We start from the raw sequence: 143,711 nt of genomic DNA, 5'->3' as shown, positions 1-143,711 counted from the left end.
AAAGCCTGGAAAAAATGTTACCACCCTTTGAGGAAATAAAAATCAGAAGGCTGATTAAATAAAAATTCACCCCCACACACACCAAAATGTATAAATATATTTAAGTCTCATAGCTTTGCATCATAGCTGTGGTTGTGAGGGGAGAAAAACCATTGAAATCACTCCAAGTGACAGAGTCACCAACAAAGGAAGAAGCAAGGGAAGGACCCACTTGAGGCACAGAAGACAAACCTGAGGCAATTAAAACAGATACTTCCTAGACCTGGAACTGGCAGCTGATCCATACCAACAAGTCAGGAATTCAGGGAAAAGGGGGAGAAAGAGAGTTTTTGATGGAGGTAGAGAAATATGCTGCAATTACTGAGCTCTCTGACCAAATAATACTGTTTTCCCAGACTAATTAGTATTCTATTCATCACAAGTAGCACTGAAAAAAAAACCCTCAACTCTGACATGCCCTCCACTTCAAGCTCTGGCTATTTATAGCCTCTCCATTTTCAAGAGTGCACCAATTGCAGCAGTTCAGCCACGGCCTGAGTCCAGCAGGGCTGGGAGGGGAAGCTGGCGAGAGCACAGCCTCACAGTCCTGCAGCCTTTGCTCTGCCTGGCCCCCTTCGTGGGGGACAGAATTCATCCCAAGGCTTTCCTGAGATAAAGGATGCTTTGTCCAAACCCTGCAGTGCAAAGGGGGAGACCTGTCCCCTTGGTTTTGGCCCAAACGCTGCTCTCCAGCTCTTGCTCTCCATGGCTGAGCCCATCTGAAGGCTGCCAAGAGCAGCTGATGGGGAGCCAGGCCAAGGCAGCTGCTCCAGAAATCTCCTTTCACTCCTCTTTTCCCTCCCCACTTCCTTGCACAGCCCTAGACATGGTGCATGGGGAAGGGCAGCTGCTGTGGCAGTGCTTGAAGCTTCACTGTTAAAATAAAACTACGGAGAGCTGTGAGAAAGGCAGGAATTCTTTCTTGCCCATACCCTGGGCTTTGAGACACAACTGAAGGCAGTACAGAGCTTTGTGAATAAAAGCCTGGGGGACAGCTTCATGTTATGAGCATCTTGTTCCTCAGAGAAAAGCAGCAGATGCTGCTGAGGGGCAGTAACACTTCCCAAGGAGGAACAGAACTTGCTGCTTCTGGCTTTTTCATCCATAGAACTGACCTTTATCTCAAAGGCAATGAGCTTTGATGTAGACTCTGTGATTTAGGGAATATTCACTTTTTTTTTATTAATCTCTTCTAGGGTGGGAAATGTGCACACAAACACCCCCAGTCTGCAGACCTGTGAAAATCAGCTGCTCAGCAGCACCATTGTCCAGCACATCTTGGAGGATAAAATACAGCTGTACCTTTACTGTGAGGACAACTACGGTTTTTCTCCTACTTTCAGTGCCCAGAGCAACCCAAAACCTGACTGTGAGCATTGGAATTCATCTTTTTATAGTCAGGTTTTGGGGCAGCATCCCAGTCTTCACACCAGCAGGCAGCTTGCCATTGGAGCCTCAGTAAAGCTCACCACAAAACATGCAGCAGCAGTTCTCCAGATGGAATATTTGGCAACAGGCTTTTTTAGCATTCCAGCTCTCTCCAGCCCAGAAAAATCTGACTCCTTTCACCAAATAATTGTTAATCTGAGAGAGCCTCTTATGCTCACTTCATTCAGCATTTTGTGTGCTATTCACTTGGGAAGGACATTTTTCTTCTTTTTGCAGATGGAGAATCCTGTAGCCAAATAGTTCTGGATGTTATCCCAGGCCTTTTCTTCTCCCTTCCTCATTCTCCTTCTTCCCTACACCTTCCCCAGACTGAAGCAGACTTTGCACAGATTTGGAGGATTTTTAATTTCATACTGTGTTTGAAAAATAGGAGTGACTCAGGGGATATAAAACATATGCAAAGATGTGATGATTTCTACTATAAAATTTTGAACTCCAATGCCTTCTTATTCCATGCCTGCATTAATTTGGTTAAACAAGTGACCAGCATTATCTGTATTCCAGCTATTCCTACAGATGCATTCCCATCTCAATTCCCAAGAAAGAGCACAAATAAGAATATGAATTTTCATTCATTATTGAATCTATCTTTGCCCATCTCAAATTTCCCAAGGTAATTTCCTGAGACATTCCTTTGGAATGTTTGTATTCAAGGTGCATTTTAGTATTTAAAAAGAAAAAGTATTGAGAAACCATTTACCCATCACCTCCACATACCTCACTTAATGCCCTCCTCACTCAATTCTTTGAATATTTTATTCAACCTTGCTAAAGAGTAGGGACAAACAATTTTTTTGTCCAGTTAACTGACTCTGAAACTAACAGCTTTTCTTTCAACTTGTTTTTGTCGGTTTTTTTTTTTTTTTTTTTTACAGAAAATTGGCAAACCAACCAATCTAGGAAAAAAAAAATGAAGGGGGAGAATGTCCCAGAATGAAGAAGAGCCAAGAAAATACTTTTTACTAGAGCATAAGTGATTTTTACCAATATTTCACTGACATTCTCTAGCTCTGGCTGGAGGAACTGACTGTGATCCTCCAAGGGATTCAAACACACATGTCCAGCATCTGCAGCAAGAATCTTTCTTGGTCAGTCCCTGAGTTCCTGGCTTGCTTGCCATGACCACAATGCTGTCCTCCTCTGTTAAAAATCATACAGTGCAGATATTGAAGACCGTCCTATCAGCACACAGAACACACCTCCTTCTCCTCCCTCCCAAAATTCCTGAAAAAAATAAAAGGTTTATCAAATGAAATGAGTATTGCTTCTGGAAATAGTTACTCCCACACACCTGTGCAGTTTCCCCCTTTCAGAAACAGGTTTCCTCTGAAAGGACATTCCCAGATGCCCAGAAGCCAGGACAGTCAAAGCTCCAGCCTGGGCTTTCCTTATTTGTCTTGTTCCCTTATTTTCACCAAGAGGATAAATTCCTTTCCTTTCCATCTTGTAACAAATGCCCTGTCACAAAGGCAAGGCATGAACAGCAGGGGATGGAGACTGAATTGTGGCTGGTCCCCGTCCCAGGCCCCGGGTGCTGCATCAGGAGGTAGAAAAGAGGGCAGAAGGAAAAGCAAGAAAAACAATGATTTTGAACTTACCAGTCACCCCTCCCTGAGGGAGAAGAGGGAAATGCAGACAAGCAGCTTGCTCTTTAGGAACACACCTGTTAAGTTGGTCATGGTGGGAACCCTGCCCAGATGCCTCCAAATTTAGATAGGAAGGTGGGTACCATCAGGGCAAAAAACCACCAGTCACTGTAGGGACAAAAAAGATGATTCTTCCATGTTTTTCTCCCTATTTTTAAGTGCTGTACTCAGTATTCAGAAATTTAAAATAGAGTGTGAGCTACACTTGGGGGCTCAGTGAGTGCCAGGCACTGCCTGCTGCTGGGATTTAGTGTCGAGGGTGTTTTCATTGTGTCTTACCAGGGACAAAAGTCCCTGGTAAGACACAAAAGTGAGGAGGAGTTGTGGAGTCTGTTGCAGCCCCAAAACAGCTGCCTGCTCACTCCCCCCGAGCTGGGATGTGTTGGAACCCTGGTTACTGAGAATTTTAGACTTTCTATGCTGACAGGCACTGACCCCCAAGAGAACGCTGCATTTGACCTGAGGCCATGGAGAAAACTACCAGAATGGAAGGATAGAACTGGGATTATGGGTGTGGAGTTTGAATAGAAGTGTGTAATATCACAGGGTGGAAAACTTAGAGTTTAAGGTTTTAGAATATAGTAATATATATATATAAAGCAAAATAGAAGTTCTAAGACAGAAACTAGTCTTCCTTCTTCACCTTCTTCTTCATGGGTTTAAGTAATATTGTGTAATTAGATAAAAAAGTCTGCATTGCAAACCATGAGTAGTTAATTATTAAGTTAAAAGTAAAAATAATTTAAGTGTCATTTTTTAATTAAACCACTTATCCTTAAAAAGCCTTGTAGAGAGAGAAATACATCTCCATTTTGTAGTTTGTTGGTGAAGTGCTGTAGAACTCACAGTTTGTGAGATTGTAATATAGAGAAGAACTAATAAACATCTGAATCCAAACAAGATTTCTTGAACATTTAATCCCAACCTTAGCAAAAAAAAAAATAAATATATATATATATATAATCCACAGGGATGGGGGAGAGAATCAGAAGGGTAGCAGAGAGAAAACTCCTGGGTTGAGATAATGACAGTGCAACAGGCAAAGCTGCTCATGAAAACAAAGCAAAACACAAAATTCATTCCCCACTTGCCAGGGCAGGCAGGAATTCAGCCATCCCCAGGGCTCCATCACACCTAACAGTGACTTGGGAAGACAAATTAACCACTCCTTCCTCCTTCTCTCCCCAGTTCTCCATGCTGAGCATGGCCCCATATGGTGTGGCACATCCCTGGGGTCGTGGCTGTGTCCTGAAGGGCAGAAAAGGCCTCGGCTCTGTGTGAGAGCTGCTCAGCAACAGCTGAAACACCCCTGTGCTATCACCACTGCCTCCAGCACAAACCCAAAACACAGCCCCACACCAGCCACAGCGGAGAAAATCAACTCTACCCCAGCCCAAACCAGCACAGCCCGGGAAATGCATTGTTCTTACCATGAGACATCATTTCCCACATTTATTCCCTGAATAAAAGGCTTGCATGACCTGACTCCCTGTGCACAGCCATGGGACAGAGGGAATAATTCATCCATTTATAGGAACCCAGTGTGGGACCAAGACTGGAGAAAGGATCTGTGTGGGAAATAATTCGCAGCGGTTTTAATAAAATCTTGATTCAACACTTGCTGAGCTCTGTGCTGATGAAAAAACAGCCTTGTTCCTCCTGCATGCTGCCCACCAAGGAGCACAGCAAGGAAACACAGGATACCAAATGATTGTTTCCTCCACCTCGAGGTTTAATGGCAAAAAATAGCTTATTTAAATGTATTGTGCAGCCCTCCTCCTGCCTTTTAAATTTCTTCAGGCATATTTGTCTGCAGCTACTGCATTGATTTCAGTGCTGGGGAATGGTGTCAGAGGAATAGATCGAGAAGACTGGAGAGCAGCACCTGTGTAGCTTTTCCCTCAGTGCAAGATCAATGAGTACCCCAAAGGATGGATGAGAAGCACCAGTGTCAGTGAGGGTGACTCACTGCCTCTGCTCGCGTGTTCCTCGACTTCCTACCCGAGATAAAAGAGAAGGATCTCCGAGAAAGTCTGGCAAACAGGTTATTTTCTCAGGCCTTGTTTGCTGATCGCTGCTGGAGCTGGCTGTCTGCTCCAGGGACTCAGGCCCTGAGTTTGCTGTTGGCAGTCAGGGAGCCTTCATGGGTTTTTTCCAACCACAGCGTAGGAATTTTCTGGAAGTCACTTGAAATGCAAATGGCTTCCATTCACCTTGCTAAATATTTTAGGAATGGAAAGGAGTATCAGAAAATAGGTCATTCTGATAATTTGTAGAATTTTCTCAGTTAATTATACAAAGATCCCTGTACCTGACCAGTCAGTTTTGATCTTTCATTGATTAGACAAGCATCCATTGAAACAAATCAGTTTTGTGCAGTTGTGGCCACAGACACTCATGCAGAGTTTCCTGATCAAGTCAGGAGAGAAATCCTCTCCTTCAGAAAACAAGAAAGTGGTGCTATTGAATTAGAAATTAGGAAATGGTTTTTGAAACGGTAATTTGATTTTACATTTTGACATTCTTTTTTTTTTTTTTTTCTTTTAAATGTATTGTAAAAACCTCTCCTGAGATACACATTTTTATTCTTAGGAGAACAGTTACCTTTTGTTCTGGTTATCCCTCAGGAGAGCTGAAGGTAAATTTATGGGGATAGTATATAAAATCATATATAAAATCAGCTTGTAGTTACAGTACACTTGAAAGAGCAGCTGTCCAATATGCACCACAAGACCAGTTCACTTTTTAAAGAACGTGATTTCTTTTGTTTCACTTTGCTAGCTCTCCTCCAAAAGAAAAATCCTTTTGTACATTGAAGTACCTCAACCATATTAAAATACAGCTCACCATTCGGGCCCCACTGAATCCAATGGCAGATTTCCATGCCAGATTATAATAGCACCAATATTTCATTTCCAGGCAGGAAAAAAAATCCAGCCAGCCTTTAGCAAGCTAAAAGCACCTCTGTCTTAAGACAGATGCTTTTAGAGACCCAGAAGGTTGGGGGGGAAAAAAGAAAAAAAAATAAAAGAAAGGGAAAAAAGCGAATACTAGTGCATCAGGTTTATGCCATCTGGCAAAGTGATGAACAAAGCCTGTTGTGTCTGAGGCTGGGGCTTGAACTGCCATAAACTCTGCTCATTCGCCTCCACTGGAGATGCTCTGCAGGGGCATTCCCTGGGAAAAGGGGAGGGGAGGTGTCCCCGTGTGAATGGCCTGATGATGACACCTCCTTCTCCAGAGGCACCGCATCATTAGGAAGGCAGAGTGGGTGACAATGCAGAAATATGCAGAGAAAGGTCAGAGGAGTAGGCAGGGGTTGATGAGGAGACACAAAGGTCCCTAGCCAAGCCTAGGTCTCTAACCTAGCCAAGCAGAGATGTAAAACCCCTCAGGTGTTTAAAGTCTGGCCTGGGAGGGAAGGGAATTGCTCCTTTTACTCCAGAGGACAGAACGATGTTGGCTAATCATACCCATTTCAGGTGAAATGCAGGGGGGGCTCCTGGGGAAGTTTCTGGAAATGCCAGTCTTTGGGAGTTATTCAGAGCAGTTCTGGGCACAGCCTTGAGCATTGCAGCTTTGGCAGCCTCAGCAGCCACTGGGGCATAGAAGGGGAGAAGGGTGGGCTGGGGAGGGGATGGGGGCAGAGGCAGAAGCAGTTTTGATTAAGCCTTTGCGTTTCCTAGAGAGCAGCAGACCGTGGGTTCCTGCATCTTTATGGTTTGCTCTGAGAGCAAACACACGGGCTGGGCTTATACAGAAAAAAAAAAAAAAAAGGAAAAAACCCTTATTTGGGCACACTGATGAGAAGACCTGTTATTAAACATACCAGAGGTCACAGAAAAAGGCATTTGGAAGCTGCCCAGGCTGTCCTGCTGTAAAAGCTGCCAGGTTTCTGCAGCGCCGCCTCCGCGACTGTGCCCGAGGCACCACTGGCAGGCTGAGCCTCCGAAGCTCATTGTGGGCAACTTGGCAGTGACAGGAGGTTTCTGGCAGGTAAACAAAGCTCTGGTGGCTGGCAGGCCTCTATCAAGAGTGTGGAAGCAGGGGATATAAAAAGAAGGATGATTTTGGATCAGCTGAAGTCACGGGTCTGTGGTTGCAGAGGAGCTGCAGGTCACCCTGTGGTGGGGGACAGCTGCTCCCAGGGATGCCAACAGGAGCAGGGTGGGACATCCACTCTCCATGGAGCCAGGGCTAGGTCATCAAGGGTTCTTACTAGGCAAAAAAGAAAAGAAATCCACCATGGCTCTTCCAAAGTAGCTGCTGTACCTTGAAACCAGTTATGAAAGCACTCTTCATTTTATGTAACAAAACCTTTTACTTTAATCTTTTCATTTCAAAGTGCCTGGGGTATAAAAAAAATGAGCTCTTGTGATAAATGCTTCAGATTTCACGGCAGTTTCATTGGGTATTTAAGTCCACCTTATTTCTTACACGGTAAGAATATTTCCAGTGACACTGGATTCCCTTTGTTGCCCCGCAGGCACACGGCGCCCAGTCTGTGCTCTCACAGTAAGAGTTCAGAGCACCTTGAAAAAGAATCTCCTGCAGACTTGTGGGGGAGGAGGCAATCCTTGGTTGGAAAAGATTTTTTTTTTTTGTAGAAGGCAGCCTTTCTCCCAGCTGAACCCTGAATCAGGGTAGTCACCATCCTCAGCTGGCTGAGGAGCCCCTCCTGGATGTGGGTGTATCATTGCCTCTGCGTTATTCCTCTGACTGATATCATGGGAGAGGCTTGGGCTTTCATCACTGAGTAAAGCAGACTCCTGTGAGGCTCCTGGATATCCAACACTCCAGGTTTTTTCCATCTGCTGTCCTTTTTGATCAGATGAGATGCTCATACTATTCTAGATGTGAGAAGGGAGGCAGACCAGCATCAGATGACTTTGATACCAGTTTATTTGTTAACAAAACCACACAAAGTCCTGCTTTGATGGAGCAATCATCAAGTTTTCCTGCTACCCATGCTAAATATCCTCTAGCTGGCATTCCTGCCCTTTTAAGAATTCTGTTCCTTGGGCCACAAAAGCTTGTTCAACCCCTTCTCACATCTTCATGTACATACACTTACGCATCCCTACCTCCAAAAAATACTCAGCTAAAAAAAGGTCTTCACAAAGCAGGTTAGACTCCTCAACATTTCCCTTAATTAAGCCCATCAAGAGGACCAGACCCAGTTTGGTCAGTTAACCCTGGAAAACAGGGTTTGAATTCCAAGTCAGGAAGCCATCCAGCCTGGAACAACACTGAATACAAAGGGTCTAAGCTCTCCCCTGTTAATGAGCACATGCATCAAGAGGCAAAGCAGTGGCCTGTGCTACCTGCCACACTGACTGCTGCTGCTAATGAACATGTTAAAAGCTTCTCTTCTCTCTTCTCTCTTCTCTCTTCTCTTCTCTTCTCTTCTCTTCTCTTCTCTTCTCTTCTCTTCTCTTCTCTTCTCTTCTCTTCTCTTCTCTTCTCTTCTCTTCTCTTCTCTTCTCTTCTCTTCTCTTCTCTTCTCTTCTCTTCTCTTCTCTTCTCTTCTCTTCTCTTCTCTTCTCTTCTCTTCTCTTCTCCTCTCCTCTCCTCTCCTCTCCTCTCCTCTCCTCTCCTCTCCTCTCCTCTCCTCTCCTCATTAGCATTCTGAAGGAAGCTCCTCTAGTAAATTAAGTCTTAAGTGAAATTATCATCAGAGGGTGTAGGTCGTTAAAGTATATTGGAAATCTGCTAAAATGGGGGTAGAGTTGAAAGTACTTTTAATTAATTTAGGGTCAAATCGTCCCTGGGATGTCAAAATGGTCTCCCACTATACCCCCCAAAACTACACTCCAAGAGACAGGTGAGAAAGGTGTCAGGATTTCCAGGATAACACGTGGCAGGAGGTAATTAGCAGCCCCACTTGTGAAGCAGGGAGAGCAGCACACAAAGTCTCACCAGCAGAAGGTGAGCCAGCACTGACAGCTGGGCTGTGTCTGCTCAGGTTACCAAGGACTTCTTGCTTCAAAGCCTGTCAGTAACACTCAGAGTGCCAGAAGCCTCCCAGAGTTGATTTGGGCTCACAGCACTCCTCAGCCCCTTGGGTGGAGCACAGCAATGCAAAATAAGAGCCTTGAAATGGTAACGAGCTGCAGATCTGACACTGCAGCACAGGGCTCTCAGTGTGGCTGAGATGGGGCCTTTTTCTTGCAAGAGAACCAGCTGAAATGATGGAGAAGCAGGAGCTAAACGTGACCTTTCATTCCCCAGCACTGCCCCATCTCCTCCAGGTATGAAGTGATGGGATGAGTTGGCACAGACTCCAGAAGTAAAGCTCATCCATCCTGCACCTTTGAGATCTGAGGGAAAGGTGATTAAAACGCCTAGATTTTTAGAGATTGGATGAAAGTGCTAATCTTACGCTGCAGGATGGATTCTGGGCTGCCCTGGGAGAGGCTGGGAGCCTGCCTGAGCTGCAGCCCAGCGTTGTGTTAGGGAAGGAGCAAACAGCACTGTGTGTCCCATGGCAGGCAGGGAGCGCTCCCATCCTGCGGTCCTTTACCCAGATAACTTATTAATCATTCAGGCTTTGCGGAACACAAGGAATTTACTTGCCTTGCACTGATTATTGGGATATGCTAATGAGTTCTCAGCCATAGCTAGATAATTGCAGGAAGCATCTGAGACCTTAAGAATTGCATCTCTAAAACCAGATGTTTAAATAATGAGGTCCTCAAGAAACCTAGCTAACAGTAATTAAACAGATAACAAATTTAACATTTAACAGCACCAATTACTATTTTTTTTTCTTTAGCAAATTACCACTAAATTAGAAATCGCCATTTCTTTGCCCTGTGGCTATTTTTTAACTCAAAATGACAACAGGGGAAAAAATATAGCATCTCACAAAGCCTTCACTTCTCTGTGTTTCCACTGTGGATCCAAAGCAGGGAAAGGAGGGAAGGCAAATAAATGTCACTGAATTAGATGTAAAGTGAGAAGTGCTGGGGCACAGAGAGGAGTATGTGGAGAATGTCAAATAAGAAATTTCAGGAATGTAATAAAGAATTACAGTACATTGGATGGTGGTGACTCAAGAACAAGATCTAAATGCTCCTTATAGGAATTACCAGTGCCTGACTACAAATGCATCCTCAACAGGCAAAGGTGATTGCACAAAGGGAGAAGTCAGGGACCCCTCTGAGGCTGGGGAGCTGCAGTACACATCAGGGCACCTGCTTGACAACAGGGTTTTAAATCCCTGCCCCAGAATACACACACTTGCCCTGGTAAAGCTGGATGGTGGCCATGGGAAAGCAGGAATATAAATATTCAGATTTAAATTCAGGATATATCAGCATTACAAGGACAAAGAACTGCATTAATGCTGCTCTCTATTGACAGATAAAAGCAAAACTCAGGGATCATGACTTGCAATTCTTTTCCCTTTTCTGTAGCTTTCTAATACTCTTGGGAGCCTCTGGGATGTTATTATATCATTGGGGGCTACTACTGCAGAAGGTAACAAACATAGGGAATCTCTGGAATGAGGGAAAGGCTGTGCTGAGCAATAGATTGGAGATTTTTGCTGCCAAATATCCCATAAAGGATGAGAAAGAAGCAAACACAGGCCCCTGAGTTAAGGTTTGAGTACAGCAGGGGCTGATAATTATTGCCTTTAGCTTGTCACGATCCACATTTGCTGAAATGGGAATATCAAGAGGGAATATCAGGCACAGCCTAGATTCAGGCAGCATTTGTACCAGCTGTGGGAGCTCACTCAAGGATTTAATGTGCATCTCTCTTCTCTCCAGCTTATCTATTCCACCAGCCCAGGATGTCACCCTGCTTGTTATCAGATTGGATGGGGTGGGGTCTGGGCTCTGATTCTCCCACTCCACCCCAAGATCCTGTAATTTCTTCTGGTTTTATACTGAGTTTGGCTTCATGTTCAGTCTTCCCCCATTTTATTACTGTCAGGGTGCCCCTGTATGTTTCCATCCATGCTTCAGGGGATGTTATTTCTCTAATCTGTGCAGAGTCTGGGGGATCAGGACCCTGCATATTCATCACCTCAAGCTTTCCTTCCAACTTTTCTTTTTTTTCTCCTTTTCTTCCTGTTTTCTTCTGCCCAGTTTTCAAAGACAGTGATAACTCAGCTGCTTTCCTGCCTTCTCTTTCTTCCTTTAGGTCCTGTTCCCTTTTACTATCATTCCTCAGGAACTGACAAGCGGCTATTGGGTGACTGCCTAACATTTTACAAACAATTCCATTTCCCTCCTGTATGTGATCCCTGGCCGCCTTTAGGTATTCTTCCACAGCTCTCCAGTCGTGCCAGCCATCACAAGTGCACTCTTCTGAGGGTTCAGGACTTGGATTCCTTCCATGCTTTTGTAAGGAATCAGGGATAGCACTTGCCACCCTGCTGATTTGTTATGCATTAGTGGTTTCAGGTTGCTCAAGGTTTCACCATCAAAGGTATTAGCAGAAGTAGGTTAAATATGAATTTGTAAAAGTGGGACTTAACAAAATCTGATGGCAAGGGTCACTCTATTACTTACTACTCTGATGAAGCACACAAAGGAAAATTGAGTTAGAATTGACTTAGAATGATTTACACACAGACTGAAGATGCAAAATGTCAAGGGCAGCCCTCCCATTGATCAGAGAGAACCCTCTTTTATACTCTAAACCCTTGATAAAGCTTAGGTGAGCTAGGTCCAACCTTAGTCTCAGACTTCATCAATAGTTTTTATCTAAAAAACTTTATTTAGCAGCACTTAATCATCGACTAAACATTTATGGAGTGAATCAATAGGATTTTCTACAGTCACAATAGTGATTTAATTATAGATCTGAGATCTCAATGTTTATACTATACTTGCTATAGGGATTTCAATCATTAACACATGCACACAAAGGAAAAAATAAAGATAAATATATGTATGAAGGATTTAATATATAAAAGTTCTCCTGTTAAAAATTCCCCTTGAGTTCAGTTGAATTAATTCAAATATCTTGGTATTTCTCAATGGGCGAGGGTGGAGCTTTGTGGAGTGAGGAATTTCATCCCAGGCCTCATTGTCAGCTTTAGATGACCATCCTCTGAGTATGGAAAACCTGTGGGTTGCAGAGCTCCAAGAGATGTCCTGATCTCTTGCTCTTCATGCTGATCAGGCCCACATTCTTTAGTCCTTTCATCATCTCCCTCTCAAACAGGGAGTTTCCAACTTTCCAGGCCTTTATCTCCTCTCTATGCTCTGGTTACTCCAACATTCTTGAAGGGTCATAAATGTAAGATCCCTGATATCCAATCTTCAGCTCCCTTTGGCTTCGTTTATTGAAGCTTGTCAGGGTTAGTTTCAGCAAACCTAAGGTTTGGATGATTCCATGATCAAAGTAACAACAAGGATCTGTGAAGAAACTCCCAGGTGCTCACACAGGCACTGGCAGGATGATGTAAACTGGGATGATTTCTGGCTGTTCCATCTTCCCTCCCCAGGGCTTATAAAAAGACTTCCCCAGGCTGACCCCACAATTCTGAGGTGGGGTAGGAGCCTTCAAAAAAAAAAAAATATGAAGAAAACCCCAGTCATTTAATAATAAATCAAGACCAAAATCAGTTTATAACCATTGAGGTCATGAGGTAATTCTTTGGGTCGAGTCTCCTAATTTTAGAATGGCAGTCACTTTGCAGTGATGAAGATGATGAATGATGAAGAAAATGAAGAATGATGAGGAAAACCCCAGTCATTTAATAATAAATCAAGACCAAAATCAGTTTATAACCATTGAGGTCATGAGGTAATTCTTTGGGTCGAGTCTCCTCATTTGTAGAATGGGAGCCACTTTGCAGATCTTCTCTCTCAGCCTTTCCTTGGCCTTTTGCAAGCCCCCACAGGCTGTGTAGCAGCTAATGAAAAATGTCACTTAGGGAAGCAAAAAGGATAAGAGGGCTTTCCAAGAGCCAACGCAGAACTCTCGTTCTATGCTGCAGCTCCTGCGCTCAGGACAGCACCCAGGACTGTCCTGTGAACTCAAAATCAGCACTTTAGGGTAAGGCCCATTAATTGCTGAAGCACAGGCTGAAATTCCTGACGACACAGGAGCCTGGGCAGAGATGTGCATTCCCAGCAGCACCAGCCAGGAGCTGGGATTTCCCACTGGGGCTGGAGCTTGAGACAGCTTTGTGCAGGCTTTGCACAGCAAGGTCGTATTTTATTGAGAGACTCGAGGGAGCTTTCTCAAAAGCAGGGGAGCCTTCTACTTTATTCTGATTTGTCCTGTGTTTCTGCATCCCTATTACAGTGACAATTGGCCGTTTTTAGATTAATTTTGTTAACTCTGGGGTAATTTCCTCAGTCAGGTGGGGCAATTTTCTCTTATGGCTGGGAAGAGTCATTCACTTCTCAGGGCAAAACTCACCGGCTCCAGTTCAAATGTTTGTGAGAGACTTTGGGAGGAAGGGAGAAGGGGTAGGTGGGGATGACCATTTTTTAGCAAGGAGGGGAAAAAACTCCACTGTCCTGCTTTGCTTTGGAAGAGTTGCCCAGCTGGGGTGCCTGGAGGGAGTGCAGCACTCTCATGATAGACCAGAAAAATGCAAATAACTCCCCTGCTTTTTTTCTACAGCTTTTAAATAAATAATAATTAGTAAATTTTAATCATAAATAATAAATTATAAATAAATATTAATAATAAATACTTATATTGTTAATTGATAATGTATAAATAAATATTATTTAAAATTGTAATAAATTTTAAAAATAAATTTTCTACAGCTATTAAATACACCACAATAAAGGTAATTTTATTTTTAACATTTGGAAACAAACCCCAGACTTTTCTATCTATTTAAAACTGCCTTTTTTTTTTCTTTTTACATTTTTGTCCAGTTAACACTCTGGATATTTTCCTGCATATTGCCAGTGCACCATGCCCTTGTTTCAAAAGGTTCTTCCCACTCACCTTCAACAATTCTGGGTTTCCAAGTAGGCACCTCTTGGGTTTGTCCACAGCCCTCCATCTCAAGCAGTGAGGAGCACCCCTCACCTCAGAGGGGGAAGAGCAGTCCAGTATCCAGGGGTTCCTGGGGGTCTCTGGGAAGGGGGAAACAGAGAGGGAGAAGTTCCCTGTGCCTGGAGCACTGGGAGCAGAACAGGGAACCCATTCCCCTGCCAGGCTGCTTTGCAGGGCTGGTTAGCCCAGGATGGACCATCAGAGCACCTCAGCACGCCAAAGGTGAAGTCAAACATTCCCTGCTGATCTAACAAATCAGCAGCTGCACTGTTTCCCAGCTATTGCATCATTATTACTTCATGCCTTCCTCTGCTCTGCAGGAAGCCATTTGACAGGCAATAAAACAATCCCTGTGGAGTGTGCTGGGCTAAGTCAGCTCCACCCAGACTCCCTCAGAATATTCCCCAAAGGCAGGGGGACAAGTCACCTCCCTGCTCCAGAATCATTCCAAAATCACCATGTTCCTGGTCCCGAGAGAAAGGCAGGAGCAACCCATCCTTACCCTCATTTATCTGTCTGTAGGAAGTGAGGATCTCACTATCTGTCTTTACAAGGTCCCAAGCAATTTCTGAAATATCTGTGTGCTCCTTCCAGCCCTTTGCCCCTGCACTATTCCTGGCAGCCTGCTGGCTCAGGAAACTGATCCAGGTGAAAAGCAATCCCATTTTTGGCTAGCTGTGGCTTCCAGCAGGATCAGCTCCTTGACACAGCTCACTGTGGGCTTCCCTGGCAGCTGAAGGGAGAGCTCTGGGGTGCCTTGCACCAAATCCACCCCCTCAGCTGCTTTGAACCATGTGTATTTAACCAGCAGCAGGTGGAAATTTCACCACCCACCTGAAAACCTCATCTCTCCCTGCCCCTGTCACCCTGACCCATCCCAAAGACCTCTGTTTTAGCCAGTGCTGCTTAACTGTCTGCTGCAAGAACCTGAATTGTGTCAAGGGGGTAAAAAAAGCCTCAAGAATACTGAAGAATTATTCAGATCCAGGGAATAACACAGGCGACCTCTAAAAGTGTGCCTTAGATCATTTGGGCATATTTGCTCTTGCTGATAAGGGCACCTGGGTTTTTCTGTAGTAGTGATTTAGCAAACTGTCATTTAAATATTAAACACAAAGCTCAACCTTTCCTAGCATTAATGGAGTTGGGTTTTGCACTCAAGCAGCCTTGTTGGCCACCAGCACAGGCCAAAAACCCTGCTGGAGGAGGCCAGAATGAAGAAGGCACCTGAATGTGTTGATGCTGCATCATCAGCCAGGACCCAGGTGTGAAATGCTGGTACCAGTGAAGGGGGATGTTAAATCCCTCCCTGGTTTCCCTGCAGCTGAGGTATTGCTGACAGCAGATTTAATTGCCTTTGTCCTAGCAGGCAGCTAATGAGCACTGTGAATAAAGCCATGGCTTTCCAGCCCTCCTGAAGCCATTTGTGGGACCTGACTCATAATTCAGCTTGAATCAAAAGGCTGCCAACCTCCTGTGTTACCCTTCTGTTCATACTTTATTATTCAGGCTAGTATTTGGAATTAAAGGGGGGCAATGGGATAGGGAGGTGGTAGTAGTCTTTATAGTTTCACTAAGATTTCTCTTGGTTATGTGGCTGTAATGATCTTGTGTTGTGTTATTTATCAAAGGAAAATAGGGTGAAAAAGTCCACTTTTTTTGGGGGTAGCAAGCCTGCTCCATGGAGAGGGCTGGGCTTTGGGCAGTCACAGTCCATGGCTGGGAGAGGAATGTGAGCACTCCAGCCCCTTTCATCCTCAGCAGCACTCCTGGAGCAGGAACAGGGCATGCAGAGCTCAAAGGCAGAACGGGGCCTTCCTGTAGCAGGCAAACTCCCTGTTCAGAAGCTGAGTTACAGCCAAAAATTCTCCCCGGAGTCACAGCCACCTCCCGAGTCTTTTCCTCCTTACATTTTGCTCCCCCTGGGCTGTCTGGTCTCTGCACCACCACAGCAGCATTCAAACCTGTCCTAAGAGGACAGCAAGAGCAGTGTTTTTCACCCAGTTCCTGGTCCTCAGCTCTGAAAGACCTGGCTGCCCCAATGACCTCTTTTTTTCCGGATACATTGCTTTTTTTTTTTCCACAGAGTCCCTGGGGTATGCAGGTAAATGCAGATATAGATAGATACCATGGAATCACAGAATGGTCTGGGTTGGAAGGGATCTCCAGTATCAGCTAGTTCCAGCCCCCTGCCATGGGCAGGGACATCTTTCACTAGACTAAGTTGCTCGGAGCCTCATCCAGCCTGGCTTTGAACACTTCCAGAATGGATGGAGCCCTGAGCATCATCTATAGATGGATGGAGCTGGACAGAGCCCTGTGCACATCTCTATATAAAACCTGATGTATGCATCTCTTTGCCTGTGTGCACCCCTGTGAATTGATTGTGGAATCGTTGTTATCATGGGTCTATAATTAAGTCACTGTTATAATTGTAGCTAATTCTATTGAGTCACTTTTTAAGTGTTAAATTAGTTGATGATTAAGAGTTGCTAAGCCCTTTTCACCTTTATCTTTTTGTGTCCATATCCTTTACCCGCTTACCCTTCTGCATCTCTGGTCTCTGTGTAAATCATCCTAAATTGACTCTAATCTGATTTTCTTATGTGTGCTTCATCCACGGCCCAAGTAATAGAGTCACCTTTGCCACTGAACTCTAATAAAAGTTGCACTCTCATAAATTCATATTAAAACCTGCTTCTTGCAGGTTCACCTTTGAAAGTGATTCTTTGAGTGGCTGAACTGTTCATTCTCACAGGGCTGTGAAGAGGGAGCAGCTTCAGCACTTTCCCCTAAAATATTCAGATCTTTTCAGATCCTTCCCCAGCTGCTGTTTGTATGAGAAATAGGAGAAACAGATGAAGTGGAAGCATTGGGCAGCTCCCAGAGCTCTGATACCTGGTTTTGGTGAGACTTGGAATGTGTCCCACGTTGGGAGAGCTGGGATGGAGGGTACAGGCTCAGGAGAGGCAGGTGAGGTGTAAGGGAGAGGTTGTGATGAGGTTGCAGTTAGTGATGATGTGGTTCAGAGCCTTGCAGTGGGGATTGGAGGGGATGGAAAAAACAGGAAATTTGTAGTGGGTGTGCATTACTGATGGCCCAGCATCGGTGAGTTATTCTATAGGCACTTAGGAGAAATTTCTGCTCTGTCATCCCTGTGGAAGATCTCAACTTCCCAGACACCAGCTGGGAATACCATTCTGCTAAGATGAGCAGATCTTGGAAGTTCCTGACTTTTGTAGGGATTAACATCTTATCACAGACACTCAGTGAGACAGCCCACAGAGATGCTCTCCTAGACTTGCTCTTTGTGGCTAGCACAGGACTTGTGTGGGATGCAGTGGTTTGTGGCTGCCACGGCCACAGCAATCGTGAAATGGCAGAGTACAAAATTTTCAGTGTAATGAGAAAAAAAGGACAGCAGAGTTGTTACCCTGGACTGCAGGAGAGCAAATTTTAGGCTATGCAGGGAGCTGTTTTAATGGAGTACACCCAGAATCTGCTTCTGAGGGTTTAGGGAGCCCACAAGTGTAGGTCAGACTTTAGGAACCACCTTTTAGAACCACTGGAGCAGATGTGATTTGAGTCAAGCACGTGGAGCAGAAAGCCAGCTTGGCTGAACAGGGAACTCCTCATGGAGCTCAGGAGGAAAAAGAAATCATGCAAGGTCAGGCTTCAGAAGACACAAAAAGCCAAAGCTCCATTGGAATTGAAAGAGAAACATCACCAAGGGAAAAAAAAAAAAAAAAAAAAAAAACAGAGACCCATGTTTAGGAAAGGAAATGTATTTTATTGAAAAAAAAAATTACATTTCACTTATACACCATGAAAATACTGAGTTGTGTGTTATTTTCATAAGAAGAGGTCAAGACTTGCACAAGAAAACCACATTCTTTATTACAGCATTACTCCATGAGATGAGGCTCTGGTGGCATCTGCACTGGGCGTTTTCACTAAACAGTAGAGCAGGGCTAAATGTGCTTTGGGCAAAAACCCTAAATATTGGCCTCTTCCAGGTGCTACTGCCTGTTGAAGACATGGCACTCATTTGGTCAATACTGAATTATTTCTGAATTAGAGACAGATCTCATAGTTTCTCTACTCACATAGGTCCTAGGCAAATTCATAGCTATCCCTCCCCTCCATTTTTAACAATCTTGATTTCCACATTCAGCCAGATAAAAGCATGTTAAAGCAATGTAAGGGCTGCCAATCTCCCAGAAAGAAAGCAACACTGAAAGGGGATGCACTGCACCAACAAACACTGACAGCAAAGGGCAGGGTCGTTGGGTGGTGCTGAATTCTCCAGGGTTTCCTCCCATCACTGCAGCTCCAGCAAGAAGCCCAAGTTCCCTCCCTACCAAGGCAGGTACTCACACCTAGGACGTGTCAGGCACGTGAATACGCGTGCTGTACCAAAGGCAGGACAGGAATGCCTGCAGGTGGCATCCCGATGCCATCTGTCACAGCTGTGTCCCAAGGACGGTGCTCCAAGCCAGCTGTGACAGGCTCTGTCACACCTCTGAAAACCCCCTGTGAACTAGAGACCTCTGGTGTGGAAAGTCTTGTCAATCTGTCGATGACAATGAATACTAATGCCACACAGATTCCCAGGTAACTGCCTTTATTTATTTATAGATTTATTGATGTCATTTTTTCCTTGCTAAAGGGGGTGGGAAGGAAAAGAGCCAGACCTGGACAACTCTGGCACCATTTAAGAGCTGTGAAAACAAACTGGACATTTTCTCCACCTGGATCTCCCCATTATATTCCCTATTTAGAGCACTGATTTATTCAATGCTATTTCCTGCTCTGCTAGGCACAAGCATCACACAGATCATTAAGAACAGCCACACCAAATATTTTAGCACTATAATATTTTTGTGACACAGGGGGTGGGATGGGTTGAGAACACCAAACTCTGATTAACTGAATCACCAACTCTTCGTTCAAGTACTTCACTCACAAAGATTTCTTTTCTTTACCATTAACCATGCAGCTCTGCAATTAGGTCCTGCTCAGCCAGTACGTCACTGCCAGGGAGAGGCAACTCCCCTCTCCCTCATTTTGAGCAGCTGCATTGTCCCAGACCCTCTCCAGCAGCAGCACGGGCACTTATCTGTTCCCAGCATGGGGAGGTTAAGGGAACTAAAGAAGATAAAAACTTCATGAGTTTTAATGGATGAATTCCCCATTGATTTTAGCCCCTTCATGTCCCTTGTTATGGGGACAGGCAAATCAGGGACAGCAGAGATGATGGGAGAGGAAGGTTAGGGCACAGCTTTATGGTGTTGCTGAGATGGACAAGGTGGGTCTACCAAAGCAGTTGATAATTCTCTACCTTTCTTTTCAAAAGCACAAAAGCCAAGTCTGAATCATATGAAAAATGCACTCTTGGTTCTTCATGGCCTGCAGAAGAAATCTAAGGGAATTATGGCATGGCCAGGAGAGCAGGGGGCTGTAAACCAGGAGCTTTTGGGAGCACAAAGAGCTGTGCTGAACCACAGCCTTGGGACAGCACTGCCCAACAAACCCAGCACCAACCTCAGCTCCCTCTTGCTCAGAGTAACTCCTCCACATTTCCCCCATGGCAGGATGCAGGCAGAACAGTCTGCCAGCCCCATGGGGATGCTGCACCCACAGATTCCCAGGGGGAGAAAAGCCAGGCAAAACAAACCCCCAGCACTGCTGTTCCCTGCCACAGCTCCCTCCTCAGCAATACATTATTCATTTCAGTGACATTTCTACTGCTAACTTAGCAAAGCAAAAGTGCTTCTTTTTTAACACATCCAGAAATGGGGAACTCTAGGGAGAAAAACTCATGATAAATTCTCCTCTACTTTTTGCAGTGGTGATTTATTCGCAAGAGGATGCTGCCATGTTAAATTAAAAGGGACATAACAAGTGATGCTCAGTTTTGCCAAATCACCAACCGCTCAGGTAGGTAATGACATTTATAATAGCACAATGCTCCAAAAACTCCTTTATGATGCAGACCCTTGTGCTTTTTACAGAGACCCTGAAGTTCAACCAAAAAATTTAATCTGAACAGTATCTGGACAGTTGTTCTTTAGCCCTGGTCTCCCAGCCATAAGCAACAAAGACTCGCTATGCTTAGCAAGATGAAAAAATCTTGCTCTGGTTTTCAACCCTGTGAAAATTTTCACAGACTTTGCCTTTTGGCTAAATGGGATTTCATCAACAACTCAGCTCTCCTGAAACGTATTTATGAATTTGAATTCAGAACAAACAACTAAAATTCTTCATGCTATTACAGCTGACAAACTACAAGGAAAACATCTTTGCTTTCCCAATTTGTCTATTCAGCTGTCTGTGCACAGGTTTAGCACAAGCTGGGAATTATTTTGGTCAGGTCCATACAATGGGAATCCCATCTCTTGGCTTGTCCGTGTCTTATTTAATTAAATAAACAAATCCATCCCCAATTTTTAACCCAACCTAGATGTATTTGAAACTTCTTTCCAATGCAAAATTTCAGGTTTATGCCACAAAGCTCACCTGATTTTAAAGTGGATTAGGTAGCAATATTTAGGGTTTTCTTCTTAAACAATGGTTATCTACCATCCTATTGCCTCTCTCTACAATCAAGCGTACAAGCCTTACTGCAGGAAGGATACAACTTGTAATGGCCAACCAGAAAAATACACAAACACTAGAAAGCCAGTTTCATCAGAAATTAAATCATTTGCTATTACACAGAACTTCATTGTTTTTCTGGCACAGAAGTAGTTGAATTACTACACACACCTCAAGGACAATCATTTAAGATGTGTAAACAGATAACAGTTCCACCTAGTCAGTACAAAGCACCACACAAACTTTAGATACATAGAAAGTTTGCTCATAAATATTTCTTTGTTTAACAATTCAGCACTAAAAAAATATTACTTAAAAAGGCATCTTTTATTAAGTTATTCAGTTTGTCCAGGGCTGGTGGGGTTGTACTATCCCTACTATATTACAGCCACCTGACTCTCTTTCCAAACCATTTTACTTCTCTGGAAGAAAAGGCTATGTGTGGCTGGGACCCAAAGCTTCAGCACAATCTATAAAAATATAATTCTTTAAGACCTTCTGCTCACATCCTGAAGGCCTACTCAGCCAGCCCCCCAAATTCTGTTTCCCACCCCTACCACATTGCAAATAAAGCTTCAACACACACACACACACACACACACACAGAGTACATAAATTACACTCTTCTACACATAGATTTTTTTTTTCTAAACAGCAATGCAACCACGAGGGCAATAGGTAAGTGTGATTTCAGTGGTAACATATGGCACAGCCTTCTCATATTGCTGGTTTTCTCTCTGAATAATGTGTTGCCTTATTCTCTGCTCTGCATGTTGGGGGATTTATTACCATTATTTGCACTGTGGAGGCACTGAGTCAGGAATGTGTGCACACTTAGGAGCATCCCATCTGCCTCGAGGTCCTCTGCTGCCAGAGCAGCAAAAGCACCACACTGGTGGCACTGGGGCTGTCACCTGGCACTGGTTTCCTGGCGAAGCAGATGGGAGTTTTCCTTGGCTGTTGACTGCCACACCACCACATTCCTCCCTTCTGGGAAATGGTGAGAACTAGCTGGGTCTCTCCTGAAGCAGTGCCCTGACAGCAGCAGCCCTTTGCTCAGGGCACACTCCTCCAGTGGCTGATTGAACCTCGGGGATTTACCTGAAATCTGCTCCTGCATGCATGTACAAACTCACTGGCTTACTCGTTTATTGACAATAATGCACTTTCAAGAGTTTTCATTTATTTGAAAGAGCTATTTTTGGGCTGTGATTGAACATCTCGAAGCTTAGTTTCCATGGCTGACAAATGTCTCTAATGGAGGTGTTTTAGAAAGCTACAGAACTGCTCAGCAGGCTCTCACTTACCAGGAACATGAAGAACATGTGCTTTCAGGAAGGACAGCTCTCTGGATATCTAATCCTGGGATTCTCAACAGGAGTGGAATGACTACAGTCAATAAGCCATAAGGCAGCAAGGGGATGTAAAAGGGACGTGTTTCCCTTCATGAAGAAAAATTTTAGTACCAGAGTGACCAAAATTTGTAACGTCTCAGCTTTTAAAAGCATTCTTCACCTGGACAAGAACCTTTACTCGGGAGAGGTGGTTTTTTCTTCAGTAGAAATACAAACCAAACCTCTCCAGGACACAAGTGGAATGACACAGCACTTCCTGCTCTCCTTAACCTGGATCCCTGCTCCTCTCCTCCTGCAAACCACCACGCTGGCAGGGACACTGCTGAGTGCTGGCAGAAGCTCTTGTTCCCACATGAGGAACATTTGTTTCCCACTCTACAGCCCTGTGTACTCCACCCTACAGGGTGAAGGTAAAAATTCAGTGAGTGGAGTGCAGTTAAACGCTGCACAAGGAAGAGATCTCAAAATGAGTCATGGTTCTTACTCCAAGCCCCTCTTCTCACCTTGTTTGCAGGAAAAAAGAGCACAACACAATGAGGTCCTACACATACAAGTAAGAGGGATTCAAGGGAGGGGTGCAGAATGCCAGAGATTTTCTTCCCATGAAACCTCTTAAAAAAAAAAAATACAACAATGATGTTACTCACTTCCACATCCATACCTTACAGTAAGATGATTACAGGTCACAAATGTGCTCTCTTCCATTAACTACCCTTTCTCTATCCTAGGACATAACTAAGGAAACATTTAATTACATCCACTTTATTCAGCAAGACTATCAAACCATTCTTGTGCTGTTTAATTCTGAAATTATTAACATATTTAAAAATAGGATCTAACAATTTGTATGTGCACAGTATAATAAAGGTAGATGCTTTTATTACAATCTTCCTTGCCACATATTTTAAAATAAAATTAATCAATACAATCACCGTAACAGTCTCAGACAACAAATTAACACCATCCAATCAAGACACAGTTAAGATACTCAAAAGGCAGTATGAGTAGCTGGAAAACTTGGTCCTCCAACTCTTTTGTGTAACACATGGATTATAGATTTCTCCCCACTTGAGATAAAAATCAGCACACAAACATTAACAATTCATACTGCGGGTTTCTGAAGTGTTTCTACTGAGTGTGAATAGCAGTGATTTTAGCACAATGTCTTTATGCACGTCTCAATTCTCAGCATGTAGAGACTAATCCAGGCCCAGAGTAGATGGTTTGTAAACAACTTTTGGTCTCTCCTGCACAGGTGGCTCTAAAAACAAGTGGGTGGACTTGAGCAGTGGCCACAGGCACTGCAAATCACTCCAGGAAAAGGGGATCCGACCCAAATTAATTCCAGAATGGAGAAAGAATGTGAGGGAAGTCGAGTGGACACAAAGCATTCACCTTTCATGCTCCCGGGATGGCCAGGGAAGATTATCCATTATTACAGACTCCACTCTCTGGGCTAAAGTGCTTGTTCTCCTGTCATCAATTAGGACCTAAGCTAGTTTAGATTAACCTTTTATCTTTAATTAAAGGTTTGCAAGTTTATCAGACAATGCTGGTCAGTCTCCTCCAAGCCCCTAAATAAATAGTGGGCACTGTCTGACACTGAGACCTTTCCAGCTGCATGAGACAGACAGCAGTAACTCAGGAAAAGATACAGGTATAATATGCAGGAGGAGAGGAGGGAATGAAATATTAGACAGGACTGTGCTGAGTGTTTGAATTTTGTTCTGCACATGAGCTTTGTGTAACTCTAAACAAATAAAAATGTGTACCTTGACATTCAGAAATACCCGTCAGCCTGCTGTGGCTACAAAACGTTAGCTACAGAATATATTTACAGCTAATTTCTGATGTTTGTTCCTGGCAAGAGATGTTAATTCTTCACTGAAGATATAAACCTGACCTAATTTAGATCAGGTCAGTGGGAGTTTAAAACAGGTATCACATAAGCAACCCTCAGGGACACAAGCAGATGAAGCCAGCAGCCCATTGCTACAGGATCCAGCTACTGTGAAATAGGAACTTTTGCAAATTGAGCACATTAGTATGAGTATTTTTTTTTTTTTTTAACATGAGTGTCACAGATTCTAAGGAAGGTGTAAATTACTGAATGGATCCATTCTCTGAAGAAGTGGGAAAAGATTACACCCTACAGGTATAAACTGCTCCAACAAACATATCACTTTGTCTTTTATGTCAAGGTCATGGCTCATCATGGTTTATAATTAAAATTTTGTTTGCAGTGTTTGTCTTCCCAAATTCCTAGCTTCTTTATTTCAGAGAAAACAGCCCTTGCCTTTCTCTCAATCCTCTTGTGAAGTATCTTTATTCTAATGGCAAAATAAAATTGTGCTGTCTCACACTTACTAAAAGGGCATTGACCATTGTCTGTACAGGCAGGCAAGTTCAGGATGTTGATCCCTTCCTCCTAAGAGGCAGCAGGTTTTATACACTTCCACATGAAATAGTCTATTTTTAAAAGATGAATAAAGTCATGGTTATGTTTGGAATATGGCATGCAGCACTTGGTTAATCAATGCTAGAAACAGTTAAAATCCTTTCCATGTTCAACTGTTGAAACCTATCACCAGCTACAGTATTTAAATATCTTTGCTGAAAGCAAGTATCTCAAAAGAGGTAATTGTCTTCCTGGCACAGCTGCCCGAGCAAACTGCAGCTTACCTAAAAAGGGGGAGGAAATATTATTATGAGTAATTTCCAGCCCATCTGGAAGTTTGTGTTGCAGGGAGAACGAAATTTAAAAATGCAGCTCTGCAAAGAAAGGTTGTTCAGTGTGCTCAGAGAATCATGGAATGGCTGAGGTCGGAAGGGAGCTCTGGAAATGCTCTGCTCCAACCCCTGAGCAAGCAGGGCCAAGGACAGCAGGGTGCTCAGAGCCATGTTCAGTCAGCATCTGAGTATCTCCAAGAACAGAGACTCCACAACCTCTCTGGGCAGCCTGTGCCAGTGTTTGATCACCTTCACAGTGAAGTATATTTTCCTAATGTTCAAATGGATTTTCCTGTATTTCAATTTGTGCTCCTGTCTATTTATCTCTTCCTTGGGCAACACTGGGAACAGCCTGGTTCCCTCTTCACTGCTTCCCATCAGACTTGTACACTCTGTCAAGGTAGGTCACATCTTTTTACAGGCTGGGTAGCAGCCATGAGCTCATATCTCTGTTACTGACTGCTGATTTTAGCAACTGTGCACAACACCAAAATTATTATGCTAGAAAGTTATTTCATGACAGTGGTTACTAAAAACTGGCAGTAGAGTCCCATTTTGTAGATAAATTCCTGCTGATTTTTTTTCCTTAAATTCTCAAGTAACATGATTTTTTTTCAATTTTGATGCCAAATGCAGGAGAGGAAATCAATCAGAAATCCAATTTCCATCCCCTTATGCAGTCTGAGACAAGTAAAGCTCATCAACTTAATCTGGATTTAACATCACACTAGACTTTATCTTGGGACAAGCAAGAACATGGATCCCATACAGAAATCCTACAGAAGTCTGAGTGTTCAATACCTGTCAGCAGACCTGCCCTGCTGCTTTAGTATGTGGCTATGATCCCTAGGACACTGAAATGATTAAAAAATCCTGTTCTGAAGCCTTATCAAGCAGAATTGTGCATTAATAATAATAATAATGTATTTCTGTATTCTCTAATTGTTGTTGCTTGGAGAGACATTATGAAGTTAATTTTTCTGTCTCACTGCATTTGGTAAACACGTGTTAACTGACCAGATCTTACTAAACCAAAACCACTGCTTTTGCCACATTGCTTCTTTGCTAAGGCTGCCAGCAGTGCTCACTAATGTTAAGTGAAGTGCCCATGTAGTTCCTAAGCACAGCCACCCACAATGAACAAACCAAGGCAGCCACCTTCCAGGGTAAGAGCTGCGTTCTCTTTTGCCCTTAGTTAAAAGAGAATCAAACCTGGCCTCAGAGGCCACCCTTCTAACCAGTGGTATTGAATCAAGGCATGATCATGTTAATGAAGGTGTTTGTGGAGCAGCTTTTGGAGGAAAATCATGTGGGCACCCACGGACATGAGAAATAAGCAGCCAGAACCTGTGACAACTGAAACTGTGCAGCTGTTCATGGACAAGAAACAGGAGCAGAGATCAGCGACATGAATGACACCTCAAGGTCACTTCAGAGTACTGAACATGCCAAACATCTTCAAAGTACTCCTACACACAAGCAGAGCTGTGTGTGTAGCTTTAACCCTGCTTTGTTCCATAGCAGCTGAGATACTGAATACCAGGGCAGGTAAGCAGGTACCTCCAGGAAAAGGGAGCATGGAGCCAGCTCCATTGGCACTAGATGCCGTCTTGAAATACATTTTCCAGTCAGTCAAGCATTCCATTAGCAAATTCACATCTACAGTCTTTGGCAAGGCAGGAACAGCTCTCTTGCCCTGGGTAATCACACAGACTAAGTGAATCTGACAGACATTGGGATACCTGGGAATATTCTTCAATGCACACTAACTGTTCTGGTTTTAAAACTGAGCAAGGCCAGCACATATGTTTGAGAGTGGATATCTGCCTATGCTGGGCACTATTTCATGAAAGTCAGGTTTCTGTCACAGATCTAAGGCAAATATTACAATTTACAGGAAAGAAATGAGGACATCGATACATTGTGCGTTATTGGAGACACGGAGCCTTTATAACACGGTGGCTTTCACTATGATCTCTGGGTTTTCTATGTCCTTTTTGCTTTGGACCATTCTCAGTTCCAGCTGGGCTGAGTTTGGTTTGTTTCCTTCTCCAGCTTGCACTAAAAAGATGACATCAGAATGTCATTAAAAACAGCAGTATAAAAAGAAACAAGTTACATTGTTCTGTTACCCCACGAATTTCTCTACCTTTCTCCCATTCCCGTTCTCCCTTACTGCTCCCTGCTAAAGGCTTCCAAGGTGGAAAATCCAGGTCAGCACTGATTTCTTATCACCACTGTTCCACACCTCTCTCTCCAGGAAAGAAACACAGCTCTGGTGTTCATTAGGAAGTCACACAGACGTGCTCAGAGAACCCACAGATTTCCTTAAGAACTGAAACATGGGAACTCCAAGGGGAGAGAAGCTGAAAAAAAAAAAAATCACTCCTCACATGGGCCAACATAGCAAAGAAACTATGATTAGCTGATAAACCCCTCTCAGTGCTAAACACACACTGAGAGGGACAGTGGGTGAGCTACACTGAAGCAGGAGCTCTTTGGCACACCAAACTCAGCATCTCCTCAAGTTCTGCCGGGTTTGCAGAGCTGAGTCAGGCACAGTCAGCACGACTGCCACCCAGCACAAGCTAAACAGTGACATCTGCAGTCGGCTCTGGTCAAAAATGGCCTTGGAGGACACAGCAGGAACATGCAGGCAAAACTACCAAGCTCTCATTCTGTAAATTCTCTGCCTGAGGGGATGCCTTTAGTCAGCAAACCCAGAAAGCTCCTTGAATATTTCTTCTGATGCCAATGCAGGCAGAACACGGGAACGAGGTCTGGATGAATTTAATTTACCTTTTGCACTCTTAATGGTCCTTTGCAGAACATGCTGCATGGCTGACACAGTCTTTTCACATGCCACCTGCAACAACATATTTAGGGTTCAGTAAAACTTAAGCTACCTACTTTACTATTACTTAATTTTACTTAATATTATTTCAAAAACACTGCTATTAAGAGGAAAATATGACTGACAAAACAAACATGATGAAAACTATACAATGCAAAGTTTGGGAAAACAAAACCTTTGACTTAATTCTCCCTAAAAAGGAGATAATTGATAATTTGATAAATTGATAAATTGAAAATTGATAATTGTATCAAGGATTCTATGTCCTTAAGGGAAAGAAACAGAAAATTTCATTTGGGAAATTATTTTCAGTGTTTATTATGAAGTGAGGATAAAAAAATCTAATTATAAACATGCATGCAGTCTGTCTCTTTAGAAAGAACAACATCTTATTTGGCAAAATTACAAAATTAATCTAACTGAAATATGACTGTTTATAATGTCCCTTTTGGCAAAAGGGAAATTCTGTGGCTTTTTCTCTGAGGTGAGGAAAAAAAAAAGCCAAAACAGAAGACAATATTTAAATAATATCACAGGTTAGAAATTTTTTTTAAAACTCAGGAGAAACAAATCCAAACGTGCAGAGAGATGAGTAACTTCTCCCCACCTTCAAATTGTTTGGGTGCTTGTGTGTCCATGCCAGAAGCATAGCAGCAAACAAGTCTCCTGTTCCAACAAAGACAGCATCCACTTTGGGAGACTCCACTCGAATTCTCTGAGTTATCCTGGTACCATCTGCTTTAGCTACAACACAGATCCACAGTTAAGTGACAGACCCAGCAACTAAGACAATAGCAATCACTAGAATTGAAAAAGAAATATTTTTAAAAGTCATCATCAGATTTGAATTCCTTTGCTGTTTGGAACATAAAGGAGTATTGTAAACTTTGTACCAGCTCTTTTAAAAGGCACAGCCTTCCAAACCTTGGCCAGCTTGGGACAGCATTTACAACTTCTATACTGTACACACTTCATTTAAGAGGGAGGAGGGAGCTACCACCTTCATTTTTCATCCCTCTTAACTGTGCCCTTCTCAGGTGGAAACACTGTGTGACAGTCTGAGCACACAGTGAATCCTGGTGACAGTACAGAAGGGGACATAGAGAAGCAACAGAAGGGTATTTTATAACCCATCAAGGGAGGAGCAATCTGCTAAGAGGAAGGACAGAGTGACTTTTCAGAAAAGCATTCAAACATGCCAAGTTCCTGTTTTACATCCTTCTAGCAGGGTCAGTACCAGGGGCTGTAAGAGTCCCAATAAACCTTGCCTAGGACATCCTCCTCCTCCTCCTCCTCTGCCCAGGAGCTGCATGGAAGCTCAGGCCTGGGCACCTGAGATATGGTCCAGATATTCCTGTGTTCAGCCCTTCTGTCCTGATGTACTTACTGAATTTTCCAGATTAATCTCAGACCTGTCTTGCCTCCCTGACTCTGGATTGTCACTGGGACCTGTCTGCCACCACCCTCCTGTCCTGCTGACCTTACTCAGGTGCTGTGCCCAGTGGGTGGGGACAGAGTCCTGCCTGGGCTGTGGTCACACTCAGCTCTTGTCCTCCCTCATGGAGCAGCCCCAGTGTCACCTCTCCTGATATTACTGCAGGACAAGGGGCTCACTTAGGAACCTGCGCTCCTTCCATGCACTGCACATGGGCCTGATGGAACCACTTCTTCAAGGACTAACTGCAAGCACAGACAGGTTGAAAGAGAGCACAGGTAAGGAAGGAGCTCTTCACTTACTTTTTCTGTGGCTTCCCAGAGCAATCAGGTAGTCATTTCCTAGAGGTGCCTGCAGATCTGAGCTAGTGATCACCACAGTCTCTGGTCCCATGGCATGGAGCATATCCATTACCTTTCAGTGTGCAAAAAGGCAGGAATCAGTGACTGCAATATGTGTTGATTAAACTTTCATTCGTAATACTGAGCATTTTTAACAAACACCTTATTTTGGCATCTTTTGTAAAGAGAAAAAAACAGTCTCTATTCAAATAATCCTCTTGAATTAGGGGCATTACTTTGAACCAGGGGAATCAAAACATCCACATTTAAATGTACATACTTGTTAAAATATACAAGCATTTCTGTTTGTGTTATCTTTGGATGCTCCTCTGGAAAGAATACTCTGTTTCAGCTGTGATCAGAATTTTTGCCTGCATCATGTTTTCAGAACACATTGCCAAAAGAATAAGAGAATAAATATACAGACACATGCAACCTTATCTGGCAACTTGAAGCCAGATGAAAGAAGCCATTTTCTAGAAACCCAGCAACTCCAGGTCATGAAATCTTATTTAGCTCCTACTTTTAGAGTTACCAAAAATTAGAAAACCTAAATCAGAGGCAGAAGTGTGTCTATCTCAATCTTCTTTTCTCATTCTGTTTCCATCCCCAAACTACAGCTGTAAATTATACACCTTTGCAGATGTATTTCCACTCTCTGTGTTCCTCACTTAAACTCATTAATATTCTACTTCTGACATCACAATTGGTTGTTACAAACAGAAGTGATTTTGATTTCACAGAAAAAAGAATGACTTCAACAATGAGTTTCGTATAAAACATGGATAAAATATTAATTCTCACAGAAGAGTTTAACTAAAAACCCTCAGGCTAGCTATGACTCATGAGCAGCTGAATGAGAAGGATTTATTTCTGCTAGTTTTTAATACTTTATTGCTTTTCTTTCTTGCTAAGCCTCCAAGTTTCTTCAGCTGTCAGACCTCTTTGCACAGACATCAGCTGGGTTTTGGAGAAGCAGTAAATCCACCAGCACACACTGACACAATCAGTCTGTGCAGGAATATGAAACTAAATTTCATTTCTCAGTCACAATTCACCAGGACCCTCATCTCCACTGTCTCTAGTTGTAGGACTTAGTCCTTTCTATGTTAATATTACACCATACTTAATTTTATGTAAGAAGACACTACAGTCATCACAGGTCTTGTTAAGGAAAGGAAAGCAAGCATGAAATCATGGAAATCAATGCCAGAATTCCTACCACCTTTAAAGGAACAAATTCCAGCATGGATTATTACTCAGACCCATATATGACATGCAGCTGGAAAGAGAGACAGATTAAAATATAATATACTGCAAACAACTTCTTTAAAAACGTTTCCATTTCTAAGCATAATTCCACCTCTTTGGGAGAGAAGTTTTTAAAACCCATCACAAATCAGAGCTATGGCATGAGCTAGTCAGAAGACTAACTGGCAAAACTGTTTAGCACATGCAACTCATGTTTGCAGGTGGAATATGCAAATTTAAAACTAATGGCTGCTCAGATAATTATGTTCTTCTCAAGAATGGTTCCACTGGTGAGGATGGGAACCGAAGAACTGAGTTGCAGTCCCTGGTATGAAGCACAGCTCCTCACCCTCACCCAGCACAGTGGGGTAATGTAAAACTGGGGGCAGTGGAAATTCAAAGAGATGAGATCTCTGTAGCTGCTGCCTGCTGTGAAGGGATGGTGACCAAATCGTGTTGTTTGATGTTGCTACAGCAAAAAAACAACAAACATTTGGGCTGACAGACCCCCAGGTACTCTCCAGGGTGCCACTGCAGCTGCTGCTTGTTTAAAGATTTTGTGTTCTTTTGAAGATCAAAACCAAACTGGAGGGAATTACATCAGTCCATTATGAAAGCACTTGAGTAGCCAACAAAACAAAGAGCTCAGCCCTTCTCAAGACATCAATAAAACTGTATTTCTATTTTGTCCTTCACCATCAAGCCCTACAGGTTTTTATTTTCTTCACTCTGTGTGAAAGGGCAAATCATTACACCTCCATGCAATATATTTGCAGGCCATCTATCAGCTCTATATGGCAATGACAGCAGCTGTCAATGCTGTGGATTTATCTGGGAGAACGAGGAAAAGCTGTTCTCACAGTCAGCATTGCTGAATGTGGACAGCAGAGCCCCAAAGGGGTTCCTAATGCCTGGGGTGTCCTGGGGTTTTCACCCCAACCAAATAATATCCACAGAGCTGGCAGTGTCTGGGTGTGCTGCTGCCACTCCTCCTTCACTGCAGAAAGCAAGTTCAGAGAGATGTACTCTCTACCACTGCAATCCCTTTATCTGGAGCTCTTTTGGGAAGTTTCTTCGGAATTCTGACACTAAAACAGGAAATTTTTTGTGCCTGAAGTGTACAAGCTTTAGTGATAAACACATGGAAAGGACAGAGGCCAAAGTGACTCCAAGGTGGAAGGCAAACTGCAAACTGCAGGCAGGAATGCAGAGTTGTCACACATCCTGCCCTTTGGCCACTTACCTCCAGTGCATCTTTTTCTGTGTAAATCTTCCTGCCCGTGAGTAACCTGGAAATGAAACAGAAACCTTCAAAGAGCAAGAGTTCTCCAGGCAGTGACTGCTTGTTTGCCCTTTCAAAGGAGGAAAGCTGGGACTGCACCAAACAGGCCAAACCCATCTGCAGCTCCACGGTCTGCTGGACCAGAGCTCAGTGTTTGAAGGCTACGTGCACAGACACACAGTGCTGCTGAAAAACCCTCAAACCAGTCCCACCCTGCCTCCTCCAGAGATCCCTGCATCACAGAAATTCCCTCACAAGTGTTTTCTCACCCTCTCCCATGTAGCTGCTGCCTCCCTTTAGGGCGCAGCCTGTGCTGCACCACCACAGATTATCTCCTGACCAAAGAGTCACAACCATGCAGGCAGGACAGGCAGGAGACATTTAAATTCTTAGCTCCTGTGAGATGTTGCCATGGTGGTAATTTTGAAGGGTGGGGTGGTGGTTTTGAACCAAACTATTTCAGTTCTGATAATCTGGCACATAATAAAAATGTTCATGGTAATGGGTAAGGATGGGGAAGGTACTTTTTTAACTTGTCCTAGAAACAGGCCTCTGGTGATAACAAGAAACCATCATGAAAATGAGACAGTGAAGAAAACAAGAAGAATCTTTTCCTCACATAACTCCTGGGTTTTTTATTGGTTTCAACATGCAGTAATTAAGGTTATCTGAAAAACACCACTTGAAACTAACAGCTAAAACTCAAAATCCAACACATACATACATACATAAGACACTATATTGAGACAAATAAAATTACGGGGTATCAGTCTTTCCTGCTTTTTTCCACAAGTATATTTGGCTAGAAAAGGAAATAAGCACTTACTCAGCTTCAAACTGGTTAGGAGTGATTATATCTGCAACAGGTACAACTTTGTCCCTGTAGACTGGCAGGAGATCCTTGGGCACATACTGGGGAGAAAAAACAGTGTCTGAGATGTGGAACTGCAGCTCTCCTTCCCTCAACCACCACTCCTGCAGCCACTGAGTGACCCGAGAGCTCCAAGCTCTGCAACTGCAGTGGCAGAGCATCCTCCAGCTGGGGCCACTGTCACCAATAGCCCTTCCTTCCCTGGAAGGGATGGGAAGAACCATTTTTAAGCAGATGGACCTCAACTGGCAGCATTAAAAGGAAATGATGCCTGGGTGAGGAACCTTCAAGCTCTCTCTCACCAAGGTGACCCAGCAGCATGAGGAAATACAGTGTCCCAGCTCATTCATGTCCTTACCTCCAAACCAAACCATCTTGTTCAAAACTTCTGATTAAACATTAATGGCTTTTTGTCAGTGTGCAGCCTGGTATTGGCACTCAGGACCTTTCTGTCACTGATCAGAGCCCAGAGCCCAACAGCTGTCAGCTCCCACATGAAATAAGTCATCTTCATTTAGGTTCCAGGGCTGTGTCAATTCCCAGGATGACTGACAATGGTAGCCAGGCTACCAGCCAGAACACAGCTCCTGGGAGATGATGAGAGAACTCCAGAGAGACAAGGATGGGGAGCAGGGGGATATTTTCCTGTGGACAGGGTCTGTATACCCTCTGTTGTCTCAGGAGAGAGCCAGAAATAACCCCAGGGCTGGGCAGCTGTCATTCTTTCCACATACCAATCTCATTCAAAACCAAGAAATTTAAGTACAAGCGTACTTGATGATGGGATCCAAAGCCACACTTAGGTAAAGCACCTTTTTTTTTTGTTGTTTAAAAAATAATAAATCTTTATACATCTTTATACAACAAACATTCACTACACAGAGAATCCAAGCAGAAGAGTACTCACCATAGAGCCTTCTCCATTCCACTTGTCACCCATCACTGGATCACACACTGGAAAAGAATTTAGCTTTAGAAATAGGGTGCAGCCAAAAAGGCCCTGGTGGGAGGGAGAAATTTAAGGTGGTGGCTACAGAAGAACACTGAGCACCTCAAAGCTTACACACTCTCACAGCTCTCATAGCATGTTGAAATTCGTACGTGGTGGCTGCTAATTTTGAAAGAGTAGGTCTTAAAAAGTTGTGTCTTAATAAGTTGTCTGGAATGGTAGTATGGAGGGGAGAAACATGGGAGAAGATAACAGCTCTGAAAAGAGTCGTATTTTTACTGTAGTGCATAAAAATACATGCCAAATGTACACAGCAAAATGCTGCATATATATTAAATAAAATATTATAATGAAACAATAAGTAAATTCATGCCAAAGTACTTGGTGGAATGATATTAACACATTTTTGGCACTGCTGGATCACCAGCAGTACTAACAACATACTCCAAGTGTCCTCAGTGAGGACAGAAACAGCCTAGCATTGCACTTCAAAAAGGAACATTGTTCATTGTATTAAAAGATCTTTAAGCAAGATCAAAAAGAAACAAAAATCCAAAGATATCAAATCAATGACAGTATTTCAGGAAGTTTCAGAAGGGCAATTTGTTTTACATTTTAAAAATATTTTCTTTACGTTAGAATCTATTTATTAAACATACAGGATCTCAGAAGCCTCGTTGTGATCTCACCACCTGACCACTTCCTTCCTGTTCTACACAGTGAGATGTCTCTTTCTGTTCACATTCCAAAAGAGTCTTTAGCTTTCACACAAGGCTATGAAGAATTTGACAATCCAATCGTGTAAATAAAGGCTAAAAAGCAACAAAACCCAGACAAGAGTTCTCTGCTCTATTTTGCCAATTAAGACCTATGCTTTGTTAATTTTAAGTCAGATATCATTGCTCAGTACAACACTCCACAAATCCTGCCCATCATTCTAGATGTTTCCTGGCCACAGTTTACTGAGCCTGAAGATGACCACTCAAACCATCATTCCCAGCTTTTTATCCCACTAAATCCTCGCTGACTTTGCCCTATCACTCTGAAAGCTTTGCTCAATTCAAGTCTATGCTGGTTATGTTCAAAATTCCTGAAACACTCGGGAAACGAAGGAAGGGAAGGGAAGAAATCTTTTCTCCCAGGCTGAAGCCTGATGTGAGGCATTAGTGACAACAGCGGCTGGAGCCTCTTGCTCCCTGGATAGTCCTAGGGAATATTAAAAGCAGCAGAGCTAAAAAAGCCCTGGAGTTCAAGGTAAATCATGAAATTTATGAGGCAAAGTAGGACATTTCTGGGATGTTACATGGAACCATGGCAGGGTGACATGGGAGAGCCTGTCCTGCTCTGGCTGACTTGGAAATCAAGGAGAGGCTTCATCTGCCAGCACACACAGCCTCTGAACTATCAGCAGCAGCAGCTGGCTGGGATTTTTATTTTTTCCTGGATACAGACAACCAGTCCTCAAGGCACACTCTGCTTTGGATGGCACAATGCAAGAACCACACTGAAAGGCAGCAAACAGAGAGATAAAACCCCAACTCCCTCACCACCTAAAGCTGAAATGAAACATCACTGGAGGCCCAGCTGGCTCCAGACAGACCAGAAATGTTGTGTAACATCAGAACAGGGTTTCCATCCTAAAATGTGAAAATGATGAGCATACTCAGTGAGGAAGCAGAAAGGATTACAAAGCACATCCTTACCATACACGAGGTTAGAATTCTGTTGCTTCAACTCCTGGATAATATCCACCACCATTGCAAGAAATGATGTGTCTCTTGTATACCCTTTCAGAAAAAAAAAAACCAAAAAAAACCACCTTTGACATCCAATTTCATGAACACTTTTGCTGTTTTTAGTTTTAGATAGGAATGCTGCATGCTTCTCATTCTATGGATAAATGCATTTTTAGAGCAGAGGCATTTCAGTAGTTGACTCAGGAATAATAGGTTGGAATACAAATTCAGACAGTGCTTGCACAACTACAAGTATAACCTTAAAAATCCATTCACTAAGAATGTTGTATATGAAAGGCTCATATAACTCCAAAATGCTTGATATATATAAAGAAATGTCAGGCTAGAAGGAAAAAAACATTCCTTTTAATAAAAACAATATTTTAATCAGTATTATTTTTCATGCAGTAATGAGATTTTTTTTTAATTACATCTACTTTTCTCATGCGGTGTTGAAGCAATTTTTTATTATTAACAGTGTTCATGGTAAGAGTCCAACACATTCATGCAATAGAGATTTAACCTTGATAATTTTAGAGCAATCTCCAAAATACCAATGAAGTTCCTATTTTGCAGGCTTAGCAGTGAAATAAGCTGGAAATAAGTTTTACTGTATTTCAAGGCCACAAGCACAATGCTAGCACCACAATATTCTTATTTAATCATTAGTTTTTTAATTTTATAGATATTCTTTCATTTATATATTTATGTATTAACTTTAGTTACAACATTTATGAATTATCAATTTGATTTTAATTTATTGTAGTTCATTTCTTGGGGATGGTGCTGGGCAGGGCCATAAGCTGGACTCAATATTTGTGGGTCCCTTCCAACTCAGCATATTTTGTGATTCTCTGATTTAATACTATTATTTTTAGCAAGGTAGCATCTTTCAAATGTCCTGGGAAATGTCCACTCTAATAAAATATTTTAAACTGCATTAGAAAAGCAGATTTTGGAGGTTGTTTTTTTTTTTTAACTTGAAAAATTGATCAGTTCTTGGGTGCCACAGAGAAATGGAAAAGATTTTTTTTGCCAAAATGCTGGATTTTATCCATGAAATGCTGATAATCAGCCAAAAGAGTCAAGAAAAGATTTTTATTAAATGACCTGTGATGGCAGACTGGCTGGAAAATAATACTGAGTTTGATTAACATCCCTGATAGAGATGTTTAAAACAGTTACACTGAACTGCAATTTATCTCTTAGCTTGAATGTCCTACTGTAAATTAAACAAATACAAGAATATCTACAAAAAACTAACTGTCACAAAAAGTCCATGGAGTGTTACTTTGTATAACTGGCCTAAAGATAATAATTTTAATCTTAACTGAGATATCTACAGTCATGAGACAATTAACAGTCAAATCCCACCTGCTGATAAATTGCTTTTCAGTGTTTAAATAATCATATCCAGGATCTTTGAGGTACAAAGTAGTTGTGCACTATAGTGAATGTCTGTTTGAAGAGAAAAATCTGACTTTTGGCCCTGAATGAAAAAAAAAAAAAAGGATTTTAAGTTCAGCCATTCAGCCACAGTGCAGCTGAAGACTAAAACACAAAAAGTGTTATTAGATGTTCAGGAATTACTGCTCTTTCTACCCATGCCTTCTTTTTGTTCATACTGAAAATGGCTGCAGCAAATGAGATTTTAAAACAAACCTGAACAACACACAAAATCCTATTTTAAAATATTTTATTAACAAATAATCCCTTTTTCTCCCAAATTCATTTTTGCTGAAGATTTCTATTTTCCTTCTATCATTTTTAATCTCTTACATCCATTTTGCCAGTGATAAGAAAGTAGTAGAGGTCTTTTCCAAGAGTTGGAAGTGAAATAAAAAAGGAACATTTCTACTAGAAGAATATTCAAATATCATTTATAAATTTTGCACACTAACATCTGAAAATTTCTACAATATAGTGTGCTTTTCCTGTAAATGTGCAATGTGTGAATTCCTTCCAGGAAGGAAAGGTTGTTTATTTCTCAATAACAAAGAACCCATTTATGCCAAAATTAATTTCTTAAACTTACTTCAATCTATTTGCCTTCAATCTCCTTTATTTTGGAGATATTCCTTGACAAAACCCTGACAATAACTCTTTGGACATGCCACAGCCTTTAAGCCAGAACGACTGCTTTGGAGTTATAACCCATGCACTTAAAATTTCCAGTTTTCCCTGTGTACAAAGAACATCCCTACATGTGGAAGTCATGAAATCAATCAAAATTCTGGTGATGTATTTCTGCTTACCTTTAAAAAGTCCCTGTTCACTGCTGTAAGAAATTGATACTGTTATCCAAACCAGATGCACAGCTCTTACTGAGCTGACCTACTTTTGAGAAGCAGGAACTGGGTGAGAAGAAATTTTTATTAAAAACTTCTTGTAGAATCTCTCCTTTCTACAAAGTATTCTACAAGAAGTTCTCTTTGCCTGTATTTATAAACACTTAGTACATAGTACAGGCACAGGAAAACACTGCAGAACTGTATTCACTCAAGATGACCTACACAGTAACAAGAGCAAAAAATCAAGATAATAGACAGTCAAAACCAAAACCCAACTCTACTAATACTTTGCTCACTGTCCAAAGCACTAAGCCTTAAAGATCAAGTGAAAAAAATCAAGGACAGAAAAAAAAAATCAAGACAACTGTCTATAAAATCATGCTGCAGTACCACAGAGTGCTAGTACTGCAGACTTGGGAGAAAGGGTTAAACTCATGTCTTCCTAGCACATTTTAAAATAATACTCTGACATTCCACATCCATTGTTCCAATAGGGGCACTCCCAAAATATTAAGTGTGCCTGTACATGCCTGGCCTGTACAAGTCTGTAAATGATACAAGAGGATCAATTTACCTACCCAGTTACAACCTCCCTGCTGCAGAACTCTGGCTGTCCCAAACTAAACAGCACGAGCCAGTTCAGACTGTAATATACAGCTGAAATTTTAATTGCTTGGCTTGCAACAAGGAGGGATAGGTTTTACATTTTTCCCCCCCTGTTTACACCTGCTGGGAACTCCAGGGAACAAGCTCTTCTTACCTGTGAGCACATAATCGTACTGGTTGACCTTGTTCAGCTTCAGTCCTTCGTACAGTTCATGCAGCTCATCTGAATTCAACACCTGACCCTTCCAGTGGGCATAGCCTGCAAAGCAAACAGCAGGTCATCTTTCAAGAGATGGATTTCCTGTTTCGGATCACACAGATGATACATGTGGAAGGACCACATCCACTATCAGCACAGGAAGCATCTTCACCTCCCCTCCTGTGGAATGCTGTTGCTGAATGAAAGCTGCTGTCAGCAGAACAGATTATGTGCTCAACTTCTCCTTAGCACCTCTGCCTCCCAAAGGAACTGGAGCGACTACACTGCAGTCTGAGAGTGTCTATTCACCAGCAAATCAAGCTGAGCACACACAGGCTCCTGCAAGGTTTCCCATGGAGCTTTTGCAACTATCCCTTTCCTGTGTGGAGGAGGAAAAACATATGTTTTAGCCTTCCCTGGAGGAGGGTGTCAGTATAATCTATTTTTGTTATCTTATACTATACATATACAAAAAAGGAAATTTTGACAGTGAGATGACAATCTTAACAGACTTATAGATCTGTCTGGACACAGAGCTGCACCCATCAGATAAAGTATCCACTGGGACCTGCATGTCACAAACAAAGTGACCACAGCAGAGCACTGCCGTGGATGGTCTTTAAATGTACAGGGTGACCTGACAGACTTTCTTCCAAAAATAGCACAGCTTCAGTGCTGAGGATCCTGGAGGAGGGAATGAGTAGCAGAAAGACACTACAAACAGACAAATAATGTCCATATACTCTCATCTCTAAGAATTGCAAGCAACTCTGCTCAGCTGAGAGAAGTAGAGTCAAGTTGGAAGTTACTTGGGATAAACTCAACTGATTTCAGCCAACAGTGGACCAAGGTCCATGGCAGGCAATTCCAAGGAAAATAAAAAGTATCTCCATTAACAGAATCAAAACATTTGTTGAAAAATGTAAATGCACCTTGCACCTTGTGATCAAAGCCTGCCCATCTAGATGCACCAATCACTCCTTTGTATGTAAGAATGGGCCTTCCTCCAGGATATTAGATGAGACATCCACAATTTAACTCTTTCAATCTCCACAAATTCACAGATTGTTAAAAGGCTTATATTTTTATTAACTGAAATTAGGAAAAATGAAAGGTTAAGTGAGGTATCCTCTCCCATTCCTCCCCTGTGTAAAGACAATGGTATTTTGTTTGTTTTAACTTCTGCTCTTGCAGTTAGAAAATTCTGTGATGAAAACTGTTGGCTTTGATTATCACTCTAAGCTGACTTATTAGAGCGACTGCCAAAAGGTGTCTAGAGCCTGGGATAAGCACATTTTTCAGTTTTCCTCCTGGTGAATGCAAACAGACCCAGGGTATGGTGAGCAGATGGATCATTTTGCTCTCCTCAACTCACAAAGGCCAAGCCTCTAAAACACAACTTGCTGCCAGCTGCCTGGGGGCCTGACACATCAGCCACCACCACTCCCTCCCAGGAAAATGCTGCTCACAAAAAGTCTCTGTGAAGAAAGGGACAAAGTAAGGGATTTCTGTAGTTTCATTGCAACACTCGCCCACCTTGGCACAGACTCAGCCCCAAGGGTATGAAGAACCCCTGCGTGCACATAAATCCAGGGTTTGGTTTATTTAACACAAACGCAGATATTTGTGTTAAATAAATCTGCAGCATGACAAGAGAAATAATCTGTCCTCTCCTCTCCTCTCCTCTCCTCCAGCCTCTGTAGCACTGAAACGCCAGTAAAGGGACACAACAGAGTCCTTCCATTGTGGCCAAGGAAACTGGGTGCACTTTTCACCCAGAATCAAGGCAGAAAATGCTGACATTTATCTTACACGTGGCCACAGAAATAACTACGATAGGTGGCCCAGGCAACCTGGATACTTTCAGAAGCCATTCCTACAAAGACCCTGTCAATTCACTACTTAACCAAAAGTTCACCTTCCTATGTCAAGCTGTCTTAAATGGTCAGTGCACAGGGTTCATGTTACACTGATCCTCAACTGAGAGAGAGAAATAAATATAAAAAGTCAACTTTAGGCAGCAGCCCAGCTTATCTCTGGAGTTGGTGTCACCCACCTGGGGTAGGGACATTGTCTGAACTGTGCAGCAATGACTTCCACAGGTAATTTGAGGATCCTCTTAATTACCTGGTAACATGAAATACAACCTGAAGTCTAACTACATGCCAGCCAGAGTTAAAAACAAAGCCCTAGGGAAGCTCTCAGGGAAGCCCCAGCTATTGAGACATTAAAAAAAAAAAAGGGAATGCCTTCACTGGAGTTGCAGAGAACGGAGATGTCACTAGAAGTTGAATAATGTTCATGTAATAATGAAACCAAATCAAAACTGGCAGCAAGATGAGAACCCCCCCATGCCCTTTCCCCAGGGTAATTTCATGTAACACGACAAAAAGAAGGGACAAACCCCATGACCCTGCATTTATCCTACTTTCCTGGTGGAATATAACACCAAAAAGCAGAAAGACAGAAGAAAAAGGCAGTTACTCATGTTCAAAAAGTGTTTCATGACCTGGAGGATGGGGTCCCAGGAAGAGGGACTGTCTTGAAAGGGGAAAGGCAAAAAGGAAGAAAGCTGAGTCTTCCTTGTTTTGGGTACAAAACCATCAAATAATTCCCCTCAGTGCTGGTCTGAGAGAGCAGAGAGAACACTGCAAATCATGACACAGCTCTTCAAAACCCCCCTTGGCTCAGACTGCACTAGTCTCCCAGGTCTGTAATAATTTTAAACACACAGATGAACATAAACACTTAAATAACCTTACACCCCTTCTGCCTGTGTTTTAATATTTTATTGCAATTACATGCTACCTATTTGCTTTTAGCAGATAAGGCAATGGCAGAGAAGGAAGAAAACAAGTAAGATACAATGCCTCATGTCACTAAAATGATGAACATACTCACCAGTCTCCAAGGAATTGTCCTGGTTCATTTGTATGAAAAATAAATATAATAACAAAAACCACAACCAAGAGAGTCAGCTAATACTTGCCCCAAGATGAATCTACAGACTTGCCTTCCTCTGCTTTTTTTTTTCCTTTGGAATGTATTTATAATCCTCTTAATTACTTTCAAAAACAAGGATGAAAGAAAATCAAAGTACCAGACATATAAGAAGGGAAAAAAAAAAAAAACAACTGACCAACACAGCAAAAGAAAAACAAGTTACCATTTTAGTACAGCAAAGCATGTAAGATTCCTTTGTTTTCCAACCCAGAACATTCTGTTCTGAGGTTTGAGTTCCTCCTGTGGAGGAACTATTCCAAGCGGCTCCAGTAACAAAGAATTTCACATGGGAAAAAGGAAGACAGTTGGAGTGTTTAAGGGTCATGATGGACAGGCAATCTGGGCCCAGCTGTGTCACCAAATTCACATTGCACACTCCAGCAGACAGCCTGGTCTGAACACTTGACTCATCTGTAGACACCAGGAGGCCTTCAACAAAACCAGAAATTAAGTACCAAATTCCCCACTGGATTTTTTATCGCTGGTCACAGAGTGGGAGTAAAATGCTACCAGTGTCAGGCACAAGTGGAGATCTTTTCTTTGTGCCCTGCACACGCAGGGGTGAATGAATCACCTGGGTGGGCAGACTGTGCACAATCACACCAAGACATGGCTGTAATTTCTCATGTGTTAGACCTACCAGCCAACCCAGCCACCTACTACACACCCACTAAGTGGAAGTCAAACGTGCTCAAGAATAAAAGGAAAAGTAGAAGAAAAAACCCCAGGCTATTTGTTCCAGAGCTGTTTTGAAGGTAGGATTTGGATGGCAGAGTAAGCACATTATTGCTTAAAATTAACCTACCAATGAGAAAGAGAACTGGAAATCACTGAAGAATTAAAAAGACACCCGCAAAAAATTAATTATACAATTAAAAATAAATCTAGATTTTTAGTTTTGCACATCATATGACGTGATGCTTCTGCAAACAGTATATTAATATAGAATAAAGAGCACTGTCTTAATAAGCTGCATGACAGCTTCTTTTATTTGTATGTGAGGCATGATGCCACTCAAGTGTGAGTCACTCTAATCACTGAAGTTCCTCACGAAGCAATATGACAAACTGTTCTCCCAGGGGCACTGATTCAAAGCACATTTTCCAAATTTCAGGATCGTCAGAGACTAAAGAGAGCTGCATTTTCTGAGCAGGAGTCAGCAGAAAGAGGCCTGTGGTATCTTACTAATTTGTAGACAGGGCAAAAAAAGAGCAATAATGATTCACCAAAGTCTGTGAGTCATAAATTCTTTCTGCATTTTATTTGCTGCTAATTATTTAAATTTTTTTAATTTAAAAACAGGGAAAGAAGGAAAGAAATATATCATGTCCAAACCCCACACATTCTTCCACCTGTGCTCCTCTGGCATTCTTTCAGAAACTGAAGTTCACAGCTAGGTTTTGAAGGAGGAGTTTGTCCTCCAGTTTTAATGACGATGATGGAAATGGTCCTTGTAAAGTTTTATTTTTATAGGAAAATCAGTTACCTTCACCCATTCACACCCAGCACACAATGCCTGTGTGTTGTGCAGAACAGTGCCAGACACAAGCTCTGCTTCCGAAACCATGAGGTTGTGTGGCAAACTTTGCAATTTTGTAACAGATTTAGCAAAAAAAACAAATTAAAAAAACCCACCACCCAAATGAAAACAAACCAAAAAAAAGCGACTCCTAAACATCAGGGGTAGTTCCAGTATTTTAAAGACTTGTGATATTTGAGATATTTTTGGGTTTGGGATGCTCATTTAGGTCTTCACGTGGGAGGAGGATTCACTAATTTAGTGTTCCTTCCACTGGCTGCCAAACCTTGAATGAAACACTGGTAACCTTTCCTTGGCTGTGATACTATTAAAAACAAATTTAAAATCCTCTCTCTTTTTTCTTTTAAGAACCTGGTCACCCTACTGGTAATGTAATTTCCCCACCTTCAGACACATTCAGTTTATGGTCAATAATAATCTCTTGCAGTGCCCTGAAAAGCTGATTTCATCTTGAAACAGAAAGCCAACAAACAACACGTGCTCATGCATTTCAAGCACTGAATAATGAAAAAATTGCTTAATTTCTGGAAGATTACAACAGCTTTACCCAGCTATTGAAACTAAACAACAGAAAATCCCAAACTCCAAAACTAAATACATTGTTTAAATAAACAGAAGTCACACCTAAGTATCTTTGAAAAACACAAGAGAACCTTTGTACTGTGCCAAAGGGTACAAGCAAAATAAGCAGATTTTTGCCTAAGCCAGGAAAGGCCTCATTCCTGTGTTTAATTATTACTTTTTTTGTGCCCTTCCTCAACAGGCAGAGATAGCTTTAAAGCCACCTTTGAAACATTAATTTTTTCTTCCCAAGGTGACACTAAGTTCCCTCCATGATAGTAATCTTACAACCTTTTGAAAGCTGCATGAACAGAGTAAGAGCCAAAAATTAGTAAACTCTGTTCCAAAAATTAGTAGCTTATTAATAGAGCTGCACCTGTAGAGATACTAGAAAAGTACCTCAACTTTTGCCTTCTTTTTTCTTTGCTAGAAACAACTTTTGCTCTTTTTCCAAGATGTTAAAGCCAAAATTTGGTCTCAGATTATTTTCTGAAGACACCTATAGATTTTCTCTATCTAGAGTAGCTCTCCTCTCAAAAAACCTGCCACCACCAAGACAGCATGTGTGCCTCCAGTGATCCAAAAATAGCAAGTCACTTGGAGCTCCTTAATGGGTGAAAGGTGTTGCTAAAATAAACATAAATTTCAGCTTTCTTTTAAAAGAATGAAGTCCTCTAGCACTGTGAGTATTAGGAAGTCTGAACATATTAGGTGAGTGCATTGCATTCAGGCTTAGAGCTTAAGTAAAAATACACCCAGATATATTAACACTCTTCTTCCCACCAAAATGAGATTTTGGGACACTTGGTAGTACCTAGATGGGCACATAGTGAGGAAACATTGCATCTACCTCTGTATTTTCTGATGTTTGATTTGATAATGTGACTGTGTCTCTCATAGAGCCATAATTCCCAGAAAACCATTTCCAAGACTCCCTTGTTCACATGCCTGGTTGTGTAAATGGCTGTATTTGTGTTATTTCACTATCTGACTTAATTAGATCACTGCCTAACAAAAGAAACTCACACTCTGAAGGGCAGAAGGGGACATTACCACACCCACTCCCATATTCAGGCTTCTGAGAGACTTGAATCAAAACATGAAAATTACACTTCCATCTTAGATCATGAAAATGTGAGTGGAAACATAAGACCAATGTCCTCTCCACTACCATGGGATGAGGTGAGCCCCATGCTGGGTGAGTTCAGTGACTGTGGAGTAGATCTGTAAAATTTTACCTGTGTGGTTTGAAAACTGGACAGAGTTCACCGTATCAACTTCAAATCCCAAAACCTGTAACAGAACACAAGAATATTTCTTTTACTAACACAACTTCATTAATACATTACCCCCATCACAAAACAGGGGGAAGAACTCCTGGATTTCCAGTGCATACTTAAAAATCTTGAGAGCTGGGTCAACAAACATGCAACATAAATAAACAGCACAGTGCTCTACTACAGGAACAAACAGGGAACAAAAGTGCCACTGGCAACAGCACCAGAAAAACACAGGATTTTTGAGCTCACACATCCTGAGCTCGGGATGCTCAGGCTGGAGTTCATCTGGGGATAAGGCCACAGAAGCTGCTTCAGCAGCAAGCACTGAAACCTTGAAAAAAGCCTTGGCTGGACTTTCTTGGCAAGAAAAGAAGTACAAGGTACTAAATTAATGCACAATATGGAGGGATGATGCTGTTGGCATTCCAGAAACCAATTTTTCTCAAAGGAAGACAGAGGGATCTTAAAAGGGATCAATACTACAAGCCGTACTTGGATGTCACAACATCCATGTAAAGTTCCTTTACAACTAAAAGAGAATAGAAAGAAGTCACAGAGAATAATTTGGGGTATAATTGGGCAATAAAGGGGAGAAATAAATACAAAATAAAAAAGCTTAAAGCATGCTCTGAAAGCCACCTGCTATACTGCATTGCCAGCAATCCAAATACGGAAATACCCAATAATTTCCTAGTGCAATCAACAAATATTCTTGTTGCCCAAAAATATACAAATAATATGAAAATAAGAGCATCCAACCAGTAGAAAACTAATGAGGACTTTTAACCTGACAATACCTGTTTAATACAGACAGGCACTGCTAGTCAAGCCATTTTTAGACATTTTATTGTGTCACGCAAGGAATTCTAATGCAAAAGTGACATTAACAGTCTGACAGCCAGTCTTTGTTTCCACATCCAGCTTGCTCTGAGTAAGAAATCTCCTCAAAAGAAGTGCTGCTATGTATGGCTCAGTGAGTCACACTGGGAGATAACAGGAATGATGCACCACTGTGCATGATCCTCTTTCAGGCAATTTGCTGGGAGGGGGGAGTGAGCAAACAAAGCTTTTCCAGTCACGTTTTCCAGCCAGACTCATTCCTCTCCCTCTTTTGTCGTGAAGGCAACTCCTTCACATAGATTAAAACCCTTTTTGGGTGTCTGGTGCCAGACATCAGGCTTTCCCTGTGATAAGCCCTTCATTCCAATACCTGGCTACAAGATGAAGCTACGTGCTGTTACAGGTTGTTCCTTCTGCCTGCAGGAGCTACTCTTCTGTTGCTTCACAGCTCACATCCACACAGGTCTTCTTAGAATAAATCTCTTATTTCAATATTCAATAAAGGCTTCTGTTCCTTCCTCATCAGAAAGCAAAGTAATTTTGGATGAGTGGTACACAGAATGGTGGGTTACCTCAACCTGACCAGGTTCAAATTAAGCTCAGCACCTATGCTCCCCCCAGGTTGTTGTTTCACCTTGGTGGATTTTATTTTAAAGTCCCAGGAAGGGAACAGCTGGGAACATGACAACACTGCTATGACCTTAACCTTGATGTCTGGACATGCTCTTCCAGCACATGAAAGGGAATATGGCCTCTAACCAGACTATCACCCCATAATCAATTCCCCTTCCTGTAATGAACAGACCTAAGTTGTTACTTCCTTCAAGAATCTTGGCAATAACTGCGAATTAATTAATTTCTTTGCAATATTCAGATCACAGCTCTCCAACGACTTAACCCCTGAGACTACAGAACACACTTACAGTGATTTACTGACTAATCAGGTTTAGGGAAGGACAGCAGGCACAACTGCTGCAGGCAGGGCAGTTCTACAACACTGGCCAGCACTGTCCCAGATGATGGCCACCAAAAGGAGCAGTCCTTCTTTTGAGTCTTCCCCAGCACCAGTTATCATTTGATTTCTCAGCCAGGCTTTCCACAGGATTAAGGATTTTTGGTTTGTTTTGGCCAGTTAATCTGCTTCAACCAAAAGATGGAAAAGTACAAGGGAGGCCACCTCTCTTGGAGATAGACAGGTGCCAGGTTAGCTTGGCTGTACACTTGCTAAAACAGTCAATAAAACGCTTTGGAGAGTGGATGAAAAGCCACAGACAGCTCAAATTCTGCAAGGCACCTTGATATTCTCGCTTTTCTCATCAGTCCAAAACAGGCTAAAAAAAACCTTTAAGGGTCTCAATAAAAACCACTTCCTGGAATTGGTCTACTCTGTCACAGTTTCCAGTTTCCTCCAAAGTTTTATTTTGAATAAACACATATGACTGAAATCTAACACACCTAATTTTGAAACCTGATTCAACCCTTATAATAACTCACAGTTACTCTAAAGCATTTCCTTTTACAAAGGTGCTTACTAAGACCTAGGCTTAGCATTAGTAGTAGAATAATCAAAAATAATGTTGAAGCCATGTTAAGCCAAGTTGTGTTTGTTTTCAAGGCAAACTGCATTTAAAAGTCCTATAGAATTTAGTCCTTCAGAATTTAGAAGACAACCTGAAAACAAGATTGAGGTGATAAAAGCAGCTTTTCACAGCAATCACCTCTTCTAGGACTAGAGAAAAAACTGTGTCTTTATTTTGGTTTGCATAATTCATTTTAACAACTTGATAGTTTCTAGTGGGTAAGGATGTGTTTTTTTCCTCCAACCAACAATTAAAAACCAGTGTTAGTGACTGTCATCCTTCACACCTAAAGGACATCAGAGACAGTTTCTGATACACTGAATGATGGACACTTTCCTTACCTAAAAAGGGAATTTTGTTCAAAAGATGTCGTGTTAAACCTTTTTAATACATACTCATACTTTGGATTCCTTGGGCAAACCTAATTAAAAGCACTGTTTTTGAGGTTTTTTTAAATTAATTAGAAGTTTCTACTCAAGGAGGTTAAATAAATATTAAGTGCAAGTTAACTAATTAGAAATACATTATTTTTGTATGTACAGACCTTGAAAACTGAGATCAGAGCAAATTAATTGAATGAGACAAATCCTACTAAAAAAAGTCAATCTCTCATATTTGCACACAAAAGTAGCAACTATGAAAATATGAACTTATTAGGATACAACAATTTTCCTCCTGCAATAAGAAGCAACCTTTTCTTCAGAAAACTACCAGAAAGTAAAAATTCAAAACAGGACTAAACTCAGTATGTAAAATTTCTTGCTTGTGTACACACACATGTGTTCCTTGTACCTCTGTGTAAATAAGCTGAAGGACTCACCCCACCTGGAGTTTGCCTGTGGAAGAATAAGTCGTATTTGATCAGCATCAGGACTGAGCTTACGAAGAAATGCACTTTTAATGTTTAATTTTTGCTTCTCTACACCAGCGTTAGTCCATACCTGTGCTACTCTCCTGCTCGTTACAGCAAGGGCCCTGTGGTGATATTGCTGCCTGTGATTTGAGAAATGAGGTGACATCAGACACTCTGCAAGTGTCCAAGGGCTCCAGCTGCCAGGGACACACATCCCCTGACCTGGATGATCTGCTCTCCTACAGGCTCTCCAGGAGAGAACAATTCCAACTTTCCACGCTCTGCTGTTGCCCTGTGTAAGTATCATTTGCCCACAGAACAGGAAACCTTGGGCAAATCTAAACCCAGATATAACCCCCGGTGTGGGTAAGGATGGTAAGTGCTTTTCCAAGGAAAAAGATGGCTGAGTCCATCCTAAATCTCTCAGCTTGCAGTCTAAGCACGTGTCAAATGTTGTTCTTCCTGAGACCCAAACCACAGTTGCCTGGATCACATCATACAGTGATATTTGCAATTGAAATCTTAAAGGAAAATGGGCAAATTCAACAGATTTTTCAAGTATCTTCAAATAAAAGAGGCAGAACTGTTACACTTCTAAAATTAAATCACAAAACATTAAAACTGGAGGAGTTCTGTGCTTGGAAGGCTCAGCTGGCAGATCTGAGTGACACATTTCAGAAAAATATTTGCAAGACCAACTCCAAGCACACACACCAGAGCAGAACACATGAGAAGAAACAATCAGCACAAAGCACATAATGCATGACATCAAATTCAACCAAGTTCTTCATCACAGGTAACTGAAGGGAAGGAACAAATCTCATCCAATTCTTCCCCCAAATGCTTTCCCAGCTTTGCAAAGGGAAAGTGGGACCAGGGCAGGGACGTGGTCTAGAGAACTACCCAAATGCACCTGTAAAAATAGCAAATACTCAAGGGAAAAATCAACACACAACAAAGGAAGAGACTTCAAAATACATGGACAACCTCTAAAGGTGTTGGTTCTTTTGGAAAAGAGGACAGACAGCCTAGTTTTCCTAAAAGCACAGAAGAAATTTAAACTTATATCCAGGCATTATTCTCTAAATAAAAGGCCAAGAAATGGGTCTCCTTCAGGATTAAATTTTTACAAGAGATACCAGTTGTTTCACTAATAGAGCAACCTAAAGGCCCAGACAGACAGAAAACATTTTGAATTGGGTAAGTTACAGAAACAGCTGAATCTCAGTTATGGTTCACTCTAATCATGCAACCCTTTGGACTTTGCCACTGTGCTAATTACAGCTTTGTTTAAAATTTGCAGTCTCTCTTCCTATTCCTTCCAGAAAACACTTCCACCACATAAACACTAAAATGTGTTTAATCACCACGACAAACCATTGCCTAAGATTGTTAGACATCAAATACTGCAAACATACGTTCCAGAGGAGAGTCTCAGTTGTTATGTAAAGGGGAAGCTGAAAAACAAGAATAAAACCATTTCACAGTATGGAAAATGTGAGTGTAGCAACAGAGAAATGAGCAGGAAGATTTTGAAGCAAATGCAACATCTGAAATTCAGTTTTAATGACTTCCAACCTTTATGTTTATATTTGTGCAATCTACATGGTGTACCAAGGGCCTGGAGACAAATAAAGGTATTCATTTCTACCTCCTAATCCTATTTGGGATCTGATTATTAACACCACTTGAGTCAGAAAACTGTTAACTTCAAAGATTAGCTCTGCCTCAGAGTAAATATGATTTCTCATTTAATAATTTTATTTACTCTGAGAAATGTGAAAAGCTGTTACTGAACTGCTTCTGTTTAAATTTGTATTGCAGCTTTACTATGCTCCTGCAGGGGAAAAAGGTAAATTTCCAATGTCATATACTTCATAGTACTCAGGAAATTCTCCTTTTTTTGTTGTTTGTATGCAGTTTGGGGAGGAAAAAAAGTATTATTTTTTTTTAAGAGAGAAATGTATCTCCTAAGTGTGTGAGAACTGTCACTTGAATTACAGAAACCTCTGAACCGAACTAAGTTTTAGTGGTTTCCAGGGTACTAAACTAAACATTAGAAAAACAAACAAAAAAAATCACAATTTCCAATGCATTATATGTACATATTCAGAGAAAGGGGGCTTAGAGGGGGCTGAGATGCTCTGGGAATTGCTGTCATTGGAGGTTTTCAAGACCCAAGGGGGATAAACCCCTGAGTAGCCTGGGCTGAACTTAGAGCCGCCCAAGCTTTGAGCCAGAGGCTCCTGAGGTCACTCCATCATCCAGTGACACAGTTACCTACAAAAACCTCAGTTTTATCCACTGTAGAACTCTATGTGTAAAATCACAGAAAATACCACCACCAACTCCCCAACCTAAAGTTCTGGTTCTAAGGATAAAGCCCAGGGGTACTCTATGTTTACATTATTAACTATGCCAGCTTTGACAGTAAAAATAATACATCCTTTCCTGTTAAATGACCAGGAAACTAGAATGGACCAATTTAACTAGAATGCTTTTGTTTGTACTTAATTTAAACAACCTTAGAGAATAATGACCTAGTTCTGCAAGAATGAAATTCAATTAAAACCACCTCTCTACTCTGCAACATGACCAGTATATATTGCCCTCTTAGGGCACTTGCTTTGTGCCTCCAGTGGCATTTCATTTTCAGGTTTGAAATTAAAACCATGAAGCAGTAATGCAGCACAGGTTAGAGGAAATATCTGAAATGAGGAAAAAGCAGAGGAAAAAAAAAAAAACAGAACAGTGTAAGAAAAGAAAAAAAGCCACAGTTTGTTTAAAACCACCCTGTGTAGACCTGCATACATGTTTCTTCCATAGTATTTATGTTCCTGATACATGGTCATAGGCTGCTAACAACATTTCATAGAATGAAGGCAAGACCTCCATCTAAAATCTTCAGTTCCTTCAAAGTTCTTAATTTTGGAAAACACTAGCTTTACCATACCAGAACACATCAAAACCAATTTTCTCAGATGAGTCCCCAAACAAAACAGTCTGTAAACCACAAAACCCGGGAAAGTATCAGTAGCTGAAGTTGTAAATCAAGTTCAGCCAGTCGTTCATACAAATTCTTCTATTGTGAACACAAGGCATCTTTTTTTTTCATTATCTGAGCTACAAATATGCCACAGGCAAAAACCTCACAACTCTACAAGATGAGTTTATCTCAAAGGGAAACACAGTTTGACAGGAAAAGGGCACAGAAAAATGATTAAAAGGTAAGATGGAACAAGATCAGGAGAAGAGAACCTTTGAGACTCCACTTCTGAAAGGAGGATTTGACTTCCATGCATCCAGTTGTCCCCAAAATAAATGTAGCCTTGTATTATAACACCTAAATTCCTTCAACCTCAATTCCTCTGCTTTGTAGCAGGATACTTTTTTTGCAAGTAAAACTTATATGGAAAAAAGATGACTCTTCTTCTAATTAATATTCAAATGATGAAACATCCAAGCCAGGCATGTCCCATCCTTTGCACCAACAAATGGCAGCAGACTGATGAGTTAGAGCACAGTAGGAGTAAATAGTAAAAAAAGCAAGAGGAAGTATAATACACATCATCAAATGAACCAAAACCACCCAGTTCCCTCAGCCTGTCCTTGTAAGAGAGATGATCCAGTCCTCTAATCATCATGCTGTGAAGTTGCCTCTAATTTTCAAAAATTAATGGCAGCACATGATAAGCCATGGAGCTCTACAGAGAGAAAAAAAAAAAAGTCCTCAGCTTCAAAAGCCAGTCAAACTTTCCAAGAATTGGGGAGTACTATGATTTCTATCATTTAAAGCACACAGCAACATTTAAAAAAACAAGGGAGTATTATATACAAACACACAAAACCCAAATATTTCCCCCCACCCCAACTGTTTTATTAACAGCCTGTAAGGTTTATCCCAACTGTGGCATCAGTCAAAAGACAAATTTTTATTGCACAAAGATGTACATAAACCAAGAGAGTTACCAAGACTTAACTGGACACAATGTATGAGGAATTTTCAAGAAATCTTGTGGTAAGACTCCAAATTCCTGACTTTTAGCAGAGCATGTGTACAGTCCACAAACTGAATTAGCCAGGAATGCCTGTATTTGTGTAATAAAAAATTGCTGTATCACATAAACCAAATCCATTATATTCCTTCCAACTTTTTAATATATATTAAAATGTATTTATATATATATATTTATAAAATATACATATTTATATATATAAATCCAATTTTAAATGAAAGACATTAACAGAATTAACTTTACTACCACCATTAAAATTACCCTGTCACACAAGGTACTGGAGGTTTGTGGTGTTTTTTGCCAAGTAATGGCAGCAATACTTTCCAATAAGAAAGCCTTTGTGTCAGGCCATAAATTGCTCCATGTATCCATTCTATTACAAGCTCCTTGCATTAATGTCCTACAGTTTGGAACTTCATCTCACACAGCCATCACTGCAGCTCCAGTGAACGTCATTGCTGCACTGTATTCCTCTGGAGATGGCATAGAAATGTGTTTTAAAAGGCTGGATTTCTGTAATCAAACTAATTTGGAGTGGGAGAAAAAGAAAAATTTCCCAGTTGCAGCTTGCACCTCTCGCTATGTGCCAGCTCTTTCACTTAATTGCATCTCCTTCCATTTGCTGCTGAACCAAAAAACATACATTGTACTGGGTGCAGAAAAGTAAAAACGTTAATTCAGTTTGAGAAATAGGAACTTGGGAAAAAGAAAAGTCATGTCCTGACAATTAATGAACAGGAATAATTGCTGGCGTGGGCTGATAAACTGAACTGAAATTGCTATTGACTAACCAAATCTCTTTTTTCTCTGAGCTTTTAATAAGGCACACCAAGTATCTAAAGAGAATTCTGTACTTATAATATAGTTGTATTTTTGTGCAGCTTTTGACAAGGCACTGCAAAGAATAATCATTAGGATATTGGGGATATTGTGCCAGGATAAAAATACTAGAGCAAATAAACTGGGGGCAGGGATGCTGGACATATTATTGGTGATTTATGAACAGATCACTTCAAATTCCGAGGTTAGAAATAGACAATTACAAAACAGACAGTAAAAATATACACCAGATGACCTTGAGAAAAATGCACCATAATGGAAGGAGGATATGAAGCTATCAGAGAGCATCCAAAGGAGGGCTATGAAGATGGTGATGGTGAAGGGTCTGGAAGGGAAGCTTTGTGAAGGGACTGGCGTTGTTCAGCCTGGAGAAGACTGAGGGGCAGGCACTGATCTCTGCTCTGTGGTGACAGTGACAAGACCCAAGGGAATGGCCTGGAGTTGTGTCAGGGGAGGTTTACGTTGGATATTAGGAAAATGTTCTTCCCCCAGAGGGTGGTTGGGCACTGGAACAGGGCTTGTTTGTGCAGTGACACCCCTTTCTTAGTTGTCATCAACTGCATACCCATTTTCAAAATTTATAGGCTGAGTTCAGCGCTGGACACCACAGAGGACATTGTAAAGACTGCAGCAGAAAACAAATCCTCTCTCTTCTGTCACAATTTTTGTCACAGAGCTCTGGCAAATTAGGTACTCACTGAGAACTTGCTGATGGGCTGATCTAGCTGTAATATCATGACCAACTGAACAGAAAAGACTAGAACAGCCTGAGACTGCAGTGAATCTGTTCTCAAATAATTTCTTGATTTTTCTGAAAAGGCTTGTAATGAAAGTGCAATCTGAAGGGTAATTAGGCCAAATTCAAGATTATCCAGTAATGCCTTGAAGATGCCTTTCCAAACAAATCTTGGAGACACAGGAACACTTCAGAGCAAATCCCGCAATATCACTAATCTTTCTTTGCACCTGGACAGACTGATTGGCATGCACTACTAACTGTTCAGTGCAAGATACTCAGATGACATAAAATAAATCCCTTTATGAAAATTCCCCTCAGCCTTTTTATTCAGCACTAAGAAATTCCTTGTTCTACACCATGACCATTTCCATAGGCTACTCAAACAAACAGCCTCTTGTGCCTGCAAGACACACACCCTCCTCAGCACTACTCCCTGCATCACAACAGCTCTAGTTTGGGATTGAGATGACTGCAGGGTCAAAAGATTTGTGGTAGAGCTGCTCAATTGACCTTTCCATGGGCAGGAGGCCATTGCTGCCATCTGGAGTGGTGTTAAGTGATGGATCTGCAAGACACCCATTTAAAAAGGTTAAGGCCAATGAAAGACATGGAAAGAAATCTTGTTTCTGCAGCTGTTTCCCCCTTCATTCTTCCCACTAAAGGACAAACAAAAATAGCAGAAAGAGGTGATGCTGGGGGTCTCTGCCTGCCTTCCACCCAAGAAACACATTCTTTACTGTCAGGCAACAGTGACTTCAGATGCTGATTTCAGATGGAGAAGTAGATTCACTGCAGATTTCAGATTCATCATCTTCATGCTGCTTCCTACTACACTTGGATGTAATTTGACAAAAACACCATACTGTCACTGCAAACTCCTGCCAGCTGGAATCCTGCAGTGCTACACGAGGAGGTTTGCAAACACTGATAAGGAGAGGCAGACACAGACAGCAGCAATAGGTTCAACAGGCGTGGGAATTATCTCTTTTATTTTTGTGAATGAACTGGTGGAGGAGGATCCCAAAGCACATTCTTTTCCTCTGATTTTTTTACTTTATTTTTAGTCCTGCTGTTCATATTTTGGTTAGCCACCAGGCCATTAGCAAGGTGTGGGCAAGCACATTTTGTACATCTAAGGTGGAGTTCTCCTACCAGAGAGATTTGTTTTATCCAGCACATTCTTTTTGTGGACTCCTTAGGTAGACTGTGAATGGATCCCACTCTCCTACCAAAGGTTCAGACATTAAATTGCATGGTAAGAGATACTTGAAGAAACAGAACAGGAAACAGCTCCCTGAAGGAGGAGCCACATTATATGAAGATTAGACCAAGGCCACACACAGGAAGAATGAAGCTAGTAGAGAGTGGATGTCTCACCACTTGCTTCGGAACAAGCAAATGTCTTAGAGAGGAGCACTATGAAAAATGTTTCCTTCAGCAGACACCAGGTGCAGGAGCCCAGGGCTTGCTCCTGCCCTGGCACCTCAGCTATGCCAAAAGAGCTGTCTGTGGGGCTAAGTTTGGGAACTGGATCAGGAAATTGGCTCACAAAATAAACCCTCACCTTCTTTTTTTCCATTTTTGCCAAGTCATTTATAACCTGGATGGCTTCTCAGAGCAGTTTACCACATGGCCTCACAAAATGACTTTCCTTGGAGCATTGAAGTGGGCACAAAATAGTGCAGGTGGAAGGACCAGCTGGCAGCAGTAAGGCCAGAGCAAGCATTTCTCAATCTGGCTTCTCTACTGAAACCAGCAGATTTCAGTACCCCAGAGGACAGGTGACGATATTCTCAAATTAAAACACTTCTCAAATTTAAACACCAGCTTGCTGTGGATTTATTTGGTTGTTGCATGAATGGGCAGAGGCACAATGTTATTTCCATTAACTACAGTGAGAACAAAACAGCAGAGTTTTTTTAAAAAACTTATCTTTTCATTTTTGTTAAATGCTCAGAGTTGTGTTGATGGTTTCTCACAGGTAGTGTGGTGCTCACCCCTGTGAGCCAGGGGCTGTATCCTGCCAGAAAAATGAGAGTAACCACAGTGAAGATGGATGGAAAAAGAGTTTTCCTCCAGTGTAACCCTGAGCAGTAGCACTCACCATCCAAAAAAACCTCATAAAATACACAATTTGTAAGGTACACAGATTTGTAAAATATATACATTTTTTTCTAGATTTAGGCCAGACTTTACTAAATACATGACCATAAACTCCAGTGTACAATTCTGCAAAACAGTATTAAATTTTGAGAATTTAGCCAACAGTTATTTTCTGCTGTAACTCATTTTCTTTTCCTCTCCCCTTAGAGAAGATGGAGACAGAATTACCATGTTGAATAGCTATAAAGAAACATGGGAATTTAGGGAAAAAAACCCAACAAATTACTTAAGTGTTAAAAATAAGGGGAGTATGAAAGATAACACTCTTGGCTGTATTGGCTAGCAACCTGCAAAATGAAGTCAGAAAAAAAAATGTTGCTCTATTCTGATATTGTGGGACAGATCAACTTCTTTGGATGCTTCCAATAAGCACTGTTCTTGAAGACTGTCATGGATTTCTCCCTTCAGCTTATTAATGTCATTGCTAGCTGTGCCATCCTTGCTGGAGATTTCCATGCAAATCCTCTTCTGAGAGGTAAAACGTGAGTGGACCCCACAGTGGGGAGAAGGGGAAAGGTCGTGGCCAGATTGGAAGAGTTCTGCAGGTCAAGAAAACCATTTACTGCTGGTTTTGGGAGCGACTGCACCCACAGATCAGGAAGCAGCCCTCCAGCTTTTGTTTTGCCACAGGGGAGAGACTTTCCATTTTCCAGATTGTGCTCCAGCACCTCCTCAATCCCACACATCCAGCTGGCAAGAGGTGCTTTGCATTCCCAAGACAGCAAAGTTAAATCACCATGCAAGGAATTCTACTCAGCCCAAACTACTCCATATGCTTAAAATTTACAAAGGATGACAGAAGGAGAAGAGACGTTTGTTTTGTTTTTAAATGAACCACAGCAGAGGTTTCAGTATCTCAGTTCTGTCTCCTGCTCTATGGATAATTGTTCCAGATGTTAAGGGAACTGGAGCTGGGAGGTGTCATGGATGAATTAGCATGAACAAATACGAGTCCTGAACAAAGGCTTGAAAAATTTCAGGTAGTTCAGCACAGCAGTATTTTTTTAGCTATGATAAGTCACCCCACTGCTGCCAAGCCACCGGATGATGAACTAGTCTGGCTTCTCCTGGGGCTCATATTATCTATCAGCACAGACCTTCTTGGCATGTTTCAAACATTATGCTCATCATATATAATTTTTTTCTCCTCTGTACATATTACTATGCAGCTGAACACTCTACTGCATATAGCAATTTCAGAAGAATGGACATTTTATGTCCCAAGACTAATGTCCAGCTCCTCACATTAACCTTGCCTCACCAACTCCAGCCTGTTTTCCATACAACACGAGCAACTGAAGTGGAACTTCCACTTGCATCCCTTCAGCCTAAAGAAGCTAAAAATACCTGCCTGGTATGTGTTCAGTCAGCCATGGATAATGCTGTATCCCTTATCTAAAATGACTAAATATGCTTTTCAAGGAAAAGTGACCATCATTTTTTGGATATAAATAGAAAGAGTGAATAGTAAAAGACAACAATTTAATTAAAAGAATATTTTAGAGAGCTATTAGTAACTTTGTATGTCTCTTGTTTTTCTCAAGTGTACCTTTGTATATATATGTATATATATAATTAAAGATTCATTTTATTATTTCAAACTATACTTTTGTTTTTAATACATTTCCATACATTTTAACGTGAAATTAACTTTAACTTGAAGCTTTTTTTCTTTCCCCAGAAACCTGACCACTCTCCCTCTGTTATCTGTCCCTGTTTGTTTATACACAAAAAAAATATTCTCTCATCTGGAGATTTAATCTGGGGAAGAAACAAGACATCAAATACTCTAAAAATTTAAAAAAAAAAAAAAAAAAACAACCTCTAAGACTTAAAGGCAGAAAATAAGGCCATTCCTAATATAAAAATGCCTTAAGCAAGTAAACACTTGATACTGAGTCTCTGAGTACATTATACTCCCCACACAAACAGTGCAAATCCACCTCTAGGCAAGGTTTTCCAGTCTTTTAATAAGATTTGCAATTTCTTGACAGCTCAATTTTTTTTCCCTAAGACAGTGGGTGAATCAGGGTAAAGTATTTTTGCTTCCTCTCAAGTCAAAAATTTGCATGTACTTGTAGGCACCAAATGGGATCCTCCTTCATCTTCTCCCTTTGCTGTGTTGAGACAGATGAAAGGATTACATTTCTGTCAAAAACTATTTGTTCACTACACATCACTACACACACAAGTGTAACTATTGTGTCAAATACCAGCACATGCATCTGCATGGTTCAAACTTTCGCAATTTACTATGAAAAAGTCAGCAAATTATCAGAATCATCAATCATTGCAAATATTTATCACCATCTTTTTGAAAAATTTAAAATGCCAACTGGTCAACTGGCCCCATACACACGCTGCACAATGACTTCTAACACATCTTAAAATGCTTTTTGGAGCTTTACAACTGTGTTATACAATCAGCCTGTGTGGCCATCCCTCAGCATTTCTGTATTTTCATGACTGTATTTTCATGACAAAGGCTTATTTAACAAGCTGCCACTACTCAGTGACTTGCAGGAGCAGTCAGAAACGCCACAGCCACACAGACCTGACCTTGGGTGAGGATGGTTCAGTCAGTCCCACTCTCTGTCCATCACAGGCTCTGCCCAGCCATTCAGAGTCCACAGCACATCTGCAGCCCCGGCTGCACTTCTTTTAGGCAGGTTGAAATTACTCTAATTTTTCAAGCTGATTATTTTGCATTAGCAGCTGAAAAGATTTCATTAGGAGTACAAAGAGAAAATTGAGGTCTCTTTGTTTAGAGCTGTGCACAAACATAAACTCCTATTGTTAGGTAAAAGTGAGACCCCAGCAGCCTCAGTCTAGTCTATCTCAAAGCAATGTTAGGAACTGAAATTAACACAGAAACCCCTTGTTGCTGCTGTCTTTTGAGTAATAATCTACTTTCTTATTCCCTCCCAGTCCTGTCCCACTCGCCTTCCCTCCCAGTTTACCATGCAGGTGGAAAGTCCCTCTCCAACAATCTTCTGAGAGGTTCAAGGTTCTCTCAAGTGCACCTGAGCTGGGTTCATCTGGAAAAGTACTTCTGGAAAGGTCCGATAAAGCCTTTCCCCAGAAATTCATACTGCCAGGTGGGGGGACCCACCTTGCTTGGACTTTTTTTGGATTACAAGTCTTTTTCAGAGCCTCACCTTGTGCAAGGTATTCACCAGAGTTGTGCATCTACTTGTGCTGACATCCACCTAAGGAGCAAATGCTCTTTACACAGCGTTGAACAAGCCACTCCAGAGGGGTTGTCAATTTTTTTATGTCTTGGGTTGGTTTTTTTAATTCATTCACCCTTTATCTACCTTTCTTAAAAGAACAAAGTCGGGGGGAAAAAGCATGCTTCCACAAGCTTCATTTGAAGTATGGTTCGAGAACAGTAATTGTTGTTTCAGATATGCAATTTAGGACAATCTTTGGGTACTACAAAGACCAAATGCATTCTTTCATCTTTGAATTTGTTTTTTGTTTAATGTTCAGGTTTTTTCAGCCTTTGATCTGTAACAAAAATAAGGGCTACCCAGTAAGAACATTTCTTATTGTTACTCTGTAAAGACTTTTGATTGATTCATCCTTCTTCTGACTCATACTATTAACACAATAGCAGGGTTTGAAAAAGAAAAAGACTCATCTTAAATTTAAGAGACGCACTTTATCTTTCCACACAATCCTTATGCCATTTGACTATACTTTTCAACAAAATAAAGAAAAAGAGTCTTAAACTTTTTTTTTTTTTGCTAAGGCAGTAGATAATTAGCAAAGATCTTCTGATACTGGTTTTGGTCTCAGCATATACTGGACAAGACAGTTCAAGACTATCTGTAAATATCAAAGAAATTACCACCTGTGCTGACCAAAGTTGTTTTCCCATCTTTTCTACAATTAAGAAGGAGCTAAAAATGTAGACTTACTGTTTTCTTTCCAGAGAATTACTGAGAATTAGTCTGAGAATCATCAGTTCTTTTTAATACCTGGACAACTATCTCCATTTAGCAGAAGGAAAATGTTAAAAGGAAAATAAAATAACTGAATAGATTTCAAAAGGCCATTTAATCCCGTATTGTAGAAACTGTTTATGTTTCTAAAGTTTAGGACAGACAATTTCATTCTCCAGATACAAATAATTAATGGTGTTTGTCTCAGCTTTTAGCTCCCTCTTCAAGGTAAGCAGATATAAAAGGAAGTCAGGAATTAAATACTCAAAACAGAGGCATGATTCTCTCAAATTCTATGAGTGCTAGGCAGACAAAACAAACAAACAAACAAAACCACCCCAAACCATCACTGCTACTGAGGCATAAGCAGAGATCAACATTTTCTGGTTTGCAGACAGGGATATGAATTATTCCAGTGGCAACCAAATGCAAATGTCCAGTATCCAGATAAAACTGGCTGGGATTTTCTCATGCTCCTTCTTTATACTTTCAAAATTCTTTCTTAGAAGCTCATGGAGGCCCCAGGAACTGAGCACACAGACTGACACACTGATTCCCAAAAGCTGATTTTATGATGGGTGCAGTATATGAATCTTAAATTCCTCTGCCTACCAAAGTTTTCCTGTTGGTCAGAATGAGGTACCTCTGCAGAGGAGAAATCACCTTGTCCTTCTGGATTCTCTATGGTCTGAGAAGGACTGTAACTCTCTACTTGCCAGTTCTGCTCCCTTTACTTATTGCCACATTCTGCATAACTAAAAGGTGGGGCAGGAAGGGCAAGATAAAATTAAACTTTACAGGTAAGAGATGTCTCTAAGGAAACAAAACCCACATACAATAAAAGTGAAGTTGAAAGTCATAGTGGTAGTAATAAAAACTATGACAAATCTTAGTCAACATTAGAAACATCTAGAAACTTAGAAACTTCTTTTTTTTGTGTTTTAAAATAACTTATCTGACTCCCATTGGCAACTCCCCAAGTTAATGTACACCCAACTGCTCTTACTCTCTGAAATGCTGAACAATCCTGAACCACCTCCTGATACTGAAAGCTCAGAATATACAGCTGTGGAATAACTTAAGACTATTCTAAAAATAATTCAGAGCTACCTACAGAACTTTTTAAAGAGATAGTAAGATCATGCAAGTAGAAACTATTTAAACTCTTAACAAGGCAGAATTCAAAGCAGAGCTGAGGGCAGTTCACTCTCTGGCAAACCCAGGTGCACATTTCCTCTATGACCTATTAGCTAATCCAGGCTGTCTAATTACTTAAATGTATTTTAACCTGAAATGATGTAAAGAGTTCTAATATTTCTCACTTAGCTCTATTATTTCCATTATTATAACTGCTCTAATATATGATCTCTGTTTTGCTGTTTTTGCCATATAGAAAGCATTTACAACACGCTCCACAGAGGAAGCCCTCCCACATACCTACATTTTAAATACTTTAGCTTTTACTCTAGTGGAAGCCTGACAAAATGCAACCAACTGATTCAAAAAAGATCTTAAAGAATTCTGTTCTGTGCAGATTGCTGTTGATACTAATGTCACAGATTTGCACTAAAGGTCAGGTCATGCAAACACGAGTGATGTTTTTTGGATAAGTCTGCAAAGACTTGGTGAAACCATGCCAGGTTTTCAATTTGGATGCTGCTGTCCAAATGCAGATTCCTGAACTGTTGTGTCAGGATTTCAGCCCATCAAACCTCACAAGCACAAAGACACACATATCTGCATACACCCTGCCTTGCAAACTCAATACTGATGAGCTTCAAAGGGAGCCTCACTTAACTGGTTCAGAAAACTAAAGTAAAAAAAGGAGAATGGGAAATAAAAGCATGCCAGACTTGCACCCATCCTCAAGAACAGATACAGGTTATCATTTTCATGGCTATATAAAAATAATATAAGAGAAAGACTCAGGTTTGTAATTATTTTCATAAAGAAAAGCAAAGTTTCATTTTGGGGCACCTTATCCCATCTGATGCTCTAGCAAAACAAGGGTTTAGGCAACTTTCCAACAGGCACAATTTCACTAAAGGCTGCCTACATAGGATTTGCAAGTGCAGCCAGTAGTGGCAGGAGTTTGGCTGGTCCCCAAGTAAATTTCTTTTCCTCCCACTCCAGAAACTTCTTGTTACACTATACACTGAGGAATATTACACAGTGCAAGTGCAACAGCCTCCTGAATAAAACCCAGCTATACCATCAACAGAGTTTTTTTAACTCCAGTAGTATTTTATACCATCGTAGCCAAGGAACTAAACACACTTTCCAGGAACCCATACGTCAAGTTACACAGCTCACATGTCACAGAAAGGTTAAGCTACAGACAAGTGAAGAAAACCTTTGACAGAGAATTAGAATGGAGAGAGAACAGCTTAAGAGACTGGAGATTTCTGGAATAAGTAAAACTGTGTTCTCTTCTGCTACACAGAAACTGAAGGGAGAAGTACAATTTCGAGATCATTTTGATAGGAAAGGAAGGACAGGTGGCCTGCAGTTCATGATCATCACCTTTTTGGCCTGGAGCTCTACATACTGGTATTTTTCCACAATACTGGTATTACACACCTCCATCACCCTTCACCATCCATTAATTTTCAAGAGACTTGGTTACATTATAACTGGATGGTGATATGGGGGTGTGAAGGGGCTTGTTGCAGGCCTCATCTCACGTGCATCATTTATCAGAGTACATCGTCGCTCCTGTCTAGTCAAATGAGTTACACCATGTGTAAGCACACACCAAGATAGCCAATGTCACACACAGCGCGTACTGGTGATGAGGTTCTTAGAGAGCTCCATACAGACACGCCTGTGTAAAGGCACAAAGAGCTCCTGATGGGCAGGCCCCAAATGAGCCTTTTGGGATACAGACCCTCCACAAGAGCCAACAGTGCGACGTGCAAAGGTCCGCTCTATGTCTTCCCACCGCCGGCGAGATCCAAGCAAACAACATGACAGCCACGAAGGCCAAGATCCAATTACACCCTCGAGCCCCGGACCATGTCAGACAGCTTCTCTGGCCCTGCCTTGCACACGCATTAAGCGGCCCCTACACCCCACCACAGCTTCCCCAGACCATCCGGGCTGGGGGATCACCCAGCCCCACCGCCCCCAGGGGCAGGCGGGGCTGAGCTGGGTGCCAGCACAAGGACACCGCTGCCCCGGGTCCCCGGAACGGGACACGGCGATGACCCTTCCTTAAAGGGCAGGAGCCCCGGCTGGATGCGCCTGCTGGCGGCAGCGGAGCCGCCCTCACCCCGCAGGCAGCGCGGAGCCGAGCAAACCCAGCAGCAGCACCCGCCGCTCCCCCGGCCCCGCCACAGCCCGCCGTGCCACAGCCCCAGGAGGAGCTGCGTTAACGGGAGCGGCGCGGAGCCGGCGGGAGGCGCAGCCGCAGCGGCCGCGGGGTGCGCGGAGCCCCGGGACGGGCACTGCCGCCGGCACCGGGGCGGGCGGGGAGGGCGCCCTTGCGGGCATCTCCCCCCCGTGCCCTTACCTTACCCCGGCTTGGCAGGAGCCGCTTGGGCGCCGGAGCTCGCCGGGCAGCGCTGCCGTCACACCGCCCGCCGGGCTCCCCGCGCCGCCCCGCAGGGAACAGCGGCGGAGGGAGAGAGAAGGAGGAGAAGGAGAAGGAGGAGGAGGAGCAGGTCCGCGCCCGCTCACCTGCAGGGGGAAGGTGGCCGCCTTGTTGCCCACGTAGCCGCGGACGACGTGGCTCTGGATGGAGAGCACCCGGCACTCCGGCTCCATGGCTGCGCCGCGCGCGCCTGCCCGCGCCGGGCCGAGCTGGCGGCGCCGGGATCAGGAGCGGGGGGCGGAGCGCGGCGGCGTGACGCGCTCGCCCTGCCCGCCTGTCACACACCCCCCGCGGCAGGGAGGCAGGCGGGGAGGCCGGCTCCGAACGGCCGGCTCCGAACGGCCGCCTTGCGGGCGCGCCCGCTGCCCGGCGCTGTGTGCGGCCCAGGGGGGACGCGGCTCCCACCCACCCGCGGGCAGCCCCAGCGCGGCCCCTCCGCCCCCGCACAGCCACCGGCGTCACGCGGTCACGCCCCCCGCGGCCGCCCCGCCCGGCGGGGCCAACGGAACCGAGAGCGGAGCGCCCCGCCCAGCCCGGCCCGGCCCGCTCCGCTCCGCTCCGCTCCGCTCCGCCACGGGGCTCGGCCGCGGCGGGAGCGCCGTGCGCCGCGCCCCGGCGCTGCGGGCGTCGCGGGGTGGGGCAGGCGGGAAGGGGCCGCGGTGGGTCACCAGGTCCAGCCTCCCTGATCAAGCAGGGCCAGCCCAGAGCACGTGGCACAGGGTTGTTGCCGTGTGGCTCTGGAATATGTCCAGTGAAGGACGTGCCGTGCTCTCTCGGGGATGTCTGTCCCAGTGCTTGGTCACTGCACAGTGAAGTTCTTCCTCATGCTCAGGTGGGAGTTGTGACCATCTGTTTCTTCCCCTCGCTTCCTGTCCTGTTGCTGGGCACCATCAAGCAGAGCCTGGTCCATGCTCTGACAGCCCCCTTTTAGATATTTATACCCATTAATGAGGTCCCTCTCAGTTGTCTCTTCTTGAATCTGAACAGGCCTCAGCCTTTCCTCATAAGAGAGATGGTCCAGGCTTCCACTTGTCCTCATTGCCCTCTACTGGACCTGCTTCAGGAGCTCCATGCCTTTCCTGTCCCGAGGAGCCCAGAACTAGACACAGTAAAGAAGCATTTTCTACCTGAAAAGAGACTGTAGTGAGATGGGGTCCAGTCTCATCTCCCCATGCCTACAGTGAGAGGACTAGAGAAAATGGCCTTAAGCTGAGGCAGAGGTGATTGAGATTTTTTTGCAGTTTTAGGGTGCTCATACATTGGAATATGTTGCCCAGGGAAGTGGTGGAGTTACCATTCCTGCAGGTGTTTAAGAGATGTGTGGATCTGCCACTGGGTGATGTGGTTTAGGGGTTACAGTGGTACAGTGGAGTGGACAAACCATGCTCCCCTGTGCCATGCCATGAACCACCCACAGTTGCCCACATCCCGCTGGAAAGCCAGGACTGGCACAACCATCCCACCTGTTCAACAGCCTCCCTTCCTCAAGTGTTCAGAAAGCCCTGTTGTGGAGCCACAGATGCCACGGGCAGCCCCACAGGCAGCAGTGCCTGGAGGTGGCACGCTGGCCCAAGCTGTGGGTGCCCTGACAGAGCACCACCCTTGCAGCTGGGTTCTGAAGTGACTGCAATTGTGTATTATTGACCCAAAAGAAAAAAACCCTTCGGAGAGCTGCCAGAGAGTAAAAGAAGATGTGTGTGTTGGCTGGAAAGTGCTACAATACATCAAGACTCAGCTGAGATGGGCCTTGGTAATGTGTTTGGGAATTTCATCTTCCTCTGGCCATTTGTCATTATTGACCGTCACAGGTCCAATCACAGCTCACAACCAGAAATGGCACCTGATGCCTCTTGTTCTTCTTCATGGATAGCTTTGAACTGACTCTTGAAATAGCGTGATTATTTCTTAAAAATGTGAAAGAGTATTTTCCTCATCATAAGTAATCTGTTGGGAAATGATGGAACATACTGTTCTCTCTTCAGTTGTCACTTGTATTAGCAAACTTAGGGCTTATTCTAGGCTGGGCTTACTACCAACTGTTGCTTCAGCCCTTCAATACATATTTTTTTTAATTGCATAAATCAGTGCATCTCCTTGGAGGGCCAGAGCAATAAATTATCTGCATCATGTATGCTCCCACTCCTCTAGTTTAGAGGACAATTGTTGGAATACAGATTTTTTCCCCTTTTTCTCTGGTTTTCATCCTTTGCTCAGCATTAGTGCTTATTGCACCACTTTGACCTTGTAAGCAAAGATACACACATACCAGTTCTATGCAGGATTGCTAATTTCTTCCTAATATTCTGAAATGTCCAACAAAATCCAGTTCCTAGAAAATTTTATGCTTTCCCCAGAGGAATATCTGAAGCCTCTTTTGATGGTTTTTAATTAAGGATTAAGGAGCAGAACCTGCATGCACAGAATGTGTGTGACTCAACAGTATCCAGCCTTAACATTTTTCAAAGTATGGGAGAATCTATGTCCATACACTAAAAAATTTGCCATAAGCAAAACAAAAGCCAGAAAACAATTCTTCTTCCCTTCTAGAAAGCACCTGATCTAAAGGTGAATATACAATTTCTGACCAGTGTTTTTTTACAGACTGTCATATTTATTCTTTAATTCAGGCCTCTCCTTCATATAAAGGACTGTGTGTCTCAGAAAAAGGTGAAGCTAAGCTTCAATTTCATAGTGATCGTGCTTCCTAGTGTGCTATCCTTCTCAAAAAAATAACTCCAAGGTGCTCTTCCAAATTTGGGGATTACTAAGACTGTTCAAGGAGCAAATAACTGTTCAGTGGATGACAGAAAGATTCATTAAGAAAAAAAAAGAAAAAGGCAGGGCAGGTTAGATTAAAATGTCAGCAATAGAGCAGCTGTTCTCAGCTTCCTACAACAGCTGCTGCTGTAGAACTGCTTGGATGATACCTCCTCAAGCTCCTGGCCTCTCAGTGGACTGTGCATAGAGTTATACAGTTTATTTTCTTTACACTAACCTGACCTCTCAAACCAGATCCTCTTGGTCAGAGCAGAACATTTGTTGGAAAAAATGAAATTTGAGGAGAAGTTTATCAGAATTTGATATAGTCAAAAAAACCACAGTTTATCAACAACTGGCAATCTTTCTTCTACAAATATTGCTCTTATGTTCTTCTTCTACAACTCACCTGAATGTTTCTCACATCTCCCTCACTCTCTGCTCAACCTGGCAGTGAACCACAAACACACCCCATGGCAGACCTGAGGCAAGAATACACACGAGAGTTGTCCAGCCAGCAGTTCTGGAAGATACACATCTTTTCCTGCCTTCCTTGCTCCTGGCCAGACAGGACAAAGATCCTTCTGGGCCAGTTGTTGCACAGGCTGCTGCCTTCCTATATCTGTGTTGTTACCCTTTGGAATTCCAGCTCACTATGCATGAAGAAATTGTGAGGTTGCAGTGATTAACAAGCTTACCATGAGTCTACAATGTCACAATATTGCAATAAAGGTCATCACCTTTTGGTCTGCATAAAAAACAGCAGAGTCTGCCAGATATATGAAGTTATCCTGGACTCCTCCAGTCATCCTCAGCACTGGTTGGGTCTCTGGGGAAGTACTGCCAAGTTTTTGGAGTGGTGTTTTATTCAGAATGGAACAATGGCACAATGCAAGAGGTTGCAAGAAGGGTCGAAGGCTCAGGACACACAGCCTAGGAGGAAATGGTATCTTTAGCTTAATGAAAGCTCAACTCTAATCACAGCCTACAAATACAAAACAGAGCTGTGAGGGAGCAGAAAGGAAAAAGAAAAACCACTTTCCATAATGGAGGGCTTGCTGCCATTATGAAAGGGATTATAAAACACACAGGAAGAGATTGCTTTAAAAGATTGAAGAGGGTTCATTTTCAGTTTGTTTGTTTTTCATAATTACTGGAATAAATATTTTATAAATATTGATAGCTATGTGTAAGTTTGTTTTGGAACAGGTGACAGACTTTACCTGCCAAGGTCGCCTGAAGGCCAGGTTTTTGATATAAGCACAATGGGATATGGGGCTGCCAAGAATATGATAAACTGAGCTTGATAGAAGATGCATAGAGAGAGGGCCTTAAATCAGATTTTGTGTGCATTGTGTATGGATTCTGTAAATCATCATAGATGTGACAGAGAATAAAAATTCATGGCTATGTGAAAACAGTATCAATACCTACTCCTTTCCTCAATAAGTCTTGAGGGTGGCAGAATTGGACCATCAGAGAGTAATAATTAGAATCATGGAATCTTTTAGGCTGGAAAAGACCATTAAGATCGAGTCCAACTGTCAAGTCCGCCACTAAATGATGTCCCTAAGCACCACATCACAACTCTTAAATACCTCCAAGATGGTGACTCAGCCACAAGCAGCCAATATCAGTGCTTAACAACCCTTCCAGTGAAGAAATTTTTCCTAATACCAATCTAAATCTCTCCTGTTGCAACTTGATGCCTTATCCTATTGTCCTGTTGCTTGTTACTTGGGAGAAGAGACCAACCTCCCCTACAATTTTCTTTTAGTTAGTTGTAGACAATGATAAGGTCACCCCTGAGCTTCCTTTTCTTCAGACTAAGCACTCTCAGCTTCTCCAGCTGCTTGTCACAGGGATTGTGTTCCAGACCCTTTCCCAGCTCCAGTGAAGAGTGTACCAGTCCAAGCCACAAGCAGCCAGGTTTTTTCTGGAAGAATTCTGTGGGAAACAATGTCAAAGGCTTTGCTCACATCAAGGCAACATCTAATTGTGCATTCCTCAGTCAGAAAACCATCTGGATTTAAGATACTGATTTTTGCTTTTCAGCTGAATGTTTGCTAAGACAGATTGTAAAGTACCAATTTATGATTGTGATAATTGCCATAAAGTATTAGCAACATTTGATGTAGGAGGGCACTGTTATCCTTGTTTCATGCCAAATTTTCACTTGGCCTCATTAAAGTGGTTAACTTTGTCAGGAATTGTCAATATTAAGGGACGACACAATCAGAAGATAAGTGGGCTGTGTATTCACTTACACTTTGACTCAAACCTGTTCTCTGTCACTGACTTGCCAAAGCTCCATGTGTTCTGAGCATTCTTGCCTCCAAATGTCAGGCCCAGTCTTGCAATCCTCACATCCGTTGTTTTACTGAGGTAAATGGAACTGCTTGTAGGATAGCATCCAAGGGGCTGGGTGTCCAGGTGAGAGAACAGTGATAACAAAGTTCTGTTTAAAATGCTGCATTGCTGTCACAAGTTGCCACAGCTGAACAGCACTGTATAGTGTGGCATACTTGATCCTTGTCTCCTTCAGAAACTGAAAATGCAGCTTTTTATAAAAACACGCAAGACCACTATGCTAGGCAATTCTAAGCTAAAGCACTCCTTGCTCTGGTACAACACCCCATAAATATAAACAAAATATTTTGTCTGGTGCTGATGTCTGCACATATTGGTTCCAGTGTCCATGTATTAAAATAGGTCAAAGTTAATGAAAACCAGGAAGCCTCCTTTGCTTGGCTAAGGGAGCTAAAGTTCTTTGTATTAGCTTGCAGTTTTGTCCTGAATGGTCATGCTTGCACCCTCAGGAGCCAGTTCTCTTGCACTCAGTATCCACTACCTGACACTGGGGAAAAGTAACTCATTGTCAGGAGTTTAATTCCAGTTATCTCTTTTTGTCCTTGAATTATAATAAATAGAATTCATATAATAATTTAAGGGGTAGTTGAGTAAGTGGAAATACCGCTTTGTCAACAAGTGTATTTCCAGAGCAGAACCCTGCTCTGGAAAGCAAAGAGTAGGAGATGCAAGCAGTTATGGGGTGACACAGTACAACATGTGGTCAGGCCACCAGCTTTAGAGAAATGCATACAAATGTTTTTGTTCTGCTTCATTTTTAAGGCACTTTTGGGGAAAACGTGAAGAAATTAGTGATTTCACAATGATACTTAACCTTGAAAATTGTTTGAGTTAGATTTTGGGGCAGAAATTCTGCACACACTGCATATTTGTTTTATGAAATGTGATAACAGCTGGAAAAGAACAAGGCCTTTCCTGGCAATGGGAATAAACCTCTCAGTCATGAACTGCATCTCTCAGCAGTTTGTCCTGTGTGTGTCTTGCATCACATGCTGTCGTCTTGCAGTCATGAGTCACTTGCTTCAGCTCCCACTGCTCGGGATATCGGCTTGGCAAAGCTGCACAGCTAATTCCCTGGGGAAATGTGCACACAAAGCAGTGGGAAGCCAGGCTCCTGCAGTGCTGGAAACAGAACAGATTTGCATTTGAGTTCAAGCCGCAGGATGTACATGCTAAGTTGACTAATACCACATCTATTTCTAGTTCTGTTACCTGGGAAATGGTAATTTCATTTTGTTCTTTTCCTTCAGTGGTTACAAAGAGATTTTCTACTTTAAATTAACCTTTAAAAATCTGAATTAAATACAGTAAGTTCAGACATGAGCTACATAATTTTTACAGCTGTTGTAATTTCACTAATTATCAAAATAGCAGTAATAGAGGACAGATTTCAGGAGTCTGAGAGATGCTGGTTCTGTCCCAGGCTGGAAATTCCTTCTAACTTGCTCTTGGTTTTGTCTGTTATTAGGGGACAACCCTCCCTACTCCTGTCATTTTGACCACTGTAATTAGTATCAAAGCCTAACCTTCATAGTTCTGAAAGTTTCCTGGGTTTTTCTCCTTAGAACAAAAATAAAATGGTAGAATTAAATCAGCAGACATTAGTGGCATCAGGATTTAATACCAAACTTTGAAACTTGCGTTCTCAATGATTTTTCTCCAGGACAACTATCAACCTCTACAATTAAATAAGCTGAACTGATAAAAACGATACAAAAATTGCACGAGATAAATGGGCAAAAACAAAGAGTTGTCATCTGGTTCTGGCAGATATTTGAGATGTCTAACACTATCAGCAGCAGTGGCAGGTTCCTTGGGCAGATAACATCATTGTCCACAGCCAGTTAGAGATAATCAGCAAAAATGTGTGCGCAAGCCCTGAACATGCCAATGGCCAGCTGCAGATTCCTGTGCCTGGCATTACAATGCAATGCAATACTTCCTAGTCTTGGCAAGCAACTCTGTACAGCTCAGGCCTTCAGTGGCCATTTTTGCAGCTTGTGAACAACGAAGCAATTTCTTGCCCTCTTGCCAGAACAGGTGCCCGAATGGATTTCTAAGGGAGAAAGAGCTGCACATTCTGCTCTCTGATGGTCTGCTGGAAGGCAGTGAAGACCTTGTGAGTAATTCCTATCCTCCTTTTCAAAGGGGTTAATTAAAGAGTGGAGGGCTTTATTTTCAGAAATAAAATTATTCCATGACAATATTCTGCACAGGCAAGTACACATTATTGGATTAGACAAGTGTTTACAGTTTTATCCTTATTTTTGTAGTAGATGTCTCCCAGATGTTTACCAGAGTGGCAAAGTCTATGAAAATATGGGTCAGCACTGGAAGGAGATCTGCTCCCTAAACTGAGACTGGAATAAATTTCCCTGAAGGGCCTAACTCGACATTTGCAAGTTTTTTCACAGACTTTTCTCAGTCAGGATTTCATCAGGGACTCTCTCCCAATCCCCATTCCTTTCTAAAGAGCAAAATTTCCTCACAGAGAGCTATTTTGGTATTGTATCCTCCTCTGAGCAAGATCAATGAGAAGGGTCCAGGCTGGCACCTGACAGAACCTTCACTGACTGAAAGTATTCAACAGCAGAAGGAAATTGTAAGGAATGACACACTCACAAACCTTACCGGACTTAGAGAAGTCTGGCTTTTTTGTCATTAAGAAGATCTTGAACAATTATTTCAATCTTTTTCTGTTCAGTTTAATTCTTTATCTCACTGGCACAGTACACACGTTTTTGTGCTGCTCTGCTCACAGGGGAGCTGTGGGTTTGGAGGGGGAGCTATTCTGGGGATGAGGAATTGGCTGGAAGGACACAGCCGGGGAGCTGTGGGCAGTGGCTCCATGTCCAGCTGCAGGCTGGGGATGAGGGGTGTCCCTCAGGGCTCTGCCTTGGCCCCAGGCTCTTGCATGGCTTCCCCCATGACACAGACTTGGCCACAGACTGCAGCTGTTTCAGTTTCTGAATTTCCCGTCTCTGCTGGCACAGTCTGGCTCCCTCAATGGATCAGGCACAGGCAAAGACGGTTGGGAAAGCAGCATCTTTGAATAATGTGTCCATACTGAAGCCACCCTGTGTCACTCCCTTGGGATGGTGCACAGACTCTGGGTCAGCCTCTTTCACACAGCTTTTCTCTGAAGGAACTCTTTCTTTCCTTGTTTTACCTGAGGACTCACGGTTTAAGTTTACTACTGACACTCTTAGGGACAGATCTGTTTTCTTTATCTGAATCATTACTTCTGCCTTCCTGAAAATCATGTGCCTGCAAAACACTGTGATTAATTTTAATTGATGCTGAGCAGGTGCAGGGCCTGCCATTACCTGAGGTGGGGGTTGCAGCACCCTGTGCAGGATTTGTCTGTACACAAATTCTTTCAGATGTGCTGCTGGTAACAAGCAGGCCAACAGCTTTCCAAGTGTCCATCTCCCACCTATCCTGGCATTCTGCAGCGCACATCTTGCCACATTATCACTTTGGTTATCAATTTTCATCACCAAGCAGTGACAGGGTGTGATCTACTAATTTCTCCTGAGCAATCTTTTAGGTGCTTCTATCTCTTGCCCAGTTCCTAAGGTATGAAGTTCAAGGTGTGTGAACAGCTATATCCTGTCTCAAGCCTACTCCAAAAGTGTCTGAATCTTCTTCAGTTTGGGCTCTTTATACTATCAAATGAAAGGAAAAGACAGCAGGTGCACACCAGCAAGAACAACTTCCTTTGTGCTTTCAAGTGGTCTTCCAGATGTTACCCTCTCCAACCTCCCAAATTCACAGATTTACCCAAAATACAACATCCACAAAAAATATGGTTTATTGGACTGGATTAAATGATGTAATGCTTAGACATTGTATTTGTATTAACAATGCTCTTGCAGAGGAACATAAAATTATACTTTTCCTGCCTCTAATGAAATCTCAGTGCAGGTAATTCATGACAAAGGTCACTGGATACTTTCCAAGTCACACAGCTTTGACAGACTGACTATAAGAGATCTTGCACATCCAATAACTGAAACAGAATTTCAACTTTTTGCCTTGCTGAATTAATTTTGTGCTTTTGAGTTCTCTTGAAGCTATGAAGAATTATAAACTATTAGAGACTGACAGTTGAAAGTTGATCTGAATTGTAACAAAAATACAGAGACAATCATTAAAAACCACTGTCCTTTAAAAGTTAGGCCACATTATTTTTGACTCAGAGCATGGCTGGCAGCTAGGGAGCTGGAATAACACTGAAAAAACCCATGAAGTGACATCTAATAGATCAGATGAGTTTTCCTTTCTCTTTTCTTACCAATACATCTCTCCTCAGAGTACCATTGTGTCTGTGCAGTGGATAGTACAAGTTGCATTTCTTTTTTTGTCTTCAATGTTTATTGGCATTGTCATTATCCAAATAATTTGGGTAATGTATTCAAATGTAACCCAACAATGCTGAATAAACTGCATTGACAGTGGTTGGGTTTTGTTTGTAAAGTTGTCCTGAATGAAATTCCAGACACCACTGAAGACAATACCCACCTCACAGGTATATTTACAAAACATTGCACCAGTTTCATAGTACAGATGGATTATGGATGCATTGCAACAAGCAATCACATCACTATAATTTTAGATAAAAACCTGACTGCCATTTCTGCCCTCCCCATTTAACACTGTGGGCAACAAAAGAGGTGGATAAGCAACAGGTTCAGTGGATCGACAATCAACAGAGTAAGTCCCAGACAATCAATACATTTCCATAATAAGTTATACGTATTAAAACCAAACCAAACCCCAACGTGTCTGGATCCTGGATTTTTCCGTGCACACCAGATCCACTGAGTGATTGTTTGCATCTCTATCCTTGGAGGAATGTGGCATCTCCAACCTGAGGCATTCACAACCATGCACATACAAATGGTTTAATGCATATTTCACAGGAGACTTTTCACCCACAGGACAAAGTAACAGTACAACATATTGAACAGGCTGTTACACCCTACTTACCATCATCTTGTCAGCAAAATCCATTATGCTAATATACAATGAGCTTTTTAAAACATAAATGAGTAATACTTGCATAAACGAGTATCATTCATTTATCAATGTATTCTCCAGACTTCTTTATTGATCACAGAAAGAGCTACAGCCCAAATACCAAAAGCAAATGAAATTCAGTCCTTCACTGTAAATGAGAGAAGACAAGAGCAAAATTAATTTCTGGCAGTACCACAAACCAGGGACTGTCATGAACTTAGTGAGAGAACTGGGACGGGTTAGAATTGAGCAGCTGAGACCAACCAGCCATCTGGAATACCCAGTATTTTGAGGTACAAAAGAACAGTTTCAATACTGTTGCTTATGAGGAGTAATCTGGCAGTGGACAGACATCAAGGACTGGTAAAAAAACAGCACTGAAGTATGCAAATATGTACTTCTGCTGGCTGAAGTAGCTAAATAAACATTTATCAGTTTACTTAACTGATAATCCAGTTATCCTAAGACAAGGTAATGAAGCAGGTTCACCCTCTCTCTTGCAGGATCACAGGAATAACCAGTGTGAAGCTTCATGAACAGCTTTGCTCTGGCACCAGGCTGTGCTTCCAAGCTGAGCTCTAATGTAGAGATCTGCTGCAAAGCCTTTGCCTCATTTTCATAAGGAAAATTTCCAAAGAAAGATTTCAAATCTTCCAATTGTATCAAAAAATGTTTTAACTTACTCTCCCCCTCCTCACTGTTCCCATTCAGATTATATAAATATCTCTTGCAACAATGTACCTCAATCTTTACCAAAGAAGCAAATTAAAAACAAAACATGCAGAGTAGTAGTAAAAGATCCAAATAAAAACTGAACTCCCAAGAAATGCCAAATGGACATCTGATTCTACATCAAGACCAAAGCCAAGCTGCATGGGCTGTAAAGTTTTACCCTGTACTGAGAGGCACCAAATCTTTCAGAGAGATGTGTCCTACCCAAAGATGCACTACACTCATCTAGCTCACTTCAGTCCAGGCAGAGGTTCCTGCACTGAATGAGGGCTGAGTTCTGGCACAATGTGGTGACACCAGCTGCTAAAGCAGAAAATCAGGAGACTTGTCAGACCTTCAGGAAAGGCAGCAGAGGGGGCTGGGGGAAGTCCTGGAAATATCAAAGATTTCTACTGTGCAAGAGCACGAATTTCAGTTCAGTGAAGAGAGGGAGCCAGCTCACAGTGTGACAGGCTCAAGCCAGCTGTGGCACTTGTATTCCTGAAAATAATGTGGTGACTTGTCCCCAACTCAGCAGGCAATCAGCTGTGAAGGTTTATTTGCACCAGTGACCACTTGAGCAACAGGTAAGGGTTTCTTATCCTAGGGAAAGCTCACTTCCTAGCTGCAAAGCTACCCAAGTCCAGCTGTTATTACACAGACACACAAGGTAATCACTATTTCCAGAAGAATTAACAGGATGCCAGGGGTGACACGTGAAAAATGACAGAGTAGAATTTTAAAGCACACGACCAAGTAGGCTTAAAATTTGCATTGCCTTTTTCCAATTTAAACTCTGTCTAACGAAAAACAGTTAAACAGCATGAAGTGCAAGTCTTCTTACACTGGCTCAAAAAAAAACAAAAAAAAAAACACTGGAACAATCAAACCCTGAACATCCCTTAATGGACAAGTCTCTTGGGAATGACATGGGCAGAGACCATACTTTTTGTAGACCAAACCTGAGCAGAGATTGGATTTTGTTTCTTTTCTGTAAAAAGACAAAACAAGTATTTTAAGATAGAGCTGAAGTGGTTTCAAAATAGCAATGACCCAGGTCACAATCAGAATTTTGTATATACAATTTGTATTAACTTAAAAAAATAAAGAAGTTCAAAATACCTCCAGAGAACATTCTAGGTTAGCAAAATGTCCTGTACAAAAGTAGGCCACATTTGTTGGTTTAAAAGAAGTCCACAGCAGCTGGTCTCTTCTTAGCTGACATTGTAAATGGTCTCTTCGTTTGGGGCTCTTTTGCTGGGGTCACTGTGGGTGACTTCAGCACCCCATGACGAGGTTTCTGTTCAGGATTGAAAGCCACACGGGAGGGTCCTTCTGGGCTCACTAATATACTTTTGTCAGTCTTTTTAAATTCTGTTGAAAAACAAGCCAACAAGTTACAAAGAAATGCAACCCCTGGAATAACTGGGCCTGTCAATCAACTGTGGAATTTCCCAGCCCTAGAAACCAGAGTTAGATCCTGAAGCCCAGCAAGGATCAGAAGCCGTGGCAGAGAAAAGAGATGGTGGTGAAGCACATCTCTCAGCAGAGCCCCTTGGGGAACAGGGTCTGCTGCAATCCCCTGTGAACCCTCCCCATGGTTCCACAGACCACCAGACACCCTGGGCCTTTTCCTCAGACACAAGTGGTCCAGCTATCCTGAAAAACACCACACTGGACTTTAAAAGATGACAATGGTAAGCAGTGTCTCTACTCTGTCTGCTGAACAGCTCTAGAGCCTCTTGGCCATCCCTTCAGCCAGCAGGGAGGCATTTACTTTTCATTTTGTTCAGCTGTGTTATATTAACATGAAGACATTTACCTAAATACACTGTTCTCAATTTGAACTTGACCTATTGCACACCTCAGAGAGTTAGAAAGTAGCTAAATGAATACATGAAATATAATTCTATGCTATGGAGGAAGACATTTATTTAACAGGGAAAACACCACCTGCTTACAGAAGGGAAGTGACCTTTATCTACTCATGATCATTAATAAGCCACAAGCAGCCAAGATAAAAAGCAAACTTTGCTACTACAAAGTCTGATTTTATCAGCATGTCATCATCTTTGCCTTGGGAAACAGAAGTGAGCAGTGAAGACTGTGAAGTGCACGTGTTGCCCTGCAAACAGGCAGCTCAGGAAGTAAAGTTCATCACCCTGCTGCAGTTTTCCATCCATGAGGCTCCTTCTGCAGGTCACTAATGCAGCACCCTGGAAATGCTCAACTCTAGCTGCAGGGCTGAATGTCCTAAACTTTACCAGCTCCTCTGGAAAGGAACTTGAGGAGGGTTTGTAAACTAAACACAAATATTGAGACAAAAAAGGAACAGAACCATCCTGTTTTAGAGGTGTTCCATAGGTGTGTGAGTGTGTACCACTTCCCTATTCCTCAGTTACCAGACACTGTGGACACACACACACACATATCACACTCACCTGCAGTCATGTTTTTATTCAAGCCAAAGGTGACTTTTTTGGAGCTGGGTGTCTGCAGTTTGTTCAGCTACAAAGCAAAATAAAGATATAAAATAAAGTAAGATTTCTGAGGCAATGCTTTGAGTTCTTTCATCTGCACCCCACTAATGTAAAACAGCCTTCTTCTTCTTCATTTTGCTTAGAATTGCCCCAATCCTCTGGCACTGACTGCTGCTAAGACAGCACTGTTTTCCTAGCCAAAAGCAAACATATTCCATTTGTGCAGAAATCACATACTCTCCTTAATGTCATTACATAAGTCAACAACAAACAAGAAGATATTTTGTGTGTGAAACAGATTGGCCCCACTGCACTCGGGCCTCAAACTGCTAAGAGGACTTGAAAAGCTTTAAATGTTAAAAAGGTCTGGAGAAGAGGGCAGACTTTTGAAGCCCTGCACTGTTGCCACTGTCCACAAACAAGAAGAAATGGAGGCTCAAAGTCCCTTTGCAAGACTGAAATCAGTTTATGTTTTTGCTTTCTTGTGAAATGAGCAGATTCAGAATGGTGTGTGTTCAACAAGAAGGCTGAAAGCAGAGGAGAAAAAAGAAGATATTTCAGAGACATCTATAACTCATTTTCTGAAACTCTGGAGCCATGTGTGACTCTGTCTACAGCATCAGCATTTCCAGTTATATCTGCTCATGTTAGGAGACTAAAAGGGAGTGGGAAAGACAGCACAGGTGATGAGGAGCTTGCTTGGGGAGACATTTGTCCTCAGATACAGCTACCCTTTGTGAGATCACCTCACCTGCATGGGTGTCCTGGTGGAGGAGATGGTGCTTCTGGCTTTCCTGAAGAACACCGCCTTTGGTACAGTTGATTTTTCAAATTTTACAAAATCACTTCCTGGTTTGACCTTCTTTTTCTTCAATGGTGACAGAGCAGCACTGCTTTCCTGTCAAGGAGAGAAAGGGAAAAATGCTCCAGTACAAAGGTCTGTATTAACGAATACCTAGTGCTGTGACCAGTGCTGACCACACACTCCCATCAGTTAATCACCGTGTTTAGCTCTCAGCAGGTAATTTTGCAGTCAGCATGACTGAAAGCAGAAGTTTAAGGCAAGCTCTGTGCAGAAATAGGAAAGACATTGCAAAGCACAAAAGGAAGAATTTGTAATAGGTCTGCCAAGCCCAGCAGAGTGCAAACAAACATGTTTTCTTCATATGCATGAGGATACTTTGCAATTGATCCAGCTCTCCTGCACACACGCGATCATTTTTTTTTCCTTCACCATAAGCAAATACTCTTCTGTGGTACCTCCGCATGAATAAGAGAAAAAACTAATGAACAAACACAGATTTGGGCTAAGATGGAGACTTTGAAAAAAAAATCGGAGTAAGAAATCTGACTATACTTTCAGAAATTCAGCTATTGTGTAGTGCTACTGCTTTGCTGACTAAAATTCATACTTCTATGGTATTTAAAGCAATTCTTGTCTCCAGTACAAGGCAATTCTTAGGACTTGCACTGGCAGAGCTTTCTAACCTGCTATCTGTGGACTGTGGTGAGGGGAAGTTCAGCTATCCTTCTTATCAACCTACAGACATGGAATTGCAAAGGTATTCACTGACAAACTGTGCAAAATGTACAGCAGATATGGCCTCTTTTGATCTGAAAATCACTTCTGCTTCAAATAAAAGGAAAAACCACAAGACTTCTCATTTTCTGAATTGTGGAAACAACTCTGAAATAATGCTGATCTTGTCTGGTTTTTTTCCCTTCTCCTCCTCCTCCTCTTTGAATATTTGAAGCTAATTCTCTGGAGGTGTGTGTTGTCCTTGAAATCAAGAATCAAAACATGTTCCTCATTTCTGGGCACAAGGCCAGGATTACATAACTAAAACAAGGAAAGAAAACAACATGTTATTTCTCAATCAATGAAAACAAAATTAGCAAAGCTTAATTTCCTCTGCATTTGTGCATTTTAGCTTTACCCTACCCTCTTCTTTCTTCCATCAGTATTCTCCCTCTCCTCCTGACTCAACTTCCAAGTATCTTCCCTTGTCTCCACCCCTTTTAACACACATACTCACACAACTATGTGGACTGAGCAAGAAAAAGCAAATGCCATGATTTCTTTGGAATTCCACATGAAGAATGACCCAGCAGGCCATGCCCTGCCAGCCAACAGGCCAGTGCTGGGGTTGTGCTGCTGCCTTTCCCTCAGTGCCTACACTAAGTTGTGCCAACAAGTCACTTCCATGAAGTCTGCAGGAACTTCTTATCTTGAATCAATCACAGGTCTTGGAACCTGTTGGTCACCTGCAGTAAACTCTCACAGAAAGAGATGGGGGTGTCATAATCATATTTTCTTAGAAATTAAACTTTGATAGGCAAAGAAAAACCAGGTGTGAAACATGGAATATTGGGGCAGGAGACAAAGCCAATGATTCCTACTTTGGAAGCCCAACGGTGAGAGAAATGCAGTTTGAATAGTGGGGAAAGAGAAGCCTTTTGGCTCTTCCCTCCCAGCACTTCATCATCAAAAAAAATAGAAAATGTCAGTAATTTTATTACTATTTAAGCAAAGTTTCAATATGATTTTTTTTCTCCTGTGAAGGACTGAGTAGTTATATCTCCATATGCAAGGCTGCAATACTTAACTAATCCTACAGTTTTAAACTTAAATCAAACAGAAGTGAGCTCGTAGGCTCAAAACATGCAGCTTCAACTCTTTTGTACTCATAATCTTATCTGTGCTTTATGATTCTTTTTTCCACTTAAGTGAGACTGTCAGCAAGACTTCCAAGAATGTAACTAAACCCCTGAATGTGTTAGGGTGAATATGCACATGGGAAATGAGCAGTTAAAAAGAATTTCAGTAGCAGGAGAGGGAAGAACACCTGCACTCTCTTTCTTAGCCACTATCAAAACTATACAGTGCAAAATGCTTTGTGACTCTCAAATCACTGAGAAAAATCAACACTATTCTACCTATTACAAAGAAGAAAATGGGAGTGCAAGGTAGAGAGGTCAAAAAAATAGGCTGATCTCAAACTGCAAGGCATTCATTTTTGAAAAATACATTGGATCTTCCTAGTGAACAAACAGTGTTGTCTTTATAAAAAACAACCATTCATACATGTGATCACACAGCCATTAAAGGTCACAGTGTCATATTCTCTATTCCAGTGTTCCAGTGTCTATTCTCTTTCCCAAATACTTTCCCCACAGAGTCCTATCAGATTTTTCAAGATGGAGCAGTGAGTGAGCAGAAGAAGCCACTCCTGGAATTGCTGTGGGCAGTTTCACAAAGAGCTGATCCTAATCTCATGTGCTGCTGCTGCTGCTGCAGAAGGGATGTTCCATCTTCCCATTTCTCACTGTTTTGCCAAAACATGATGCCCTTTGTGAACATGCTGTAAAGCTCAGAGACCCACTGCAAAAGAATCATTAATCCAGGGACCAAAGGAAAAAACAGACAAAACAGACAACCCCGTCTTGCCCCTAACATCCCATTTTTCAGCTAGATGGGTTCTTCCAGCTGAGTGGCTGGCACAGGATTTAGTGTCATTTTACAGGAGGGTGTGACAGCGTAGCAGTGTGTGGATTTCTGGGGAATCAAGTTATTTTCTGGTGACAATGCATGATGACATCAACAAGCAGCCCAGGCAGCCCCATGCTCAGAAAGCTAAAGCCAGATCAGAAAATGAGCCTGGCAGTTCCTGAAGCAGGCAGAGAAAACAATGAGATGTACATACCACCTTCCTGTTTTTCTTGCATACAGTCTCCAGAACTCCATTGGCTTCGACAGAGTTTAGCACCTCTTTCACTTTTCTCTTCTTTTTCAGAGCTGCTGCATTCTGAGTGGAGACTTTCATCCCTTCCAAACCAACTAACTTTGTCTTCAGTGTGACCCTTCTGGAGAGTGCAGATTCACCCTTTCTCGGCAGGGTTCCCAGCAAGGCTTCCTTGCTGGGTTTCAGGTCAGTTTGCTGCACAGGGGGATCCCCATTCACCAGGACAGCTCCTGCTTTCTGCTTCTTTTTCACAGCCTTAGGAGGTAACGACGTGACAGAAGGGCTGACATCCTCTGCTGCACTGGCAGTGGCTGGTCCATTCTGACACGCTGGTTGTGCAGGAACATTCTGCACTTTTGGATTCATTTTCTTCAACTGACTCTTTTTACTCTGTTCTGCGTCAGACAGGCTGTTCTGCACACAGATACTCTGATTTTCTCTGGTGTCAGTTGCTACATCTGTGGTCTCACTGGCCTCATTTACTAAAAATTTCTTTCTTTTCCTCTCCTCTTTATTTTCTGGCACCTTTTCCTGGCTAGAAGCACTGGATCCAGATGTTTCAGCTTTTCCCTCTTCACAATTTCCATCAGCTGTTCCAGAATCAGCACTTTGGCTGTCCCTCTTCTTCCTTTTTTTCCTCTTCCTCTGGGGAACTGATGGCACCTTCTCACTTGACAGCTCTTCTTTATCCTCTAAATCCATCCCAAACAGAATGCCATAACACACATGTCAAACACAAAGGTATTTACAACAACTGAATTCCATTCTATTTTTGGTCTTTTCTTTTAAAATAGGTGCACCATTTTCCTGTTATCAGCCTGCACAACACTTTTACTGTTACAGCTGCTCAGGACACTGCAGTCTGATGACATCTGGCCTAATTAATATTTTGATAATTTTGCCTTGTCACAGATACTATCTAAACCATTCCCTGTGGCAACCTCATTTTTTCATAGCAACATCCCTAAAAAGAAGGGCAACTCAGGGGCTCAGTATTCCAATATCCCTACATTTTTATATTCTAACACTCATCTGGTTTTAAGACTGACATGTTTCTGCCTTCCTACAGTAAATGCACCTGCTCAAAGGAGCAATGCAAACAGCTGCTTCCAGTCTGCTTTTGACTGAAAGTTTTGAGGTGATGCTTGTCTCAGAATTGGGAAGAGAAATCCTCCCACTTTCAACGAAAACTGAATTTTACATTTAACCTTCATCACAACAGGATACAAATCAGTACATCCTGAACAATAGTGCAGCCTTCCTCAGAACAGCTTTTATCTGACACTTTGCCAAACTGCAAAAGTCACTGCAGATTGCCTCTCTCCCAAATATTGATCTTGCCTTACCTTTTACTTTTTCCAGCTCGTTTTGCTGCCAAGGCTTGACAGCTTTTTTCTTTTTCTTTCGCCTACCGGATTCATCATCATCTTCATCTGTAGAAACATCTTCAGGAATATCCTGGGGGAAGATTCCTGTTGAGGAAGGATAAGGTATCACAAAACTGAGAGTCCTACTTCTAAGAATAGTTATGCTGTTCATATACAGCATAACTCTCACAGAAAGAAAAAACAACTCCTCTTTCTCCACCCAACCTTAAAGCAAACCATATAGCCCATCCTATTTGTTTAAGTAAAAATAATAATCTTTCATTTAAGGACAAAGTACAGGGTTGCTCAAATTCTGAAAGGAATTTGGCCATCTCCAAAATATGTGTAATGTGTCTTAAAGAGATTTTAAAAACCCACAAAACCTCCAATATGATATTCTTAAAATATACATTAAAAAAAGAGGAAAAAATAATTCCAATACATATTGTATGAACACATTATAAACAATTTAATGGAAGATAACTACTGTATCTGTCTGCTGCTCAGTCCTTACCTTCTGCTAAGTCCTGGAACCTACAGGTGAGAGGAAGGGAGAAAAGAAAAACCAAAACATTATTACTCATTCAGTACCAATAATAACACTAGCAGAACAGCATCACTACTTACTATGGGTTTGTCAAAACAGGAACAACATCTTTTTGCATAGGAAGTTATAAACTCCAGAAGAGATCTGCCTCAGTAACCCCCCTACTCAAACCAAATCACTGAAAGTATTGAGAAAACAACAATTTAACACTTGTCCTGCATCTGTTCCTTGCATCACACCCAACCTGATGTCACATCCTGCAGTTCAAACCCACACTGTGCAGATAAACCCCAGCTGGCTGCAGTTGTCTGGTACCAATGAGGAACAGCATGACAACGGTGTCAGGACAAGACAGGTTGGGCAGAAAGAAATCAAAGTAGCTTAGGACAAGGTGTATTTCAGCAGAACTCACTTTTTGACCAGCTTGTACAGCCGCTTTCTGTTCAGGGAAGGTGTATTTTTCTTGCTTGCAAATTCAAAGATTTTGTCAGCCACAGCCTTGTAATCAAACTGTTGGAGGAAAGTACAACACAGCTGTTCTTAGTTTATCCATGCAAGATAACCCAGTGCAACTCGTGATAGGAATATATCAAGCATTAAGTTCAAAGGTAAATTGTAAAGATACACATCTTGAAACAGACACTTCCTTTAAACCCCAAATGTTTCCCTCTGTTGAAATTTACGCCCCCTTCACACACTGACTTGTACAGATGGTTGCTTCATTAACAGAACAGCTGAACTTGGTATCACTTTCTCAAACGTTCCTAACCTGATTTCTCAAAACAGAAGCCAATCCACTTCAAAAGTCCCATAAATATTTAGCTAAATATCAGATTTCAAGTGTGCCATGTCCTAATTCTTGCTTAAAAGCCACAGATACATGAAGTGTATCCACCTGCATGTGTGTTTGATGGGAGGATCTGTCAGAATCACAACACTGCACTGGCCCTGGATTTAGAATACCCAAATTGTAACATACCACCCTCCCTCCTATGTATCCCATAACCCATGTTCAATGAAAATTAGGCTCACTGCTTCCCCACTCTCATTGACTTGGCTTCTAGCACACACATTTTTTAAGTCTTGAAACAGGAAGGGAGGAGCAGAAAACAGAGGGTATGCAAGACAGGAAAGAGGAATTTAGACATGGATTTATTGTACTACCACTCACAGAAGACACATTACATAAATACCACCTTACAATAAATCAGGAGATTAAAATTTTTGTAACATGCTTATCCATTAACACCCTTTACTTCTGCACTTCTTGAAAGGGATGGGGTAAAAAGAGAGCAGAAATATCAGTAACAGAGCAAAAGAGCCACAAACCTGAAGAACAGTCCCAATCCCATCATCGGCATTTTCATTGATATCCTCTGTTTTTTCAGAGTTCTGTGCTGATTTTCTTGACAAACATCTGTCTCCTATTATAGAAAAAAGACTGAATATTAATGCTTTGTCTGAGATAAGTGACTCCAAAAGAACAAGCTTTATTAAGCACATCTGAAGGGAAGACAGGAAAACAAGATTATCCTTACAACACCCAGAACATGCGTGTGATTGGTTCAGAGCAGAAATGTATTTTCAATAAACAGGTTCTTCCATCCTAGCAACTCTTACCAAGGCAATTTAGAGCTTCTTCCTTACCTTTGGTTTTAAGCATCTCTTCATTTTCCTGTCTGCCTTCTTCAGAAACATTCTCCTCATCACTGTTGGCACCCAGCTCTTTCATCAGGTCCTCGATGGCGAAGGGGGACTGATCCACGATCATCTCGAAGACACCGGTGGCCACAGCATGGAGCACACGCCGACTGCGTCACAGAGAGCAGGGTGAGCCCAAAGGCAGGCCATAAACAGCCTCCCCCCTCATGTTAAAAAAGTGGGAATTTGAGGGAAAATGGATGAGAAAGAATGTGGAAGAACACCGAGCTCTTCAGATGATGAAAGTCAGCCTGATAGTCCCTAAACAGAAATCCTTTAATCCCAGCAGTGTCCTGCTGATGTGCCCCTCTTAAATGTCACTCTTTATATGCTGACCTATATTACACTGCAAAGAAGCAGCTCAGCTGCTCTAATGCATTAAAAATTAAAATAACTGAACAAATTAACCGAGAAAAGTTTATATAAATCTTTCTTATAAATCCATGGAGACTATCTATAGCTTTGATAAACACAAGTAATCTTCAAATGACTGTGCACATTGCTGGTAAAATACCCTTCTTTCTCTACATTCTGAAATTATGATTCTTTGATCCATTTATTACCATATTCAGAGTTTCTTAATTCTTAAAAAATATTTATCCTTTCATCAAACTTACTCCTTTGATTTGGCAGCAATTTTGCAGAAAGGTTCGATGAACTTGAGATTCTGGTCTGCTGTGAGCTGTTTGATTGGAAAGAAAAAAGTGTGAATACAGAAAATACTGTATGTGTACACTGAAATTCCTTGAATATCGGTGCTTGTACAGGAATTGGTGTTGGGGGATTTTCTCTAACAGTCTTTCAGCATATTATCTAATTCCAACTGGCAGAGGTATCCAGGGCCTTTTTGTTACCACTGCTACCACTAACTTCCAGATATTCCCTGGAAGTATTATCAAAACACTAACTGCCTTGCAGACTTTATTCTGCTGAGTACAGAAATACAATAAAGCTTCTTACTTTAGATAAGGAACCATGAGGCAGAGAAAGCTTAAATAATTTTGTGTACTTTCCCAAAGGTCTGTAGCAGACAAGAACAGGATTTGGGTTTCTCTTAATTGGGCTGCTTGCACCAAAACCCTCTCAGCTACAGTAGAGCTAAAGATAAGACCCTTCCCTTCAAAATCCAATTTATGAGCATCATCTGTGATTTCAAATAGTCTGGGGGACTCACTCCCCTCTCTAGGCTTCCAGTGAGTGGCTTAGCTAGAGCTGTGTGACTGTGGAGCTGCAGAAATGATCTGGGATCCAAGTGCCCACACTTCTCTAGTGCAGACTTCATCTCTCTCTTGATCCACAATCCAGAACCTCAAAACCTGCAGGCAGGATTGGTTTGAATACTGACTGCAAGGAATAGGAATGGAAAATGCTGACAGCTTTGCCCATTGCAAGGAGAAGTATCAGAGGCCAGAGACAAGGGCAGGTAACTGAGGAGGAGCCTGGGATGAACAAGGGGCAGCAGGAAGAGTGGAGGGACAGGAGAGATGCTCCTTGGCTTTGTTGCTGCAAAACTCTGCACCACTGCAACGGCAGCCAAAATTAAGGGCCATCAATTAACTGTCACAGCAACACACAGCAGAGCAAGACAGATGTCACCAGCAAAACAAACATCTGGATGTGGGGGGTAAACTGCACAATGCACAGACAACAATAAGCAAATATTAGACAACTCTGAAAGCTCACTTTCCTCCTCTATTTAGGTGTTACACAACGAGCCAAGAGCAGGCTTTGGAAAAGCAAAGACTGGAAAACATGCTCACACAAGGGAAATTACACTGAGTCCTGTCTGAAACAAAGAAATGAGAATAGTCTAACTATTCTATCACTATTTTTCCAACCTCAATTTGGAGCAGCATAGCAGTACTCAGGAACTTGAGAGAAACTACCATAGTCCCACTGTCAAAGACATGAGCAGAAGTAAAAGCATAACTTGTAGTAAGTCACTTTCTTCATGTTTACTCAGTGTTGTTGTATTTAAAACCATTTAAAAATTACATAACCTAGAAACTACATTTCTTCTAAGATGCTTCATGCCACAGTTAATGTCCATCAGGAATAAAATGACAAAGTATTTTCTAACCTCCTTTGCACCAACTTTGGCCAATTCATCCAGATAGATATCAATGAAATGGAACTTTATGCCAGTGGGAGAATTGCTGTCTGGATCCATAACTTCTTTCATTAATAGCTGCAGCAATGGTTCAACTAGACTGAAAAAAAAAATACAGAGGAAAAACCCCAAGATATTAATATTCAATTGTTCATGTCTTATTTGCCTTGAAAACAAACTCTTGCCTTGAAAACAAACTCCACTTCTTTACAGTTATGGACAGCTACCCAATTTGATTTATTTTTCCTTCTTTTGTTACCCTGAGGCCTATCATTGCTATCTTTCAGGAAAATGAAGTTTTGTATATTCCAAGCTTTGTCCCCTGGCATTCTTCAGGACCTGCTGCAATTTTGCCCAGAACAAACATTTCCAGTCCCAAAGAGAATTCAAAACACTAAAAACCCATAAACACTCCTTCAGTTTTATTTTAATACACGTTTCTTCAAAAGCATTTTAAAAGACAAGAGGGAAGAAAGTCATGCTAGACAGCTTCTAGGCTCCACTCTGAAGGGAAAGGCAGTTCTTGAGCTCCCTCACTCTGCAAAGAAAGGAATCATGATCCTCTCTTCCCACACTGTGAAAGATGGACGCCAAAGCCATAAGAAACCTTGTCAGAAATCAGTTTGGGTGACCATGTGTGTGGGAAGAAGGGCTTCAGCTTTATCAAACCTCCTCCCACACTTTCTGCTCCTGTCAAGGAACATTTTCATCTCTTGAACTTGAGGGCATTTACCCAGTGCAAAATTAAGGTGGAACAGCAGGGATGGGATGTCCTTTAGCTCTGCATTCCTTCCTGTTTCCACAAAAACATGCCTGTATGCATCCCACATTTCAGAGGGTGAGAGAGAGAAAGGATAACCTTAACACTGGGTTATCGAGCATTTTCAACTAAAAGATTTAAATCTCTTCATCAATTGAAAGACAACAAGCTTAGAAGTGGTACAAGAGCTCTGGACAGAGCAAATGACTGCAATTATTTGCCTTTTAATAGAATATGGAAGAAATACAACCAAAACCACTGTTGTTTACAGCAAACAGGAGGCTAGTTTACAGTTAAGGGGTTCTGTCTTATCAGAAGAGAAGTCACCATGATTAACCACAATAAAATAAATACTTTAAAAAAAAGGTCAGAGCCAATCAGAAAACCATAAACACACAAAAAAATTTCCTTTTTTGTATCTTCTGGGATTCGGGTTCCCTGTCTAGTCTCTCTGTAGCTGATATTTCATTGATAGCTCTTCTGTCTACATCAGAAAATGAAATACATTTAATTTAATGATGTGTAACACCTTACTGTGTTACTAAGCAAAGTGATATGAAGAACAAATAAGCCTTAATGTTAAGACTTCATGACAGTGGCATCTATGGAAAAGAAGACTCTATTAAATGAAAATATATTTGAATACAGTTATATTAGGTGACTTGTTTATGATGCAACAACCTTCAGAAATCTGCTTACCCCTCATCCCATTCATTTCTTTTCAGCACTTCAAAGGACTGCCTCAAAATCAGCCGCATCAGCTGCAAAGCACAAAATCTGTTAAACATGCTGTTTATGAAAACAGGTAAAGGAGTCACTGTGACTGCAATATGAAGAGATTTCTTGGTCAACCTCTACAGCACAAAGTGGAAGCTGCCTTACATGAACATTTTGACAGATTGTCTATCATGTAATGCAACAGAAGGGTGCTGTGAAGCAAAAAAGACAACAAATTATTTTCGTATGCTCAGCACAAAAAATCCATGATCATTTGTACTATACAGCTTTCTCATGATTCACACCCCTGATTTCTTCATTAAGCACTGTCTGAATCTAAGAAAAGCCACAGCTTAAACTGGACACAACAATATGGGACAGATGATAACCATAATAATTTAATTTACTTGAAAATTGCACTAAGAGACAGTCATGTATAAAACAGCCACATTCAACTGGCTCAAAACACTTCACTCACTGAAATAACTTCTGCTAATATTGGGAAAGAAAAATCACCAGTGAATGTGCTTGCAATTAACTTCTTTCAAAGAAGATAATGGGATTTTGTTCTTTACAAAAGCATGCTTTTTAAGATTTTAGTTCCTGTTTTAATATTCTGTTTCCTATAGAAAGAATTCTGACTACTGAATGTACTACAGTGGATAATTTACTGGTGGAAAGTTGGGGTTCTAGTGCACAGTCACAAAAGAGTCTTTAAACAGACTGATCTAAACAACTGATGTTGAGTCTGTGTCCTTAGAGACAGTATTTATATTCCAGTATAGAAATCAATGAGAAAAATCAGTGTTAGAAGGGAAAGCACTTGAGCACAACATAAACTGTGCTGGCTTTTAGGTTCACGCAGTGGTGAGTGCAAGCCTGTAAAACAAACATCTCTTGCAATGTGTGTCAACCTTGTCTTCTCTTACAATACACACCAATGCATGTGCAGACAGAGCTGCCTTCCAGCACACCAGCACCACACATTTCCTAGGAGAAAACACCACCCAGAGAGGTATAATTACCTCTTATTAATTACCTATTATTAATTATAGCACCAGAGAGGTATAATTACCATGTAGTACTTGTCCAGACGCAGATTGTCAATCCCGTTCCATTCCCGGTTCATCGTCTGCCAAAATGTCTGGATGAACAGGTGTCCTGCAAGGGAGCAAGGAGAAACATCTGCATGTCTGGCACATGGGCTGTTCTGCTGAGCTGAAAGAATCTCAGGAAAGGGATAGAGTTCCCTAGATTCTCCTAGTGACAGGGACAGAGCTGTGGGAAGACAGGCTTGACACTGGTACAAGAATCAATTAAACTTGAGAACAATACAAGAAAAGGCACACAACCACTTTTAAAAACAAGTTTAATTACAGGGACAGATTTGTATCTATTTAGTGTTATATACACACAAGTTTGAGCAAAATATCTATTCTGCACTCATTTCTACTCATGCATTTCTGGCATTGACTGAGTACTCCGTTCCATAAGCATTTTGAATACCAAGGGCTTAACAGCTCATGAAACAAGGCTGCTTTTGAGCAGGAAATACACAGAACAGTCTATGCAGAATGGAGAAGTAAGGGGACAAGTTTATTTTGCTACCTATCCTGAAAAATCTCACCTGCATCCCACTGAAGACACAACTCTTCTCCTGCAACAGCCAGAAAAAACCTGCAGCTCCTGCCTCCCTTAACGGAATCACACTAACCAGTTGGACAAAAAACAAAGAAAAAACCACCAAAACAGCCCCTCTGTCTGTCTGGCACCGTGAGAGTGGAATCACCAAAGAGGGAAGCACCCTACAAAGCCTTAGGTAATTAAATAATACTTACGAGTCTCTGTATTCTGAAACACGTGGATAAGCTGGGAGATATTGGCTGCAAGTTCCTCCTAAAAGTAAATAAATATAGTTAGTGTAGCATGTTTTACAGTTTGGTTTCTTCATTAAGCATATGACCGGCAAACAGCAAGAAGTATGAATTTCATGAAACATCTCCCAAAATGAAAAACATTCTCTCAACAGCTGCTTTAGTACTGCAGCCATCCTTGCACTGGGACTAGGTCAGCTGGAAGAGAAGTTTAAGGGGATCAATACCTTTTCATTTTACCAGATCTCTGCACAAACCTTCTTTCTGACAGCAGACAAAATTAAATTAGGAGGAGAAGAACCCCATGTATTTCAATTAATAAATGAAGCAAAACTTAGTGGGCACTGCTCTCATACAGGTCTCTGTGGAGGGGTGTGAGCTATGTGTGAGATAAACCTTGTTCATGCAGACAAGTGATCTGAAAATTCAGGTTACTGAGAGCTAGTACTCCAAAACCAGTATCTTTGGAAAGCAGGGAGACAAACTAGTAGAAGTTGACAAAAATATGCAGTAGGGACAAAGCTGGTAGTAGAAGAAGTGCTACTGAACTAACAAAGGAAAAGGAGTGTGGAGCTTTCACACTAAAATCTGCACAAATGTTGTAGCTGCAGTTAAGGGCAACCTGCTGTTACTGTTTTAGTCACACAGTCAATATTTCATGAGGCATCTATTTCAGCTCTCCTTTTGAAAGGTAAACAGCTACACCTGTCCCTCAGAAGGTGACTCCAAAGATGATCTGTTCATGTTCAGATCACCGAGTTACAGTCCCCTCTTCTCCTGCACGTGCCACAGATGTGCTGCAGGGGAAGGGAAAAAAAGAGAATTTTCTCCATTCTAAACTAGTATGTCCCTAGAGTGTGTTTTGGAGGGGCCCCCTCAAGCAAATACAATCCCAGTTACTGTACCTGAAGCAGAGGTTTATCCTGCATCCACATACAATAGAAAAGGCCCTTCCATATTTTCAGCAGTTCTTCCTGGCTGAAGCCACCTATGGTACAGAACAAGTCTGAATGAAAAGAAAAAAACACACATTTCCACCAAAATATTTTCATTCAGTTCCCTCTGTTCCCTGCTTTCTTCTTTGTTTTTGTTGTTTTCTCTGGGTTGCTACTGTAAGCACATGAATTGGAAGGCAATTTGGCATAGAACAGTGATAGAAACTGTAAGCTTCTACCTTGTACTGGAACAACAAAAATTTCAAAGCAATCACAGGTAAGATGAATACCAAGATAATTCTGATAAATGCCTCTGGCACATTTTTAACACCAAGTCTGAAAGAAGTTTTTAAAGAGAGTATCAGAAATAGTTTTACAAGAAACATGATATTTTTTGTTTTGTTTTTAACAAGTCTCACTTTACCAACAGTTTTACTCCTTCCCGGGGGGTTGTTCTGATAGAATAAACTTCTAGCAATCAGCACATTTATTTCTACATTAAACTTTATAATCAAAGAGCCTAAGCAATATAATGGAAGTTTTTCTGATACAGTTAGTGTTGGGATGTAGTGAAACCTGAATTTTAACAGCAAAAAAATGTTTTCACATTCCAGAAGTAAAGTACTACATGAAAAGTCACTAATACCTGCTCAAGAACTGGATTTTTCATTACATCAGCTAAATTTATGTGAAGTAAAATTATAACAGTACATTGTTACAAGGCAGCTACAATGACCTACTACAGCTATTTTCAAACTATGGCCTATTAAATACTCCCAAGCAATCTCATAAAAAATCACTTTGAAGAGGTCATCATCTTCAGTAAGCTCAAATTTGCTCCAAAAAGATCACTGTCTCAGGGGTCTGCCAGTCAAAAAGCCTGAGACCCAGTACAAGATCTACATTGTGCACCTTCCCTTTGGACCAAGTCCTTTGAAAGCAATTATCACTCAGACAAAAACACCTTGCAGACACATTAGTCCTGCTTGCTTGAAAGGAAAGGAAGTGAGGAAATAGGCAAAATGCTATGTAGGAAGCAATGTGTCCAGTAATATTAAGCATTAATTATAAATTTAACTTAGATTTGACAACACTGTTACGATAAAATATGAAACAACTTGATTCATCGATTTAATATTCATTGAAATATTAAAATTAATAACATTTCTTAAGGGAATTGTATGTGACATATTGAGTGGTAAGAAGCAGTTTCAACCTCACAGGCAGCATTAACTCTACAGAGGCATCAGACAGAGGCATCACCTGCTACCTATAAATGTGGCTCAGGAGTTCACAGAATTGAATCACAGAATTATTCAGGTTGGAAAAGACCTCTCAGATAATCACTGCCAAGGCCACCACTAAACCCTGTCCCCAAGTGCCACATCTACACATCTTTTAAATCCTGCCAGGGACATTAACTCCACCATTGCCCTGGACAGCCTGTTCCTGTGTTCTGAGGGAAGAAAACACAGACTTTCATGGGGCTGCTTTTCATACACACAGGGCTTTTTAAAGTGTCCTAGGCAGTCCTGTGTCCATTTGACATAAGACTCTGACAAAAAATTACAGCAATTTTCTTATCCTAATGCCTCAAAAGAGTAGTTTCAATATAGCGTTTTCTGTTGTTCAACTTTATGTGCTGTCCCCAGCCACAGCTGACAAATAATAACCATTAAAGTAAGGTTATTTTAAAACCTGAATGCATTGTATTAGCAACCACAGTGCCCAGAACTGAAGGCCTTCTATACCTTGAAGCTATCCTGAAAAAGATTTTGGCTTTAGGGCTTGAATTGTAACTGTCCCTATGCACAGTAACTCTGTTCTATGTACTGTGGGAGCTGGGATTAACATGTTAAAACCACTCAGAGCTACTTTAATGCAAGCCTTGTCAGCCTTTCTGTCTGGGAGTTGGGCTGCTTTGACACTGCTATCTTTGAATTTGTTACAATTTTTCCTATTCTAGAGAATTGCAATGGACCAGATCCTCACAGGCACATTTCAGTGGAAATTATATAAATCATTTACAGATCCAGGCCAAAGTGCGTGCAGCTCTGTCAGACAGGAAACCCCTCCAGCAATCTTCCCTCTTTTACTAGAAGTTATTTCTGTTTACTGTTCTTTTATTGATTCATTTGGTAGTTCAATGCCTTCCACAGAGTTTAACTTCTTGAAAATTAAGCGCTCTGGCTACGTGAAGAAGCTCCCTCAGCCTTAGCACAGACCACACAGAGCAGTCCTGTCCACCCAATAAACACCTGACAGCCCTGAACATCAGGTGAACTCCAGCACTTCTGCCAGAAGTCAGCACATTCTCAACTCCTCAGGTCAGGGCATCTCACCTGGGTTGCCTGATGTGTGAATCCCTCTCAGAACACTGGATGGGTATAAGGCTGCTAATTAATAAATAACTGTAAAAAAACCCTCTCTCCTGAACATGCTTTTTCTTCAAGCCCAAAGAAGTTAATTTTTGTTTCAATACTACCTAACAGCAAGTAAATCTAAGAACTCTGGAAATTAGTCACCCTTGTTTCCTACTCATTTGCATTCCATGGTGTGCTGATTGTAACATGCAAAAGGTTCACGGCCCAACTGAGCAATTCCCTGTGATTTCATGATGCTCATGATGTGGTTTCATGATGCTCTAAAGCAGTGCCTGAACCTTCCCCCACTTAGAAAAGTCTCCAGAGCTAAAAAATAGAATGTCCTTGGGAGGTACATGATGTACAGTGTCCTAGTCCCCAGGAAATCCCTAAATCTATGCTAACTGCCAGGAATGGGATAATGCCTGTTTGGCTCCCTGGCCTGACCCTGTAAGGCTGTTCTAGGTGTCCTTCCCTCTGTCAGAAGTGGTTAATGGGTCAAACACTACTTGGAAAGGCAAGAAGCAATATTCACTCTACAGTCATTTCAAGGAAGTCACAGAGGTCCAACCAGCCCTCCAGTTTAGCTCTTGAGGCCAGCTCTAGGCTGGTTCCCCAAAGCTATATATATACATATATATATATATATATATATATATATATATATATAAAATATATACTAATACACAAAATATAGATGTAATATGCAATCACAAATAATTTGAATACATGGTAATAAAATAGTGCAGAAAGCAGCTTACAAAATATATGTTTTACAGAAAAGAAACATAAAATATAGATTGCACATCACATTATATGTATTATATGTAATATGAGGTATAGGAATAACACATATCCATGTAGAAACTCTGCACCTGAGGCACTTTCAGGTGCAGGGACCTCCAGACTGGCCTTGCCACCCTCAAACAGACTCCAGGGACACCACTGAGCTCTTAGTTCTAAGGCGCCAATATACAGCTCCAAGTAGAATTTTTGGAAAAACGAAGAAAAAACCTTTGATAGCATGAAGTGAAGGTAACAGGTAAGCCAAATGGGTTACACAGAACCAGCTGCAATTACACAAGTGCTGAACCATAACGTAGCTTTCCTCGATTTCCTCCGATGCTCCTGAATATCAGTCATGGAAACAGACAAACATCACCTCACAGAAACAACAGAAGATGGAACTTTATGCAGCATATCCCGGGATGTTTCCAGCCTGGATCAGTTCAGTGCCATCCTGCTCCCATCCCAGATTTGCTAATGCTGCCAGCAAGACCCTCCCTCGATCCAAGCTGATCCTTGCCGAGCCCCTCCAGCGCCCGGAGACACTTCCCGAGCGAGGATCCACGAGCGCCTCGGCTCCCGGGTGCTGGGGCTGCGCTTGCGGCAGCACCGGGGCAACACGTGCGTACGCATGGCGAAATACATGGGCAAAGGCAAAAAAAATTAAAAATAAAGGCAAAAAAGAAAAGTTAAAAAAAAACAAACAAAAAAACAAACAAAAAACTCAAACAAAAAAAACCCAAAACAAAACAAAAACAAAGAAACAAACAAAAAGCCCGAGAAGCCCCGAGGAGGCGTGCCGGGCTCAGGGCGCACACGTGGTGCTTCCTTCCCTTCCCTTCCCGTGCCGTCCGCCGGGGCCGCCGCTCCCCCCGCCACGGCAGCGGCACCGGGACCCGTCCCTGTCCCTGTCCCTGTCCCCGTCCCTACCCCGGTCCCTGCCCACCCCCCCGGGCCGCCCCGGTCCGTACCGCCGGGGCGCTGGGTCCGCACGCCGATGTAGCCCCGCAGCTTTTTGAGGGCGCGGTCTCGGATGCGCTTCTCGTTGGCGGCCAAGCGCTGCGCGAACTGCACCTCGGGCGGCTGCACGGCCGCGGGAGCCATGGCCCGGCCTGCCCCGCTCCCGGCCCGGCCTGCCCGCCGCCCTGCCCCGCTCCTGGCCCGGCCTGCCCGCCGCCCTGCCCCGCTCCTGGCCCGGCCTGCCCGCCGCGCTGCCCCGCTCCCGGCCCGGCCTGCCCGCGCCGCGCCGGGCTCCGCCTGATGCCGTCAGCGACGCCGGGCTCTGCCGTCACCGCGGGGAAGGCGGAGCGCAGCGACGGCCGCGGGGGCACCGCGGAGTTCGGGGCTGGTCGGCACCCACGGGAGGCACCGGCCGGGGTTCCGCGGGGATCTCCACCGCCCCGAGCACCCCACGGATCACAGAGTCATTACGGCTGGAGAAGAAGCTCTGGGATCATCGAGTCCAGCCTGTGACCCATCACCACCCTGTCGACCAGCCCATGGCACTGAGTGCCGCGTCCTTCCGGAACGGGACCCGGCACCTGAGGTGTGGCCTCACCTCTGCCCCGTACAGAGGCATAATCATTGTCCTGGTCCTGCTGGCCACACTGCTGCTGACACGAGCCAGGTGCCGTTGGCCTTCTTGGCCACCTGGGCACACACCTGGCTCATGTTCCGCCTCTGCTGACCAGCACCTCAGGTCCTTTTCCTCCGGGCAGCTTTCCAGACTCTCTTTCCCCAGGCTGGAGCTGCAGGGGCTTGTTGTGACCCAAATGCAGGACCCAGCCTCGTTCAACCTCCCACCACTCGGTCCTTCCATCCAGCCTGTCCGGATCCCCCTGCAGGGAGAGCAGATCTCCCTCCGGCAGATCAACCCTCCCTCCCAACTTGGTGTCTGCTGGAGCCTCCAGCCCCAGCGGCACCAGGGCAGCGCCGGGCTGCGGCTCCCACAACCCGGCATTGTCCCGGTGTTCTGCCGGTGTTTTCCCGGTGTTATCCTGGTGTTGTCCCAGTGTTATCCCACTGCTACCCCAGTGTTATCCTGGTGTTGTCCCGGTATTGTCCCGGTGTTATCCCACTGCTACCCCAGTGTTATCCCGGTGTTGTCCCGGTGTTATCCCACTGCTACCCCAGTGTTATCCCGGTATTGTCCCGGTGTTATCCCACTGCTATCCCACTGCTACCCCAGTGTTGTCCCGGTATTGTCCCGGTGTTATCCCACTGCTACCCCAGTGTTATCCCGGTATTGTCCCGGTGTTATCCCACTGCTACCCCAGTGTTATCCCGGTATTGTCCCGGTGTTATCCCACTGCTACCCCAGTGTTATCCTGGTGTTGTCCCGGTGTTATCCCACTGCTATCCCAGTGTTATCCTGGTGTTATCCCGGTATTGTCCCGGTGTTATCCCACTGCTACCCCAGTGTTATCCCGGTATTGTCCCGGTGTTATCCCACTGCTACCCCAGTGTTATCCCGGTATTGTCCCGGTGTTATCCCACTGCTACCCCAGTGTTATCCCGGTATTGTCCCGGTGTTATCCCACTGCTACCCCAGTGTTATCCCGGTGTTGTCCCGGTGTTATCCCACTGCTACCCCAGTGTTATCCCGGTGTTGTCCCGGTATTATCCCACTGCTACCCCAGTGTTATCCCGGTGTTGTACCGGTGTTATCCCACTGCTACCCCAGTGTTATCCCGGTGTTGTCCTGGTGTTATCCCACTGCTATCCCAGTGTTATCCCGGTATTGTCCCGGTGTTATCCCACTGCTACCCCAGTGTTATCCCGGTATTGTCCCGGTGTTATCCCACTGCTACCCCAGTGTTATCCTGGTGTTGTCCCAGTGTTATCCCACTGCTATCCCAGTGTTATCCTGGTGTTGTCCCGGTATTGTCCCGGTGTTATCCCACTGCTACCCCAGTGTTATCCTGGTGTTGTCCCGGTGTTATCCCACTGCTACCCCAGTGTTATCCCGGTATTGTCCCGGTGTTATCCCACTGCTACCCCAGTGTTGTCCCGGTATTGTCCCGGTGTTATCCCACTGCTACCCCAGTGTTATCCCGGTATTGTCCCGGTGTTATCCCACTGCTACCCCAGTGTTATCCTGGTGTTGTCCCGGTGTTATCCCACTGCTACCCCAGTGTTGTCCCGGTATTGTCCCGGTGTTATCCCACTGCTACCCCAGTGTTATCCTCGTGTTGTCCCGGTATTGTCCCGGTGTTATCCCACTGCTACCCCAGTGTTATCCCGGTATTGTCCCGGTGTTATCCCACTGCTACCCCAGTGTTATCCTGGTATTGTCCCGGTGTTATCCCACTGCTACCCCAGTGTTATCCCGGTATTGTCCCGGTGTTATCCCACTGCTACCCCAGTGTTGTCCCGGTATTGTCCCGGTGTTATCCCACTGCTACCCCAGTGTTATCCCGGTATTGTCCCGGTGTTATCCCACTGCTACCCCAGTGTTATCCTGGTGTTGTCCCGGTGTTATCCCACTGCTACCCCAGTGTTGTCCCGGTATTGTCCCGGTGTTATCCCACTGCTACCCCAGTGTTATCCTCGTGTTGTCCCGGTATTGTCCCGGTGTTATCCCACTGCTACCCCAGTGTTATCCCGGTATTGTCCCGGTGTTATCCCACTGCTACCCCAGTGTTATCCTGGTATTGTCCCGGTGTTATCCCAGTGCTATCCCAGTGTTATCCTGGTGTTGTCCCGGTGTTATCCCACTGCTACCCCAGTGTTGTCCCGGTATTGTCCCGGTGTTATCCCACTGCTACCCCAGTGTTATCCTGGTGTTGTCCCGGTGTTATCCCACTGCTATCCTCGTGTTGTCCCGGTATTGTCCCGGTGTTATCCCACTGCTATCCCAGTGTTATCCCGGTGTTGTCCCGGTGTTATCCCACTGCTATCCCAGTGTTATCCCGGTATTGTCCCGGTGTTATCCCACTGCTATCCCAGTGTTATCCCGGTGTTGTCCCGGTGTTATCCCACTGCTATCCCAGTGTTGTCCCGGTGTTATCCCAGTGTTGCCGCGGTGTTACCCCACGGCCACTCCGGGCGGGGCTGGGGGCGGAGCCTGACCCTCAGACCGCGCCCTGACCACGCCCCCACACGCACCTACCCAATCGGAGCGGGCGTGGCCACGGCGGGGGCGTGGCCATGGCGCGTCCCTCCGCGCCCTCCCGCCCCGCTCCGCCCCGCACGCCGCCGCTGTCGCCGCTGTCGCCGCTGCCGCCGCTGTCGCGATGTGGCGCAGCGCCGGCCTCGCTGGCGACGCGCAGGTATCGCGAGCGGCCCGGGGGCGCTCGGGGCTGCCTCTGAGGCGGGGCCCGGCCCGAGGGTCCATGCGGGCGTGGGTGCCCCGAGGAGCAGAAGGAGCGGGAGTTGTGTGGTGGTCCTGGGCCTTGCGGGGCCCTGAGGGGGCGATGGCGGGGCCGCAGGGAGAGGGGAGTGCGGTGAGGGCTGTAGAGCGGTGCCACACGCACCCTGGGCTGGTGGGGAGCGAGTGGGGAAAGGGCTGGCAGTGAGTCCTTGCTGGGGGCTCATGGCCAGCTGGGAGCTCTGGCCTGTTCGGCCCCTTCGGCTGGCAGGGAAGGGGAATTCCCGTCACTGGGCTCGCACCAGGCAGGGCATGAGCTCAGGTGCATGACTGGGTGACTTGGCCCCTGTGAAAGGACTCGGTGAAGTCAAATTTCCTACTTCCAGGCACCTGCTGCTACTGTAAGGACTGGACAGAAAACTCCTGTTCTCCCCTGTCTGTATTTGCCTTTGACATACTCTTGTAGTGCAGAGAGATGTGGAGAAGCTGCTTGCACAGAGAAAATAAAGCTTGTCTGCTTTCTTTTATTTTTACAAGAAAATAAAACTTGTAGCTGCAGTGCTGCCAAGACCTGTGCTCACAGTGGGAAGTACAAAGGAGAGTTTTCTTACTGCATATTTCATATCTCAACACCAGTGATTCACAGGCTGTTTTACTTGAATTCAGCTTCTGCTAGTGAACAGAGCTATATTTATGTACCAAATTTTCCTCTCTTAAGTCTGAGCACTACTGAATTCTCTCTGTCATTTGTGGTTGCTGACACGCAGATGGCATTACTCTAAAGACTCCTCTTCCCATGTGTTTGCTCCATGATTTCTTGAGTCCTAGATGAGTGGAATTTTTCTAGAGTCATGTCATTGTGTAGAGCTAGTTAGCCTTGTGAACCTTGCCATAAGCACTTCTTAGATGCAGCTTAGAGCTCACAGTTCAAATTAAAGCAAAATTTTTCTTCCCTGCCTTCATTGCAGCTCTGAACCTGCAATGGTGGGACTGATCTGTCCCAAAACTCTCTGGATTTGAAAGACAGCTGGGAAAGAAATACAGTAGGAAGCAAAACCGAAAGGAAATGCTCAATCTGAGGAAATAGGGAAGCAGAAAGAATTGTAGGGAATGGTTGGAGAGGATGACTTCCATTTGTCTTATGTGTCTGCTCTTGAGAGGACTGTGGGGATGGCACATTTTGAACCTGTAGGAGATGAGATTTGGATTTGTTAGCCTTTTCCCTCTGGAATGTGATGCATAAAGCATCTCATTTTGTCAGCACTGCTCTCAGTGCAGTGCAAAGCACTACTAAGATATAACTTTGCTTTCTGGTAGCATATTGAGTGATTGATGTTTTAGTCAAAATATGTTAAAACTTTCTTTTTGTTGGTGTGTGTGTATCAGACTTTTTAACATCCAGCAGAGTGCACATGTATGTACATCAGAAATTGGACTTTGTAGGGTTTTTTGTACAGAAATTGCTCTGTAATTTTAAAATTAACACACATTCTGCTGGAATGTTGAATGAAAATGATTCTATAGCTATAGTTTGGCAGGAGAGGAAGGTAGTAAACATTTCTGTGTTACCTTGGGATTAAATTATTTACATGAGGTCGAGTTGCAGATGGCTGCAAATTTTTGCTCTTCACAAAAGATAAATTGGTTTGAAAACTGTACAGTTTCCTCCAAGAGAGTTGTTGTAATTTAGAACTGAGGATCTTGCAAATGTTTGAATTAATTAAAACGCTGAGTAATCGTATCCTTTACAACAGTCATGAAACAACAGCTTGGTGTGTGCTGCTCCCATTTTAAAATGTGAGTGTTAATTTTTGCAGCATTCCCAGATGCATTGCACACATTTTGGGTGAAGAAACACATGAAGAGAGGTAATGTTATTTCCTTAAGGCCACAGTGGCAAAAATTAAGATTACAGCCAAAGGGTCAACTTCAGAGACTTTTGGGTTTGATTGCTGGATAATTCTCAATAAAAAGTTACAAATTGCTGAAATGATGTCATAGGACTGTACACACAGGACTGTAACAGTGACTTTGGTTGGTTGTTGGTTTGTTTTTGTTTTGCTTTGTTGTTTTATTTCAGAAGGCTGAGACCAAAGAGGAATTCGTAAAAGTTAGAAGGAGGGATTTGGAAAGGCTGACAACTGAAGTTATGCAACTGCGGGATTTCTTACCCAAAATAGTAAATGGAGATATCCTGGGGACATTCCAGAAGCTGGATGCTATTGAATCAAGTGAGTAGCACCATCTTACAAGCTCTTGCAGTTTCTGGCAGCACTGCTTAGAACAAATTGTTGTGCTCCAGAAATAGTTGTAGAGTTTGTGGAGATATTCCAGATTCAACTGTGTTGTTCAGTGACTGCTTCAGTAAATTAATGTGTTTGTAGTGAAGAAAATTACAGGCTGTCTTAGGAATAATCAGATATGTCAAATTAAACTTTAAAAATATTTTACTGTGGATGAAAACATGCATAGTTCAGGCAGTAAGGGAAGCTGTATGAGGAACAAAAAGTGTTTTCCCCAAAAACATTTTGTTTATCTGAAGGTGACATTCACAGAAAAAAAAAAACCAAACAAAAAAAAACCACCCAAACAAAAAACAAAATAATGGTAAAAAGCAGTGAGTAAAAATTTGAAGGAAGTGAAGGAAGAAATCTTGTGTTTGGCCTGTCTTGTTTTTTAGCTTGTGTGCTTTACTAATAAAAAAAAGATTCTGTAATAAAAGTCTTTTTATTGCTGTCCCCAAAGTCCATTTTTTTCAGTGTTGGGTTTCTCTCTGCATTATTTTTTTCAAAAATAACTCCACTCCCAACAAGCCATCATGGCCAACTAGGACTCAGCTCCATCCCTGGTCTGTAGCTTACCTGCAGCTGTACAATTTACCTGGATTTGGGTTTGCCTGAAAAGACATGGAAGAAGCACTGAGACAGATTACAGAGAATGTGTCTCTTCTAGAATACCAAGTGATAAATGGAAAATTAATTTGCAACAGGCAGCTAAGGAAAAGCAAGGGCCTCAAGGCCCGTGTCTGACAATGTAATATATTGAGACAGATCTTCCAGCTGCCTCAGTGATCCACTTTTTGGGAAGATTCTTCCATGTCAAAAGCAGTGGATAAAATCTGGAGGTGTTCTCTGTTGCAAGGCATCAGGGATTGTTTCCAGTTGTGCTAAGCGTTCAAGATCCTCAATTAGTTTTTACCTACTTGTCTTGAGATTCCTCTCACTGATGCCTTCTTATATTTCTTGTGCCAGGCATCAAGGAGACACTGTCAGGGCTATCCAGAGTAGGCTCATGGCATCAACATGGGGATTTTAAGACTCCGTGAAACGTTCTGCTGGCTGTCCAGCATTCTCTGGGTCCTCCAGGGTACGACCTGAAGCTGAGACAGCTTTTGAATTCTCTGGAGTCTTTCTCCACAGTGGAGATTTCTCTTGCAGGTGATGAGATGATTTGTATATTTATTCAGGCTCTGGCCATCGTGTGTCCCTACAACTGGACAAGTCAAGTAGAGATTTTTGCTGCTCCAGTCTTCTCCTACCTCTGCAGCATAAGGCAGACTGAAAGGAGGCTTTTGAGCATGCAGATCACTAAAGGTTGGACATCACAGGGACACAAGCAGCCCTCACTCTCAGAATGGTGCTGTTTGCTACATACAGCCTCTTGGTGTGACATGTGAAGCTCACAGGAGTCCTGGCAGCTCCTAGAGATATTTTTTCATATTGTTCTTACAGAAGCCTAATGTGTGATTTGTACATCTCCAGAGTTCCATCAGCTGTTGCAGTTTCCTGGGTACTGTTGAAGAATGCTTTAGCAGCAGAGTCTCCTGCTGCTCAAGAAGTGCAGATGACAGTCAGAGACTTTCAACACCTGTGACCGTTTCAGTTGTGAGACTGATGGTGTCTTGAACAGCTTTGAGAAAACTTGAGATCTTTGCACGTTTCCCTGGTGTGTGTAGATCAATAGGACACCCATTTCCTGTGGCTTCCCAGGGTTGATCTCTGAGATCTGAGCTGGCAGTCCTCAGTGCAGCCAACACCTGCTTTTCAGGCTGCTGTCAGGTTCTTCATTTAAGGTTTTTGGCAGGGTAATTGTTCACTTCTAAAAGAGGGTTCTGTTTTGTTCTTATTACCCTTCTCAGGAAGAGTGCTTGGCTTCAGGAGTCTTAGAAATACAGCTCCAGCAATTTTTCTGTATTATTATGGATATGTTTAGTGGAACTCACTCCACTTGGGAAGTGTTAAAGATAGCATTTAACAGTGATCTAGGATTTGGATCAGTAGAGTTGGAGTTCCATCACTTTTTGGCATTCATTCTTATTGTACTCAGTTTTCCACCTCCCAGAGCTTTGAGATTAGATCTGTAGTCTGGAAAATCTCCTGGTATGACCTATAATTTTCTGTGGATGAGACCAGGTCTACCTCACATCTGAAATGGGGGCCTTCTCTTCTTTGCTGTGCCCAGTGTCTTGTTCTGCTTTTGAGTCTCTTTGGGAGCAAGTGCCACTTCTTCCCAGAGTCTGATTTACCACTGCAGTGGTGAAGTTACCATTTCAATTGTGTGAAGTGTGAAGGTGCCATTTCAATTCTTTTGTTACTCACCCCAGTTTCTAGTGAAAGCTGCTTCTTTCTCTTCAGAGCAAAGGCACAGCTGTGAGAGCTGACTGGGCACAGCAGGAGAGGTTCCACAAATGAGGAACAACTAGAAGTAAGTCTCTTTTCAGCAGCTTCCACTATTGTCCTCTTTTGCCTGTTCTACATAAAACATTGGGATATCTTAGAGTATGTTGACACATCCTTCTTGTGTCTGAAACCCTTTAAAAAGTCCAGGTTGCATTGTGTTAATACTCAGTAGTCAGTATTTTTCCCCTTCGGGCTCAGGTTTTGTTATGGGACCTTTGAAGTTTGCTGGTGAAGGATGTGGCATCTTTGTTTCTCTGCTGGCTGGATTCAGGTTGGATCCATTCTCTCAAAGGCTGGAATTGATTCTTCTCTTTCTGGAGAGCTTGTTTCCTTACAGGAACAGAGATTTTCACTGGATGAACTTACCTGGCAAGGCTCTTGGCCCACTGTAGGTAAGCAGAGCATGTTCTACTGCTCAAGACATCTTGCTGTCATCTTCTTAGGACTCACACCCACATAGTCAGAACTGCATGAGACTGAATTTTCTTCTCTTGACAGAAGGAAAGTTTCTTGCCACTGACCAGAGTTATACTCAAAAACCTCAATTAATCCATTCCTCCCTTCATTCTTTTCGTTGGGACTGCAGATTGAAAAGAAGTGAGTTGCTCAGAGAGCATGTCCTGGCACAGAGATGTTTGTCAGCAGTGAACCCTTGCCTTGCCTCTTTGCTTTCTGCTAAAAAGTGTTGCTGGCTCAGAATCACACAAGGGCTGAGTGGAAATATGTCCTACCTCTTCAGATAAATCAGCCACAAACAGCTTTTCTCCTTTTATACATGCTACTCAAAGCAATGTGTGTATACTTAAGATGATAAACTTGTCAATTAGGACCAAAACAGGAAGGTATTTATTTTCAAATAGTGTAGAATTACTAAATAGAATGCCAGAAGCCATGTCTTTTGTTTAATAAGAACATATTTGAATAATTTTTAATGATGTTGTCTTTTTACGATAGAATTTGATATGATTTTTGGTAATTACATTAAAAAACACTGTCACATGTTGGGGGAAGGATTTCAAGTGTGTTAAGCTGTAGACCAAACTGTCATGTTCAAGGGTATGGTGTTTGAAGAGGGGTGTAATTTATTTTTTTTAAACTAACCAAAGTTTACAGTAGATGCTGTTTGGATTTTGCTTTTTGGAACTACTTAAACATGTTTCCTTTTTTCAGTACAAATACTAAGCATCCAAGACTGTGTTTTTTTAAAGTAAAATACAATACACAGTTATTGTTAAAACTGTCCTTCAAAGATAATTTTTTAAACAGACATCATGCTGGTGAAATGGATTACTTTTAACTTGATTTCTGTTCACTAAAATAAGGTGCCTAAATTAGAATGAATTTCTGATAACATTAGAAATTTGATAACATCAGAAATTAATTTTATAAAGGAGTCATAAAATTTGCTTGTAACTGACATCATGTTTAAATAGTTTATAATAATGGAATCACAGAATGTGTTGGGTTGGTGGGGATCTTAAAGATCATCCAGTTCTAACCTCATTGCCATGGGCAGGGACAGCTTTCACTAGCCCAGGTTGCTTATAAATACTATTTTAAAATATTTGGAATAGTTGTTTTTCATTCTTGCTATCCATGTAAGTTGTAAATTGTAGATTGAAACAGTCACTTTTGACTGTTGTTGGTATTTTTCTTAAGTTTTTAATATAGTCACTGACTTAGGTGAAATTTCACTCACAGAGTTTTCATGGGAACCAACATGAAAACAAAGTAGAAAACTGAGTAAATTTTAAAAAATCTTCTCAACCCTCAGTATTTAACAGCCAGATGTGATTCTTTTAAATCAGAGGTGTTGGTCTGCTTTCTCAGTGCTGTTGCCACACAGCAAATTGTGAGATTCCTGTTTAGCCACGGGGAGGTGATCTCGCACAAGCAAACGGCTGAGGCACCTCGGTAAAGTCACACTTGGTGGATTCCCTTTGCTTTAATGCAGGCCCGATGACCATAACGTGTTCCTTCTTTCTTTTATCTAATTTATCCTGTCACAGGCCTGGAGAAAAAGGAGGAGGAAATAGAGCAGCTGAGGATGGATTGTGAACACTTCAGAGCCCGTCTGGAAACGGCCCAGGCAGATTGCATGAGAGAGAAGAAGGTAGATGTGCTGCCAGGATATTGATATCTGTGTGGTTGAGTTCTAATAACAAAATCAGAAATTATAAAATTTTCATTTTCATGTCACAAAATGAATCCTCAGACTCAAAAACAATTTGGGATTTCTATCCAAGTAGTCATCCATATCCATATTAACATGTTGAAGTAAAACTCAGGGTATTTGGGAAGATTGTGACATAGCTAGAATCAAAAGGTCCTCCACAGAATCATTTCTTGTGAATTTAACATTGCTATAACATATTTGCAAAGAGGACAATAGGAGATAGTTTAAACAGTGCAATGTACAGAATGAAAGCAGCCTCTCTTGGTTTGCTGTGAGCTGTGTACCTTTGTTTACTGTTAATAATCTTTCTCAAAGCACCTATTGATCCAATTGCCATGTACAGCTGAGAATCAAGGAGCAATTTCAAGGCTTCTCTTGCTCTGTCAATATTGTATTTAGTGATTATGAGAGGAGAGATTCTTAACAATTAAGGAATAGCAAAGACACTGACTTCTCAGACTGTGAAGCCATTTCTGTTCAGATGAGTCTCTGTGAGAATCAGTGGTGATTATTTGCTGCAGAAGTTCATTTCCTTGGAGCCATCTTCAGTAGTCAGCAGTTGGGGTTGTACAGCTGGCATTTGCCAGCCTTGGGATTGCACAAGGACAGATGAACCACAAAACTTACTTCATTTTTGAAAATGAATAATGAAAAGTTCAGAAATGCACTTTCAGTGCACATCTGTGTAGACGAAACACTCTGGAATGAAGTTTAGTATGATAGAATTGTTGTCAATCTCTTCCTTATTTCAAAATAAATATCTTCTGGGATAGATGTTGCAGTTCTGCAATAGGTACAGAGTTCATTTTGCTGTGCACTGAGGTCTTCAGTTGCAGGATAAAATCCCTATAAAATTGAATGCTGTTGCTTTAGATATTAATGAAGCAAGTGCCACCCATTATTCTTGTTAATACTACAAAATAAAGGGCAGGTGGTTTGGGTTTATGATTTCTTTAGGGTGAGTTTTACTCAAAGCACAGATAGTTTACTAGGAGCAGTTGTTTTGGTGTTTCTGCTCCAAGCTCTTCTCTTCATGTCTTTGTTGTTGTGCAGTGTGTGGCAGTTGTCTGACTGGGTCCTGTTAAATGCCGGAAGGTGTATTTCAGTGGATTGTGCTCATGATGTTATGAAGTCCTTTAGCTTTCAGGATACAACAAGGTGGTGTGTGTATATGAGTGATTTTTGTTCCTGTTAATCACTTTTCTGGTGTTTTTCATTTGGTTGCTGTTCTGCTCTAGGCATCCTTGTGTAGAGTTTCTGAATTATTTTCTACGTATTTATCTTCTGAAGGAGAAGAAAATTATTCACTGAAACAAACATGGAATAAATGCATTTCTGGTTGAGCAGTGTCCTTTTCTGAGGCCGTCATAAATCAGCATTTTGCATTCCAAATTCTCTGTGCAGAGCTGTATCACTGATTAGGGAATTGCTGTGCTTTCTGAACCTGAGCAAAACTTGAAGTGCACATGTTATTCTTGGCTGATGTCTCCTTTGTCTGTCTTTTTGCAGTTCCATACTTGGGCACTGCTGTGTTCTTGTGCCTTGACCTTTTCCTGAAGATGGTGGTGTTGCATAGCACAGGGATTACTGGGTGGTGTGAGCTCTTGGGAATGTTGCTTCCAGCCAGGTTATTTGCTTTTGCAGGCTCTGTTTATTTTCCTGGCTCTTGCATGTACTATTTTGTTTTCCTTGCCTCATATCTTTGTTCTGATGTTGCTTTTGATCTATTAAAAATTCTGGCATTTTTTCTGCTGGCTTTGCATGCTTCTTGGGGGATCTAGATTTGGTATTACTGGGTTTTATGTCTTACTCAGTATTAACATCCAAATGCAAATTTAAATGTATTCAAGATACATTTCTCTAGGACAGTGTGGAAAAGACAGGGAGAATATAGGGATTAGGCAGGAAGATGCCTGAGGACATTTTGTGGATGCACATGGTAGCAGAAAAGCTGATAGGCCTGGCAGTGAGTCATGTAAAAGATGGAATTTGGCAAATTTGCTTAAAAATGATCAAAGCATTAAGAAAGAAGAGACTTTTCCTGGGAGATTCTGCCTATGGAATCAGCAGCAAGTGTCAGCCTTTTGCCTATATAGGTGAGAGGGACTCCAGAGAGTAAATACACACAGAAGTCTGCTTGAGAAATTAAACTTGTACTTTACAAATCCTCACCTGCGTGTTCCATCAGCAGCAGTGCAAATCAGGCTGGTAGGTGTGATCAGGAGGTAGCTGGTGACAGAGCACACACAGCTCTGTACTGTTTGACAGCATATTATATAAATTTTCAGATGAGTTTACATTTCTGTTCTTTACAAACCTTCAACATGAAGCATTGAGGTGAACCCCAAAACCAACAAGATACTTAAAGTCTTGATGACAATACATAGTTGAAAGTCTTGTTCTGTTTAGTTGCTTTCAAAACTGACATGGAAGAGATTCCTTCTTGTTTCCCCATACTTCATCCTGACAGCAAAACACACTGGGAAGGCTGAGCTGAGGAAGGTGTTTTCTGCAGTGAATTTGAAAATATCATGTCTGTAAAATGGGCAGAGTAAGATCCTTCTGTTTTTTGACATTTTGCAGTCTGTGATTCTCTCTCTTTTAATACTTGAATTAGCATAATTTTTCTGGACTGGCCTTGGTCTTTCCCTGCAGTACTAATACCACCCTACCTGGAGTTAGCTGGGAGCCCCCACCCACCCTGAGACACAAACTGCAGAATCCCTGCCTTGATCTCCCTGTCTGTGCTGGCTCTAAACCAAGAATGCAGCAGCTTTGCTGCTCCTGTGGCAGCTGGAAGGAAGCCAGTGCCACAGATCCTGCCAATGCCACCTAGATCCTGCCCAATTCCATGATATTCTTCCAGCCAGCTTCCCCATATGATGGGAGAAAATACTGCCAAATGGAGGTTGTGCTCTGGTTCTGTAGGGTTGATCTGTTCTCTCTTTATGCTTTGTGGCAAGAACCACTTAGCAGCTCACTTCAGTGATCACAGAATCATTGTGTTACAGAACAGTTTGGGTTGGAAGGGATTTTGGAGTTGTGTTACCTCATTCCAGCCCCACTGCTGTGGGCAGGGTCAACTTTCACTAGATCAGGTTGTTCAGAATCTCATGGATGCTCAGTGGTGCCTCAGCTTTCTTGCAATGGAAGGTCCTCCAAACTCGAAGCTTTAGGTGTGTTTTTTGGGACTCTGTCTTGTTTTACCAGTGCTGCTCAGGACTATGCCAACAGAAAAGAGCCAGAAGAGACAACAGTATTTATCCTGGATATCCAGCAACTGTTCCATGTTGGCTAGAACAGAAGCCTGTTTTGAAAAACAAAACAACCCTCCCCTCCTGTAAGATGTTTCCGTATCTTTTGGAAGGTGTCAAGGAAGGCTGGCCCCTGATGCTGAAATCCCCTCTCTCTTGACGAGACATGGAGCTGTTTGCTCAGGACGAGATGTCTCCTGTCAGGCTTCTCTAGGTGCCACTCAGTCTCAGTGGGTCACTTGGTTTGACCTTGTGGACAGTTTCTGGTTCCTGTCAGCCTGTGCTACTTAGAGACAGCTCAGGAGAGAAGGAATGTGTCAGCAACTGCTCTGGGTTACCCTCCCTTTTCAGAGATGGCCGTGATTGTGTTTCTTGTTCTGTCCCTTAGCCTAGGAACTTGGTTTGGGAGACGTGAAGTGCAACCAAAATTTCCTTACGCTGTTCCAGGAGAAACTGGACCTGCGGCAGCAGCTGAACGAGGCCAAGCAGCAGCTCCTGCAGCAGGCAGAGTATTGCACAGAGATGGGAGCAGCAGTGTGCACCTTGCTCTGGGGGGTATCCAGCAATGAGGAGGCTGTGAAATCCATTCTAGGAGGAGTAAGTATGGCAGGTGAATACTGACTCCTGGGAATGCCCTCAGACCTTTAAAACAAGGACCTTTAAAATAAGAGCCTTGCTGTGGAGCACACTTTAAGGATGTGTTTCAGAAACTGACTGGACAGCAAAAATGTTTTCTGGTTTGCATGTTCTTTGGGAACCATCCATTCTTATGTAAGAAGGGTTGGAGCTGTGAAGTGTTACGAATAAATGCAGTAATTATTTCTTTTGTTACCAAAGAGGGTTATCTGTTTTCTACCACACACTGGAAGCAAGGCTACAGTTAGCACAATGTAAATTCACAAGCTAACAGAAGGAGAAAATAGTTCCTGGGCACATGCAGGAGTTTCCATGCCTGTGGAGAACTTGGAGGAGCTATTTCCATGGAGAAAAGACAGATCCATTGATTCTCAACTTCTTTAAATCTTTCTGCTGCCTTAATATGTGAACGACTCTTGGAAATTGAGACCCTCACTGCTTGTGGATCAAATTAAATCATCAATATTAAACATGGGCATGTAGAGTATTTAAAAAAAAACCAGTAACAAACCACAAAGCTAGAACAACAACAGTTAATGACAGTGGTAATATTGCAGCTATCACAATTTCACTGGCAAGTGCAGCTGATGGAATTAGGAGGGACTAAGGCGACAGGCCTGAAAAAATATGATTTTCATTCTTGACACAGCCAACATGAGAAGGAATTGCTGTATTTAATCTGAGTGAAGTGATGCCACAGTTTCTTTTGGCTTGATTTTTCAGCATCATGATGAACAGCTGAGTGAATGGGATTAGTTCATTATAGTAAGTGGTAAACCAATGTGTTTGTAAGAGTTGTTCTAGTTGGGTGTTCCAAAATACAATTACAACTTTATATTGGATATTAGAAAGCTGTACAGTGCTGCCTTATTAATAAATACAAATACTTCTGATGATTCCAAATCCAAGCAGCAGCAGTTACTAGGAAAAACATCTGTAAAACACTGTATAAAGCAGTTGAAATTTAAAGAACAAGGCTGGTTGTTGAAAGCAGTCTTAAGTATTAATATTCAGTTGAATTAGTTAAAAACAAAACTGTTGCTTGAAGATTTGTCTGAAGGTAAAAAACCCCAGTGTGAAGATGCAATACTTCGGGGGTTAGGTTGGTTTGAAATGCAAAATACTTCTCCTAGTCATTTCCAGCAATCATTAAAGCCTGTTGAACTGCTGTACTTCTGGTGAAGATCAGAGCAACATTTAGGGGCATCATTTTCTTGGGATGGTGCATTTAACACTGTGAGAAACGTGCCTGGGCTTGAAACAAGACTCCTAGGAAAAGCAGAAATGGATTGTGTGGCATTGTGTCAACCACAGATTGCAACTGGCAGTGAGTCAGGTCATTAAAAGATGATGGAGATTTGTCATACAACATATTTGGTTTGGGTTATTTTGGGACAAGTTGTACAGCTTGTAGCTTCTTTCCTCCTCCCCTGAGAAGGTGCTGTGAACTACGGAAATGTGTGAGAACATCAAGGGTGCTTTGAAACTGTTGCTGATATTTAAGCACATGGGGAAGGTGGCATTGATTCAGAATCATGTCATGCCTTACAGAACAATGCCCAAGCTTTTTGCAGTCTTTGAAGCAATACAGAAGTAGGTCTTTCTTCCAGTCCTGTAATGCAAATGGACTGAAATGATGTTAATGACCAATATACGTTTTGTGTCTATAAGGGCTGGGAAAACCAGAATTAAGCAGCAGATTTAAAATGTGACACAGGTAGTTCTCAAGGCAGTGGGGGAGAGATGCCTGCTGGTTTTGCCTGTGTTCCTAGAGAGAATTTGAAGAGACATCCAGAGAAGCACCATGAGAGAGTTTTCAAGGTTTCCTACCTGCATGTACCAAAAAAAGAAGTAAATTAATTTCCATGAGATTGTTTTGGATGTCTTTCAAAAGGCTTCAGCCAGATATGACAGGCTTCTCACATGGAAATACAACCTGGAGGTTTGATTTCAGAACAGCATCAAGACTTGCTTCAACTTGAGAAATTTTGGATCCTACAAGGTGTTTTGCTACTTCAGTTGTCTGATATGGTGACAAACAACATTATATTTTGTGGCAGCGATTTTTCATGTTACCTGGAGCTTTCACACAGGAGTTTCATAGACAGCAGAGGGTTCATTGCACCATATGAGCTCAAGCACCTTAATGACTGCTTTCAGAACTGTCCTTATCTCAACATGTGTGGGTGAGACATTCTTCAGTCCCATGAAAATGCTGTCAAGTTAATAAGGGGCTGTGCAGAGTGTGCAGTATTTGCTATTTATAAACCTGATGGGTCTCTGCTGGAGCTCAGTACTAGTTAAGTAGTGCCTCTGTGGAAAGGAGCATCAGCAGAGAGGACACCAGTGAAACCTCAAGAGGTTTGCAGATAGAAGATTTCTCGTGTTTTCTGTGTTTTCTGTGCAACATACCAGCTACTCAGGGTGCTTAGTACCCTCATGTTCCCATGTGAATATGTATTTTCATAATGACTTATGGGGCTCTTCATTTTATCTCACACCCTCTTGCTTCTTGAGCTATAGTCAGTTCTTGTGTTAAAATTGCTATCTTTGAGGAGTGGTGTCCATATAAAAACTACATCCCTCACATGCAGAATTGCACTTATCTTCCTCCTCTTTCTCCATGATGCCTTCATTCCTGTTGTTCTGGGGCCACAGCATGATTTGTGAAGATACTGTGTTGAGTGAGCCTGCTTTTTGTCCCCTCTTGCTGGAGTGACCCCACAGGAAGGGTACATCTTTAACATGGTGAATGTGCAGCAGTGGAGGAATAAATAAATGCTACCTCTAGCTTTGCACATGCTGTCAAAGCAGTAATTTTCCAAAAGTATGAAGATTTTCAGTCACTTTACAAAATGAATAAAAGTTCAGGCATTTCTTGAACTCTCCCATTGGGTCACTGCTGGAAATTACTAAAATTTTCATCTGCTTCATGAAACAATTGGAAAAAAATTATTAAAGACACTGGGAAGCCCAGCATTATGGGCTCTCTGCCACACAGTTTTGGTTATGAAAGCCTTCATCCTCCATGTGAAATAAGAGTTCCAGCAGTGTTTTGCTAGTCAGAATTACCAATAAACAGAAACAGGTCTCTCCATCCTTCTTTGTGGACTCTGCACCTCAGGCCAGGCTCTTTGACCTGCCCTGAGCTTTGTACCAGGTGGTGCTCCCTAAGCAGAGATACCCCCAAATGGAGCAGGATTGCAGCTGAGGGGAAAAGACCGTCCCATTATTTCAGCCTGTGCTCCTGTTCATGCGCTTTGCTGTGGTGATTATTTTTTCTCACGTGACATGGTTGACTTAAGTTCAATCTGTGACCCAAGAAAGACCTCAATTTCCTTTTCCAAAGAACTTCTGCATAGCCTGTTACTGAGCAACTAATGAGTCCTATTAGGATCCATTTGAATCCTGCTTATTTTCCTGGGGATTTAATTGTTTTCTTAGGAATTTCATGTTAAGTCTCCAATCTTCAGCTGATTTTGACAAAAACTACTGCAATAGGCCAAGTGAATTTGAAACACCTGGTGCAACTACTGCAAAACAAAGAGATAATATTCTGACTTCTGATAATAAGCTTTAATTCTGCTGGTTGTTTATGTATTATTGTGTGCTTAGGAGGTAGATATGCAGTAGTTCAGTTTTATGAATAAATGTGGCCTTGAGTAGTTTACTGTTTTCTTCTAAGGTAATAGTTTCAAATATTAGGGGATCAAACATGTCACTCAGTGAATACCTGGCATTTTTCTGTTGTTTATTTGAAGTAACCGGATGTTTTAATAATTTGGAAGATTGACCAGTTTTACTGTAGCAGCTAATAATAATAGTTGCTGTAGTGTGTGTAATCTTTCTTCTCCTCCGTACTTGCAGAGTAAAGCAGTAAAGTTTTTCACAATCACTGCCCAGACCATGGAGAGCTTTGTGAAGTCATTAAGTGAAGACATGAAACAGCAGGATTTGGATTCTGAGGAAAATCAGTTTGTATTAGCTTTGGCAGGGATTGTAACAAGTAAGTTAATGTTGTGTCTCAGAATAGCATTGCACACCTACTGGGAATGTATATTGCCTCATAGGAGCTGCAGTAAATTCAGCTTTTCAAAGTTAAGTTGTCACTGTTGGCATCTTGGGTGACTTTCTGGTTTTCTAAAGTTCTAGCAAATTCTGTTACTGACATTTCTGTTACAGGCACTTCTGTGCTGCCTGTGACATTGTTAAGGATTAGACAGGTAAGAGCCATTGAGTTCTGAAATTCCTATTGCATCCCTCAGTCTGGAATGAAACAAGGACCATTGTACCAGTCTTGTATGCTCACATTAGTTTGTACACATTGAGCAATTTACTTTGTGAATCACCAGTGATGCCAACATATACAAGATTGCAAATTGCAGATGGTGCAAGTAAGTAGATCAGCCCCAGCTTAAGGCACGGACTAAGGATTTTGAAAGTGCTTAAAAATTTTCTTACTGTCAGATACACCACACTTTGACTATATAAGAGAAGTAGAAGTTTATAAACCTGACTTCCATGCTAAGTATTTTTTTTTAGGTCCAGAAAATAAGTAAAAAGCCACGTATCTGTTGTAGAATGACTGTGCTTGTTTTGGGAGGCTGTAAGGCTGATACATCATCTGAATTTCTGTGAAACTGTAGCTATCAAAATTACACTGAAGACATGATGCAAGATAGACAAAACAGTGGATATTGGTATAAATAAGTGATTCTTGAATGAACAGCTTTTCTGAATGTGGGATTTTTAGCTGTTGGGATGTCAATAAAGATAAAATAATAAAATTATTATGTGATGCATTATGCCACAGCACTGAGTAGGGGGCAGGTATAAGGGAAAATAATAAAGGAAACAGTAGCCTTTGCAAATAATTTTGTCTTTTGGTTTGTGCTTAAATAATGCCACACTTGCAGAGAGGTAGGAAAAAAACTTTTGAGTAGATGTTCATAAGAGTTTTGGTTGTGTGATGTGCCAGATATGCTGAATTGAGTGGTTGTAAAACTCTGCAATCCTGTTCCTTTAAAGTGGAACCTATAATGATCAGCTTTGTGTGGTGTGCCAGATATGCTGAATTGAGTGGTTGTTACACTCTGCAATCCTGTTCCTTTAAGGCAGAACCTATAATGATCAGCTTTGTTGCAGTCACACATTACCTGTGGATGAATAAAGCCTTTTGTTTCACAATTTACTGTGTTGCTGTTGGGACACTGGGCATTCTGAATAAATGCTTTGGTTACCAATGCAGAATTTTGAAGGAGCTTGACAAGTGTTTGCGTTCAGTATTTGCTACACAGGTGAATGGAATCTGAAATTTATATCAATGCCATAGTTCATTCTTCACAGCTGACCGATCTTTTTAGTGGTCCTGATAATTAGCAGAAACTTCTGTTTGAAACATGATTGCTGGTGATGTTTTGGGCTTTCCCACAGATGTGGCTGCGCTGGCGTGTGGCCGTGAGTTCCTGGTCAGTTCCAGTCGGGAATTACTGGACACGATGATGCATCTCCTGGGAGACATGAAGCCAGGACTCTGTAACAAATTTAAAGTGTATGTTGACTTTTCTTGCCCCTTTCAAATGAAATGCATTATCTTGCAGTGTAGCTCAAGTGATGACAATAGTTTTCCCACTCTCCCATTATTCATTTCCTGGAGAGGAAACATAATTTTTGGAAGCTGTTTTCCCAGTAGTGTTCCTTGCAGATATACTGGGGTTGACTACAAAACTTTATCCAGGTTTTATGTCTCTTGGGAAGTCTTTTAAGCACCATAATATTGCAAAGGTGAGCAGGGGTGCCCTCTTCCAGCTTGGGAGGGGGTCATGAGTTTGATGTGGAATAAGGAAGGTGTGAGAGCAAGTTTTACAACAGAGAAGATGTGGGAAATGTGAACTCATTTTTATTCCCTCCTAATATGAAGTGTAAAATGTCACATGTCCTTAGTGAAGAAAGTGAGTTATGGAGCTGCTAAGAGCAAAAATTAAATCATTTTAGGCTCTTTAGCAGCCAGACTCACCAGCACTTCAGTTTGTAAGAGGCAGTGCCTGTAAAGTGACCTTGCAATACAGCTTGAAAGGGAAGGCTCTGTTGCACAGTTCAGCTCCTGCAAAAGTGCTTTTCAGCTGATGGAGAGCTTAAATAAACAATTGTCTTTGCCTTTTTCTCCTAGACCTTACAAGCTGAGGATATATGGCCTTGGCTGAGCAAATTACTGTGGCTTAACGAGTGGCTCATCTGCTGAAGTGTGGACACTGGTTCTGTACACCTGGTTCATTTGTTCATGAAGGTGGTTTGAGCCACTGTGGTGGCTTTTTCATAAATACACAAACAATTCATACCCCAGGCAGCTGACAGAGCTCAGCTTACAAACAGCAGCCCGGCCAGCTACGGTAACTTGACCACGTCCAGGCACACAGGCAGGTTGGATGTGATAGTCATGAAATCAGGCCCGTTCTTCACTTTGCAGAGGTTTTATCTTGCCTAACCTCAGCTGTCAGAGAGGGGGATGTCAAGCATTTGCTGACTGCCTGGGCTCCTTCCCACACTCACTGGGAGGAGATGGTGCTGTCAGGTGATTGCTCATGTGAGGGGGAGCAAGTTGCCCTCTAAAGGTGTTTGCCTTTCCCTGTTGGATGGTGAGGGGAAAGCTGAACAGCCTGTGCTGTAGATAGTGCCTTGATGATTTGAGATCAGTTATTTACTCTGTTTCCCAAGCATTGGGCTTGACGGTCAGTGGTAGGGTTTTTTTGAGAACATCACAACTGAAAGAATTGTATGAGAATCTCAGTTTACTAAAGAAAAGGTAATTTGTACCTTCATGTGTATAAAAAAATCAGACCAACCAAAACCAAAAAACAACCCTGAAATGAGGATCCGTGCTGTTTCAGAATCTGTGAATGGGGTAGAAACAAAAGAGGACTTTGAGAGGAGGAGGGAAGATATTCCTACACACACACACTCTGCGTTTCAGGTGGATATGTGTCTATGGGTCCAGATAAACTACTTTTGATCATTTCACATTGTATTAATGTAACTGGATTTGAGGGCCTTTCTTTTGAGTTTATATCTTGGGTTGCTTGTTACTATACTTCAAAATCTGCTTGCTTTGCAGAAGAATTACCCATGGTGTTGTAAACTTGCTGTCAATATAGCACTGCTGGTACAATAGACATAGAACAATCCCATGAGGTGGCAAGGAATTCAACAAGGGCCAGCTTGGTAGGCTAAGAAATGGAGGGAAGCTTGGATAAGAGGCTGCTCAAGGTGGTTGATAAGTGAGAAACACTAAGCAATAGCTTGAATGCAGTGCAGTGATGATATTTTCTGATCCCCACAGAGCCAACATTTTTTTCCCTCGCCCTGAACTTGCCATTGGATTTTAAAAAAATGGTGTATTCTGACATTAAAGCAAATGTCAGAAAGGACATTTCTTCATGGCCTTGTCATAGAATGAGGGAGCCTAATTTGCTGAAATGTTTTAGTGCAAAATGTTTCCCTGTTTTGGTCTTTCATGTCCATAATCAAAAAAAGTCCTTTTTTTATAAGCTCTGCATGTGTCTTGTCACTGTTCATTTTGAAAAACCTGTTCCTAACTAACACTATATTTTTCTTATCCTTTTGGAAAGTTTTACAGTCTTCCAGCCCAGAAAAGAAGGGTTTTGGGGGGTTGGTTGATTTGTTTTTAAATTGTTCTTTGCATGTAAGGTTTTTTAGCTGCTGGTTAACCTTAATCAGCATTTTCAGAAGCAGATGTGTCAGAACTCATTTTTCTCTTCCTGTATGGAGCATAAGTCAGGACAAAATGAAAGACAACTGTGAGACAAGGATATGAAGGTTTCCATAAATTCTAGTGCAATTTCAAAGTTAGGTGAAGATGGACTCTGGAGTCATCATAAATAATGTTTACATATACATTTACATACATATTCGTACAGACAGATATATTTTTAAAACTACACCTCACAGATGAAAATGTCTGTTCATTATTCTGGAAATGCAATGTATTTTTCTTAAAATATCACCATGGTGTTGCGTGGGAAGACATCAACTTATAATCCAATCAGTTGAAGAAAAAATTTGGCTTTTAATTTTAAATGCTCTGGTTATCTTTTGCTTTGCTTAGTTCTGAGATTTTATGATTATTTTCTAGCTTTTGTTTCCAAAAATCTTTTTCATTGCTGTATGACAAATCAGGGGAAACCATGAGTCCAGTTCTATACACAGCAGTATCAAAGTAAGCTGATAAAGAGAGAAGTTCTCTTTTCTTGTTCTAGCAATCCTGTGTTTTATTTGGATGAATATATAAACAAAAAAAAAATTACAGGGAGAACCTGTCATTTACTCCAAAACTGCAGTGATATCCACTGTAGTCTGTGAGTAGGGAATAAATATATCCCAGGCATTGACCTGAGTGCTGAGACTGAAATCTCAGGGGTGTCCTTGCCTTTCTGAAATAGCAGATGTGAAAGACTTCAGGTTTTCTTCTCATTGGTGTAGGGTTTGTTCAATGTTTGTAATTGCTACACAGTCAATAAACATTTACATAATTGTTTGTAGCTGTAATTAAATGGTTAAGAACATTCAAATTTGCTTTTGTGGCAGTTTAAAGTAGCCAGTAAAGGGACCTATTTAAAATAATAGTACATTGTATATACTAATCCCATGTATTAACAAGACAGGAAAGGGCTTTAGCTGTGCATTTAGTTCTAGGTTTTAAAGAAAGCATTGACAGATACAGTAGTACAAGATGTTAATTAAATTTGGCTTGTCTAAGTAGAAAGATTCTGAAATGCATAATTAAGACTCACTCCACATTTTAGAAAACGACACCAGAAAGTATTGTTTATCCAGTAATCATTTGTGTCAGGTTTGCTTCAATAAGCACTTTTGCAATTATTATTGCAAAAATAATTTACTAAAATGTGGTGATAATGGAGGTGAAGGTGGTTGTAAAAGGCCTGGAAATGCTTCTCTGTTGTGTCTAGGTGAGTGTGTTTAATTAAATATGCTGTTATATATTAATATGCCTCTGCATTGGCTTGTGGGGTGTTCCAGCTCTCCAAAAACCTCAGCACTTCCCTGGATCACCACCACCAGTCCCTTTTGTCTGCACAAAGCAAACAAATGAAATAAAAATACAAACACAGCAGTGCCTTTTTACGTCACTTTATTTCTAACTGCAAATGTCAAACAGATTAAGGGTGAAAGACATTCTCAAGAAATGTTAACATTGCCATTATAAGATGATGGTTTATTGATCATTTCCATTCTGGCTGACTATAGGTAGTGCTGTGCTCTTTTGTCAGAGCTTGTTCTAGAAGCCCAGAGCTGCAGGGGCTGGATGAAAAGCAATGTATGGCCTTTACCAGCTGCAATTTCAGATCCAGAGCACCTCTCCCTGCTTGGCAGTGGCCACTGGTGCAGTAGATTTAATAAATCTGCTCTTCCTTCTTTCTCCTCCTTAGTAATCAAGGTCATCAAACTCTAGAGTACATAAATGACACCTCTTAAAACTCAGTTTGGCTTACAATAGGTCACTGCCTTTTCTGCTTTCTGAAGGTGTCTACAGAGTGTCCCAAAGTCTGCTGGTGGCATAGGAGCTTAAGCATGAAACTTTGTTTGAGAATTAGATGTGAGTTGTGAAGTCCATTTGGAATTATCATTTCCCTTTTGTGTGGACATGGTGGCAGTGCAGTGACACACAGGCATGAGAGAGAGCAGTAGCCAAGCTAGCTCCAGAACAGAGAACATTCCAGCCTCTCCCTGAGGCCTTCTTATTCTTTTCCACCTGTTTGGAATATGTTATTTAACTGTAGAAACAAAGGTTTGCACAACTTGCTTATATATAACTTGACATCTATCTCTGTTACCAAAATATAAAATATTAGCACAGGCTTCTGCATTGGTATATACTTGACACAAATGGCAAAAGGTGCTGAAGCATGCAAAGAAATCCAAGGCCCTCAGATCTCCTTTCTTTCAATTCTAGGCTAATGCTAATGTCACTTTACAATGTGAGTATCAACTTGAAAGGCTTGAAGTACATCAGTGAAAATCCAGGTTTTATTCCCCTGCTTTGGTGGCTGTTGAATGGTAAGTTGCTCAAAGAACCTTGTAAACTGTGATTTTTCAGGATTTTGTAGAATTGGAATAGATACTGCAGATAACAAACCAGAAATTTGTACTGTAACTTGATTTGCTTTTGACAGAATAAAAGTAAACATAAAGGGCAAATAGATGGAGGGAGAAGATGTGTATTTCCCACAAAATTTTTGATATTGTATGTAATATTCCAATAATGTGAAGTTTAAGGCTGGTAGATTTAAGAATAGGGAATGGAGAAATTTGATGAAGTGGTTAAAAAAAAAAGCCATTTGTTTCCTGATACCAGCTTTAAAATAAACCTTAAGGGGAAACTACGTGTCAGTTCACTACTGTTAACACAGGAAAATGTACACATTTGGAGGGAAGAAGCCAAGTCTGTAACTTCATTGACTCAATGCAGAAGTCTCTCTTTCTGGAGAGAGGCTTTGTACTCTAATAGGATTTGGGGCTCCAGGGCTGGAGAGCTATTCCCAGCTATGCCTGTGGCCAGTGCAGGACTCCAAGGACGTCAAGGACTTGTCACTGTCAGGTGCTTGAGTGACATCAAGGCTCTGCTCTTCGGGAGGCTTCAAATCCCTGTGCAGGAGCCAGCAGGGACTGACGTTGGACTGGGCTGGCAGCTGCGTGCACAGCTCGGGAGGGACAGCAGGGGGACAGAGCTGTGACACTGCCCTGCCTGCGCTTTCTCAAGATTTATGAGGAGATTCTGGTGTGCAGACAGGACTGGGGAGGTTAATTTTCCCTCTGTGCTGCTAAAACCTTGCTGAAGTACGACTGGTAAATACTTAGAGCAGCTGAAATGAGAGAGATTGCATCTGCTTTTTGCAGACATTGTTTTGATGCTGAGTTTTTGAAAAAGCTTTGGTTAGGGTTGGTAAACTGAAAGCTATTTGTATAGTTCATGGTTCCCTTAACTGTTTTACAGAAAATGTAACTGCTCAAGCTTTTCATCAAATAATTTCCTGCTGTGAAATGCCACAGGCTCTCTCTTCCAAGGTCTCAGGAAATTAAGTAATCCTTGTAAGGGAAAACACCATTTCTATAGGGGTTTTTAATATATTTTGGTAAAAATGGATCCTCAGAGAACATCAAATACATGGTCCTTTGTTCAGCTGTGCTTTGAAATTTTGCATGTCTTAGTCTAGGTTTTCCTTTTAATTTATGTTGGCTAATATATACATAAGGTGTTCTAGCAAAAAATAGCAACCCAAAACACCCTCAAAGAATCTTGTCTATGAGTTCCCAAATATGCCCTTCCAATTGTTGTGATAAAACAAAAAAGATAATAATTTGATGCAGTCTGTTGTCTGAAAAAGGCTCCTCGGTCAAGTAAGAGGATGAAATGGGAAACATTTATAATTAATTTGCAGCTACTGATGGAAATAAATGGAAAGACTACTCTGCAGTTTGGAAGTGCTAATTGCTTATGGCTGGGTTGTAGAAAGAAGAATGATCATGGCTAATTCCTTGACTTTTTGATAATAAACTTCTCCAGTTACAGCAAGGGTGGAAGATTCTCAGATGAAGCAGTTCTGCAGGTTCAGATTCCTAACTTTGGAGGCAGTCTGCTTGCTGTCAAGAGAGAGCTGCCTGGTTTGGGTATCAGATGAGGGGTCAGATCCAAGACCTGATCTTGTTCCCATCATTTTGTGTGAGATCTCCATAGTTTTCCAACATTTAATCTATTTCTAAATGTCTCTACTTGGAAAAATCAGTAGCTTCCTCTCATTCTTGCTCCTCTCCTGTTTCCCTGATCAGCATCTTCAGGTTCTGCTAGCCAAGATTCAGCTCATAAACACCTGGAGCTGCTACAGTAGAAGGTCCTGTTTTTCCATACAGGAGAGTACAGCACTACTCTGTGCTGGCAGAGTATCCTGGATGTGCTGCCTGCCTGCAGGAAGCTTCTTCAAAGTCTGTTTTGATTAAGGCTTATGACCTGACAGCTTTCCAGTTTTGTATGCTTTTATCACCGTTCCCACTAAGAGAGGCCCCAGAAATCATCCTCTGATTTTTTTTGTATTTTCAGAGAATCATCCTGTTTGCTTTTCCATTGTCAATCTCCAAATGTCCATGACCTCAGCCTGTACATCAGGCCCATCTTTCTCCCACTGTCTTGTATGCAGCTGATAACTCCCTCAAATTCCTTCTCTGAGTTCTTAGTCTCTGCCTGTGCTTGTCCCCTGAAGAAGAATGTCCTTCCCATTAAATGAAGAGAGGAAAATAATTGACTCGATTTTCTTTATTTCCCTTTGTTGTATCTGAGGCAAAGAGGGATTTGATTCAAGTTGTCTCACAGCATTTTTGAAGAGACAGAAATGTTCCTCAATGCTGAATACACCGATTGGAAGAGAAAGAAGAGAAAAATATCTAATAAAGGTTCCTAGTGAAGTAAGAATGTTAACAGCAAACTGTCCTACTGTCTTTGGGAAACTTGGATGAGCTGGTGTGACTTCATGTTCACTAACAAGAATTCTTAATAGCTCTTTCTGCTGGAGGCTGTACTGATGATAGGAGAAAACCAAATGTTTGACACAGTTTTTGAAGATAATGCAGGTCTCTGTAGTTTTATCACTTCATGAGATGGGCTGTCTTTTTCTTCCTTTTTTTCCTGCCTTTTTAAAACTTTCTAAAAGATGGACACCCTTTAATAACCAATACTCATCACTTAATCCTCTGTGTAGGTATCAGCCTGCCTACACTTTCCCAGCCTGGCACCAGCATAAAGCTCGTGAATGATGAGTCAGATTTCTGTCCGTGGAGCAGCTTGTGGGAGCAATAGAGTTCTCCTCTCGTGGAGCACCATTTGTTTGCAGAGCAGCTGTTCCCATCTTGGACAAAATAGGCAGCTTTAGTTTCCTCTATCAGCTGCTGTCCTTGTGTTGGTGTCCTGGCTGAGGGTTTCACATAACTTTCAGATTTAAAGAAGCCCTGTCCTCCGCCACAGAAAAAGAAGCCTGTATCAGATTGGGTAGAAATCCACCTGAGTTTGTCAGTATTATTTTTTCTGGTGTTTTCCATCTAAAGATGCAATTAAGACCTCCATTCTGTAACTCCCAAAGAAGTGGATTGGAACATTACTCTGCCAAGGATCTCTTGAAGAATAAGAAATAATAATCAGCTCAGGTATTAATAATAAAGAGTAAATTTAATGTGTTTTGGTTTTAATCGTGCTGAACATCTGCAAACGAATGCTGGAGAAAAGGAGTCTAGGCTCTTCTCTACTTTCTGTTTGGTTGAGGTTTTTTGGTTGGTTGGGTATTTTTAACACTGTGTGTCTTTATTTGGGTTTTTTCCCACTTTCCTTTTCTTTGAATGCAGGCAGTTTAAAAAAATGGTCTCTTTGGATACTTGAGAAAGCATGGAATTCAGAGACACTTTGTCAGTGACATTTCTTGTTCATAGCTGGGAAATTGCTCCAGGTACTTCATTAAACAAAACACAGAAAGAGGAATAGGACTATTTTAGATCTTGCCCTTCAGTTTCCTCCACCACAGTACCATGTGGAAATCCAACCTTGTTTATCCAAATTCTTTGCAAATGATGGTCTCTATTAAAAATGATTGTATGAAGCACATTCTCACTCTGCTGCCTGCACCCTCAATATTTGCTTTTCATTACTAACTCTGAATGTTTTCTGTCTAAATTTGTTATGGCTGTGAGAGCTTTTGAAATTTCAGGTTATTTGCATGGCAGCATGTTATTTAAAAAACATCTGGACAAACAGAACCGTCATATTTATAAACTGATGTCTGTATTAAAAGAAATTTTGGTTCATAAATCAAAACCAGTCTTTCAAATCCTCAACAATTTCATCCTCTTGTCATAGAACCATAGAATATGCAGAGTTGCAAGGGACCCATCAGGATCATTGAGTCCAGCTCCTGACCCCACAAAACATCTCAAGAATCCCACCATGTGCCTGAGAATGTTGTCCAAATGCTCCTTGAACTCTGGCAGGCTTGGGGCTTTGACAGCTTCCCTGTGGAGCTTATCTAGTGCCCATCCACCCTCTGGCTGAAAAACCTTCTGATATCCCGCCTAAACTGCCCCTGATTCATCTTCTTGCTGTTCTTCAGATGATGAAATTAATCTTAAGGAGAGGATTGCTCTTTAAGACCACATCCATTTGGGTAAGAGCAGGGATGTCAGCTCTGACACAGCATTCCCTGAGCCTCAGTTATCTGGGAGGCTGGAGGAGTGGCTAGGGCAAGTCTCCTGGAATGCTTGCCCTTTTCCATACTCAGCTGCTTGCCCAGATGGAGCTCTGGGCTGTCCTTGCCATCTGAGCAGGAGCTTCTTGACAGGATCCTTGCCCTGCCTAACAGCTCATGCAAATTGATCTGTGAGGAGCAGTTGCCCACCAGCTACAGAGCTCTGTGCAAACTCCTGTTCACTCTCATCCCCTGAGTAGAGGCCAGGCAAATTGGGATGGAATTGCTGCTTCAGTTTGGATCCTGGGAGTCTCTCTGTAGGATTTCCCTGATAAAAGCATGACAAACGTGTGTCTGTAGGAGAATGGGGAATTCTCCTTAGCTGAGCTCCATGTGGGAGCAGCCACCCAGCCAGGGAGGAGACTGACAGAAACCCAGCTGTAACACCGGAGCTGGGGCAAAAATTTTGTAGAGAGAAAGTGCATTTGTGTCTGTAAGAATTGCAGCAGCAAAGCTTAGCCTTTTTTTCTACTTCAGTGTTTTCCCTTCTCCTTCCCCTCAGAGCATCTTTACCACAACATTTCTTGTCTCCTCAGACCTATTAACAGTATAGAAATGTCTGGAAAACTGCTGCTGCAGATGCTGCCTCAGCCCTGCCAGCACTGGCAATGCAAAGAGATCTCACACAGGGGAAGCCGTGGCCGTGGCTGTCTCTGTTGGATATGCTGTGAACACAGATAGTCTGACAGGCTCATTACAAGGAAAGGCTGAGAGGCAGATTGCTCCTTCCTGCTGGAGTCAGACAGGAATTGAATTGAATCATATCTACAGCAGTGGTGGGAAGCTTTTGAAATTGTAAAGTCATAGAATGGTTTAAATTGGAAGGGATCTTAAAGAACATCTCATTCCAACCCCCTTGCTGTGGGCAGGGACATCTTTCCACTAGATCAAGTTGCTCAGAAGTCCATCCAACCTGAATTTGAACACTTCCAGGGATGAGGTATCCACAGCTTCTCTGGCCATCCTGTGCCAGTGCCTTATCACACACATAGTGAGGAATTTCTTCATAATATTTAATCCAACCCTCCCCTCTTGCAGCTTAAAGCCATTGCCCCTTGTCCTGTCACTACATTCCCTTGTACAAAGTCCCTCTACAGCTCTCTTGTAGCTCCTTTAGGCACTGGAAGAGGCTCTAAGGTCTCTCCAAAGCCTTCTCCAGAGCCCCAACTCTCTCAGCCTGTCTCCATAGCAGAGGTGCCCCAGCCCTCTGATCATCCTTATGTCCCTCCTCTGGACTCACTCCAACAGATCCGCATCTTCCTTATATTGTGAGCTCTGGGGCTGGAGGCAGCTCTGCAGGTGGGGTCTCACCTGAGTGAGGCAGAATCCTCCCCTCCCCTGCTGCCCCACAATGCTTTGGATGTGACCCAGGACAATTTTGGCTTTCTGGGCTGTCAGTGCACATGACCAGCTCATATCCAGCCTCTCATCCACCAAGCACCCCTGAGTCCTTCTCCGCAGGGCTGCTCTGAATCCCCCAGCCTGTGCTTGTGCTTGGAATTGCCCGACCCATGTGCAGGACCTTGCACTTGGCCTTGAGAACTTCTGTGCTCTTGTACACAGGCACAGCTGTAAACAGTGTGCTGGCAAAAAATCTTGCATTCAGGTGGCCAGGGGATGGTGTGGCCATGTGTAAATTGAGTTCACACAACTCAGAGCCAATTGTGGATAAGCTGTTCAGCATTGATGTAATGCAATTACTTAAACACTGCTGTAGGGGACAGTTCATCTGAGAGCCTGGTGCTAATGACAGATGTGACTAAAATCCATCCACGTTATCAGCTGCCTTTTGTCAGTGACTGAAAGTCAGTGACATCAAACTGAGCTGGCAGCTTGCAGGACGTCAGCCAGCTCCAGCAGTTTCAACACCTTGGTAAAATTACATCAGCACCTTACGATGGTGGTAGGTTTGTGCTATGCCTGGCTGAGGCAAGCAGCTTGATTTCTCCCCCTCTCCTCCAGAAATAATGGTGATAGTTTTGAAATTGTAGTTGGAGATGTGTGTGCTGGTGGTTGGGAGGATGTGATGCACTGATTTGATTACAGCTAAAGGATTTTTTGATCTTGTACAAACGAAATGTTACGCAGCTAGTGTAGAAATGACTAAATCTGGAAGCTGTTGACATAAATATAATGCTGAATAATGAAGATTCCTTACATTTCTCTGAGTGCTTTGTAGACAGGGCTTTTAGAAAATGTCCCTAATGATATTGGAGACAAGAGAATGATTTCTCTGGTATTTTTTAAAAATCCTCTTAGGAAACATGATTATCCTCAATAAGTAGTATTCTCAAAGCCACATGTAATCCTCAGGGAGTGTATTTTAAGGCATATGTATTTATTTAACCCAGAACATCTCAGAATACATTCAAAACAATGGCAATCTGAGGTTAAATGTGTATTAAGTCATCTTCTGGTGCAGGATCATTTCCTTCCTTTGCTGGATGCCCGCGTGCCTAATCTGTTCTTCATTTGAGTGACTCAAACTGTTGAGCTTCCCTGGCTGCTGCTGGGGATTCTTCCTAGAACCTCTCTGCTCTTACTGGAAAACATTCTTGTTTGTCAAGCTGGAAATCATTTCCCGATCTCCTACAGATCCTCATTTTCTTGGCTCCCCTGCTAAGGCATCTCCCCTGATCGATTCTTTAATTTCTACAGCCTTTAAACACTTGCAGATAATACTAATATTGATTCCTGTAACAGTATTAATAACAAAGCTCTTTTCATCTTACATATATGAAGCTTCCCAGCAGTACTGCAAGCCATTAAAAGTATTAGTGGCTTTATTTCATGGAGGAATAATGTCACACAGAGGAAGATTGTAAATGAACTACATAGATTTCACTCCCCAAAGCTTCCTTCTTACCTATTTGGGCTGTAGTTTGTGGCTGCGATTTCCAGTGAAAAAATGTAGAATAATACTAAGAACAGAAAAAGGGGGAGGTGACCTGTACAGAGTTTGAACATTGTATCAGGCAAAAATATAGGCATTAAAAAATACACAGTGTGGAAGGCATAGAGGCAAAAATGGAAGGCAAGGGAAGACAAATTCAAGACTTTTAGTCATATTTTGATTAGGTCAGAATAAGTCTGAAAACCAAAACTTGTGCCTAGGTTTTTTTCAGAAGGTTTCATTGAAGTGTTGCTGACCAGGAAATTGGACATAAAGTCTTGCTGTCTGTGAGGCTGAGCTGCAGCCTTTCCCCAAGAGTTACGAGTACTCACCACTCAGAATGTTGCACCTGCAGGTACTGCTGGAGGTGATGATGGACAGAGACTCCTTAGGGCCTTCAGCCTGGGTGTCAGCGGTAAGAGTGGCTGTGCCATGCGTCTGCAGCACTGATCACAGGGCCTTTATTGATCTGACATGGTTAAAATTGTCCAGCATGCCCAGCAGCTAGGATTCTCATTGCACAGAAAAGGAGAAAATGCATGGTATTTTTTTTTGGGTTTGGACAATACCCATGTCCCCAGATTATACCCCACTCTGCTGGTTTTCCAGGAGAAAGTAGAACTCCTTTCTTAAGAGGTTAACACTTGATTATTTCCATTTATGATGGAAGATGGGAGAAGAGAGAGAGAGAGTGCCTGGCTTTTGGGTGTAGATTAGATGTCACAATCTTTAATATTGTTCTTCAGCCTTGTGCTGTTGGGAATTACTTAAAAATCCCCATCTCAGCAGTGAGTTTCATGCTGAAATCCAGTCTTCTTCAGTGTCCATCACATTCTGTTCTCTGCCCCCCTGGGTGCTTTCAACCCTTATGCTTTAATGAATAATTCTCCTCAGTCCTTTTTCAGGTCACCAGTGTTATGTGTGAAATAAGCCAGGGAAGAAAAGAACTTGCCTTAGCCCTACCAAATACCTCCTCCAAGCTCAGTGCACTCTGGTTCATCACTGTGCTGGTTTTATGCTCCTTCAGTGAGATTTTGGTCTTTCTGGTGATTTTGTGCTCAAAGTGATCTGAATTAATTTTGTCAACCTTTCTGCACAATCCTTTATCAAAAGCTTGCTGAAGATGAGGTATGCTAATGAAAAACACATTAAAAATGCATGGCACGTGGGACAAATAACTGCTTCAGCTGTAAAAATATATTAGATGTTTTCATTTGGAATATGCAGGATAGGGAAGTCTTTCTACCACACACTTTTGATAAAGCTGTAAACCACTAAATGCAAATGGGCCGTTGCGAATGATTAAAATGTAATGCTCCTAATGTTTCAGTAATTAAAAATGCATCCTGTGTTCTTAGCAGTGGAGTTATTACATGTCTTCCTGGCTTAAGTCAGTCAAAGGTCTTTGCTGCATTTTCCTGGCACATTCCTGAGCAGCAGTGCTTCAGTACCCATTTCAATTTAGTGCAGACTGAATTAAACACTTGAAAGGTTGATATGTGGTTGCTAGAAAGTTTTAGATTAATATTTCATTGAGCTTTGAGGAAATACAAAGCCTCATATAAAAAGAAATTAAAGAAAAGCCTCATGATTTACTGCAGATTGTTAGTCTGTTTGTTTTTTAAGTCTGAATAATCATGGGATACAGTTTGTTCTGCTCTTAAATTGGATTGCATCCAACAGTACATCCTGGGTACTGACTGGATAAAATCAGGTTGATAAATTCCCTGCTGTACAGCAGTTTCAACATCTGAAAAACAAGAGCAAGGTTCCTGATTATCTCTCCCTCACAAACACTGCTGGGCAGAAGCTGCTGAGGGAGGAAAAAAATGTGGTTTTCAGGTACCTCCTAGAGCCAGCCAGCCAGCAGCAAACAGCACCTGGGAATCACAACACTTCCATTATTCCCTGTCTGCCTGGTGGATCCTTTCAGACCTGCTTCTAACAAGCCCTGGATGCTTTTCTCCCCTGCTTTTAGACCCGGACACAGAGGTTTGCCTCCACGCCCTGCGGCTGCTGCAGTCGGTGCTCCTGGAGCCGGAGGTGCTGGCCAGGTCGGGCGCCGAGGTGCGCGCGACGCTGCCCTTCCAGCGCATCGTCGCCCTGTCCCAGAGCCGCAATGCAGAGCTGCAGGCGCTCGCTAAAGAACTCCTTGAGGATCTTAAAATATTTGAGTACGAAGCATAGAAGAGCTCTACGATGCTTACGTCTTTCCTATATTTTTATGCTGCAAGAGTTGTTGGAAGATGGGCTTGACTGAAAAAAAAAAAAAAAACCTCTGCCTAAGTTCCTCTGACAAAATCCTTTTTGGGAATTCAAATACCCAGCTAAAATTCAACTTGGGAAAACCTGTTGGGTTTTAGATACCCAAATAAAACCTTGGGTGGTCTGGTAGAGATGGGAGAGGGTTAATTTCTTTGAGCAGAATTTTATTGATAATGGGTTTCCAAAATGGTCTGTGGTTATGTTGTGTATTTGCTGTCTAGATGGGGCAAAATATTCTCATTCCTTGATAACAGTTCATTGCAGAGGTAAATAATCCTTTTGGTCCATCCTTAAGAATTACTGTACTGTGAGGAAAACTCTGTTGCCTTTCATAACTCTTGTGTGTCAGAATGCACCCCAAGTTCCAGTTTTATTGTTATTTCTCCCGTCTCTCTTTCTATTGTAATAAAAGAAAACTGAAATTCTGTAGCATGTAACGGATTCTGCTTTCAAAATCTGTATTCAGATTCACTCTTAACTGCAAGTCAAGCTGGTCTGTTGCTGCCAGGCATGCTAGAAAATGGGCTATTGTTTTTAGAAAAGCCCTGAGAAGGGAAATAAATTGCTGCTGTCTGTGGTACTCAGTTGTGTGCTGAAGAGGCTAAAATGAGCTGCTGCTCTGTCATGAGCAGCATCACATCCCCTCACAACCCTGGGGTTTGTTGGAGCTTCCAAGTACAGCTTGCTTATCTCAGGGGTAAATACAAGCACTTGGTGCTAGATATTGATAGAATTTACAATGTATTTAGAAAATAATAGCATTCACTTCTATGATGTCAGAAACAGAGGCAATTAAGTGAGGCTATTCAAGGGAACAGCAAATGAGAAGTGCATACTAAAGTTGTTGCACCAAAGTTATTTCCATACTAAAGTTATTGCACCTCATCTGGGTACCCAGTGTGTTAACAAAATACAATGTGGACTTCAAATTACAGGAAACATGAAGTAAACTTCACAGGATTTAAATATTATGACTGGAAGACAGCTTTAGAGGGAGACTACTGTACAATGTGTAAGTTAAGGCATAGGGCATCTCCCTTTAGGCTGTTTGCAGAATGATGGCTGTTGATAGTTGGAAATATAATAAATCAGCTTAAAATTACTTGGCTCAGATGCTGCAGATGGTAACAGTCTGTTTTGGGGCTGTAAAATTAAGATCTCACATACACAGGTGGGCTGCACAGGGTTCTGCCATGTCTGATTCAGCACTACATTGAACTTACCAAGTGCAGATTTGTGGAAGGCTTTAAATCTTCTGTAAAGTGTGCTTTCTTTGGATTTGTTTTCTTATCTTGCTATCCTAGTTAATCCTCCTAGAGTTTAATCCTAAAGGGATCAAAATGATAATTGGTAGTTTCCTGGAATATCAGCTCATGAAAGTGTTCGATTTTAAGAAACACTGAAGGGCATCATCCACTTTGCATTGAATTATTTGCTCACAAAGGTCTTTCATCAAACTTTGGAAGCCAGTAAATAACAGAAAAAGAAAAAAGTAGTTCTGCGAGCATAAAAGCTAATGGAGCCTCATGTCCTGTGGATTTGAGATGTTGAAAATTTCCCTGTCCTTCCCCACCTGAAACCAAGACCTTCCAAAGGTCAGTGTGGTGTGCACAAGCTGGGGGTGACACAGGTGTTCATGACCAGGTCAGCAAACTGTGGTGATGGGCCAGATTCAACCTTATGAGAGGGACTGGCATCTGCACCTCATTTCCCTGTGAAATCAGGAAACAAAGCAATCAGGACTGTTCATTGTGTGTCCACTGGCATGGTCAGCCATGCTCAAAGTGGTGATTTGAGACACAGCTTTCCCCAGCAAGCTGCTCAGATCTGATGATAATCATCTTTCAGCGTCTCCCAGATTACTTTATTTTCAGGTGTAGCTTGCCAGGAGTGTTTCTTCAGGGCAAAATCATCAATGACCCACCAACCTCGAGAAAGTCTTTTTTATGTACAAAGTGTTTCATCATGCAAGACTGAAAAATAAGAAAAAAGTCACCTCATCTGTGAAATACAGTGTATATTTAAAAATCCTATAGAGAAAAAGTATCAGAAACATCAGAGAAGAACCTGTGTCAAACAGTTCTCTAGGAAAGTCTGTGTGTCTTCCCTAAGCTTACTTTTTCTAGGTGTTCCCAATGAATTGAGTTTATGGAAAAGAAAAAGACAGCATTTGAGGGAAACTTATCACACGGAAGTAAATTCATAATACTTTTTTGGTTGGAAAAAAAAGTGTGACTGGAGTCAAATGATGCTGAAACAAGGTGAGTGGATAAAAGCCAGGGATAAGCCTGTCCCTTTAACATTCTAGAGTATTTGAAATGTTCAAGGTTTCTCATGTTTAAATGTTTTAGTGAAATGAAATGGACATTAGTAGTTGCAGATTGCATGATGAGCTGTTAGATCATTCTGCTGTTTTTCAGGTTCCTTCCTTCCTTCCCTAATCCCCCATTTGATGGTGCCAGGGACCAGCCCCTCCTGCTCCTCCACAGGTCTAGGGCTGTGTACAATTAGTTGAACCTAATCACTGTGGAGTGAGTCCTGCAGCTTTCCTCACAGGAATCTGTTCCACCCCATGCATGCTCTTGGACATGTCATTGTGGGATTCTCCCAGACCTTGGCATCTGTTACAAACTATTGATCTGCTCTCCCCCTACCAGCAGCATCAATGCCTTCTTTGCTGTTCCTTTTTCCATCCTAAAATAGTAGGGAATCTCATGCCATTGACCATAGAGGAAGCTGCAGTGACTTGTTGAGATGAGATGCCAGCAATTTAGATGGCTAAAATTAGGTGAGGTGAATTTGGTGTCTATTTTGCAATAACAGATAAGAGCAAGTTTTCAGATTGCCCTACTGTTTGCAGACAGCATTTTATAATCTTGTGTGTTGATAAGCTCGAGAGATCCCTGTTGGAAGAGAAGAGTGTCTGAAGGCCTAATTTATCTTCATGTGGTTAGTGCTAGGAATTAGGCTGTTAAGTGACTGTGGATCTCCTTTGAATCTCCCTTTCTCCTGAAAGGTATCTTTTTTTGACAAGTTATGAATAAAAGAAAGTCTCTGAATAACAGAGACTCTGAAAACTCAGAGTGTGCCAAAGCTTTTTGTATGAAGTTGAACAATGGGTGGCACACAGGACTCTCTGACACAAGGGGCTGCTGCAATTAAAGACTGGTCAACAGATGCATTGTAAATCTCAGCTTTTCTTTTGCTTCAGATTTGCTTAATTCTGAAGCTCAGGACCATTAGGCTGCTTTATTGGTTTAAAATCAACAGTTCAGCCCTGTCTGTAAGAAACACCAGCTTTGGAGTGTTGCTTTTTTTGGATGCTTTTGAAAAGTTGGATTCTTCTGTGTAGTTACTGATTAACTGAAGTACTTAATTGATTAACTGCAGTACTTGATTAACTGGATTGCTAGCTTAGAGGAGTAAAGGGGGTTCACACAGTCAGAGCACAAGTTTCAGTAGCTGTGTTCAAAGTCCAGAGTTACTCCAGCTTTGCCATTTCCTCTGTTGCACAATCTCAGTGTCAGTGGAGGAGAAAACGTGACTTTGGTGCTGCTTTGAGATTATCAGTTACTCCTGACTTAAACCCATATAACTGAAAGTAAAGTTTGACTCAGGCTAAGCTGTCTCAAAAGATGAAAAATCTGATTTAACAACTTTTAGAAGAAAATTCACAGTATGAGCTGCACAATTAAAAGTGAACTTGGCTCCTTTCAGTCTGTATACACCATACAGAGCCCTGGAATGATGCCTGTTTGCTGATGCTCCAGGGAGATACAGGGAGATACTCTTCATAGTTGATGCTGGTGGTAAATTAGATGCAAAGGGAAAATAAATGAGAATCCCCTAAACTTACTTCCTGCATCTGAAGAAGTTTAGCAGTGTATTGTACTGCCCCACCAGTTCTTTGTGTGGTATCTCAGGCTGGTGTTCAGGCTGACCCATGATCTGGCTGGAAAGAAACTGGCAAACATCAGTAGAAGAAAGCAAGCTGGTGGCTCTGCACCCTGTGCTGAGGGACAGGCATGGCAGCAGGAGGGGGCTGGCATCTCTGGAGGGCACTGTGAGAGCTTGGGTGGGAACAGCAGCCAGCTGTCCTGAGGGGAGGTGGTGTTTGGTTACATGAGGACACTGGCCCATTCCCAGCGCTCATGAGAAAGGCAGTGAACTGGAGTTCGAGGCACATCATCCTGTTACGGTTGTTTAAGAGAGGAAAATAAGCCCCTTTTAAGGAAGAATTGGAGGAAGAATGGGAGATGTGACAATTTGGTCTCGTGGCCACAAGTGAACTTTCAGCTGATTCAATTTCAGCTGGTTGCACCAGTCATTTAGCTGCTCCTTTGAGTTATCATTTGCACTTGCGATATGTGCTGATTAGCACAAATTGGCTTTCAGAATTGATAAGATTTTACAAGTCTTGCAAATATTGTATGATTCATCTCCTCTACCGCCTCCAGTCCTGCGAGGACTCTGGAGGTGAGGAGAAAGGAGTTTTCCTGGGGAATAAGGGACCTCTTCTTTGCTCTGTAATCCCTGCCCAGTGCTCATACTACAAGTTATGAGCTATGCAAAGCATGGCTGCCCCTTCATTTCTCTTCACAGCATTTAATTTGCATCTGCATCTGGCTGTGTCTGTGTTGTTTGTAATTTTCTGGTTTCTATGCAGGAACTTTTGCAACTGCTGGTTGCTGCTTGAATATGTAAGTTCCAAGTTACAGCTGATAAAAAGTCATTAGAGAGCTCTCGAGGTCATAGAGATTTTAAACTTCTCTGATGCTTTACGATGACCTTTACAACCTATAACTTGCTCAGTCGGAAGCCTTGAAAAGACTTTGACCAAATTGTAGTTGCATATGTCATTTATGGGAACTATAATTTTTACTGTGGGCATGACTGCAGTGAAAGCACTTCAAATGCCAGGTCCTTGCAAATGCACATGTTTGTCTGTGCTGCTGGGCTGCAGGTGGGAGAGGCAGCAGCCACCAAGGGCAAGGCTGGCATGGGCTGGGGATGGGAAGGGATTGTGTGACCTGGGGTGGATGGAGAAGGTCAGCTCTGACTGAGCTGCCTACATGGCTTTTGTGCCACCTGAGTCTTGCTTTGAAGTTGTATGAAAAGTTTGAGTCTTGCTTTGAGGCACGGGATTGGGTTGAGTGTTAGAAGAGCAGGTAAGCTGCTGGAAGCTCTCTGCAGAGAGAAATTCCTCCTTGCATCTATATCTTCTCCAGGGTCAAATAAAGTGCAGCAGTCATCCTGCTGCAAAAGAGAAAATGGAGAATATAGGGAAAAAAAAGCCCAGTTTTTGGATCTGCACACCTTCCTTCTGAGCAGGATCTGAGGTGTCCAGAATCAGTTTCATAGAATCCCAAATGGCTTGGGTTGGAAGGCACCTTAAAGATCATCTCATTCCAACCCCCTGCCATGGGCAAGGACACCTCCCAGTAGACCAGGTTGCTCAAGGTCTTATTCAACCTGATCTTGAACACTGCCAGGGAAGGGGCTTCCCCATCCTCACAGTAAAGAATTTCTTCCTATTATCTAATCTAAATCTCCTCTCTTTCAATTTGTACCCATTCCCTCGTGTCTTATCACTACAGTTTCTGACAAGGAGTTCCCCTCCAGCTTCTCCCTTGTCAGACTGGGCCCTGCTATCCGAGAGTGGGCTGGGAGACATCGCTAAGGGGGAGTGCAGTCTCTCAGGCTGCTGGAGGCAGGGCTGGGAGGCTGGGGCAGACATGGCCGGGGTTTCAGCAGTGCTCCAGGCTCTTCTCCCAGCAGTGGGGCAGCATGTTTGTGCTCAGGCTGGGGAGCACGGGGATACACAGTCCTGAGTGAGTGTCCTAAGCTGCCTGACTTTGGAGAGGGGACTGAAAGCACCAGGGCACTTGCTTGTGCCAGGAAATGGTGCCAGCATTTGGTGGGATGCCTTTTCCCAGAATAAACCTGGGCAAAGGACAGGGTGGCCAACCTGGAGGGCAGCCAGCCACTGAAAACCCAAGCACAGGCTCTCCTGCTGGCCTCCCCATGTGTCCCCTAGCAGCCCTTGCTGACCCTGGAGGTGTGTGGGCAGAGCTGCTCACAGGGAAAATGGGACTTCTGGGGGATCTGTAACACATCAGGAACCCACAGTGTGGGTGGGCAGGTGGTTACCTCTGCTTCACACGTGCAGACCCTCCATAGGGCTTGCAAGCTCCCCAGCAGGCACACACAGAAGCACACATGCTCTCATCACTGTATTCTGCACTCCACAGCCTGGCTGGGTGCAGCTGCATTTTGGAAAATGCAGTGGATGCATCATCCCGTGGCTGACGCAAAGGGACCCAGAGCTGTGCATGCACTCGGAAATTGTTCAGCATCTGATTTTTCCTAGGGGTTTTCACGAACATCATCACTGCCCTGGTGCAGCAGGAGCGTGATCTCTTTGAGACAAGAGCGGCTGAGTCAGCCACATTCCAGTAAGGAAGCCCCTTCAGGAAGCCTCTCTAGCAGTGCTCCTGTGCAGCCCTGCTCAGCCCTAACAATGCTGACAGAGTGTAACACTGCCCCGGAAACCTGCCGAGATTGCTTGTCAGGCACAGCCAGAGTCTCCAGTGCCCAGGCAGCTCAGCCAGCAGCAGACAGATCCTGGGTGAGGACGCCAAGGGAAAGGAGGTGCCCTCTTGGCTTTAAATGGCAAGGGACCAAACAGTGCTGGAGTCATTTCATGAGCACTGAAGGCAATCTGGAGCACAGTCAGAAAAAAAGGGATGGCCTCTGGGGATCCTGAAGTCAGCTGAAAAGCTGAGCTGCTGAAAACAATAGTGCTGCTGTCAGTGGCTGAGGGAGAGGAGAGGTTTCAAGGGCAGATTACAAGCATGAGAGCACAGTGACACCGACGAGGGAGCTGCCACAGAGCCATGCACGGAGCCTGTAACGGAAAGCGTTGGTATCCCACAAGCTTTTGTCCCCGGAATGATACACATTTCTCAGGATTGAGAGAGGGAGAGAGTGCACTTGCCATTAATTTTTAATTATAATGGAGTGTTCTGCAGTGATAGGGAGCTTCTACTGTACAGGCTGTCTGCGTCAGGGGTTGACCCACTGGCAACCTTCTCAGTGATAAAGCTGTCACAAGAGGAGAACAGAGGGAAGGACAGGAAAGTGCTACTAAGGCACTGCTATAATGCCACAAAAAAAAAGGGAAGCATTACTACACAAACGAAGCATTTCCTCTGAAGTGCCCTGCTGCTATTAAAATTCAGATTCTTAGACCTGCATTCCAGTTTCTGTGGGCACAAGAAGATTGTACAGCTTGTGCTCCACTGGTGGCCAGGAGATGTTGTCTCCCTGGCTCCTGTTGGGGGCAGGAGATGCAGCCCTGGGGCCTGAGATAAACTGCTGGGCTTATCTTGGACATGGGGGGTGTGGATTCAGTTCCCTGTGCAGTCACAGATCTCCTGTGTACACAGGTAAACCAAGTGGAGCAAAATTGCTGAGGGGCTGAGCTTCTGTTTGAGCATTCCTGATTTCAGAGGGAGTGTGCTGGAGTGTTCAGTCCTCCAAATCAGTTTTCTGCTTTGGTTCTCTTTTCATGTAACTCCCCTCCTTTCTGCCTTGGCCTGATCACTTTTACCTGGATTGCAAAAGTCTTTGGGGTAAGTAAGAAAGTGTCTGGCAGGCACAAGGAGGACGATGCTGCAGTCCAAGTAATGAGTGGCGGAGGGAAGAAGAAGAGGGAGCCTGAGGTGTTGAGGATATCCAGTCCTACTCCCAGCCACTTGTGTAGCTGTGACATGGCCTCTGCTGTCCTGGTAGTCCTCCTGTGGCAATCAGAGAGACCCCTGCAAGCTGCTAAAAGAACCCATCTTAAGTCCTACAAGTCCTTTCCAGCCCAGGAGATGTTGCTCCTGCCAGGTAACCAAGAACCCTGTGGAAAAAAAGGCCCCGGGCTTTCAGCTCCTGCCCATCTGCAGCCCAGCTTGCTCACAGCACTCTCAGTTTGTGTGAACTCTCTTCAGCTCATGCTGTGAAAGCCTAATGTGGAAGAAACCAAAAGGAGCAGCTCCTCTATTGCCCAGAGTGTTCCTGCTCTCACCACCATAAATTATGGGAGGGAGAATTTCTCCAGGCCTGTGCTCCTCTGCCTCTCAGAAGGGAGTCTGCTAAGATCCTAAATAAGGATCCAAAGATCCTAAATTAAATGCTAAAATCCTAAATGAGAACTAAACAACCCCTCCTGGAGATCTTGAGGGAAGACAAAAGGACAAAGGGCATTCTGGAATTCAGAGGAAGAGAAAAAAGAAGCGTGCTTCCAAGGATTCAGCCCTTAAGCACAGTGACGTAGAAAGAAGGAGATTCTGTTTACGGAGGAAGTGGGAAAGGAAATGAGTGTGGGGGAGGGATAAGCAGCTGGTCAAGGAAAGCTCGTCCTTGGGGACAGGGCAGAGAGGTAGGCCTGTTCCCTGGGGACCTCTCCCTGGAGCAGAAACCTCTGTGGGTGGCTGCACTGCCTGTGGGCCAGGCTTTGAGGAGACCTCTGTGGGCCATGCTCTCCTTCCTGCTGCAGCACAGCAGAGCTGGCTCCCTTCCCTCCCCTGGGGGATCCTGGCTGGATGCTTTTGGAATGCTGAATCTGTTCATTCTTGAAGAACTCGACTTCCCTGGAAAAGAAAACGTATAGTCAAGGAGTAGGCAACCTAATATTGGGAGTAGGTGTTAGGAACTGGAAAATGTCCCATGTGTTTTGTTTCTGATGCTAGCAGAAGCCTGGAGAAACTGATTGGGTCTGCAGCATTGTTCTGCCTGTGGATCAGCACCTCCCAGGCCTTCAGGCAGGCACAGCCTGTGGTAATGCTGCTCCTACACCTCATCCCCCAGTCAGGTCTCAAAACATTCCTTCCTTCCTTTCACAAGGAGTAACCTCCCCATCTTGCTGAGCCGCTGGTGCCTTTGGCCTGTGTGTCTGATCAGCTGGCAGCAGGGAAGCTGCAGTGATGCCACCCTGAGGGGCTGCAAAGCCTGTCTTCACCAACCAGGCTGATATTTCAGCTTCTCTGCCTCAGCAGTGAGCACGGATTGCAGCAGGGGAAGAAGAAGGGAGAACAGCAGCAAGAGTGCCCAGAGTGCTGCCTAGAGTTACCTGCCCTGTGTTGAGCAATAGGGCTGGGGCACCAGGAGCTGCCCAGCTGGGGCAGGTGCCTTCTGTCTGCCCCATGGCCGCAGCCTGCAGAGAGGAAGGCAGGCAGACAGGTGAGTGCCGTGAGCCTCTGTTTATCCAGACCCTCTCCCAAGGGCTCACTGCAGTTCCTTTCCTTTCTCTGCCCTGCAGGGGATGCTTTGGTTTTTTTTACCTTAAAAATCTCTCTGTCCTTGAATTCAGAATAGTAGCCAAGGCCAAGGATACAACAAACAGGGGCAGGGAAGAAGGTCTTCCTGATTGTTGTCTGATGATGGGAATATTTTTGCATTTCTTGCCCTTTTTACTCTTTTCCATAAAGACAAGCATCTTCCTCTGTTCTCCTCTTTTTCCTCCTGTGGCCATAAGCACTAGATGTGGATGAGCCTTTGTATTGGAAAAGGCTGAAAAGTGCTGTGTTGGCTCTGGTCAACAACACCTGATGCTGGTCTGATTTGGAGTTGTGTGATGGGCTTGCAAAAAGCACCTTCAGCATCATGCCCTGCCAGCTATCAACTGCAGGGCTCCAGAGCCTGTGCCACCGGGGGCCAGGACGACATCAGCCATGAAATGCTACAGTTGTAAGCACCTATTATGTCCTGTTTAACAGAACTTCTGCCCAAAGGCCGAACTAACCTGCAGCTGAGCAGCAGGGGAGCTGTGTGCAGGCAGCTGGCTGGGTTTGGGGGTGACTCAGCTTGCTGAGCATGTGTGCCCTCAGATCTGGTCATTTCCCGCCTCCTGCCCGACTTCTCTATCTTACAAAAATATTTGAAGAGCTAACTGAAAGTATGTGCTCAACAGCATGACACAGGGTATGGGTTTCTGTGAACAACCCAGGTTTTCTCTTGAGAAAACCAATGTGGAATGTTTGGGGGGAAAAGGTGAATTAGGTTTTACTCTTTCTCTTTTTTCTCATTTGCAGTTTAAGACTTAAGATACAGAGCACAGCCAGCAGCACAAAAGGACAGAAGTGGGACTTTGCCAACAGAATACTGAAGCAAAATGTAACCTCAGCACTGATGATGTCATTTTCCAGTTGAGAAGCACTGAAAGGCATTCCCAAGCCGTTACAAACACTCTGCTCCTCACCTATCACTTCGGCAGAGCCAACCCCGTGTGTGAGCACTGCAAAGCAAATCTGTGCCAGTGTTCCTGCTGTTCCGAGGGTTCTGCATTTGCCTGTGCACCCTGGAGTGTATCTCTTGGCTCTTGTGGCTGGGATGCTCTGGAGTTCACTCCCAGGCAGTTAAAAGGAAACTTGCCTGTCCTTCCAGGAAAGTCTCAGGGAAAGCAGTGGGAGGTTTTGAAAACTGATTTCTTTCCACACCTTCTCTGTGCAGAGCAGCAGCTCGGGGCATTACTGCTGCCCTTGACCACACCAGCTAGTGGAATTTCCCTGAGCCAGAGTCCTTCTAGGTGGAAAGGTAGTGGGGTAAGAATGAAACTTGTATATCTGCAGAGAAAACAATTATTGGTGAGAAATCCACCTTTTGATGGGCAATTTTTCCCCAAAACCTCTCTCCTTAGAACTTTTCATAGTCGGTAAAAATATGTCCCTGTGCAATGAGTGCAAATGGGCTTCTTGCACCTCTAAAGTGCCTCTCCCTGTAGGTGAGGAAGAATTTGAAGGATTCTTTTGTGTATCTCAGTGAGGATGTGCCACTGATCCTTGCTCCAGCAGAATTAATATTTGCTTCATCTATTTAGAGAGGAATTGGAAATTCCAGCAGCTGCCATCTCAGAGGAGCACTGCAGAAGGGTATGGTTCAAATCCAACATTATGTGGAGCTCCTGGGAAGGCATCTCTCTCCTAATGATGACATTTTTAAAAACACTCTAAAGGTTTGGTCTTGGTCCCATTAGGCATTTTGCCATAGATCTTAATGGCTCTGTGGCTGATCTCTTAATCTCCAGTGCACCTGTGCAAACTTGACAGTTTATTGCAATTTCATGCTTTTTGGAAATCGTCTCACACTAACACCATCAGAGAGAGCAATTTTTAAGGTCATTAGCTCAGGACATAGCAAATAAGTACTGAGAGAAAACAATCTGTAAATGTCATATTTGTTTAACACACAAAGTAGCTCCTGAAGAGCAGTTATCCTTATGTCTAGAGACAGCATGAAAATTGCATCCTGTGGCTGAAAAATGTGGATCTGTTGAAAGAGAGAGGAGTATATATAACATGGCTGTTTGTCTTCACTGCTCTCTTCCCTATCTCCTCATTGTTCCCCATGCATCTGTTGTTTGACTTGTTCAACAATATTCTTAAATTTTTGGACTGCAGACCAGGGCTCAAGGAATAAATGAAGACCTTCAGGTTCTGCTGCTGAGATTCTGTAACAGGTTTGTTTGTTTTTTTTCTGTTCAGAGGATAAATAGTACTTTCTAACTGCTATTCCCGATAAAAAGAATTGTGGTGAGTGGGAAGTGTTATCCCTTTTCCACCTCAGTATAAAAGACAGGTCCACTGACAGGTCCTGCTGTAAATGCTCTCTGAACAAAACAAAAAAAAAAAGAAGAAAACCCACCACCAACCAACCCCCATCCCTCAGAAAAAAAAAGGCAGAAAAAACAGGTGAAACAAACTTTTATGAACTGAATCAAGCCTGTGCCAATAATTCTATTTTCTCTATTGTGTTATGCTTCCATGGATAAGAGGCTTTGTTCTCTCTGTCACCATCTACCCTTCATCTCTCCCATTCTCAGCACAGGATCCACTTCCCAGAGTACTGGAGACATCTGCCTGTGAGACATCACAGATTTACTGATTTAAAAGAAACCCTGACCTTTTTTCTGGGTAATTTTTTGAGTTTCTGTGGGAAGTCACTTACAGTGACTTTCCCATTGGTAAGACTGGAAGAGGGCAACCAAACCCTCCGCTCCTTAGATGAATATTTAGTAAATATTCACCCTGCCCTGCTTTAGCCATCTGACTTGATACATTTTTCAGCTCTACAAAGACTGACTGTAGCCCCAAGTGAGTCATTTGAAGCACCCAAATGTTTCTTGGTTGATCCACTTGGGCCTCCTAGGGATTAAATACAGTGGTGCCCAAGATAAATGGGGAGAAACGTGCACTGCTTTATGTGCTAAAGAAACACCAGGTTATCAGCAAGCCCAGATAAGCTTCAGTAATGGATAATTATTACAAGGCATTGTGTCACACTTGGGTTAAGCATGACAAGAATTTCCCCAGTGTAAGAAGATGTCAATGTTTGCTGAAAGTATGTGCAATTTTCTTGCCTGCTTAAAATATTTGTTTGGAGTAAGTTAACACTGTAAATTTACATTTTACAATGTAAACATTAGTCCACTAGCTAGTTTTTCTTTTTTTGGCCAAGTTCCTTTAAATATTAGCAACATGTTTAATGGTTACTTTATTTTCAATTTTATACATTCCTCTAATTTATCTTACAACTCAGCAGGGTGGTTGAAGCTTGAAGCAGGGCTTCACTCCCGTTATGGTGACGTCTGTTTGCTTTTATCAAGCCCAGTGACTCAGTTTCAATTGATTTGTACATCCAGAGTTTCAGCCACTCTAGGGTGTAGATGCAATTTCAAATACAGAGACCTAAAGTGAAGTGAATAGAGAAGTTCTGTCGGTTTTGTCATGGCAGGGGATTCGGCCTCTTTGAAAATTCAGATTCTGCAAAAGGCTTGAACTTTTGTCCAGTGGAAGTGTGAAATGCCAGGATTGGCCGTTCAAGTGGCAGGGGCAAGAAGTCAAAATCTTCTGGCTGCTGAACGACCTGACACTCTGCCTCAGCGGCAACCCAGACATTCCCACCCAAAATGTGCAGTGACAACAGCAAGAGCAGTTCTTGCTCAGGCAGGCTGTTTCCATGCGCTGGGACTGGGCAGGCACAGCTGTATCAGGTGGAATCACAACCCACAAACCAGACTCCAGGCTCCAGCAGGGAGCACCACCAGCTGCTCTCGGGGACAATGCTGAAAGTCTGGGAAATAGGGACTTTTCTTAGGAAGAGGAGGGGGATAGGATGCTTCTTCCTGAGCCCTGTTGTTGGCTCTGGAGCATGAGCTGTCCCCTTGGCTTTCAAAAATATTCCTTGGCCACTGCCCCACATTCTGCCAGGAGAAGGCCCTGCAGTGTCTCTCCTGCCCCATAACAACCCCCACCACCATGCCCAGTGTAAGTGATGCCTTTTTGGGCTACCTAAAAACAGAGACCAGACAAAATTAGGGAATAAAAAGCAGTTATATTTATTGAAGGGCCTTCAGGTACATTTAGGGCAGACAAAGCCCTCGCAGGGGCTACACCCAGAAATGGACAATGGGTCATGGGTTTTCACACTTTTATAAGTTCGGTCCATTTGCACATTGGGAGTTAATATTGCAATTACAGTTTCAGGTAATGAAGTCATTGACCCCAAATTTGCTCTCCTCCAACTCAGTTTTGTTTACATTTCTCAGGGCCTGAGACAGTGAAGTGTCCTTGATTCCCAGGCTTGGAGAGGAATTGTGTTGTCTGACCAAACTGAGAAAGCAGCAGCTCTCACTCTATAAGGAGTTTATAGTTATACACTGAAGAATTGCAGGATTACAAATATATGAAAAATACAAAAGCCAAAATCCTAAGGCATCACGAGGGGCCAGCCTGCCCCTGGTCTGTGCCACACAGCCCTCAGCAGGGCCTTATGGAGTCTCTGTCCCCTGCCTGGGCCCAGCTCTGCTCTCTCCCTTAGGGGCTGTTGTAGATGCTGAGGAAGTTTGTGTGGATCCAGGAGCAGCTTAAACAGCTTTGTGGAGGGAAATCCAATGAGCATCACCAGAAGGGCTGAAGCATTGCAGCTGGCTCAGGAAAGCTGGGACACGGGTGTGTCTTTAGGGCCAGAGGGGCATTCAGGAGAGGCACCAAGTACAGCTGCCCTGTTCATGGTGGGCCAGGGGAGCTCAGCCAGGCTGTGCTTTTGCACTGTGACATCTTTGGCAGGGGTGGACACCCTCAGCTTCTCACCTCTGCCTCACACGGGGGCTCAGCTGCCTCCTCCTCTGCTGCCCACTTGCTTTTGTCCAGCGCTGCCAAGGCACCTGAGCTGGGTCAAACCCCAAGGATTCTTTGCTGTGGGCATTCTGCACGATTTCCCCACTCGCTTTTCTGCTGGATCCATCCCCTAAGCCAGTCCCAAACGTGGCCCCAGAGCCAGCAGAGCTTGGTGGTGTGAGGGAGTGGCACAGGGGACGAGGAGGGAGGCCAGTGTCTGTTGTCTGAGCCAGAATTGCTGCTGATGGCCTTGTGGTGTGGAGCCACAGCCTGGAAGTCCTGGCACCCTTGTGCCCACAGGAACCTCTGCAGATGAAAACTCTGCTGCCTGGTGAAGTTAGGAGAAGAGTTCTGATTTGCATCAGCAAGCAGTGATTTTAGAGGATATCCCATTGCTCCAAATACTCCACATCAATACTAGCCAGCCTGAGAACAGGTTGCTGTCCTGTAGGAATGAGCTCTGCAGGCTGCCAGAGCTGTACTGCATCATTTGTAGTCCAATTCCACAGATCTGGAAAAATATTTTCTCTTTCTCATTCTCTCTGTCTCATTATTCACATGAATAAAGCTAAAAAACTGCCATTTTTTCCAGATTTGAATCCAAGGTTTTATAAAATGTCTGTGGCTCTTTAAAATTTAATTTCTCTGTTAAGAAAAAAAGAAAGTAGAAAATATATTCCTACATATGTATAGGCATGTGAAAATATGTTTATATATAACTGATGAGAAGAATAAGTCCTGCTATGCAATTTTAAGCAAGAAATGGTTCTGTGAAAAGCAAAGAACAACACATCAGTGAAAGAAATGCTGGTATAAAACAATTGTACAGATTCCTCTGTGAGCAGAGCTCTGATTGCTGTGCAGCTTTCTGGGAATTCAATATAGCCAGAAACTCAGCTTATGGATGGCAGTTTATGGCTCAGAACACTCGCTGAATGTGTAGCTGGATTGGTAAATTAGTTCCCATAAAATGCAGAGATTTTTCAAGTGCTGAGTGCAGCCCCTGCTGCTCACAGATCTTCGTGTGTGTCCTGTGGAGACCACAGCAGTCAACACGTGGCACGTGGGAGCGATCCTGCATGGGTTGTGTGTCTTGTGTGCTGCACAGAGGGTACATCTCCCCTTCTGCAGCCTGACATCCCATGATTCACTGACCCTTTGGGGCAAAACTTCCCTCTGGAAGTGGAGCAGCTTTCAGTGCCTCCAAAATCACT

The 143,711-nt window shown here is 42.7% G+C and overlaps 3 protein-coding genes and 2 long non-coding RNA genes across 10 annotated transcripts; 1 reads left to right on the top strand and 4 right to left on the bottom strand.

The window, feature by feature from the left end:
- Positions 1-12,354: 12,354 nt before the first annotated feature.
- On the bottom strand, positions 12,355-14,191 carry LOC137465641 (uncharacterized). Its single transcript, XR_010994743.1, has 2 exons — positions 14,064-14,191; positions 12,355-12,653 (listed from the first exon to the last, which is right to left on the bottom strand). It is a non-coding gene; the product is annotated as an uncharacterized lncRNA (long non-coding RNA).
- Positions 14,192-17,883: 3,692 nt separating this feature from the next.
- PDXK (pyridoxal kinase) lies at positions 17,884-63,885 on the bottom strand. Its single transcript, XM_068179668.1, has 11 exons — positions 63,652-63,885; positions 44,954-45,008; positions 38,567-38,671; positions 35,483-35,566; positions 33,738-33,784; positions 32,786-32,871; positions 31,921-31,966; positions 29,388-29,499; positions 28,258-28,394; positions 27,596-27,662; positions 17,884-26,857 (listed from the first exon to the last, which is right to left on the bottom strand). The coding sequence occupies exons 1-11, from the start codon at positions 63,736-63,738 to the stop codon at positions 26,745-26,747; spliced, it is 939 nt and encodes a 312-aa protein (XP_068035769.1). The 5' UTR covers positions 63,739-63,885; the 3' UTR covers positions 17,884-26,744.
- An 8,603-nt stretch (positions 63,886-72,488) lies between these two features.
- On the bottom strand, positions 72,489-94,941 carry RRP1B (ribosomal RNA processing 1B). The gene is made up of 16 exons (XM_068179667.1): positions 94,780-94,941; positions 90,630-90,712; positions 89,689-89,746; positions 88,926-89,011; positions 87,833-87,894; positions 86,344-86,473; positions 84,881-84,945; positions 84,210-84,373; positions 83,892-83,986; positions 82,975-83,072; positions 82,530-82,549; positions 81,995-82,120; positions 80,610-81,340; positions 77,657-77,803; positions 76,867-76,933; positions 72,489-75,799 (listed from the first exon to the last, which is right to left on the bottom strand). The coding sequence occupies exons 1-16, from the start codon at positions 94,910-94,912 to the stop codon at positions 75,609-75,611; spliced, it is 2,256 nt and encodes a 751-aa protein (XP_068035768.1). The 5' UTR covers positions 94,913-94,941; the 3' UTR covers positions 72,489-75,608.
- Positions 94,942-97,994: 3,053 nt separating this feature from the next.
- Positions 97,995-138,547, top strand: HSF2BP (heat shock transcription factor 2 binding protein). Of its 6 annotated transcripts, XM_068179663.1 has the most exons (9): positions 97,995-98,079; positions 100,198-100,348; positions 104,806-104,909; positions 108,674-108,823; positions 112,730-112,868; positions 114,296-114,413; positions 118,851-118,954; positions 134,706-134,775; positions 138,415-138,547. In XM_068179663.1, the coding sequence occupies exons 1-9, from the start codon at positions 98,044-98,046 to the stop codon at positions 138,530-138,532; spliced, it is 990 nt and encodes a 329-aa protein (XP_068035764.1). In that variant the 5' UTR covers positions 97,995-98,043; the 3' UTR covers positions 138,533-138,547. The 6 variants fall into 6 exon arrangements, with proteins under 6 accessions (XP_068035764.1, XP_068035763.1, XP_068035762.1 ...); XM_068179662.1 differs by lacking the exons at positions 134,706-134,775; positions 138,415-138,547 and adding an exon at positions 128,049-128,772 and having other exon boundaries at positions 100,201-100,348; XM_068179661.1 differs by lacking the exons at positions 134,706-134,775; positions 138,415-138,547 and adding an exon at positions 128,049-128,772.
- LOC137468196 (uncharacterized) lies at positions 125,710-128,006 on the bottom strand. The gene is made up of 2 exons (XR_010995794.1): positions 127,917-128,006; positions 125,710-127,820 (listed from the first exon to the last, which is right to left on the bottom strand). It is a non-coding gene; the product is annotated as an uncharacterized lncRNA (long non-coding RNA).
- Positions 138,548-143,711: the final 5,164 nt, after the last annotated feature.

Source organism: Anomalospiza imberbis, chromosome 2, assembly GCF_031753505.1.
Source record: "Anomalospiza imberbis isolate Cuckoo-Finch-1a 21T00152 chromosome 2, ASM3175350v1, whole genome shotgun sequence".
NCBI lineage: Eukaryota > Metazoa > Chordata > Aves > Passeriformes > Viduidae > Anomalospiza > Anomalospiza imberbis.
Note: the sequence above shows the minus strand (reverse complement) of the source record. Positions and strands in the feature narration are given on the sequence as shown.

Bases quoted from the DNA above. Each gene is read 5' to 3' on its own strand.
- PDXK (XM_068179668.1), bottom strand. From the start codon at position 63,738: ATGGAGCCGGAGTGCCGGGTGCTCTCCATCCAGAGCCACGTCGTCCGC. The intron at 45,009-63,651 runs GTGAGCGGGCGC...GTTCTGTTACAG, and splicing joins CGGCCACCTTCCCCCTGCAG to GTTTTGGGATTTGAAGTTGA. The intron at 28,395-29,387 runs GTAAGTGAAGAG...TCTGTGTTGTAG, and splicing joins TCTGGGAAGCCACAGAAAAA to CTAAAGCAGATGGTACCAGG.
- RRP1B (XM_068179667.1), bottom strand. From the start codon at position 94,912: ATGGCTCCCGCGGCCGTGCAGCCGCCCGAGGTGCAGTTCGCGCAGCGC. The intron at 89,012-89,688 runs GTAAGTATTATT...GCTCCCTTGCAG, and splicing joins GTTTCAGAATACAGAGACTC to GACACCTGTTCATCCAGACA. The intron at 86,474-87,832 runs GTAAGCAGATTT...TTTTTTTTTCAG, and splicing joins AGAAATGAATGGGATGAGGG to TCTAGTTGAACCATTGCTGC.
- HSF2BP (XM_068179661.1), top strand. From the start codon at position 98,044: ATGTGGCGCAGCGCCGGCCTCGCTGGCGACGCGCAG. The intron at 98,080-100,197 runs GTATCGCGAGCG...GTTTTATTTCAG, and splicing joins GCCTCGCTGGCGACGCGCAG to AAGGCTGAGACCAAAGAGGA. The intron at 112,869-114,295 runs GTAAGTTAATGT...GCTTTCCCACAG, and splicing joins TTTGGCAGGGATTGTAACAA to ATGTGGCTGCGCTGGCGTGT.